Source organism: Microchirus variegatus (genome assembly GCF_963457635.1).
Source record: "Microchirus variegatus genome assembly, chromosome: 8".
Taxonomy (NCBI): Eukaryota; Metazoa; Chordata; class Actinopteri; order Pleuronectiformes; family Soleidae; genus Microchirus; species Microchirus variegatus.
The window spans coordinates 25238370-25381692 of NC_139809.1; the positions used below are offsets into that span (position 1 = coordinate 25238370).

At 40.7% G+C, this 143323-nt stretch overlaps 10 protein-coding genes across 11 annotated transcripts in view; 5 read left to right on the top strand and 5 right to left on the bottom strand.

Annotated features, from left to right (window-relative positions):
- Nucleotides 1-33858: 33858 nt before the first annotated feature.
- fanci (FA complementation group I) lies at nucleotides 33859-45630 on the top strand (the record flags this gene model as incomplete). Its single annotated transcript, XM_083893132.1, has 36 exons — nucleotides 33859-33951; nucleotides 34036-34108; nucleotides 34293-34423; nucleotides 35251-35404; nucleotides 35496-35553; nucleotides 35644-35685; nucleotides 35789-35912; nucleotides 35998-36083; nucleotides 36177-36309; nucleotides 36404-36481; nucleotides 36569-36705; nucleotides 36987-37167; nucleotides 37270-37357; nucleotides 37462-37592; nucleotides 37684-37754; nucleotides 37884-37998; nucleotides 38482-38604; nucleotides 38845-38913; nucleotides 39263-39364; nucleotides 39459-39656; nucleotides 40297-40418; nucleotides 40510-40671; nucleotides 41559-41738; nucleotides 41820-41986; nucleotides 42077-42153; nucleotides 42325-42441; nucleotides 42519-42570; nucleotides 42852-42979; nucleotides 43203-43268; nucleotides 43375-43471; nucleotides 43568-43752; nucleotides 44560-44616; nucleotides 44693-44752; nucleotides 44833-44901; nucleotides 45000-45095; nucleotides 45187-45630. The coding sequence occupies 36 exons, from the start codon at nucleotides 33859-33861 to the stop codon at nucleotides 45370-45372; spliced, it is 4008 nt and encodes a 1335-aa protein (XP_083749258.1). The 3' UTR covers nucleotides 45373-45630.
- polg (polymerase (DNA directed), gamma) lies at nucleotides 45627-55838 on the bottom strand. Its single transcript, XM_083894295.1, has 23 exons — nucleotides 55768-55838; nucleotides 54714-55311; nucleotides 54073-54268; nucleotides 53777-53944; nucleotides 53528-53674; nucleotides 53309-53388; nucleotides 53020-53202; nucleotides 52442-52584; nucleotides 52237-52360; nucleotides 51910-52134; nucleotides 51639-51756; nucleotides 50700-50786; nucleotides 50398-50505; nucleotides 50143-50303; nucleotides 50012-50065; nucleotides 49806-49923; nucleotides 48879-49014; nucleotides 48089-48335; nucleotides 47855-47977; nucleotides 47593-47761; nucleotides 46754-46962; nucleotides 46497-46657; nucleotides 45627-45956 (listed from the first exon to the last, which is right to left on the bottom strand). Exons 2-23 carry the CDS (start codon nucleotides 55283-55285, stop codon nucleotides 45892-45894), a joined length of 3594 nt encoding a protein of 1197 aa, XP_083750421.1. The 5' UTR covers nucleotides 55286-55311; nucleotides 55768-55838; the 3' UTR covers nucleotides 45627-45891.
- A 749-nt stretch (nucleotides 55839-56587) lies between these two features.
- Nucleotides 56588-59234, top strand: LOC310930276 (Golgi apparatus membrane protein TVP23 homolog A-like; the record flags this gene model as incomplete). The annotated part of the gene is made up of 6 exons (XM_083893201.1): nucleotides 56588-56667; nucleotides 57819-57963; nucleotides 58079-58168; nucleotides 58736-58861; nucleotides 58989-59117; nucleotides 59208-59234. 6 exons carry the CDS (start codon nucleotides 56588-56590, stop codon nucleotides 59232-59234), a joined length of 597 nt encoding a protein of 198 aa, XP_083749327.1.
- A 27425-nt stretch (nucleotides 59235-86659) lies between these two features.
- On the bottom strand, nucleotides 86660-96258 carry rhcgb (Rh family, C glycoprotein b; the record flags this gene model as incomplete). Its single annotated transcript, XM_083893094.1, has 11 exons — nucleotides 86660-86693; nucleotides 88164-88231; nucleotides 90600-90673; nucleotides 90838-90962; nucleotides 91507-91643; nucleotides 91731-91868; nucleotides 92906-93072; nucleotides 93158-93305; nucleotides 93564-93714; nucleotides 94173-94365; nucleotides 96036-96258. 11 exons carry the CDS (start codon nucleotides 96256-96258, stop codon nucleotides 86660-86662), a joined length of 1458 nt encoding a protein of 485 aa, XP_083749220.1.
- A 4878-nt stretch (nucleotides 96259-101136) lies between these two features.
- On the bottom strand, nucleotides 101137-103656 carry gdpgp1 (GDP-D-glucose phosphorylase 1; the record flags this gene model as incomplete). Its single annotated transcript, XM_083894296.1, has 2 exons — nucleotides 101137-102242; nucleotides 103641-103656. The coding sequence occupies 2 exons, from the start codon at nucleotides 103654-103656 to the stop codon at nucleotides 101137-101139; spliced, it is 1122 nt and encodes a 373-aa protein (XP_083750422.1).
- A 618-nt stretch (nucleotides 103657-104274) lies between these two features.
- LOC310930504 (titin-like) lies at nucleotides 104275-114529 on the top strand. Of its 2 annotated transcripts, XM_083893518.1 has the most exons (5): nucleotides 104275-104394; nucleotides 104740-104845; nucleotides 105460-111726; nucleotides 111828-113937; nucleotides 114515-114529. In XM_083893518.1, exons 1-4 carry the CDS (start codon nucleotides 104374-104376, stop codon nucleotides 111860-111862), a joined length of 6429 nt encoding a protein of 2142 aa, XP_083749644.1. In that variant the 5' UTR covers nucleotides 104275-104373; the 3' UTR covers nucleotides 111863-113937; nucleotides 114515-114529. The 2 variants fall into 2 exon arrangements, with proteins under 2 accessions (XP_083749644.1, XP_083749645.1); XM_083893519.1 differs by lacking the exons at nucleotides 111828-113937; nucleotides 114515-114529 and having other exon boundaries at nucleotides 105460-111347; nucleotides 111454-111607.
- On the top strand, nucleotides 113944-115631 carry cib1 (calcium and integrin binding 1 (calmyrin)). Its single transcript, XM_083893520.1, has 6 exons — nucleotides 113944-114549; nucleotides 114660-114759; nucleotides 114901-115054; nucleotides 115139-115257; nucleotides 115333-115421; nucleotides 115504-115631. The coding sequence occupies exons 2-6, from the start codon at nucleotides 114727-114729 to the stop codon at nucleotides 115523-115525; spliced, it is 417 nt and encodes a 138-aa protein (XP_083749646.1). The 5' UTR covers nucleotides 113944-114549; nucleotides 114660-114726; the 3' UTR covers nucleotides 115526-115631.
- A 231-nt stretch (nucleotides 115632-115862) lies between these two features.
- On the bottom strand, nucleotides 115863-120270 carry rccd1 (RCC1 domain containing 1; the record flags this gene model as incomplete). Its single annotated transcript, XM_083894297.1, has 8 exons — nucleotides 115863-116020; nucleotides 116123-116152; nucleotides 116239-116394; nucleotides 117064-117168; nucleotides 117260-117381; nucleotides 118583-118748; nucleotides 118845-119060; nucleotides 120075-120270. 8 exons carry the CDS (start codon nucleotides 120268-120270, stop codon nucleotides 115863-115865), a joined length of 1149 nt encoding a protein of 382 aa, XP_083750423.1.
- A 1136-nt stretch (nucleotides 120271-121406) lies between these two features.
- On the bottom strand, nucleotides 121407-127602 carry unc45a (unc-45 myosin chaperone A). The gene is made up of 19 exons (XM_083893352.1): nucleotides 127520-127602; nucleotides 127207-127399; nucleotides 126425-126600; nucleotides 126223-126312; nucleotides 125950-126117; nucleotides 125470-125638; nucleotides 125198-125368; nucleotides 124798-124969; nucleotides 124405-124705; nucleotides 124229-124323; nucleotides 123990-124131; nucleotides 123310-123450; nucleotides 123006-123133; nucleotides 122863-122929; nucleotides 122650-122763; nucleotides 122450-122565; nucleotides 122227-122344; nucleotides 121982-122137; nucleotides 121407-121857 (listed from the first exon to the last, which is right to left on the bottom strand). Exons 1-19 carry the CDS (start codon nucleotides 127541-127543, stop codon nucleotides 121570-121572), a joined length of 2829 nt encoding a protein of 942 aa, XP_083749478.1. The 5' UTR covers nucleotides 127544-127602; the 3' UTR covers nucleotides 121407-121569.
- A 2728-nt stretch (nucleotides 127603-130330) lies between these two features.
- man2a2 (mannosidase, alpha, class 2A, member 2) overlaps nucleotides 130331-143323 on the top strand; it is an 18404-nt gene continuing 5411 nt past the window's right edge. The window contains exons 1-17 of the mRNA XM_083894106.1: nucleotides 130331-130415; nucleotides 131596-132488; nucleotides 132837-133094; nucleotides 133280-133424; nucleotides 134331-134502; nucleotides 134705-134832; nucleotides 135316-135489; nucleotides 135908-136094; nucleotides 137241-137418; nucleotides 137656-137858; nucleotides 138527-138709; nucleotides 138924-139038; nucleotides 139158-139228; nucleotides 139309-139474; nucleotides 141191-141427; nucleotides 141665-141787; nucleotides 142041-142155. Of these exons, the coding sequence (XP_083750232.1) occupies nucleotides 132357-132488; nucleotides 132837-133094; nucleotides 133280-133424; nucleotides 134331-134502; nucleotides 134705-134832; nucleotides 135316-135489; nucleotides 135908-136094; nucleotides 137241-137418; nucleotides 137656-137858; nucleotides 138527-138709; nucleotides 138924-139038; nucleotides 139158-139228; nucleotides 139309-139474; nucleotides 141191-141427; nucleotides 141665-141787; nucleotides 142041-142155 (2587 nt within the window). The 5' untranslated portion in view covers nucleotides 130331-130415; nucleotides 131596-132356. The remainder of the gene's footprint in view (nucleotides 130416-131595; nucleotides 132489-132836; nucleotides 133095-133279; nucleotides 133425-134330; nucleotides 134503-134704; nucleotides 134833-135315; nucleotides 135490-135907; nucleotides 136095-137240; nucleotides 137419-137655; nucleotides 137859-138526; nucleotides 138710-138923; nucleotides 139039-139157; nucleotides 139229-139308; nucleotides 139475-141190; nucleotides 141428-141664; nucleotides 141788-142040; nucleotides 142156-143323) is intronic.

The window sequence follows — 143323 nt, forward strand, 5'->3', positions numbered from 1 at the left end:
TTGGAGGCTGTTCTGTTAACTTCTGTGATCATTTAGAAGTGGAGGAAGGAGATCAGCTCACAGTTAAAACAAGGTTTTAATCTTGTACAAGAGGAGCATTCACAAAGCAACACACAGGTCTGTTACAAAGTCAAGACAATGAGTGTGTTTACACGCACACTAAAAAACAGATTAGTATCTGGTTTGTGCAGTTATCTGGTTATTCAAGTGCTCATGTAAACGGAACAAACAGATATTCATTATCAGTTTATTGCCGTTATCGGTTTTTTTCACACCTAGGTTTCTGTCAATAATCTGATTTCTTCAAGACATGTATACACCTTAAATGGTTTATTCCAGTTACCCGATCATTGCCAGTAATCTTTTTTTTTAGTGTACATGTAAACACACTCACTGTTTTTGGAGAAAAGCATGTGTTATCACTCTGATAGTTATTAATGTATGCCATCCTGCACTTAAAGGAATTACTCACTCAAAGAAGGAAGTGATAAACTTGAGTGCATATTCAACACTTTACATGTGTCATAAAACAACACAAACGGTTACAGGTCACATTACAGAGTCACATGAACGTTCCTGTGTAAGACTTCAGTTCACATCTCTCTTCATGAAGTACAACATTTCCATCACAACTGTCACCATAATTAGGGCTGGTTTTCGCCACCAATTTCCTAAAACGATTCGATTATAATTTAATTAGGAATACTTCAGTTACAATACCACTCTTAGTTGGTTATGAATACATTATAGCATAATTAATACTGTTAATTATGCAACGATTCCTCAAAGCTGGCATATGGGGTATATTTGTGTTTACATAAACAACAGAATCCAAAGCAGTTACTTTAATGTACTTTTTATTTAACGTGACATTCAAGTGTTACACTTAGTAGAGAGAATGCATCATAAATGCCAGTTTCATGCATTTGTACTGTGCAGTTTTTGAGAAAATTAAGAAAAAAGCACATAGTCTCCGTTTGCTCTTTTGTATAAATATTGTTATTTTTAATTCAAAAAAATTAATCCTCTGACGCCCATGTCAAAGTGAAACACTTTCTGATTTATTTGCTCCATATCACGAATTAATCAGTTGATAATTTTGGTTAATAGACAAAAAAAAGATGTGTGAACATCGTCGCTCCATGTTTTGGAGCCTGTGTTTTCCGTTGTTTCTCTGCATATTCACCACGTAAGCGCGTGCACTTATTACATTCACGACAACTTGCTTGACCACTGCATGCAATTTGACTGTAAACTATTTGACTTTCTCCTCAGAAAACGGCGAACTTACCGCGTCACGATGAGCTCCTTCTTGATATGGAGAACGTGCAGTAAAAAAAAGTATTTCCTCCTGCTGCGGTAAATCCGTTTGGAAGTGATGGAAGAGACGTAACTGTTGTTCTGCGAGGCATCACGCGAGGATGTGTCCTCCTGTAAACTCAATGTGCATTGACTAGTCTCCTCCTGCTGGTACTGACTGGAATTACTTTTTTAGTATTTGAGATTAGGAACAAACTGACATTTGGCCAATATTACATATTTGGATATACATGTGAAAACAATGTGCATATCAGAAATACATGAAACAATAACATACTAAATAAAAGATATACAAATAAATAAAGAATGTAAATTAAAATAAATAAACAAACAAACAAAGATAGTCACAATGTCTTAAATAGGGGCTACGGTGTGTGTTCGCTTTGTTTGACATAGGAGTTAAAGTATGTAGTATGGTAAAGTTGAATTAAACTATGAAACTGTTAGGAAAGGATTTAGATCAGAGGTCTCAAACTGGAGACCCGGGGCCACAATTTTTCCCACTTTTTGTTCTCTAGGCCAGCCTCCTCTTGACCACAATAGATGCGCATTGGCCCCCAGGCCATTTGAGTTTGAGACCCCTGATTTAGAGAATTGTGCTTTATGAATGTTACATTTTCCAATTGCAAATTAAATTCAGTGACGATAGCCTTTGGGATAATATGACTCACCCTGTTCTAAATAAACTTCTCTGCGTCTCTAAAACATAAAAGAAAAGGGGCATTTAATAAAACAAATGTAAAACTGTTTCTGGCTCAATTTCACAAGAAGTGCATTTTGCATCAATAGATCGAAGAGATGAAGAGATGTAAGATCTCTTTTTAAGATTTCTCTGATTTTATTCAAAACACAAAACTGAAAGGGGCACAACCATGCTTTACACCAGATTATATTATCAAGTTGTGAATTCCAGAAAGATTTGCTTTTGGGTGAAATCTTGTTCTAGTTTTGAAGCACTTTCCTTATATGTTTGTTAGTACACTTTACATCTGTTAAAGGTATTCCACCAATAAGCAATATAGGTTGGAATTCCTCACTATCCAACTCCAAGTTCTCACAGTGACGTGATCGGGAGCATGCAGGAGGAGGAGCCACATAAGGATTTCCATATGTCTTATAATTTATTCCCATGTTATTATTATTTTACTAGATAATGGGTTAAACACCATAAAAACACTTGATAAAAAGACGACGCACTATCTATTCTCCAATGAAAGGAGTAAAGGGACATTAAAGTTTTGAGAACAGTTAGAAACAATTAAACCGTATAATCTGAAGCTAATGGTGGAAAACTTTATACATAGTGAAAAAAAGGGTCAAGGAAGGGGCATACCCCCGTCCCAGAGGATAAAAGAAGGCATGCGACAAGCCCAGCTTCTATGGCACTTCTTTGTGGATCCTTAAATAAATACCTTTTTGACCTGAAGGCAACGCACTCTGTCACTTTTGAAACACTGTCATCTTTTGACTATGACTTCTTCATACTTCCTAAAGCTGATTCGAAAAAGTTCTTCCATGACAAAGACTACACGTTTCTCACCTGCATCACATGCACTCATTCTTGGAGACTTCTGTCCTCCTGGTGGGTGGTGGAAGGGGATGTATCAGCAACAACAGGGAGGCCATTTCTTGGTCGTAGGCTGAAGACAAAGAGTCACAACTGAAAACTCTTAAAATTTATTTTAATACTTTTCCAAGTCTGAATGAGAACAGGGTGGCATATTGTTCATATTTATCCCAAAAAACAAATTAGCTTTCAGAGATACACAGATTTTTTAATAAAAAAAACTGTCCCATTAGTGTAATTGTTTCCTTAATCATATAGTCATGACAATAATGAATGACACTGCAAATACAGCAAGTGTGTCGTTTAATCAGGCTTCCTTCTTCTTGAGAACAACATGTGGTGAGATGATGATACAGAATGAGACTCCGTGACACAAGACTTTTCACCTAACATAGAGATCTTTATTCTGTTACAAGTCAAGTGTCAATTCCGAGCGCTGCAGTTCGCTTGGGAGAGCCCCACTTCTTAAAGGTTACCTGCTCCTCCTCTTACACATCACCTTCTGCGCTTATTAATTATTCAACCTTGGGACCACATCACTGACCAAACAAGGACAAATGCTTCCACTTTATGGTCAACCGAAGATCGGAGGGCAATGTTCCGGTACGGCCTGCAGGCTTCCGTGTTTCAACTTACTTATAGGGCATTGTGAACCTATTTGCTGTGTTAATGGGTCTAAGACACTTCAAATGCTTTAAAACAAGGTGAACAAATACAACTCACTTCGTCTCATCGGACCATACAGTGATAGCTAACTTAATTAACCTGGACAAATTTGCTGTTCAGTCCTGGCAATAAACAAGGTTTTGCAACACATACATTCTCCATAGTTGTTTCATTGAACAGCATTAACCTATAACTGTTTCAGTAGATTTAAGTTTGACTTAATTGCACTTACGGCATAACTAGTATATAGACTATACCTCTTAGTTCCCATACCTGCCACTAGGGGCAAACATATAAATTTAATATAAAACTAATGAATTATGCATAAAATAAAATTGAAAAAAATTGAAAAAATGCGCATGCGCAAGGGGAGGAGTAAGGAGGGGATGCCCCTCCTTTAGGATGTAATGGATCAAATTTTGATATTAATGTTTTTTAGGGTTATAAGGAGCTTATCCAGGGATGTGTTCATGACCCCGGTTACAGGCAGGAGGAGTGTGTGTGTGTGTGTGTGTGTGTGTGTGTGTGTGTGTGTGTGTGTGTGTGTGTGTGTGTGTGTGTGTGTGTGTGTGTGTGTGTGTGTGTGTGTGTGTGTGTGTGTGTGTGTGCTGATGAGCAATGTATGGGGTTTCTCGTCGTGGACTGCCGAAGTAAATTAGCACAAGGCTAATTATGGTGTAATGCATCAAACAGTAACATTAATGCTTTAAACGGACAATGGTCCCTTTTTCACAACCCGTTACAGACAGGATGTATGTGTGTGTGTGTGTGTGTGTGTGAGAGAGAGAGAGATAATTAAAAAAAAAGAATGAATGCTCTTTAATACTTTCAATCGTATTCACGTATATTACACCTTTATCACCATATCTATTTTTACTGGCCTCACTCTACTTCAACAACAATCTACTTCAACACATAAATCCAGTTTTTACTTTCCTCTGCCAATAGGCCCAACATTTCTATCTCCAATGTTCCTATCTAATAGAGTTCTTGTCAAGACTACAGCTATGTACCCTATTCCTAGTTTTGGATACAAATGTAAGCTAAAAGGCTTAAATGTATTTTATTCCAGATCTTATGAGTCAGGGTGTGTGTGTAATTACCCCACCCGTCTGAAATGTGTACCAAACAGGGTTTCTCATTATTGTCCAGCATGGCCGGACAGAGGCAACATTTGGGGAGTCATACTAGCCAGGTCAAAGGTTGCTGGTCTGGCAAGAAAGGAAGTCAGGAGTGGTGTGTGTGTGTGTGTGTGTGTGTGTGTGTGTGTGTGTGTGTGTGTGTGTGTGTGTGTGTGTGTGTGAGAGAGAGAGATGAGACACATTTAAGGACAGGATATGTGAGAGATAATTTAAGAAAATAAGCTTTAATACTTTAAATCTTATTGATTCACGTATATTATACTTTTATCACCATCTCTATTTTCTGTCCTCAATCTTACTGCGTCCGCTAAAGCAACATCCTTCTACACATACATATAATCTTTAGTGAGTGAGTAAGGAGCGCCCAAGTGGTGTGCAGTATGATGAGGTCTTTTGAAACACAAGTCAATTTAAAATGGTGAGAAAGGAAGGTTTTGGTGAATAAAGTATTTGTTTTTCAACAGGCAAACACCAATCTACTTGTGAAATCACATTCAAATGTTTCAGATAAACAGTGTTTGACTTTTACAGGGTTGGAGAGTTTTGTATCTACTGATATACTCTTTTGAGACTAAGGTGGCCCTCAAATAGTGTTTCAGATAAACAGTGTTTGACTTTTACAGGGTTGGAGAGTTTTGTATCTACTGATATACTCTTTAGAGACTAAGGTGGCCCTCAAATAGTGTTTTAGATTAACGGTGTTTGACTATTTGTACATTTTTGTAAGAGATTTTTTGTTTTAAACAATCTATTTACAAATAAAATGAAGGGACTTTACGTTTAAATAAAGTAAAGGATATATAAAATAAGGAATGTCTGAACTGGCTAGAAAGAGCGGACATCTGTTTATGATAAGGATGTGTGTGATGATCCAAGTGTGAAACTGTGGCCCAAATTAGTGTTTCTCGTCATCAGTGACATTTTAACACCATGGGTGAGTCTGCCATTGGTATTGTTTGGAAGTTTGTTTCCGACCAGGCAGACCCAGTGACGGTGGACCCATTTACATCAGTTTACGAACAGCCAGTTTGTGTGGGTGTGTGTGTGTGTGTGTGTGTGTGTGTGTGTGAGAAAGAGATATAATAAAAAAAAAAAGAATGAATGCTCTTTAATACTTTCAATCGTATTCATACATTCATTCATTCATGCATATTATACTTGCTATTTTTGTCCTCGCACTTACCGACTCCACTAAACAATCTACACAGGCATCATCTAGGCACTCTACCCCCATGTCACTGCTCCCATTTAAAGGAATTCTTGTAGAGACCACTTCTATGTGTGTGTGTGTGCATGAGGGTGGGGGGTGGGGGGTTAGAGAGAGAGAGAGAGAGAGAGAGAGAGAGAGAGAGAGAGAGAGAGAGAGAGAGAGCAAGACATACTTTGATAAGAGATTCTTTACCGCATTCAATCTTATTCATTCAAGTATATTATACTTTTACCGCCATTTCTATTTTCTATCCTCCCTCTTACTTCAATCACTAAACAAGTCAAGACTTAAGTGAGAGAGTGAGGAGCACCCAAGTGGTGTGCATGAGTATGATGAGGCCTTTTGAAACACAATTCAAACTATTTAAATGGAGAGAAATGTAGGTTTTTGTAAATAAAGTATTTGTTTTAAAACAGGAAAACACAAGCCCCTTGGGAATTCACATTCAAATGTTTCAGATAAACAGTGTTTGACTATTTGTACATGATTGGAAAATTCTGTATCTACTGATCTCTTAGTCTCTTTAGAGACTAATGTGGCCCTCAAATAGTGTTTCAGATGAACGGTGTTTGACTATTTGTACATTTGTATATATTTTCTTTACAGAGTATAGTATCTCCTGGTAACATTTGTAGAGACTAAATACATTTATTCACAGATAACCTTAAGTGACTTTAAATAACATAAACCAATCGATGTATTGAGATGGGTCAATAGAGACACCACCCCCTTGAGAGGAGGAGACAAATAAAAGGCTAGCATTCAGGAGCACATATCTTGCCAATACCGATCTGACTACCCTAGCATGGAGACTACGCCAGAGAAGATTCAACTACATATACAATGACTTGAACACCACGGCAAAACTGAACTATGTTAGCGACGTTCTCTTCCAACATGGCATGCTATCATATAATGAGATGGAGGCGATACGTGGTCCAGTACACACAGCTGAAAAGGCTCGATCCTTGATTGACAGGGCTTGGAGGAAAGGAAACGCTACCAGTAACATGTTAATGGAAACCTGGGACAATTACAAGACCCCAGGAACTAAACAACAACAACAACAACAACAAACCACCCCAGTCTCCACCGACAATGGCCTACAGCCTAAGCACATACTTCAGATATTGGAGCGTCTCACCAGCATCGAGCTTGAGTTCATCAAGTTGTGCATGCAGATTACGCATGGTCAAGGAGACATTCCTAATGCTGACATTGATACGACGGATAGACTGAAACTAGCAGACGCAATCTCAGCACACTACAAAGATGAATCCAAGGAAGCCTTGACGGGCCTGCTGGGGAAAATCAATCGCAATGACCTGATCGAAGAAGTCGCTACCTTAGCCGTCACTTCAAGCAATTCAGGACACTTGAATACCTATGCATGCCTATGCATGAAAAAGATAGGGTAATGTTGGTAGACATTGTGTATCTCGACAATAAAAAAAATAATCTGCCCAATAACTTGACTGATAGCCTACTATTTGATTGACTATTTGACTATTTGACAGAAGGCTATATTTAAAGAATCAAGAATGGAGGCCTGCCAGCACCATATTGTTGATGACTTCCAATGACTGGGGAGTTTTGAGACATACAATGACCCCCCCTCTCGGTTCTCTGTTACCCATACTTCCAGTATCACAATGGTGCCAAAGAAGCACATTGACTGGAATGTGGGTATCAAAGTGACCCCTTCTCACCCCCTGCCAGGACGTGAAAAAAACCTATATTGATTGTCTCTTGTCCCACACACCAATTAGCAACATATGTTGGATGTCTCTTCCCCACGCCGCTCTCTGTTCTCTGTCACCCATACTTCCGGGATTAAACAATGGCGACAAAGAAGCACATTGACACATTGCCCCCCAGCAATACGATAATCCACTTTATCAACGGTGGTGACTGAAATGTGGGTATCAATCAATCCAATTGAACCCTTCTCACCCCCTGCCAGGACAGTGTAAAAGAACCAGCAAAACTGTTTTCAGCTGTGCTAACATAATTGCACAAGGGTTTTCTAATGAAAAGTCCCATCACTACAACTATGATTTTACCTGTCAATTACAGATGAGTTGCGGTCAATAATATACCAGTGGAGGTAGTCTAGCACAATTTCTTTCTTTGCTGTACTTTGCTAACAGTAGACACACATCTCAGACTACCTGCTGTCTGTAACATTGTGCTGTGTCTCATGGTACATTCTCGTAGAGTGTCATCTGAAGCAGTATTCTCGATCTGAAAAACATAAAAAGGAATATAACCACTCAAGTCAATAACTGTAAGTTCTGTGTTACGACCGACTCAAAGGCCATAACAAAAGTGGGAGATGCACCAACAATTATGTATAAATCAAGAGTAACATGTATCAAATAAATATGCAAACACAAAACAATGAGGTATGTAAGTCAGCATCAGTGGCGCATGGAGGTGTATGACTGTGATGAAGCATGTGTGGTGCATGTTGTCAGTGTAGAACTAAAGAAACAACAAAGCAAACAAAAGCTCATGCTGCTGGTGCAGTCGTGGAGTTGAAGTCAGAGCTTGAACTGAAGGGCTGCTTGCATGAGGAGGTGGAGCTAAGTAAACTGGGAGGCCTGGCCAGATGCTCCCAGTTACCAATCAGTTCAGCCTGAGACCTGCAAGTAGAGGAGCAGAGCAGCAGTATCCCAGTAACAGGCTCTGGGCCTTCACAACCGTATCTACTTGTCTGTTTTTATTAATCCAATTACAGTCAAACGTTAGGACAGTTTCTCATTTAAGTTTATGGTAAAATGTCCAAACTTTTGTTACCGTAAATAGCATAGTGTAATCTTGCATTATTACCAAACAATAAATTAAGCTTATTCTGTGTAAATGATTAAGGAAGGAAAATTTGTTTCAAAACACTGCAGAGACTATGTAGTACTCTGTACCACACTGCAGCCTTATGCTATTCTCACCTCTTGCAAATCTTTCACCATTTCTTCATCATTTATTGAATTAACTGTTGCTTTGAATGAATGAATGAAGATAATGTACATGGTCTTCTGACAGGAAATGGGGTCCTGGACCTCCATGCACAATTGACACCACAATCATCTTTCGTGCCAGGTAGTACTCATCTTCTCTAACAGCTGTGAATGAAGTCATATTGCAAAATCAAAACATATACTGTATTATACGCACTATAATGTATTAAGATGAAACTCTTCAAAAAAACTTCAAGTTTTTGAAGAATAGTGAAGTTATAGCAACAAAGTATATGTCATGTGATATGCTTCAAACACCTGAGAAGAAAACCATTCAATTATCGACAATTTTAACCAGCTTCCATCATTGTTCCCTTACCACATACAACATATATCAATGATGAAAGATGGTGAGTATTTCTGTAATGTTAACTTACAAGTAATCAAAACAAACCTTGGTTCTTCTAAAATACTCACCAGAACATGGATTTAATGCTTTAATGCTCAAATATATATGCAATGAATAAATAAATAAAAAGGATTATATATATATACACACATAAATAAATAAATAAAAACTAACATACCACGGTGTCAGCCTGATTGAATTGAGCTGTGCTCCTGGATGTGATCACAATTTCAGAATCTGGAGTTCCATTCACTGTGGTAAAAACAAAAAATCCAACACATTCTAAATATTACGTATGCTAGAGTAGATTATGTAAATATGTAAAAAATATTGAATTATGAACTCCACAAACCTCCTTTAAAGTGTGTTTCCGTCATACATGTCCTTGTTAAATGTTGTCATTTTCTGGACAGCGTGTTTCAGCAGATCAGGTGCTGCTACTTCTGGGTCTGTAAATAATGGGAGTGTTTTCCATCTTACAGGTTTTAACTCAGTTCCATGTGGCAGTGGCACCATCAATCCTATGTTTATATAGTAAAACAACAGAAAGGTGTTATTATTCTCAGCGAAATAGACTGAAACGGTAACTGCACCTTTTATTCACTGCACGTCTGACAATGGCTCCAGATAGCTAGCGCTAGGTTACACTTACTTTGTTTAGCATTTTCGGGCTGTTTAGATGTCCCCTGTGCGCTTGGTCCTTCTGTCTGGTTCGTGTCCTTTTAAAAACTCCAGAGACCGTCCACACGAAATGCAAAACCTCGGTAACAGACTCAAATGGTTTCCACAAAAACGGAGAAAACATCATGAACCTCCATACAAACCACACAACACTACTCACTCGGTACAGTTTTTTTTCGGTACATTCCCTTTTCCGTTAGGATTTTGTCTTTGTAAAAGTGTTTCAGAGTTTGTTAATTTTTTACAGAGTTTGTTAATTTGTTTCAGAGTTTGTAAAAGTGTTTCAGAGTTTGTTAATTTGTTTCAGTTTATAAAAATGTTTCAGCATTTGTAAATTTTAGGAATTTGTTACTGCAAATTAATGATTTGTCTCCGCACGTTAAATTTATCAGACCATTCAACACCTTTGACTCTTGCCATATTCTGGCTGTTTTTGCAGCTCTGCTCCATAAAAGGTCCCCTCTAATATATCTTGTCTATTTTTTTTTTTACTAAAACCCCCGTTTCTCTTAAAATGCATGGAGCAGCTTTTGTGAAGAGTGTAACCAACTCTGTTTTCAGTGCCCATGTGCTAAATCTGAATCTGTGTGACAAAATACAGGTATTTTCCTCCTCCTTTACTCTCCTCTTTTAGCTTTTGTATACCCCCATATCCTCCGGCATTTTTCAGGTGATAGTATATTTTCATTTTCCCCCACCATCGCTTTTGTTATAAGAATGAACGTGTTTAGTGAGTTGTTATATCTGACACATTAAACAGTTTTTTTTTTTTTGTTTGTTTTTTTATTTGAACTCAAAACAAGAATTAGGATTTTATAAAGTAGTAATGCAGATACTGCATTACATTTTTAACATTTGGCTTTCTGTTTAACATCGAAACACATAAATCTGTACTAAAGGTACAGAAGCATGCTACATGACCCCTGTGAAATTCATCATTGTTTGGAGGAAAACAGTTTAAATCATCAACGAAAATAGATTTTACATCCGCGTTAAGTACCAAACGCCTCATGGTTGTCTAGCACAGTCTGTTTGTCTTTCTAATTTGAGAAAACATCTTGTAACATCTATGCCATGTACAGCCTAATCAACAGCAACACGCACCAAAAACATCAACTTATACATAGTGTACTTCGTCTTTACCTAGATTTATTGTTTAAGGTTGTTTTTCACTCCAAATCTTAGGACATTCTTGAACTCAATGCATGAACAACACTGGCCTTTGTTCAGGTTTTACCAGTTTTTCTGGGAATAAGAATGTGCTTAACCGCCACACACACTGCCCTGTTTGGGTAGCAAATCACCATTGACAACTGTGCTAGTGTTTGTAACTGTTTATCACCAGTGTTTTCTCTACACAGCATTACCACATCAAATAGTAGGCTATCAGTCAAGTTATTGGGCAGATTATTTTTTTTATTGTCGAGATGCACAATGTCTACCAACATTACCCTATCTTTTTCATGCATAGGCATGCATAGGTATTCGAGTGTCCTGAATTGCTTGAAGTGACGGCTAAGGTAGCGACTTCTTCGATCAGGTCATTGCGATTGATTTTCCCCAGCAGGCCCGTCAAGGCTTCCTTGGATTCATCTTTGTAGTGTGCTGAGATGGCGTCTGCTAGTTTCAGTCTATCCGTCGTATCAATGTCAGCATTAGGAATGTCTCCTTGACCATGCGTAATCTGCATGCACAACTTGATGAACTCAAGCTCGATGCTGGTGAGACGCTCCAATATCTGAAGTATGTGCTTAGGCTGTAGGCCATTGTCGGTGGAGACTGGGGTAGTTTGTTGTTGTTGTTGTTGTTGTTGTTGTTGTTGTTGTTTAGTTCCTGGGGTCTTGTATTGTCCCAGGTTTCCATTAACATATTACTGGTAGCGTTTCCTTTCCTCCAAGCCCTGTCAATCAAGGATCGAGCCTTTTCAGCTGTGTGTACTAGACCACGTATCGCCTCCATCTCATTATATGATAGCATGCCATGTTGGAAGAGAACGTCGCTAACATTCAGTTTTGCCGTGGTGTTCAAGTCATTGTATATGTAGTTCAATCTTCTCTGGCGTAGAGTCTCCATGCTAGGGTAGTCAGATCGGTATTGGCAAGACATGTGCTCCTGAATGCTAGCCTTTTATTTGTCTCCTCCTCTCAAGGGGGTGGTGTCTCTATTGACCCATCTCAATACATCGATTGGTTTATGTTATTTAAAGTCACTTAAGGTTATCTGTGAATAAATGTATTTAGTCTCTACAAACGTTACCAGGAGATACTATACTCCGTAAAGAAAATATATATATATTTTTTAAAAACTTTCCAAACATGTACAAATAGTCAAACACCGTTCATCTGAAACACTATTTGAGGGCCACATTAGTCTCTCAAGAGACTAAGAGATCAGTAGATACAGAACTTTCCAATCATGTACAAATAGTCAAACACTGTTTATCTGAAACATTTGAATGTGAATTCCCAAGGGGCTTGTGTTTTCCTGTTTTAAAACAAAAACTTTATTCACAAAAACCTACATTTCTCTCCATTTAAATAGTTTGAATTGTGTTTCAAAAGGCCTCATCATACTCATGCACACCACTTGGGTGCTCCTCCCTCTCTCACTTAAGTTTTGACTTATTTAGTGGTTGTAGTAAGAGGGAGGATAGAAAATAGAAATGGCGGTAAAAGTATAATATACTTGAATGAATAAGATTGAATGCGGTAAAGAATCTCTTATCAAGGTATGTCTTGCTCTCTCTCTCTCTCTCTCTCTGAGATGGCGGAGTGTGTGTGAGCTGAGAGCTTGGTTTGAGATTGTGCTTGAGTTTACTCATTGAACTTATTTTTTCCTTATCTTATGTGTGTTTTGTTTGTCTCGTGTGTTTAATATCGTGTAGTTTCTGTGTGTGTGTGTGAGAGAGAATGTGTGTGATTGTGTGTTTGTTTGTGCTAACTCGGCATCATGCCGGTACCTGGGGCAGCAGCGGCTGACTTCGAGCGTTTAACTCGGCGTCATGCCATTAAACTGCTGCCCTCAGTGCCGTGTAGTGTGGAGGAGGCTGGCCTGGCTGTGGGTGAGGTGGTGGGATATGAGGCCGTGAAATCGGCCTCGAGGATGAACGGAGCGATCGTTTTATTTTTAGATGCTACGGCTAAGGTTAGTGGAGAGGTGGTGGAGAGCGGGGTGGTTATACATGACACCTTCACTCCCGTTCTCCCCCTCGTTAACCCGGCTGTCAAAGTAATTATCTCCAACGCTCCTCCGTTCATCAAAAACGAAAACATAGTAAAAGAGTTGTCAAGATATGGTCAGATCGTGTCTCCGGTGCAGATGGTGTCATTGGGACCGGAGACAAGTCTACATCATTCTGAAAGACCCCACCTGTGATCTGAACGTGTCCTTCTCTTTTAAAGTTGAAGGTTTTTCTTATATGGTTTATGCAACATCAGAAACCATGAAATGTTTTGGCTGTGGAGGGGAAGGTCACCTGATCCGGTCCTGTCCGAGGAGAAACGGGGCGAAGCAGCAGGCGGCTGCTGCCGCTGCGGTAAGTGGCGGGGAGCCGCCGCGGGCTGCGCGGTCGGACGCCGCCGATGGTGGAGGACCACCGCAAGCCTCTCGATCTGGAGCTGTGGCTGGAGAGCTACTGCCGGCGGTCCGGTCCGAAGCTGCTGTCGGCGGGGAGCCGGTGCCAGCGGCCGGGACCGGAGCTGGGGCTGCTGTGAGCGGGGAGCCGCTGCCGGCGGCCGGGGCTGCTGTCAGCGGGGAGCCGCTGCCGGCGGCTGGGGCTGCTGTCGACGGGGAGCCGCTGCCGGCGGCCTGGGCTGCTATCGGCGGGGAGCCGGTGCCGGCGGCCGGGGCTGCTATCGGCGGGGAGCCGCTGCCGGCGGCCGGGGCTGCTGTCGGCGGGGAGCCGCTGCCGGCGGCCTGGGCTGCTATCGGCGGGGAGCCGGTGCCGGCGGCCGGGGCTGCTATCGGCGGGGAGCCGCTGCCGGCGGCCGGGGCTGCTGTCGGCGGGGAGCCGCTGCCGGCGGGGAGCCGCTGCCGGCGGCCGGGGCTGCTGTCTTTGTGCTGTCACAGGAGGCACCAAGTCTGTACACTGCCATTCAGATCAAGAGTTTTTTAGAGCAGACCAAGGGGCAGAAGACGGTGGTGGAGGATTTTTTCCCTGATTTAAACCTGTTCCTCAGGTCAGCCAGGTTTCTGACTCGAAAGTCGGGGGCAGATGATGCCCTGTCTGAGCAAGAAATTTACAGACAAAAAAACATGTGGCTAAAATCGCGAAATCTGCCCCTATTTTGTCATGATTTGGTGTATTTATTTATTTATTTTATCTATGTGTGATTTTAATTTGGGTTCTTTAAATTTAAATGGAGCCAGAGCAGATGTTAAAAGAGCCGCGCTTTTTAAACTCATGGAGATTAAGAGAGTGGACGTCATGTTTGTGCAGGAAACCCACAGCACTGATGATAACGCGTGTGAATGGAGGCAGGCTTTTAATGGGGAGGTGATTTAAGCCACAAGTCCAGCCGTAGTGCGGGGGTGGGAATTTTATTTTCAAGAAGTTTTTCACCCATCTCTGTTGTCACTGAGGAAATTATTCCAGGTGCGTTTTTAAAAGTGAAAGCAACTTTTGAGAACACTCAACTTGTGTTTTTTAAATGTCTATGCCCCAACCAATGCTTTGGAGAGGATGGCATTTTTAAACATTTTAAATGATACTGTTAAAGATTGTAATGATGATGATTTTATGTTTTTAGGAGGGGATTTTAATTGCACAGAGACGCCTCTTTTAGACAGGAATCACTCAGAGCCTCACCCTGCTTTATCCAGCAGAATCACACAAATAACACAAACCCAACATCTGTGTGATGTGTGGAGGAATTTTAACAGCAATCTTAGACAATACACCTGGACTCACTCAAGGGAGAATTTTTTATCTTTAGCTCGGCTGGACCGCTTTTATTGTTTTAGACATCATTTAAATATTTTTAAAAGATGTCACATTCAGCCTGTGGGTTTTAGTGACCACTCCTTAGTCTCCTGCTCTGTTTTTATTAAAAACATTTGTTTAAGGAGCGCTTATTGGCATTTTAACACTGCTCTTTTAAACAACCAGGCTTTTAGAACTGCCTTTAAGTACTTCTGGGAGAGCCATAGAGAGAGCAGGCCTGCCTTTTCCAGCACTCAGCAGTGGTGGGATTTTGGAAAAGTACAAATCCGCCAATTATGCCAACAGTTCACTCGCAATGTCACGGGGGATTTAACCCGATCTCTAAGAAATCTGGAGTTTGAGGCGGAAGAACTGCAGTCCTTAGCAGAGTCCTCACGAGGGCATTTAGACTCCCTCAAACACAAAAAGGCAGCCATAGCCAACCTGCTAGGTGTTTCAGCACAAGGGGCTCTGGTCAGATCCAGGTTTTTAAATGTAGCACAGATGGATGCCCCATCTAAATTCTTCTTTGGGCTGGATCGGAAAAATGGACAAAGGAAGATCATTCACTGTTTACGTGCGGATAGTGGCTCTGAGATCTCAGACTCGTCTGAGATCAGAAAGTTTGCTGTCGGTTTCTATAGAAACCTCTTTAAGAGTGAATGGTCAGATGTGCACAGCAGCTTCCTTGCAGGTCTCCCTCAGGTGGACCCTAAAGCAAATTCGGAGCTTGGGGCAGATCTAACTCTGCAGGAGCTGTACCAGGCAATGATGTCTTTGCAGAATGGGAAAGCACCAGGTATTGACGGTCTTCCTGTTGACTTTTACAAGTCTTTCTGGCCCATCTTAGGTGGTGACCTGCTTGAGGTTATGTCAGACAGTTTTCAGAGAAGGCAGCTCCATCTGAGCTGCAGGAGGGCCGTCATCACCCTCATACCAAAGAAAGGAGACCTGCAGCTGATTAAGAACTGGAGGCCAGTGTCGCTGCTGTGTACGGATTATAAAATCCTCTCCAAAGCTCTGGCCCTCAGACTGAAAGAAGTGATGGTCTCCATCATCCACCCTGACCAGACCTATTGTGTTCCTAGCAGGCTCATTAGTGACAATGTCACTTTAATTTGTGATGTTCTGACAGGCTGCTGCCGCTGCGGTCCGTGGCGGGGAGCCGCCGCGGGCTGCGCGGTCGGACGCCGCCGATGGTGGAGGACCACCGCAAGCCTCTCGATCTGGAGCTGTGGCTGGAGAGCTACTGCCGGCGGTCCGGTCCGAAGCTGCTGTCGGCGGGGAGCCGGTGCCAGCGGCCGGGACCGGAGCTGGGGCTGCTGTGAGCGGGGAGCCGCTGCCGGGGCTGCTGTCAGCGGGGAGCCGCTGCCGGCGGCTGGGGCTGCTGTCGGCGGGGAGCCGCTGCCGGCGGCCTGGGCTGCTATCGGCGGGGAGCCGCTGCCGGCGGCCTGGGCTGCTATCGGCGGGGAGCCGGTGCCGGCGGCCGGGGCTGCTGTCGGCGGGGAGCCGCTGCCGGCGGCCGGGGCTGCTGTCGGCGGGGAGCCGCTGCCGGCGGGGAGCCGCTGCCGGCGGGGAGCCGCTGCCGGCGGCCGGGGCTGCTGTCTTTGTGCTGTCACAGGAGGCACCAAGTCTGTACACTGCCATTCAGATCAAGAGTTTTTTAGAGCAGACCAAGGGGCAGAAGACGGTGGTGGAGGATTTTTTCCCTGATTTAAACCTGTTCCTCAGGTCAGCCAGGTTTCTGACTCGAAAGTCGGGGGCAGATGATGCCCTGTCTGAGCAAGAAATTTACAGACAAAAAAACATGTGGCTAAAATCGCGAAATCTGCCCCTATTTTGTCATGATTTGGTGTATTTATTTATTTATTTTATCTATGTGTGATTTTAATTTGGGTTCTTTAAATTTAAATGGAGCCAGAGCAGATGTTAAAAGAGCCGCGCTTTTTAAACTCATGGAGATTAAGAGAGTGGACGTCATGTTTGTGCAGGAAACCCACAGCACTGATGATAACGCGTGTGAATGGAGGCAGGCTTTTAATGGGGAGGTGATTTAAGCCACAAGTCCAGCCGTAGTGCGGGGGTGGGAATTTTATTTTCAAGAAGTTTTTCACCCATCTCTGTTGTCACTGAGGAAATTATTCCAGGTGCGTTTTTAAAAGTGAAAGCAGCTTTTGAGAACACTCAACTTGTGTTTTTTAAATGTCTATGCCCCAACCAATGCTTTGGAGAGGATGGCATTTTTAAACATTTTAAATGATACTGTTAAAGATTGTAATGATGATGATTTTATGTTTTTAGGAGGGGATTTTAATTGCACAGAGACGCCTCTTTTAGACAGGAATCACTCAGAGCCTCACCCTGCTTTATCCAGCAGAATCACACAAATAACACAAACCCAACATCTGTGTGATGTGTGGAGGAATTTTAACAGCAATCTTAGACAATACACCTGGACTCACTCAAGGGAGAATTTTTTATCTTTAGCTCGGCTGGACCGCTTTTATTGTTTTAGACATCATTTAAATATTTTTAAAAGATGTCACATTCAGCCTGTGGGTTTTAGTGACCACTCCTTAGTCTCCTGCTCTGTTTTTATTAAAAACATTTGTTTAAGGAGCGCTTATTGGCATTTTAACACTGCTCTTTTAAACAACCAGGCTTTTAGAACTGCCTTTAAGTACTTCTGGGAGAGCCATAGAGAGAGCAGGCCTGCCTTTTCCAGCACTCAGCAGTGGTGGGATTTTGGAAAAGTACAAATCCGCCAATTATGCCAACAGTTCACTCGCAATGTCACGGGGGATTTAACCCGATCTCTAAGAAATCTGGAGTTTGAGGCGGAAGAACTGCAGTCCTTAGCAGAGTCCTCACGAGGGCATTTAGACTCCCTCAAACACAAAAAGGCAGCCATAGCCAACCTGCTAGGTGTTTCAGCACAAGGGGCTCTGGTCAGATCCAGGTTTTTAAATGTAGCACAGATGGATGCCCCATCTAAATTCTTCTTTGGGCTGGATCGGAAAAATGGACAAAGGAAAATCATTCACTGTTTACGTGCGGATAGTGGCTCTGAGATCTCAGACTCGTCTGAGATCAGAAAGTTTGCTGTCGGTTTCTATAGAAACCTCTTTAAGAGTGAATGGTCAGATGTGCACAGCAGCTTCCTTGCAGGTCTCCCTCAGGTGGACCCTAAAGCAAATTCGGAGCTTGGGGCAGATCTAACTCTGCAGGAGCTGTACCAGGCAATGATGTCTTTGCAGAATGGGAAAGCACCAGGTATTGACGGTCTTCCTGTTGACTTTTACAAGTCTTTCTGGCCCATCTTAGGTGGTGACCTGCTTGAGGTTATGTCAGACAGTTTTCAGAGAAGGCAGCTCCCTCTGAGCTGCAGGAGGGCCGTCATCACCCTCATACCAAAGAAAGGAGACCTGCAGCTGATTAAGAACTGGAGGCCAGTGTCGCTGCTGTGTACGGATTATAAAATCCTCTCCAAAGCTCTGGCCCTCAGACTGAAAGAAGTGATGGTCTCCATCATCCACCCTGACCAGACCTATTGTGTTCCAAGCAGGCTCATTAGTGACAATGTCACTTTAATTTGTGATGTTCTGACAGTCTCCAGTGAATTGGGTTTGGATACTGATCTGATTTCAATAGACCAGGAAAAGGCGTTTGATCGGGTCGAACACCAGTACCTCTGGCAGACTTTAGCCGGGTTTGGCTTCGACCCTGGATTCATTGCCAAGATCAGGGCTCTCTACAGTGGCGTTGCGAGTGTTCTGAAAATTAATGGCGGGCTGAGTGCACCTTTTAACATCGGGAGGGGAGTGAGGCAGGGCTGCTCTCTCTCTGGTATGTTATACTGTTTAGCCATCGAGCCTCTGCTGCATCAGCTACGGCAGAAGCTGACAGGCGTGTTCCTCCCCAGTTGTCCGGTGTCTTTTAAAATGTCTGCTTATGCTGACTATTTAATTGTTTTTGTAAACTCACAAAGAGATATTGATGTTTTAATCGACACTGTTAATTTATTTGGTTTTATTTCCTCTGCCAAGGTCAACTGGGGAAAAAGTGAGGCTCTGATGGTGGGAGAGAGGCTGAGGAACCGGCTCACCCTGCCTGCTCAGCTCACCTGGAAGAGAGGTGGTCTGAGGTATCTGGGAGTCTTCCTGGGGGATGAGACCAGCACAAAGAAGAACTGGGACAACGTTGTTGCTGCTGAATGGACCAGAGGACACTGTGTGGAGGACTCTGGCCTGCTGCATCTTGAAGCATTTTAACAGCCTGGGTATGGATTTTTAATTTATTTTTAATGACAGCACCAAGGTCAACAGGTCATCTCTTCCTAGTTTTTATAGAAGTGTTTTTAATGTGTGGCACCTCATAACAAAGGAGAGACAAAAGCAGGCAGACTCTCTGCACTGGTTGTTGCAGGAGCCGGTGATTCACGGGACAGTCCTGGACTGTCCGGACTGGGTTGGCCCCTCTCTATCCTCCACATTCCAGGCTGCAGGGGTTACCACTCTGGGCTGAGTGGTGGAGCTGGCTGGGCCCAGTTTGGAGGCTAGCTTCAGCCGTAGGTCTGAGGTCCATTAGAGTCGCCCGGCAAATTCTGGACCACTGGAGGGGGAGACTGAGTGGACATGAACTCCGGATGTTGGGCAACTTCCCCACTGGTGAAAACACACCCAACACCCGGGACTCCTTCCCCCTCATCCAGCTGACCCCAGACCTGAAGGACTGTGCGGGTCCTCATCTGGATCGATGCCCTCAGGCCTCTCTGCAGGAAGCCTCGGGAAAGACCTTTTACCGAGGCTTTAACAGAGAGAAGCTAAACAGACGCGTTGACACGCCATGGAGGAATCACTTTGACCTGGAGGGGTCAAGACCGGACTGGAGGTCGCTTTATAAACCTCCACTGACAAAAAAACATGGAGACCTACAGTGGAGGATCCTCCATGGGATTGTTGCGGTGAATGCTTTTATTTCTTTGCTGAATGTTGAGGTGGAAGACACATGTCCATTTTGCACTGAAAGGGAGACGGTGTTTCATTGTTTTACTGGGTGTCGTCGATTGTCTGCACTGTTTTTATTCCTGCACAGTGTTTTTATTGCTTTTACTGAGGTATTTGCTAAAGAGATTTTTATCTGTGGTTTTAAATACACTCGCCAGAATAAGGACAAATGCCAACTCCTGAATTTTGTCCCGGGTCAAGCGAAGATGGCAGTGTATGTCAGCAGAAAGAGAAAGGTGGAGGGGGGGGGACACCATCTCTCCTGTCCCTGTGTGTGTGGAGCTGATCAGGGCCAGGATCAAACTGGATTTTAGTTTTTTTAAATTGTCAGGAGACTTGACCTCTTTTAAAACCTTGTGGTGCTATAAAGATGTCCTGTGTCAGGTGGAAGATGATGACCTGTTGATTGGTAAGGTGCTGAGCAAATGATGGGTTTTATATGTTTTATGCATGTTTTTTATATGTGTTTGTGAATATGTTTATATGTGTATTTTTTTTTTTAAAGAAAAAGGAAAAAACACAATTAGTGATGCTGTAACATAGCGGCAAATAAAGTTGTGAAAAATAGCAAGTATAATATGCATGAATGAATGAATGTATGAATACGATTGAAAGTATTAAAGAGCATTCATTCTTTTTTTTTTAAATTATATCTCTCTCTCACACACACACGCACACACACACACACACACACACACACACACACACCCACACAAACTGGCTGTTCGTAAACGGGATGTAAATGGGTCCACCGTCACTGGGTCTGCCTGGTCGGAAACAAACTTCCAAACAATACCAATGGCAGACTCACCTATGGTGTTAAAATGTCACTGATGACGAGAAACACTAATTTGGGCCACAGTTTCACACTTGGATCATCACACACATCCTTATCATAAACAGATGTCCGCTCTTTCTAGCCAGTTCAGACATTCCTTATTTGATATATCCTTTACTTTATTTAAACGTAAAGTCCCTTCATTTTATTTGTAAATAGAATGTTTAAAACAAAAAATCTCTTCCAAAAATGTACAAATAGTCAAACACTGTTAATCTGAAACACTATTTGAGGGCCACCTTAGTCTCTAAAGTGAATATCAGTAGATACAAAACTCTCCAACCCTGTAAAAGGCAAACACTGTTTATCTGAAACATTTGAATGTGATTTCACAAGTAGATTGGTGTTTGCCTGTTGAAAAACAAATACTTTATTCACCAAAACCTTCCTTTCTCACCATTTTAAATTGACTTGTGTTTCAAAAGACCTCATCATACTGCACACCACTTGGGCGCTCCTTACTCACTCACTAAAGATTATATGTATGTGTAGAAGGATGTTGCTTTAGCGGACGCAGTAAGATTGAGGACAGAAAATAGAGATGGTGATAAAAGTATAATATACGTGAATCAATAAGATTTAAAGTATTAAAGCTTATTTTCTTAAATTATCTCTCACATATCCTGTCCTTAAATGTGTCTCATCTCTCTCTCTCACACACACACACACACACACACCACTCCTGACTTCCTTTCTTGCCAGACCAGCAACCTTTGACCTGGCTAGTATGACTCCCCAAATGTTGCCTCTGTCCGGCCATGCTGGACAATAATGAGAAACCCTGTTTGGTACACATTTCAGACGGGTGGGGTAATTACACACACACCCTGACTCATAAGATCTGGAATAAAATACATTTAAGCCTTTTAGCTTACATTTGTATCCAAAACTAGGAATAGGGTACATAGCTGTAGTCTTGACAAGAACTCTATTAGATAGGAACATTGGAGATAGAAATGTTGGGCCTATTGGCAGAGGAAAGTAAAAACTGGATTTATGTGTTGAAGTAGATTGTTTTAGGGTATGCTGTAGAGTGAGGCCAGAAAAATAGATATGGTGATAAAGGTGTAATATACGTGAATATGATTGAAAGTATTAAAGAGCATTCATTCTTTTTTTAAATTATCTCTCTCTCTCTCACACACACACACACATCCTGTCTGTAACGGGTTGTGAAAAAGGGACCATTGTCCGTTTAAAGCATTAATGTCACTGTTTGATGCATTACACCATAATTAGCCTTGTGCTAATTTACTTCGGCAGTCCACGACGAGAAACCCCATACATTGCTCATCAGCACACACACACACACACACACACACACACACACACACACTCCTCCTGCCTGTAACCGGGGTCATGAACACATCCCTGGATAAGCTATAACCCTAAAAAACATTAATATCAACATTTGATGCATTACATCCTAAAGGAGGGGCATCCCCTCCTTACTCCTCCCCTCGCGCATGCGCATTTTTTCAATTTTTTTCAATTTTATTTTATGCATAATTAATTAGTTTTATATTAAATTGATATGTTTGCCCCTAGTGGCAGGTATGGGAACTAAGAGGTATAGTCTATATACTACTGGCATAGAACTGCTTGAGAGGAGGAAAATGGCGCCGACGTGTCTTGTCTCCAACTGAAGAAGTGAAGCATGGGTGGGCAGAGCATAGATTACACCGCTGCAGAGTTTAACACTAATGTGATCAACTCTGTCAAATGACTCCAACACTTAATCTCATTTAAATCAGAAGTGTTAAAATACACTTTGGGAGTGGAAATCAATGTTTAACCTTGAAATTTCAACACTCCAATTGTTGCTGTGCAGTAGCCAGTGCTTGACTAGGCCAAGTCCAGACAGAAACAGCACGAAACGTAAAAAATCTTTTTCTTTGCCGTTTTCAAAAGAGTTACCCGTAAAGACGGCATTGTTTCTGGAAATATCTCCATCCACACGGAACCCCCTGAAACGACTGAAAATGCTGAAGTTCATATGCCAGGACTATAAGTTGTGCTGTAACCTTACACCAAAAAAACAGAGAAGACATTGCAAACATTACAGATATAATAACAGAAACGGAGACAGAACGAACCTGAGCCAGAGGAAAGAAAGGAAAATAATGTGTGTTTGTTTACGGTTTGTGCCATTTCCATGTGCATATTTAGCGAAAAAGGCAACTAGCGACAGATCTACCAACTAACTGTCATAAACCGAAATACGTAATTTGACACACAGTGCACATAAACAGAGTCACAGACAGGAACCAGCTGTGGATGTTCAGTTCAGTCGACTGTGTATTGAGCAATCACTGATCTGTTTTGTTCCTCTCTTTATTATACTATTTCCCCCCCAGTGTGTGAAATGTCTAAAGACAGGGTGTGTTCTAGTGATATCTAGTGATCTTTTCAGGCTGACTTTGGTTACTTTTCATTGGCAGTAGTTGGTTAAACTGTCAAACAATCTCCAAACACAAGACAATGAACGACAGCAGAGAGAGAGAGCTGGGAATGTGACGTCATCATTTTCTAAAGTATTGTATTCTATGTCTACACGAAAACATGAAGCCGGCATTTTGAGATACCGGTGGGAGGAGTTTTCAAGTAAGTTTCCGGTGCCCTAAAATTCCACTTCCATGTGGACGGAATTCCATCTTCCTTTGTGAACTGTTGAACTTCTCTACAATGTTTACTGTTACATATAAGCCATGACTTATAAGTTCCTGATTTTAATTTTAGTAATGCTGACATATGACTTATCCTGTTGTCTAGACACTAATCATGTGAGGGGAAAGAGGGGGATGAAAGAAAAGCATTTATACATACTTTATAGCATTATAACATGTCTGTTATACAGATAAAAGAACCCTGAGTGCTTCTCCAGTGCCTGCACAGAAAGCTCACATGGCAGCTTATAAGAAACCCAATGTACTTGAAATTCACGCTTGTGCTATACATTTCTTACAACAGGTACATATACGTTTTTTCCCCTAACAAGACAAGAAATGCTTGGCGGACTGAAACCTGTCTGCACCTCTTCCCTTAACCACAACAAACTCTCATTTAGGCACTTGAGACAAAGGGCACACGAGCACGGGGCTGAACACGGGGTTTCTGGTGCAGGCTACATGTTTACTATAAGACCTAATAACTCTCTGCTCTTCAGGAGAACACTTTTGCAGATCGCTTTGCACTCTGTAAAACCTTGTTCGACTCTGCTTAATAAAATTCACAAAGGCAACTTGGTGAACTCTCGACCTTTTCATTTATTCCCTCACCCGGGGACACATGAACATTTCCACAACACCTTCAAACTGTAACGTTTGGAGCACCTGTTGGACTGTAACTGCTCCATCTTGAGGGTGCAAAGGTGTTCCTCGTTAAGTCAAGTGAGGCAATAGCCTGTATGAAGGCTCAAAATGGGGTGCTGCTCTAACGATGGTGTGCCCCTTCTTGCAAGATGTGGTGGCTGAGGAAGCACTTCTCCTCATAAGAGCCTTGAGACAAAAGAGGGTCTTCAGGGACCGGTTGGACCCACTGGCTTTCCCTGATGATCACCTGTTTGAAAGGTATAGGTTTTCTGCAGATGGCATTTGGTATCTTTGCAGACTGCTGGGTCCCAGGATCACACACCACACAGCGAGGAGCCATGCACTGAGTGTCCAGCAGATGATTTGTGTGGCCTTGCGCTTTTTTGCAAGTGGATGCGTCCTGTACTCAGTGGGGGATGCAGAAAGACTGAACAAAGCCACAATTTGCCACACCATACGGAGTGTGTGTCTGGCTATTAAGACACTTTCTGAGGTCTTCATCTCCTTCTCTGATCACAGAAGACTCAGCGACATCAAAGAGGAGTTTTATAGAATTGCAGGTAAGAGAAACTGCGACTTACCGGACAACTAGCAACAGTCACATTAGGATACTCATTGCAGTAGTGGCTCTATATGGGGAGCTAGCGGGGCAGCTGCACCTGGGCCCTTGCTTCACTTGTTCCACCACTGACTCAGGTGCCCATGAGGCAGATTTTGTGAATCGGAAATCCTTTCACAGCATTAACGTTCAGGTGAACATTATAGATCTGGGCAATTGATGAACACTGTGCATTGCTTGTGATGTGCATTGGTTTAAATAGTCTTTATCTTGAAATTGCAGATGGTCTGCAATGCTGACTGTGATAAGTAATGTTGTGGCAAAGTGGCCTGGCTCGGTCCATGACTCACAAGTCTTTTGGACCTCTGGAATCCATCAGCGCTTGTCACATGGTGAGCCACACAACCTCTATTAATGGCCACTTTTTAAATCATGGCTGTGTCAAGAATGTCATAGAGAGGTTGTGCTGATGAGATTTTGTATTGACAGGTGCGTTCTCTGGTGTGTTACTGGGGGACAGGGGGTATTGCCTGCCAGCCCTTTCTCCTGACGCCATTCACAGACCCCCAGGAAGCACAGCAGGCCTACAATCATACCCATGCCAGGACAAGCGCCAGGATTGAAATGACCTTTGGCCTCCTGAAGGCACGTTTTCTCTGTCTTCAGAACCTAAGGGTCAGCCCTTCGAGGGCCTGTGACATCACTGTGGCCTGTGCTGTCCTTCACAATGTGGCCTGCCTGAGGAAGGAGAAGGCTCCCAGAGTGCTATCACACATGGACTTGGACATCCTGCCATGTTCCCTGATGACCACAGTGGTCGGCTGGTCAGGGACCAATATGTGTTAAATTATTTCAGTCAATATTCATGCTTTGAATTTAAGTTACATTTGTTCTGCAGTGGCAGACACATGCTGTGAATTCCAATTAAGTATGGCCTGCATCAGCAGAGGAAGTTGTGTTCCTATTTTATTCTAATTTAAATAGATTTGGCCTCTTATCATGTTTGTGTTGTATACTGTGTGCGTACAAGCTTGCTGGGAGTCAAAAATGTGGCATTCAAAACAAATTCACACACATTTTTAAAAGAGGGCCATACAACTTTGTGCATTTGACTCTTTCCAACATTGTCTGACCATGTTCAGGTGTGTTTTTGTATAGTTGGTCAAAGTTTCATACATGTACTCCATGATTTCTCAAAGTGGCTGAAAAGTGCCTGAAAATCCAGAGGCTTTATAGGGTGGGTCTGATTGTGGAAATGAGTTTCACCTGGTGCTGCTTGCAAGAGCGACTTAGCCACGCCCACACACAGAGCACACAGACAGGGGAAAGAAGCTTCTCACCAAAGCTTACAAAAAACTTCCACACCTGGCCCTCATTATCCTCATCAGCCTCCCTTTCAAATACAACCCATTCTCATTCACCCTCTGTCAGATCGTCATGCCACATGCCCTCCTCTTGTCCTACCAGTTTTACTCTTCCAGAGACTTTGCCTGTTTTTCTGCTAGAGATTTTGGGGCTTCTCTCCTTTTGTTTATGGATGCAACTTAACTGATGGTACATAAACTCTTAGAATGTAACTATTTTCAAACAGGGTTAATCAGAGTAGGCTATTCAATACTGACAGACAAAAAAAAAAAAAAATCATCCCCCACTGTTTTTTTTTTTGATAAATCGCACCCTGATAACATGTTTAAGCTTACGAACATTGTGTGCTGTGTGTTGATGAAGTGTCTTAGATGAACACATTAACACAGAGAAGTTCTATGTTTTACTATGTTTAAGATGTGCATTTCATTCTATTAAGGAGCACAAGATTCTTCAAGAAAGAGATGATATGTTTGCAGTGAAAGTATGCTGGCCGTATCTGAACATTGCCTGATGTGGTCTTCAGTTGACCATAAAATGGACACTGAGGTCAAAGAGTTGACCTTGTTTTTGCCCTAAAGGGCCCTATGGGAGACTGAAGCTAGAAGACCCAGTATGACAGGATGTGATTTATAGCAGTATGAGTGATGCCCTTAAGAAGCGGGGTCTTGCTTACAATTAGTCAGAGATTTTTGGCGATTTGACTGAAGCTCTCACAAGCGATCTGCAGTGCTCGGAATTGACAGAATGAAGACATCTTTGTTTCATGAAAAGTCTTGTGTCACGGAGTCTCATTATGAATCAGCTGCTCAAGAAGAAGGAAGCCTGACTAAACTACATTATTATTAAAATAGTTTGTTTAGAACAATTATTGACTATTAGCAGCAATATAAAATGTATAAGGTTACCATTTTCCTCTTATGTGAACCTTATATTGTCTATCAAAAGCATTGGCTGTAAAATAAACATGTATAAGCTTACCATTATAGTTAAGCAATAGCCAATCATTTAGTAATTAATTGAGGAATGTTATATAACTTGATTTTGATGTGTAAAGCAATATCACACACTCCTCTGTTTGCAGAATTACAATAACTTGCAACTTGGCCCTTTGGTATGATGGATAATGGCTAAATTATTATCAGGACACTTGACAGCAGTGGGCAACTCCTTCAGTGACAGGATGCTTCACCTGTGGTGTGCGAAGGACAGAAAGTCCTTCCTTCCTTCTGCCGTCAGACACAAATTTCCTCCTGTGCATGGGACTAATAAAGGATTATCTTAACACTTATTGTACCAATCATCGTAATACACATTTATTGCAAACAAATAAAAACAACCAGTGCAGTAATAAAATCAGCACAATCAGTGAGTGTTCATTGTAATAAATATATACACGTAAACAATAATGCAACAGTCAATTTGAAATTCCAATGAATAGGTCTATATAGAACCCGCTGGCTACAGCAATGCATTATAATATATACATATAAAACAGAATATAATATAAAAATAGAATAGATTGTTATTATTACTAGAATTTAATATATATAATAGTATATAATGGAATACATTATGTGAAATTATCAAAACCTTTGTTTTTGCCATAACCCCAGGCTTAAAGTGAAACCCTCCACTCAGCCAGAGTTGTAGTAGCTGTGGCTTGGTAGTACCAATTACCAAAGTACTGCTGGTGGGTGTCCCACTCCCTCCTACACTGCTTGCAGGTGATGGTGTCACTCTTCTTGGTGTATTTCCTCTTTTTATTGCCACTCTCCTCTTGCAGTGTCTTTTTCTTGTGGCACTGCAGTGTAGTGTATGGCACAGCAGCTGCTGGTTTGAAAAGAACCACAGGGAGCAGAGGTTGTGGCACAGACAGGAGAGGGCTGGGGAGGTTGTGGAGCAGGTTGAAGAGGTGGCTCGAGAGGAAAGGCAGCTAAAGACCAGCAGACGGAGCCACTGGTAGCTTCAGTCGCTGTTTAGGTTGTGCTGAGCAGCCTCCTCTTGACAGGGCAAGACTGTGGTCTTTTAATTTGAATAAATGACCTGTCAGGTCCTGGACAGCTTGGAACCCCTCAATATTGTCCAGTCCAACAGAGTCCTACGTTAAAAGAAATAGTGATTAAAAAATATTTTCAAATATTACGCCTATTTGGTTTTATTGCAGATGCAACTCTAACATGTAATGTAAATGTAAACCTACATCATGACTGGTGGAGCATGATGATGTCGAAGGCTGTTCCTCTGCCAAGTGTTAATATATTTTGATGATGGATAAAACAAGTGTGCAGTAATAATTTGTTTTAGACTGCTATGCATCTGTCTTTAAGTATGCAACAGCTTGATTTGCTTTGACCTCTGACCTTGACGAATGCAGAGCATTGCCCCATCCCGGGAAGTTTGAGGAGAGTCAGTTTGGAGCTGGGGACCAAGGTTGAGATTAGATCCAGCAGGTCTCCCACTGTCCTCACAAACTAATGCAACCGTTCCTGCACACAGGAACAGTTGCATTAAGAAGGATAACAGATAAACAGTGGGTCAGCAAAGTAAATTAATAGTGTTGTTGCCTCTATAGTGAGACAGCATCTCTAATCTAAAACATACATAAATCATTATTTTTGGAACCTTTAACAAATCAATAAAAACTTACCACTCTGCATGGTGACAACAGTGAAGGGAGTGGAGGGTTCGGTCAGTGGTGTTGTAGGCAGTGCAGTCTGCCGGTGGTGTGGTGCTGTTGCAAACAGCAGCTGGGGCTGGAGGACTGTTTGATGGAGCTGATGGAGTGCGTTGTTGTGGAGGCAAATTGTGTCCAGGGTGGTAACAACTGGATGCTCCATTCCAAATCACTCCAAAAGAGAGTCTCCCTCTGCCACAGTGATGCCCTCTGTTTCCAGAGTTACCAGGGCCAACTTGTAGTCCTCCATAACAACATTGTTCTGGCTGTAGGTATTCAATACATATAAGCTCTCCTGAAACAATAAAATATGCCTCATTAGATACTGACAAAGATATGTACCTGGCTAAGGGGGGGTTGGGGGGTGTACTCCACCAGTTTTTGTCCGAGCACCTTCTCTGATAGCTTTATTAGGCCAATGTATGAGTGTGGTCCTCCTATCCCCTCTGCTGTCCTCATTCCACCTGGCAAGACCATCAACCAGATAGGCCTGGAAAAAGGTGTCACTTGTCAGTGTTCCTTTAAAAAATGTGAAATATTTACATTGTGATTCCCTGAATGCAAACATATTTAACAATTTAATAAATATTATTCTACACTTAACATGGATATATAACAATGTGTACTGGCCCACCTCTGGCACGCCGGTATGTTGGAAGCACATGACCAGCCTTCTTCAGTGTCTCAGTCTGTGTGTACAGTTGGAAACCTGGAGGGTCATGGAGGCAGGGGATGTGCTTATGCTGGGCCTTCAAGATTTCTGCCATCCTTGCAGAGTTGATCAGAGGCACACAGAGGGTATTGCAGCCTCTCTCTACATCATATGCCTCAATCAACTCCTTAAGCATGGCTTCCATCTCCCTGCTTTCAGACAGTCTGCCTGCTTATCAGGCGTGTCACATCTCCGTCTGTGGGACGCATGTGACACGCCTCCTTGTCTCCTTTGCCTCCATGCCTGCTTGTTTGCCCTGAGTAGCTGCAGGTCACTGACATCCCACACAATAATGCACCAGGTAAGGTGGGCCAGGAAGCTAGTGTAAAGAGCATGGGAATCAGTTGTGCATCCAGTCGCAAACCTCCTCATGAAATGCCATACATCCAACTGGATGTGGTCTGAGCAACCTCACACACCAAAGCCTCCTTGTCATTCACAGGAATGGGGTGAGCAAAGAACTGCTCCAGTGATGGTACAGAAATAGTTAAAAATTATTCAAAAAGACATTATCTGATTGAGGCCCAGTGGGTAGGATGTGTCCGATTTAATAATCCAATTTCTCTCTTCCCTCTTTTCCTCTGTTGTTTGGTCCAGTTCGGGTTACATTCAAGGACTGCGGTCCGTACTGACTCCCATGGGAGATAAATGTTGCACCACATACAGGTCCATGGCTTTTTCTCTCTCAATGTTATATTTGTGTCCTGAAAATCTCTTTCGGAGAGTTAATCCTGTTTCCCCCACATATTTGACAAATAATCACAAAAACACAGTTTGACAGCAAAGTACTACTTCCCCTGGTTTGGATTTCAAACACTCTTTTGAGTTGCTCACCTAGTGAATTTGTTTAAAATAGCTACTTCCCTGGTCCCGTTTCCTTGTATTTTGTTGTTTGATCTTTGCCCTTACAAGGTATTTTTTAAAATGTCTATGCTGCAATAAATATTATTCCCTGTCAAGATTGTTTTTCATTAAAAATTGTTTTGAAGTTCTTTTTTATTTTTCCTACCAGGCTGACGGTGGAAGGGGAGTACGTGGTGATGAGGGGGGAGAGCAGTGGGGACCAGAATGGGTTTGAAGCTGTCCCTGAGGGAAGACCTTGAGTACCCTCTAGTGGACAAAGCAGAGAACAACAATTTGGTGGCATGCTTAAAATCCTGCTGCAATGTACATATTCTGAGGAATCGAAAGTAATTGGGATTTACCAGACCTGAGAATGTGTGTTTAGGGTGAAAGCTTCTTTTGTGTAACCATGCATGTGTGTCTGTTACTTTGAAATACACTTTTATATCTTAATGATAATGATTGTGTTGTGAAAAATGTGGACCTTTGAAAAAACGGTTACTACACTCACATTCAAAGTACCGAGGTCCTTTAGGTTTCGTTTCCATTGTAGCTCAGACTTATCTGGCAAACCGTGGTTGCTCGGCAGCTGAGACTCTACTGACTGCAATGATTTGCAGATGGCATAAGATTTTCTTTTTTTAATGCAATTTTTTGCATTACAATTTTTATTTTATTTTTTATTATTTTTTAAATAAATAAAAAATAAAATGCAATGGCTGTACTGTTGTTGTTGGTGAATGTTGTTGCTTTAGATTTATTACATAATGCACATTTAATTAAGGGATACTGGCTGTTTAGAGTATTTAAAAAAATACTGAAATCCTGTTCCATTGGTCCGGATGCCCCAGATGTATAAATACCTGAAATAGTGCAGTGGTTTCTAACTGGGTTTTTTCAAAGCAGCCGTCTCCCACTTAGCCATGAAAATATCTGCATATGCAGGGGCAAATTATGAAAATGCCAAGAGAATCTGTGGATGAGAGGGACAAATACCATTTAAGAATATTAAAAGGGACGACTCTTCAATCAATTACAAAAAAGTAGTAAGACACAGCCACAATTTTGAAAATGGATAGAAAAGAAAGGAATTTCTAAATTCTATTCATGACTGTAATCATGCCCTAATTGACACACAGTATTACAATTTAAAAACAAGTACAATAAATAAACATAACGAAGAGGAGAGTATGTGTGTGTCAGTATTTCATAAGAATACATACCTGGCATGTGTGACTCCACCTCTTGAACTGCCAGCAGAAGTTTGCCGTCACTGGGCTCATGCTCACCGGGAGCTGGATTGTTAGGCACTGTTTCTGTGGTGGATCCAGCAGGGGACAGAGCCTTTTTCTAGTTGTATATTTACATGGCTGAAACTTCTGTGGCACTAGAAGCCTCTTGACAGACTTCTGGATGCTCTTGTGGGACACACCTTTCCACACCAACAACGACCGAAGGGCGGAAACAGGCACTGAGGATGTCTGTGTGGAGGTGGCCTGTTTGCTCTCTGATCTCGCCTCCTTCTTGAATTGAATAGCATAACGCCTCTCTGGATAGAATGAAATATAATTGACCAAGGTTCTTTTATTCACAAGGTTGTTAATGGAGTCAGAGCTTCCAGATTCCTCCGACATTGATGCGGCCACATATCCAGCATACCCCAGCGCATTCTCAGCCAACCACAGAAATGTTTGTCCCCTGAAAAGACCAAACTGCAGCTGATGCTGGCCCAGAAGATGCTGCTCATTGTTTGGGTCTCCACCACGACTCAGAACAGCCACCCTTGCTGACTCTTTGACTGTCTGGAGACAAAGCTCGGGCCCATGGCATATTCTCCCCCTTTATTTTCTTGGCCTCCTAAGAATCAAAGAGGCTGGCACGATCGTCTCCCCTCTTCCTAAATTTAGGATCCATTCTGTAACTAATTCTGTAACAAATACAAACAACGACAGTTAAAATATGCTTGGTCTGATATCTTACTGCAAATACTTTTATCTTGTATTGGTAGAATTCTCACTCAGTCTACCTCAGTAATGTATGTATGGATGGAAGGATGGATGAATGTGTGGAGGTATGTGTGAAAGTATAAGTATGCATATATGCATGTGTGGGGACATGAATGTATGCTTATGTATATACTGTTGCCCATAAAGTTGGAATAAAATATGTATACCTCTTCTCATGAAATTATTGTGACAATGTGATTTATTCTTGATAGATGTGTGTATCTTCTCAAAACTTTATTGATCAATATCTTAAGTGAACATAAGTGAAAAACACATAAATAACATTAAAAGATCAATGTGTCTGAACACAAAATCATTCCAACTTTAATAGTGCCTTACAAATATATTTTTCTGTCCATACAATGTATTTGTTGTTTATGCTTTTACCTTCTTTTTTGATATCATAATTCAGAATATAATACATTAGCATATTCATAAAACAATCAAAAATACATTGACTTCTCCATACATATCTGTTTTGGCCTGCTTTAGATAACTGGGGTCCAAATAAACAATAAAAGGAAAGATTACGTTGGTAAACTGTGTGACAATTGCACGTTTAATATTTATTAACAGTATAGTGAAGTAAGTTACACTAAACTAGCTTAAAGTTGTGACGTGCTAAAATAAATGGCGAATTGTCCGTCTGTTAATGTTACAGTCGTTCGTCCGCAGTTACAGTATGCAACGCAAATGAATGAAATGTTCATAAATAACGTTAGGGTGTTGGATAACTAGCACAGTAAGTATGCCACATCTTAATTCCCCATCATAATATATAAGATATAAACACTTTGAAACATTAAAATGGCAAAGTACTTACTGTAAATACACGTAAATGTAGCAAGCTGTCTGTCGGCCCCGAACGAAGCAGCGGCTCTCAAATCTTGGTTGAAATACCGATTGTGATTGGTCATATCTTGGTAGCAGGGCGGCATCTTATTGGTCAATTCGTGGTAGAATTCTTGGTAGCGATACGGAATCTGGGTCAGGGTAGCTAACGCTGCCAAGAATGCCATCGAATCCAGTATCTCCCCCAACGTGTTCAATTCGGCAAACTACATGTACCTGGATGGTTATTATGGTATTACTTACTCAGTGTTTGTTGTCTGTAAACATTTCAGTACTTATTTAGTTTATCACAATTAATGACTGTCGTGCTACTAACGTTGTCATAAGTACCATGATATACCTTCGCGGTCACGATTCGAATCCCGTGACTCCCCGAACTTGTTCAATTCAGCAAACTACGCAGTTTGCATAGAAACGATTTCCCCCTGTAAACCATAGAGCCTTCGATATATATATTCACGAAAAACATGTCACGTTAACGTACTTACTTCGCTGTGCTGATACGTGTGACGGGTGCAATTACATACTGCGATTGTAGGATGCTTTGAGACGATCTGGCAACCTCAAAGCAAAACAGGAAGTGTTCTCGCCGGCGGGAACTTTATATTTAACATTATGAAAGCGAGGGGTTGAGTCGGGCTTCACGCGGACTGCTTCATTACATGTTTATTTTGTAATAATTCATACCGCGAAAACACCATAAAAGCAGTAGTAATCCAGTTACTTGTGAAAACGAACGCTCGTACAGAAACACGACTGTTGGGGTTGACAACAAACTGACTCCGGCAACTTGTGACTTGTGTTTTTAGGTTGAACATGACGACTGTAATGGATAAAATCGTCTCACTGTCAAATGGAGACAATACCGCCGAACTTGAGAAGTACATGTCCACCATCAAAAACGACCAGGTACTTATTGTGAATGACAAAGCATGTTAAAACGAATTGACACTGTCATCCGAAATACTTACCCGTCTTCTATTTGATCTCTAGTTAATCGATGTAATCACCAATGGCGCATTGAAGGGGAAGAAGGTCTGTGCCATAATTAAAGCTATATTTGAAGGTTGGTATGCACTTGTAACATTCATTTTGATTCAGTTTAAACGTATTGTTTTATGTCAAGACTTAGTCCCGGCTCTGGTTCGAGTCCAGCCTGGACCTCTCATTTGTCATCCCTCCTACTTGACACATAATTTGAGAACATGTCTTTGTTTTGGTCCAAAAACAAGTGTGTGTTTTGTTTTCAGGATCTCCCCCGAGTTCCACTGAAGGATCAAACCGCAGACTTCTTGTTTATCAACACTGCATTCCCCTGTGTGAGTCCAGGGACCTTCAGACTGAGGTGGCAGCTGATATCATCGGAGTCCTGATGCTGGAGGTAAAGAGACAGCAGATAATCCAAACCTTTGCCAACTACGGTCGATTAGTTTCCCCCAGTGTCAATACAATGCCCTGTTTTGCATGGTTTTTGCACAGCAGGCAGCAATTTTGACTGTTCAGTCAGAAAAACACAGGTGTAAATAATCAAATTAATGATGGCTGAGTTCCATTTAGCCTCTTCAGTTTCAGGGTGCATGCTGGTTAAATGTCTCACTGTTATGGCTGAGATGGACTAAACAGAGCTCTTCTAAACGTATCATTAATGCATTGTTAATACTGTATGTATTGTTTGTCACCTGCAAGTTAGGAGCCTCTGCTACCTGGATTATTCACACCTGTGTTGTTATATACTAATTATATAAATACAATGTGCTCCCTTTTAAATAAAGATGTAATTATGTGATCAGTAACACTGGTGCTTTTAACAAAAAAAGAGATCCTGAATCATATCCCGTGACCAGATGATCAAAATATAAGCATAACCAACATTGCCCATACATTTCAAATTAAAATAACATATCAGTTCTAAAAAGTTATTTAAATAAGATATAAGGATACAAGAATGAAAAATGTGTTAATAAAATACATCCTAAAATATCTTGAATATAGAAATGCTCACAGCCCTACTGATTTGTTTGTGAATATACATTTGGAGTTGGTATATATTTAAATCTATTGTAATTAACCTATCGATTTAAACTATTTTACTATCAAAATAGATGTGCTCATTACTTGACATTTCATTTTGAATTTGACAACCCTCTTTCATTTGTTACCACTTTGCCACAGCCATTGCCAATTCCAGTTTTCTCATATTTTCCACAGACTCATGCGCTGTCCGGACCCTCGCTTGCACAACTGGCGTCTCTTTTCGTTGAAGCCATTAAAGTAGGAAAAATGGGAAGTGGGAAATCCCTGGAGCTCTTTCCCACCGTGCTTACTGCACTTGCAGCATGTGAAACCTTGGCCTATGGCAAAGGTAAGTCCACAGACTTTGTTACTTGATATTACACATGTCTTATCTGGTGCTTGAAATGTCTGTCTGCTGGGTGTTTGAAATTCAATTTTAGGAGATCTCAGTGGTGAGGAATACAAGAAGCAGTTGATCAACAGTCTCTGCTCAAGCAGGTACATGTTTAAATATACACATTTTTTAGAGTTCTTGGAGTCGTTTAGCTGTTTGTTTTCTTCAAAACTCAAATCATTGTTTTAATGCAGATGGGACCCACAATGTGTTATCCACTTGACAACCATGTTCAGGTAAACCTGTTAATTTCCCTTCATTTATGATAATTTAGTGGACTACTGTTGTCTTTTCTTGTTTTTTCTTGCTTATACAGTTTTTGTGTATGCCACATTTCAGGGATGTGCCCCTGTCGTCAGAGGAGCTGCAGTTCCTGGTGCAGAAAGTACTACGAATGTTTACCAAACTGGATTTGCAGGAGATTCCTCCCCTGGTTTACCAGCTGCTGCTTCTGTCTTCTAAGGTGCTTGTGTGCTACAGTGTTTCCGCCATTTGTCATATACTTTTCTTTTAAATATTTAAATACCTGTGTTTGTATTGTCTCTCAGGGCTGTAAGAAACAGATCCTGGCTGGAATCATCGATTATTTTAAGGAGCAAGATATTCTCCAGGAAGAAGAGCAGAAAGATGGAGCGTGAGTAATTCACAAACTTTATTGACACTGTATTACACTTACTTATTTATATTTCCGACACAATTTTATAGATGATTTGTGTTGCCTCATCAGGAGCCTGGATTTAGAGGTTCAATCCATTCCACAGGACCAATTAAGACACGTGGAGGGCACTGCTATCCTCCACATAGTCTTTACTATACGACTCGACCATGAACTCGGGAGAGAATTTCTGAAAAGCTTTAAGGTTATTCATAACTTATCTGTCTGAAATCTTTTTTTGAATAAATATAAATGTATACTGTGGCATATACTGTAATTCTTAAACCACATTCCTGCAGACGTCATATGGCGATCTGTGTCCTTTCAGTGCGGCCCTACTGCTCTCAGTGGCGCGTATTCAACGCTACGAAGAGCAGGTGAGGAACTCAAATGATTTGAGGTATCATTCATTTTACCTCTTAGCTTAACTCATCTTTTTATTTTCCTTTCACTGGTATGAATAGGTGTTTGACCTTTTGAAGGGGGCAATCATCAAGAGCTTCAAGGATGAGCAGCTGCAGCAGGGGTCCAAGTTCCTGCAGGACGTCTTGCCTGGCCATTGCAGTGTGGATCACATGATAGTGGGCACAGTCAAGAACAGGTCAGAATCATGTCTTTCAACATCACCAAACTATTATAATTAAATTAAAACTCTGTGTGACCTTTGAATATTAACAAATGTCTGTTACATTCACACGATGCAGATTAAGCCTATCAGCTCCACGTGACTTTATTTTTCAGTATAGCAGTGTTTAAGCATTGCATGACAGAGCCCATTTTCATATGAAGGATGCAGCATAAAAGTAATGTGACATTGTTTCTGTTCATGAAGACCAAACGGTCACACAGTTATATTAAACCTACATTTGTGTGCCTGTGCAGTGTGTTTGGATGGGATCATGTGACACAGGGACTTGTACAGCTGGGTTTCTTCCTCATGGACACATTTGGACCCAAACCTGGACCATTTGGCAAGACGACAGAGGGGTCCCCTGCCATAGCCAGGACCCCAGCTCAGCAGGCATGTAAACTGGGGCGTCAGGTGCTTCTCCAGGGCTTTAAGGTAACATTGGGTTTTAATTTTATTGAATTATCCCAGTGTAAATGAGTGAAGTTGACTAAATGTACTGAATTTATTCTTATTACTCTTATTACTCTATAACAGATGCATGAGCCCATCAGAGGCGAGATACTGGAGCAGGTCTTGAGTCGACTGGTCACAAAGACAGCCTCACCTGTCAGCCATTACTTGGGTAACACAACCGTGAGATGATGGATCCAGATAAACTAGTGCCTAATTTGTCTGTTAGGGGCTACTTATCACTATGTTGGCTTGTTTTTGTTTCGCTATAACCAGACCTTTTCTCCGACATTGTGATCTCTGCTCCTATGATCCTCCTGGAGTCTTCCTCCAAGGTGACAGAGACATTTGACCACCTGTCATTCCTGCCATTAGCCACTGTCCAGGGTCTACTTAAAGCTGTACAGGTGCCTAAACACACAGAGACTCTTTTTTTATTGTTGTTTACACATGTTTCTCTTCCTTTATTGAAATGTTTGTTCCCTGTTCAATCCCCAGCCCCTGCTCAAGGTCAGTATGTCCTTGAAAGATGCTTTGATTCTAGTTCTCCGCAAGGCCATGTTTTCAAGGTGTGTACTACATGCAGTGTTTCAGTACAGCTGATTTTTCAAGCTGTGACTAATTCCATGATCAAAAGCACAGTTGAAATACCTGCAGTAATTTATTCCTCTTTTCTCCACGTTAAATGACTCTACCAGCCAGCTGGACGGCAGGAAGTCTGCGGTGACTGGCTTCTTGTTGCTGCTTAAGAACTTTAAAGTGTTGGGCAGTTTGGCATCAAGCCAGTGCAGCCAAGCCGTCTCTTCAAGCCAGGTATACACTTTAGCTGTGTGTGTAGTATTTACAAGAAGTATGTATCTGAAACAAGGATGTTAGATGTCAGACTAGGAAGTTCATTCAGCTTCTTGATATTTGAATATTCTCTAATGTCTTTGCTCCTTCATGATCGTAAACTGAATATCTTGGTTTGTTGGCAAAACAACAGGGTTGGGAAACACTGATCGCCATTTTTCAAAAAGAAATTCTTCTGAACCAAATAATGAATCAAGAAAAAAATCAACTGATTAGGTGAAAAATTGAAAGCACAAACGGTTCCCGTTTGTAGGGTAGAGCAGTGTCAATGCTCTACCCTACCCTAATCCTGGATCTGTATCTATATCTTGGTTACAGTCTTAATCAAATCACTTATTCCGTAGGCTTTAACCTGAAAGATTTCATCCAAGATTTCATCCTGCTTTGAAAGAACTCCCTGGTGCAGATGATTTATAACAAGTGTCTGTCTGAACACTCTCACAGGTGCAGGTGGATGTTCATTCTCGTTACAACTCTGCTGCCAATGAAGCTTTTTGTCTGGAGATCCTCAGCAGCCTGCGGCGCTGCCTGGGTCAACAGGCCGACGTTCGCCTTATGCTTTATGAGGCAAGAAATGACTTTTCTATACTCATTATTTTATTTATTCTGCATCACAAATACATGTGATAGGCGAAGGAGTACATTTTTAATTTTAACTCCAAGTCTTTCAACTGTAAATGATTGTATTATAAATGTTAACTGTTGTAGTATAGCACAGGTATATGTTTGTGTGTACAGGTATAATTCTTAATATCATTTGAGAAAGACATTTCTATACTAAAGAAGGTCACTTTTTGCCTGTTTCAGGGGTTTTATGATGTTCTCCGTCGCAACTCTCAGCTTGCAAGTTCCATTATGCAGACCCTCTTGTCACAGGTATGTGTGTCTGATAAAGGTTCAGTCAGTGTAAGAATTTGTGAAAATGAAGATTGTACCGAGGAACTGAAAGGATGTCATCTTTGTTTGCATTGAGCTTCTGCTTCAAAACATGGTGCTACAAAATGGCAGCCTCTTGCCTGAAGTGCATGTAAAAAGCGTATTCTGAGACCACAAAAAACAAACATTTTCTATTTTAAAGTGATTTTTCACTTGTGCAAACATACTTACAGAAGTACAGTCAATTTTCTGCCAATAAACCCTCCCTAAATGTTACACACTGGACCTTAAAGTGCAAACAGTGAATATAATAACTTGTTTGCTGTATGTCATTTCTGTTTATCCTCAGTTGAGGCGGTATTATGAGTCTGAGCAAGATCTCCTGCCACCGGTAAAGCTGGAGCCATGCATCACCGCTCATGGAGACCAAGTCTTCCTCCAGGAGCCACTGGTATCTCTTTCTCTCTTCCAATGACCCACCACCCCACCCCCAGCACTGTAATGTTGCTGGGTTAATGTCTGCTAACTGTGTTTGCTTGTCTCAGGCCCATCTGGTGAGCTGTACTGTTCATTGCCTGCTGTGGCTGCAGAACATGCGGCGATCGACCAATGGTAACACAGCAGACAGCGATGATGACTACGATGAGGAGGAAGAGGAGGAAGGTTATCAGTCTGAACTCCAGACAATCCTAGAGAGTGTGATAAGACGCATGATCAAGTGTGAACTAGAGGACTTTGAACTGGTGTGTATCCCTGTATCCCTATAACCTTTCCATGTTCGGCAACATTTTGTTGACTTTCCTAAATACACACTTTAATAACCGGCACAAGGCTATAAAGAAGAGAAGCAGTCTGATAATGAAAAAAGGGATAGTGTGATTTAGTGACATCTAATAGAGAAACTGCCTTCACATACTAGAGAGGATGTAAACACTCTTTCACAACTTGCCACTCTCCCTCTCTCTGCTGTTTCCTCCTTTGTTGGTTTATACATTAGGTTTATTTGGGCTTCTTCTTCCAAATATAAAAGGCACACTCTGGCTGGTTTGTCCATTTTCACATCTGAGGTGGTGCTAAAGCAAGGCACCAATGCCTTTGCCTTATGTACATATGAAAGGCTTATCCCAAGGTTGCAAAGAACAATGCTTATTTTATAGCAGTTATAGGTTTATTCAAAACATATGTATGGGGGTATATTCAGTTTTTATAAATAAACTATCGGAAATGTAACACTGGTCCTTTTACTGTAATGATTTGAGGATGTTTAGAAGGAAACCCATGTCTGCTTGAATGTTTTGCTTTCGTGTATGACCCAATTCTGTGTTTGTCCATAGCTTTGCCAGTTGGAAGTATCATTTGAAGTGTTTGTGGTTTAATCATCAGGACAAGTCAGCAGAATTCTCCATGGGCTCTAGTGTTGGAGTGAAGAATAACATCTATGCAGTGCTGGTGATGGGGGTGTATGAGGTTCTCATAGAGTACACCTTCGTCAAATCCAACTACAGGTAGCTGTGGACCACCCCGCTTTGTTTGTGAAAAATGTTTTTACAGGGAATGCCATACAGTACATTATGTCCATGTCTCCCTGTGTTGCAGTAAAAGCTGCTTTGAGGAGCTCATGCAGCTGTTTAACCGCTACATCAAGCTGGCTGAGATTTTGAAGGAGAAATCTGGTAAAGGTCGAGGACCCTCACACAAGACCCCCCGCAGTTTACTGTCTTTGGGCTTCATATCAACTTTGCTCACTGCGCTCTTCAGGTAAGTGCTCTTAATGCTGTTTAAAAGCAATGCTCCTTTGAGAAGAAGAAAATAAGTTTCATTGTATTGTCTTAAAACAAAAGTAGTATTGTTAATGCAAAAATATTAGCTAGAGAAGAGTTCCCATTTATGGATCTCCACAAAACATTTAAAGGTCCCATATTATACCCCATTTCTCCAAGTTAAACTAGTTCCCTGGTGTCTTAATGAACATGTCTGTGACGTGCTTTGGTCAAAATACCATAAGGATGAAGCACCACAGCAGTTCAATCATACTGCCAAAACAGCCCTGTTCAGAATGCTCTGTTTAGTAGTATCTCTTTAAAAAAAAAAAGTAAAACAAAACTTAAGGGACAGGAAATTACATCAGCCACAGAGGCTACTAGGAGTTAACAGCAGTTAGAATTTGGAAAAGTGATCATTTGCAGGCCCTAGCAGTCATATATAACATGTATCCATAATCCTCTGAGGCTGGAAGTTTGTGTAGGACTCTGTGCTGCACTGTGGAGCCAAGAATAGAACTTTTTGCGTACTTCCGTTTTTTGGATGCCCTCGCCAGCACTCTCGCATGTTTTACAGACAAAGCGGAGTTCCACGAGACAACAATTCCAGGAATTAGTGCATTGTGACGTCCCAATGAGTGCCGAAGTCAACATCACTCATTGCTCACATGAGTGAGTCATCTTTTTTCACACTTTGTCGACTGATAGGGCCTCCAGAGTCCCAGAGTAAATGATTAAAAAGTAGATTTTGCATAATATGGGACCTTTTAAAGGGTTAAGGAGTTCTTCAGCTCACAAACTCAATAAAAAACTCAGCCAAAAACAATAATAAGCGAACTGTTTGTGGAAAATCTAATGATGAACATGTATTGATTTTTTTTTCAGAGACAGCACTCAGAGCAAAGAGGAGGCTCTCTCTGTGCTGCGCTCCAGTGGCGAATTTTTGCGTTACGTGCTCAGTGTTGCTGTACAGAAAATCCAGCAGTTGGAGGAAACTGGGCACACAGACGGCCCCGATGGACAGAACGCAGACAGGACTTTCCGCTTTCTCTGTGACATGACGAGGTCGGAACCCTTTGGCATAACTAACACAGTTGTTTGTGTGACACTAAAACACTAACATGTGGCGAAACCATGTCTTCCCAGTGTGTTGATGTGGCGTTACACCAACATCCCCAGTGTGGTGGAGGAGGAAGGGAGGAAGGAGAAGAGCTCCAGTTTGTCACTGCTGTGTCTGGAAGGCCTGCTCAGGATCTTCACAACCTGTCAGCAGCGTTATCCACACAAGATGCCTCAGCTTCTGGCCAACATGGGTAAGACATGCAAAGTTTTCCAACTATAAAAGCAGATCATTCTCATTTTCCACCTGACAACTCTGCGGGGTTTTGTGTTTTTTATTGCAGATGTTGCAGAGGACCACCCAGAGCCAGATGAAGGAAACGATACAGAAATGAACTTCTTCTATATCCGACAGTTTCAGGTGTTTGTACTGCAGTTTCTATGGGATGTAATGGCTTTTTCTCTATCTAATTCAGAGTTGTGAAAATATGTTGATATTTGCTTCATGTTTCTGTGTGACAGTTGTGTTTTCAATGCCATGAACATTTTGCAGCCTATTTTACCTTCAAACTCTTTTCTTCCCCATCAACAGAGAGCGCTGTTTAGTCAGTTAAGTGGAGGAGAGGAGGCATTTAACAGTAAAGAGAGTCAGCAACTGGTGAGCATCCTGAGCGTGCTCTCACATCAGCTAAAGCCCTCGTCCCAACAGGTTGGTGTGCTCCAACGTGCTTTTCAAATAATTAATTCAGTTTCACAGCTTCCACTTACACATGGTTACATCTACAGTTTATTCAAATGATGACATGGACAGTGAAAATCTGCAAGGAGACTGGTTTTGGTGAGTAACATTGCTGCAACTTGCAGTTTATTTTAATTATTGATTAATGTCATTTAGTGTCAGTTATTTTCTTGTTCAATTATTTGCTCCATAAAATGTGTGAAAAAAAGAAAATCTGTTTCATAAAGTTCAAAATATAAATGTTTTGTTAAGAATTTTTTTTCTGGTTTCTTATGTATAAAGTAGCAAAAAAACTGTTAATTTCAAACTTATACATGTACAGGGTAACACCAATTCTCTGATTATTAAAATAGTTGGTGACGATCTCTCTCCTTCTATAGAGGATCCTGCTTTATCCAAGGGGCTGCTCTCTCTGCTCTTCAACCTAAATGCTCTCTACAAGAGTCCCGTGAGCCTGCTGTCACAGTTATGCAAAGATATCCACAGCCAGCTGGGGGATATCGATCCGGTACACACACTTAGTGATACCCACACATTATTCCATCTAACTAATTACATTCAACATCTGTATACAGTATATTACAGTATATGTTAATGTAAAAAGTTTGCATGTCTATGAAAGTATAATTAGATGAATGGATGGAACACAACTGCAAATCAATATGACAGAATTATGTCACTTTGTCAGTGATGTAATATACCTTTTTTTTATACCTTCTCTTTCTGATCAGGAAGTGGAGGTGGAAAATGTGTCTCATTTTGCGATTATCAACACCAAGACGACTATGACAGCAACAGTGAGTGTTGGGTGTCTGAATGGAAGCATCTTATTTTCTGTGACCGTAATTTTGTGTCATGTTCTTTCAGGCTTTGTCATCATTTTTTAAAATCTATTTTCCACAGCTTCTGGTCCTGTCTCAGGTTGACAGAGTGCTCGATGAACTGGAGTGGTTGATTGCCAGAAAGAAAACTCAGACGGCTTCTGACAAATCTGGCTCTGGTAAGGATTCAAGTTGAGACAGGAAAAGGAAAGGGATGCATCTCTGTCAATTTAATAAAACACAGACTGAAATGTTGTTGTGCTTTCGGTGCATAGACGAATCCACCCAGACTGCAGATCAGCAGGATCCCATCGAGAAAGCGGTGACGGTGCAGCTCGGAAAGCTTCTGACTGCATTAAACGAGCTGGTCCAGACGTCTCTGCCCTCTGGGACCTGCACCGCAACACTGCTGAGAGAACTGAGTCGCACATACACCATCCTCACCACCCTTGTTAAATATGTACGTATGTGTGATCTCAGTGTGTTAAAGGGGACATTTTATGCAAAATCAAATTTTTTATAATTTTAATACTTATATATTATATAATTTTAATACTTAGACTGGAGGCCCTATCGGTCGGCAAAGTGTGAAAAAAATGACTCACTCATGTTTTTGTGGTCCTCAGTCTAAGTACAGGAGATAAAACATGCAATGTTGACTTCCGCACTCATTGGGACGTCACAATGCGCTATATTCCTGGAATTGTTGTCTCGTGGAGCTCTGCTTTGTCTGTAAAACACGCAAGAGTGCTGGCGAGGGCAATAGTATCCAAAAAGCGGAAGTCCGCAAAAAGTTCTATTCTTGGCTCCACCGTGCAGCAGTCCTACACAAACTTCTAGCCTCAGAGGATTTAACTGTCCAGTGGATACATGTTATATATGATGGCAATGTGCCTGCTCGAGCCTGCAAATTATCACTTTTCCAAATGCTAACTGTTGTTAGCTCCCAGTAGCATCTGTGGCTGATGTAATTTCCTGTCCCTGAAGTTTCGTTTTACTTTATTTTAAGGTGGACCTAAACAAATAATACTAAACAGATAATACTAAACAGAGTGTTCTGAACAGGGCTGTTTTGGCAGGGTGATTGAACTGCTGTGGTGCTTCATCCTTATGGTATTTTGACCAAAGCATGTCACAGACATGTTCATTATGACACTAGGGAACTAGGTTAACTTGGAGAAATAGGGTATAATATGACTCGTTTAACATGTGTGCACGTTACACAAAAACGTAAACATTTGTCTTGTCTCTCCATTTGTTGTTTTAGTACATCCAGGTGTGCGGTACCCAGCATGGTACACTACCTACACGCTTTGAGAAGCTGGTGAGTCGTGTGCCACAACTTGGATCTTAGTTTTTCTGACATTTTCCTAATCTAATGTTTCATGTCGCCCGTGCAGATCAAACTCTCTGGCTCACACCTAACACCACAGTGCTACTCTTTCATCACACTTGCACAGGTACAAACCAAATTCACATGTGAAGTCACATCTGATGTGTTGTTTATTTTGTTAAACATACGAACCTGTTTTCTTATTAGAGTGCTGAACTTAATGGTGCAGATGACAAGAAGAAAAAGAAAAGGGCTGAATCGAGCGTTGCTGTTTCGGTAAGAACGCTTACCTCTTACTATTGTGTCACTGAAAACATTGCGGTTGTAATAAACAATTGTACTGTATACATTCCATTTATTTATCTTTTTGGTAGGCAAAAGTTCTGCGAGAGACAAAGACCATCCCTGAACTGATCTTTAGTATTGAACAGTATGAGAAATATCTCATTACACTCTCAAAGAAATCAAAGGTACACAAAGACTTGCAAAGGAAAACATGAAGAAAATACTGTCATTTCTGGTCAGTGTTTCACCAGCATCTAAGTCTATGTTGTTGTCCAGGTAAATCTGATGCAGTACATGAAGCTGAGCACCTCCAGAGATTTCCGCATCGATAGTGCTGCTCTGAACGCTGCCCTGCAGGAGCAGGATGGCAACCAAGAGGCAAGTCCCATCTCATCCTGTAACTCACGTTTGGAATTAATTATGTTCAATATAAGGAATATAACTGTTTTGTCAGTTTCATAAAAATGCATCATAGATCTTTCCAGAAGAAAATGATGGTCTGTTTTAGCCACAGTGAACCAATGTGCCCACCCCACTTGCACTTTTACTAGCTGCCTTTACAGTTCTACTATAGGGTAGGTGATGGGGAACTAAAGATTTTGAAATTCTGGATGCATTAACAGCTTTTAAATCTGGCAAGTAGAAGCATTTCTTTTTCCCTTTGTCAAGAAATCCAAATGGAAAAAACGTGACACAAGACAATATGCATATACTGTCAGACTGCTGTAATCTACACATCTGGGATTCTAGATTTCACTTCAGTTGTATTCTGATGAGATACCTTTTCAGTGTTTGTTCCATCTTGTGTTTCTTTCAGACTCAAAACACTCAGGACTCACAGGAGACACAAGAACCCAAACAGAAGAAACGAAAACAGTGAGCCGATGCTCAACGCCACTGTATCAGTGTATCGGCACATTCCTCGCAAATCAGAATTGCTGCTGAAAAGTCTCTTGGCAGTTTTGTGACGTCCAGAGAGTGCTATCTATCTTTGTTCAATGAGCCTTTAGTGATGTTGATGATTTGGTAGACGTCCAAGGCTTCGCCTGTGGAAAGACAGTGGCTGTGTTCACATTTTTCTAAAGCAATATGTGTGTATTCCTGACACATATTACTATCACTAGGTGATTTGTAAATTATTCCTAATTCAGTCTCATCCTCTCTGCTTTTTTGTTAAGATAAAGGATACTGTTTTTTTGAATTGTCTGAATTGTCTGAATTGTTGACCTTATGTTAAAGGTAGCACAGTTATAAAGACATGATACTTAAGGCCCTGTTTTGTTACACAAATGGAAAAAAAGTGAGATCCCCTGAAGTTTGTTTTAAAAATAATGTTTTCTTGTGTACATAGTTTTTTTTCTACAGTTAAACTTTGAATGTTATTTCAGGGTTTTGTGTTTTTCTCTGACCTGTTCACAAGCAGTTGTAATTGCAAATAAATTAAAAAGTAAGCCATTACATCTAAAATTTTCTTGGGCTTCCCCCCCTCCTGTTTTTTCCCATTATGTACTACTGTATATATTACAGTAATACTTTACATTTACAATGCCTCATGCTACAGAAACTTCAAGGTTTGCAGAACTCACCAGGCGATAGGCCATATCTGCGTTCCAGACCTGTGGGGTTAGAGGGAGTCACACAGTCCATGGTGACCTCCTTCCTCAGACATTGGTCAATGTCGACTGCACTGAAGAAAGCAACAGACTGAGGAAGGTCCTGCATACCTAAGGCATGGGCAAATGCACTCCTGTCCCAAACAAAATACAAACGTGATCAGTTCACTGCCTGCTTTACAGCAAATCGTTTGACAAATTTATAAACAAATCCTTGTCAGCCAGCAGACCTCGTGAGTAGGTTTGTGATCTGAAGCGCGAGCGCCGCTCGGTAACGCTCTTCACTGCGGACAAGGTACCGCACCTCGTCATGGATGCTGATGCAGAAGCGGCCGTCGATGTTGTACTCCTCAAAGAGCCACTTCATGGCCACCAGCATCAGATGAAGGTAGTCCACTGCTGAGCTCTGGACCACCCAGTTCACTCTGCTGGTGATAAACTGACAAAACAAAAAGAGACGGCGATGGAAACATTAACATTTAATGTCCACCTTAAAAGTAAAGGATTATTTTGTAATTCAGGATTTTACTAGGAACTAGAACTACCACCTAGCAGGTGAATGGCTCTGCTGACCGACTAAGTTTCAGATTGAACATATTTTTTTTCTCATATTCATGTCATGTGCTTGTTGACTTAAAACTGCAATGTGTAACTTTTAAATATAAACAGGAATTTTAATGTTCGCTGATTTATCATGCTGCACTGGCATGGCTGACAGTCACAAAACAGCTAGCTACACTAATGCTAATCAAAAATGAAAACATTTGCGTTGTGCCTAATGAGGTTGCACAGTGTTTGTATTACGTTTGCCTTTACGTTCCTTATCATGCATTACCAGAACTGAAAAATCTTCAGCTCCCACTATAGGAATACATACTTCCTACGGGCACTGCACTAGTAGAGACAAACAACCTTTCACTCACTCACTCACACCTAACACTAAACTTAAGTGAACTAAACCTATAAAAACTTTGGGATGCTAGTTGCTTTGAATATTCTCCAATCTTTACTTAGTTATGAGTTCCATTGCCAGTTGGCTGTGGACAGTTAAAATGTGACTTTCTCTCACCTCATCCTTAACTGCCTTTGGCTCCAGAGCTCGGCTAATTCTGCAGCCCAGGACAGGAGTGGCCGGCTGTGCTGAATGAGCGATACTCTCCAGCTTATTGAACATGTCCGATTCAGTTCCTCCAGCCCACAGACGTTTTCCCACAATATCCCACCTCTTTCGCCTGGAGCTGAGGAACAGAGAGGAGGAATACAGATAAATAAGGGGATGTAGGTAGTACATAATATTGTGTTGTGTTCAGTAGATTTAACTGCTCACTCACCAACTTGCAGCCAGTTTAGAAATCCTCCTCAACTCTTGCAGGGAGACACTTCCATTTTCCTCCCTCTGCACGTCTATATCCAGCTCTTTGACCAGCCACTCACCCTCCTCTGACAGATTGTATCTGACAAAATAAACACAATTATGCAGAGCTAGGGGTGAACTTTTTACACAAACAACTTAACCCAGATAAGTAAAAATACATCATTACTTGAAGAAACAATTAGACATATACCTGCGTATACCCTTGGTTAAGGCATACATCTGCCTGGCCTTGCTGGCAGCTTCAATCTGACTGAGACGGTGGTTGAATTGCATGAGCAGCCTCTCTGCAAAGGGTTGTCCTGCTCCATAGATGCGTCCATAGTTAAACACCTTTGCATGCTCTCTGCTGATACCCACAGCATCAGCAGTGCGGCTGTGCAGGTCAGTGCCCTGACTCTTCTTTCCCTGAAGGGTCATCCAGCCAAATGCTGTACAACCTAATGGTTTCAACAGTTTTCAGGATGAAACACAAATAAAAACAACAACAATATAATTGTTTTATATTGAAGAGCTGAACGATCCCGTTCAGACCTAGTGATAACATCCGGCGGAGTGATGCGGTCAAATGCGGAAATCTCCAAGTAAGAAAAATGCCTAAATGTGTCCTAGTATATGATGATAAAAACCACATTCAGAGTAGGTTTGAGGACACATCTAGAACAGCTAAACACTGTGAAACAGTCGCTATGTTTACATGTGCAAAAGTTCTTCATTCTGAAAAGATTTGCTCCGATTGGAATTTACAGTTCCATCTTTACATGGATGCAAAATTAAATGATCTGATTGTGGAGTGTGCACACATACATCAAGCATTCAGTTACATTGTATGAAATCATCCGACAATGGTTTCAATCTAACATACATATTCAAAATTCACAAAATTCATTTTTAAGGGCATCCACATTGGACGAATCTCTCAGAACGGATGTTAATTCCAGCTCTGAAGGGGGTGAACATTATATGAAAAGGACTAATCTCACCGTGCATGGCAGCAAAGTGAGCCTCTCCTAGAACTGCAGCAATCCACAGCTCCTGAGAGTCGACATCTGCTCCAACCAGGTGATACCCAGGTGGTACCTGGACCATGGCCTTCAGCTCGCTGCCTACTCTGTCCCGCTGTGGACACAAAATACTGTATGTAACAGAGTACAATATACTTTTTTTTTTGTGAACCTTTATTTAAACAGATAAAAGACCCATTGAGCCCTGCGATGGACACCCTGGACTGGCAAGCAGTCCAGGGTGTACCCTGCCTATCGCCCTATGTCAGCTATGCACAGAAACCCCCCCCCCCCGTGACCCTCCGGTAGAGGATAAAGTGGTAGATAATGGATGGATGGATGTTTGACCTGGCCAAGAAAGGCAGCAGCTCACATCATAGTGAGCTGCCAAGCAACGACATTTCGTTGCCAGTTTTTCACTGTTGTGTTCTCTGTGCAATGACAATAAAAGGAAGTCTAAGTCTAAGTTAATTAAGAAACAAAGACATAACACTTACACATACAAAACTGTTATTGGTCTTTTAAGATGGAGCGGAAAGCTCCCAGTGAAATAAAAGTTAGCAATTTAAGATCAATTTGGAGGGTATTCCAAGCCTCTAGGTCAAATTATGGCAAAAGTGGTGCAATAGCACCTCTTACTGGCACAGGGGTAGTATGTGGAAGCTGCCTCAGCACACAGAGCTATGAGGAATGCACTGTGGTAAGTTGTGTTTTCGGCATGGTCCTGGATAAGCAATAACTGTGTTTTTATTCTATTAATAGTTTGTTATTTACCATGTTATGTATTTTAAATAACTTGACACTGTGTTGCAAGGTTAGGGGACCTGTAATCCACTCGATTGTCTGTGATGTGTTGAAGTCCAAACTGTGAGTAATTTTTTGTCATAAGATGTGATCTGCTCTTACCCGTGCGTTACTGGCAGTCAGCCATGTTGGTTCCACAGCCCTACGTGTTACTGTTCCAGCAGTGATGACCTGAGGTAATATGGCACCATATTGGCCCTCTTCATCAAATTCTTTATTTCTATGGGAGGACATTTTTAATGTACAATGAGTTTTTCCCTTACATAGCAGATTATGATAAACTATTGTAACTGAAGCACCAGACAAACCTGACAACACTGCGGGGAAGCTCTCCTTTACGCAGCCACAGCACCATCTGAGAGCTGTGAGGACACAGAAAAATCACTGACTTTATCATGAACAAAGCTGATCCAGGAACATGAGGAAAATGAACAGCTACCTTATACGTTTATGGGCATTCCTCCAGAAGGACATCATTTTGTTGATCTCCAGAGCTCGAGTGGCATTCGTTCCACTCCGTCCTGCCCTGAGAGTACCATCCTCCATTTTGGCCAGAAAGTCTTTTGAAAAAGGACTGCCAACATTGTTTTGATTACCGTCCTGAAACAAAAAATATCTGGTGAGATCATTTTTGATGAGAAAAGCTACTGGTTATTTCGGGAACTTTAAGGAAAATACTGAAACTTCACTTTACCTTGTGAGGTAATTTGAAAAACCAGCACCCTGGGATATTTACGTCATTATATGGACCGTTTCCATGGTGATAATTGCACCGACTATTCTCTGGGACATTAGGTGAATCCTGGGAATGTTGTTGAGACAGAAGACAAAATATGTCACACACTATAGAACATGTAGAATGAAAGCAATAGGTGTAGTTTTGTGGTGAAGCCCCAGGAAGTAATCTGTGAACGTCTACTTGCAAACACTGCCATGGCACCTGGGATTTGCAAACTGACAGTATGTTCATCATGATACAGACAATAATTTACTCACAGCACGTTTTTTTATTTTGGTCCTTTCACCAGGTCTTTTAACTTCATTTTCATCCGTCAAACTTTCCTGGGAACCTAACTCCTCCACCTTAACATGCAAAAAGAAGAAACACATCTTTGTCATGACACAAACTCCTGAGCCTTAAAGCAGAAAATATCTCTTCCGACTTGGTCACCTCTCAGACCTTGCCAAATTCAAATGATTAAGGACGTAGCAATGTGTTAACATGTACACTGACATCCTCTGTCAGTCTGCCTGTGAGTCCCAGAGTTGGGATACTTAAGGGATACTTAAAGGGTTTTGGAGGCCTTTCTCTGCTGATACATAGAGCTGACCTTCGGGAGGACTGCATAGTTGAGTTATCAGTCGTCTGCCCCAGTCTGGTTAGGCACAGCGAAAACATAAAAAGGCAAATTCTGTAGACAAATGACTGGTGCCAATGCTACACCCAGACCTTTATGATTTGATAGTTGTGGCTGGCACCTTCCTGAGTTGTTTAGGCTTGTGCTTAGGAATGTGAGCTGATAATTTTAGAGAAGTTTTTCTCTCTTACACCCTCTTTCTCTATATGTGATACCTGCAGCCTCACAGCAGGAGATTGCTCTTCTTTCTCTTCTTCTCTACTTTATTTCCTCGTTGTAAGGAATTTTAAAGAAAGTGTCAGAGCTTTTCTTTGTGTTTTTACATCAGGGTATTTTCAGGACAAAGACATCTCAGCGAGCTAGCATACCAAAGGTAGTGTAGTAGTTGTAGTAGTAGTAGTAGTAGTAGTAGTAGTAGTGTAGGAGCAGGAGCACTGTTTTCACATGTTCTCAGCCACTATTTTCTGAGAAAATGTAAATTGTGAAGATGAGAAACCCTGCATTTGCTTTACATGGTCTTTGAAACAAAAACAAAAAAACACACTTTGATGCTGCATTAAATCATGAATGTTTGTACCTTTGACCACACTGCACTGTCAGTCCACATGAGATCATCTGGAAGGCTGGAGTCCAACTCCTCAGGACACTCTTTGCTCTTCTGTTCACAATACTCTCTGTAAACACTCTCAATAGCTCTGTGAAACACAACAATGCTTTCATTTACACTTTAAATCGGAGGCTAAATTAAAAACAAAACATAAACAGCCATTATGATAATCCGAACAAGCTCATATCTTGATAAGAGGTACTCTATCATGCTTGAAAGTCAAGAGCAATGGATGAAGTACCTGTGTGGGCACACAGGTCCGGTGTCTTCCTCCTGAGAATCAAGGTTGTCCCTTCGTCCAGGTACCAGATAGCCCCATCCATGTTTCTCTGAGTAATGCAGAGGGAATCCATCCCATGTTAGACCCATCAGCTTCGGTGTCAGTCTCATCTGTAGGCTGATCAAGCTGGCTCCAGGTGACCAGCTCTCCTCCTCTGACATCTTCTCACACAGCTTACGATACCACCTGATGACACCATAAAGAGAAGAGAAAGACTGGTGTATCTATGGATAGAAAAGGACAATAATGTGGATGTCTTTGGCTGCAGTATTCTGGGAGTGCTCTTACCCAGGATGTCCAGGCAGATGCTGCCTTCTCTTAGGAAGTCGGCTCACGGTTTCCTTCAGCTTCTCTACAGCCAGACTACTGGGGTGAGCATTTGTCATCTCCTCTTCAGATGGTGGACCTGGATCTAATATGATGAGAATTCAACTGTATTACATCATCAGCTTTAATCAGCTTAAAAAAACATCAAGCTTTTCAGTGCTTTTACCTTCTTCCCTTTCTGGAGGAGGATTAACAACTTCTGTTTCGACTGCTTTTTTCAACTGTTTCTTCTTGCTGGCTGCGACTTTCTTCAGCTTGAATTCTTGCACATCCCACTCGAGATCCCAAAGCCATGGGTCATCTTTGTATCTTAAATGTTAAATAATACGCTGTTCCGTGGATGTTGCACAATAGAGAACACATGTCTTTGATTTAAAAAAAAAAATCTATGGATTAGACAAAAACATCTCGATCATACTTCATCAACATTAAAGGTTCAGTGTGTAAGAATTAGTGACATCTAATGGTGAGGCTGCAATCTCTGACAAATGGAGGACTTTCTCATTACTCCCTCCTACTACAGAACTACAGTGAACTTCACAAACCAAAAAGGGATGTGAACTGTTGTAATAATATGGCCATCTCCAAAAATCTCCCTTGCTTAAGTCAGAAAGGCTTAATCTAAGGCTTGTAAATCCAAATTTTAAAGCCGTTATACATTTACCAGTAGTATTTCATTTCGGCTGATAAACCTTCCACAATTTTACAAACAGCATCTTTAAATGTCTCAAATGTTTCCCCCACCTCTCATCCTGCAGCAGTTGGCAGGCGTCGTCTGCCAGGGTCATCAGAGATTTTTTCATCTCTCTCTGCAGCTCTTCATAAATGTCTTGAGAATCTTCCAGGTATCGTTTCCAGTTTTGATTGACAGGCAGGTAGCTCACGCCCATCTCCAACATGCCTGCAAAGGTCACTGGATGAGGACACCTTACAAAAGACAATCAAGACAATATTAATTAAGCACAAATAACCATTGAGTGTTGATGCAAAAACACATTGAGTCCTTGTGTTTGTAGGGATGAGATGTTCCAACCTTTCCATAAAGAGAGGCAGCTGTTCTATGAAGACTTGATGTGTGGCCTGGACATCCATGGCGCAATACTGCATCAACTCCTGCAGAGGTCAGCAAAGGCAAAATGATTTGCCAACCTGAGCTTCATGATGAATGCAAGTCACAGAGGACCTTTTAGAAACAACTATATTTGACTTATGATTACCGACAGTCTGACACAGTTCGTAATGAACCTCTGACCTGGAAGTCGTTCCTGACATCCATCATGGTGCCCTTAACAAAAGTCTCTCTGGCCTCTTTCTTCAGTGGAGGCCCTCCAACATACAGTGCATGGACATCAGCGAGGTTATTAATGCTGCTAATATTCACCCAGTCCCACGAGCCGACCTGCACACCAGAAATAGCCACACTCAGTTTTGCTGATGTGAAAACAGCAATACAACGAGTAAAAGCGTGATGTGGGGAAAGTTTGGAGACAAAAAGACAAACCATTGTGCCCTCTCTTTTTTGTCCAGTCTTTTTAATGTGGTCCTTGACCTCCTGAAGTCCCCTCCTCTTGCCCATTTTACTGGCCATCCACAGTGTACGCTGGAAACCAGTCAGTCCTGATATGGCCATATGAAGGCTCATGGTATCCATGAAGCGAACCTTTGAACCCTTTAGGAAAAAACACATTGTTTTCTGTTGTATACAATAAATAAACTTTCCTGAAACACAAACTACAGAACTTTCCATTTACTCTTACAACACAGGTTCAAGAGATCAGGATGCTAGGCAGCTGTTACCTTGAGTAAGTACTGCTCCTTGATGTACGATCGGTCAAAACTGACATTATGGCCGACTATGAGCCTGTTTTTCCACAAGCCTCTTGGAGGGTAAACAGAGTTCATAGGTGTCTCAAGTGGTATGAGGTCAGCGAGTGTTAGCTGGTTTGACCAGGAGTATCGTTCTTCAATCAGACGCTTACTGCACCAGGAATACCTAGAAAGTGAGAGATTGATAAAGACAAATAATGTAACTGCTGCCTGTTTTAGTTGTCACATATAAAAGCAAATATATGGTGTTTTTTTTTTCATCTTTGTTTCCTTTAGTGGGGCTATATAAATCCATCACCCTAGTTAACTTAATTGGTCATTCGCCAAGAGATAAGTCATGGGAGATTTTATTTGACTTGCCAAATAAAAACTGTGTCTTTTATATAATAGCTATAGAATAAAGTTGATTCATTCATCAAACCTATATTGTATCTCTTGGAAATGCCTGTTTTACCTATTCAAATTTATTTTACAGGTTACTTTTTACAGCAGTCAAAAATTGAATGACTGGGTTGCAATAGTGCGTTTGCGGAAAAACTACAATAAATAGTTAAATCCCTGTAGGTTCATTTCTTCCATTTACATCATCAATACAGACACTTCATCCTCACCAGTTAGTGGGAGACACAGCAACAGCCAGTGTGGGACACTGTCCCTCTGTCATGCACACTTCCACATCAAACACCAGAGCTGACTCCTCAGGGAAGTCCACCCTCTGACTCTCTCCATTGGACCCATAGCGTGTCCAGCCAACTTCCCACTTCCACTCCTGTGGCATGGGAGGGAGCTCGGCCTGCTGCAGGTCAATGGCAGCCTCAAGGTAAGGAAGGCTCTGATTCTGGGCCAAGACACGGAAGTGTTCATCAATGTTTTTGCCAAACATCTGAGGAAGTTTCAGCTCCACATCTGGCAACAGTGACGTTTCTTTCCCCCACAGTTGGTGTTTTTGCAAATGCCTGATGCCGCGCTCCACATCTTCCTCTCTATATTCTGGTTCCTGTCCTTGGAAGATTTGCTCATGGAGGTTCTTTGACAGCATCTGAATGTTGAGGGGATTCCGACGGGTCTCTGTAGAGTCCTCGCCTTGAAGGGAGTGAGGCTTGGTGGAGAGCAGGGAGCGCAGGCACGTCCATTGTGTAAAGATGAGATGCCTCTGCAGAGGACAGCGAAACACATGCAGCATCACCTCATGGGGACTTCACAGCAGAGCTGGAAGACAGTGAAGCGACACCAGCATCATGATTACAAGACAGGAAAGACATGCTACATGGCTCCAGATGATCTGACAGGTGCTCTTTAGGCAAACAAATGTTTTCTTCTGGTCATATTACTCATGTCTATCTACTTTATATTACGCATGTTACACATTTTCCAGTTTGAGCTCACAGTTATCATCAAGCCTTTGCTTTAAATTAAAAGCCTAAATGAACGTTAGCATAATGGATTCTAACATATTGTGACGATAAAATAATTGACAGTACAATATAGACACTGCATTACTGGGCCCAACTAGAGCACTATTCTATCAATGTTTACCATGACGTTAACCACCGAGGCTAGCGTTGCTAACCTGATAGCAACTAAACACATTTGTGGCCATTAAGTCGTGTGCTTGCTAAATGTGTTGGTTATATTCTGAACGAAAGCAAAGGAAAGGAATCTCACCGGTTTGTGTTCTTGAGAACGTTGAGTTATCAACCAATGAAACAGCGTTTAAAGTCAGGACATGAGGCTGGTGCTTCAGTATGTCAACATCTCAACTTCTCCACAGGCCTCTGGAGCAACTCTTTAGCGCCGCTAAGCGGCCCGGATGACTGCACCAGCAACCTGCAAGCAATTGTACCGCAGTGATGCAGAATTCTCATCGAGTCTCTGTTTTCGGTAGGAAAGAGAAACGCTGGAAGGACGATGATTTACAGCACAAAGAAAAATATATAAAACCCCCGATTTTATGTTGATATTGTATAAAAATTGCAGTACGATCTTTTATAGCTCATTCCGACCGCGTGGCCTAATGGATAAGGCGTCTGACTTCGAATCAGAAGATTGCAGGTTCGAGTCCTGCCGTGGTCGTCACTTTTCATTTGTGTTTTTTCAAAATTTGATTGAACTGAAACTTCATTTTCATAATGACTGATCTATTTGCAATAATATAATAACGGTTATTTATTATTTGTAGCTGGTGTTGACACTGTGCCACGAAGGACTAGTAGTAGCGGTACATAGTGGACATGGTGGTGAAAGTACCGGCAGAGACTGAGGCAGTGTCGGGCTTATTTCACTGCAACACCTTGCTCCAGCCCAATAGTCCAGTGACGCTCTGCTCAAACGGTAACTGCGTTTTGCTTCATTCATCCATTGTCATGAAATAAAACAAACGATGCTTTTTGTCTCTCTTAACACACGGTGTTTATCTTCGCTAAAGGTGTGGTATTAAAATCATCCTGTGTGTGTTTGTGCGTTTGTCCTCGCTTCTAGTCAGGCGATGGCGGATGACACGGAGGATGTGGAGCTGGACTTTGCTGATGACGAGCAGGAGAGGGCGCGGAGAGGCGCAGTCATGAGGTGCACTGCAGGAAATATTATTATACGCTTATAATATTTGTGCGTTCTTTTCATTTGCACCCACATTGATTTGGGATCAGTCAGTTGAGGAATTTGCGACCTGTCATAGTTCAAAATTAAATAAAATAAAATAAACAATTGCAGTGACCTAAGTGGACATTTTCCACACATACAGGGTTAATTTCCTTTTATAGTTAATGCAATTATAATAGCAAGTCCCCTTGTCTAGTTTAGTGTTCTCACAGTTTAGGGTCATTCATCCAGAGGTTCTAAACCAGGGGCCCTGGTCCCAGCTGGGGGGGCCCCAAAGCTCCATGGGGGGGATCATGAGGGCCTTTTGATTTCAAGGTTATAAGAACTGATGTGTAGAATTTAGAGCATTCATTTAATTTTTGGTGGGTAAAACAACTCCGTTTAAGGGTTGCACAAAAAAATTTATTCACTGAAGTGAATAAGTCAAGAACAACAGCCTTTGTTTGTTTGATATCATTTGGGAATTGTTGGCTTATTTTGTCAAGTGGCAATGAGTATTCTTTGTCCATTAGTGAGAAATACACAACATAAAATCAAAAAAGTCAACACTCTGGCTAACCTCACTCTCATATTTCATAGTTGGTTTGACCTGGAGCTGCAAGTTAAAGCAGAGATGCTAAAAGGCAGTGTTAGACACATTTTAGTACTATTCAACAAAACATCTTGTTGTCTTGTTGTCAACAACAATCAACAATCATCTTGTCAACAACAATCATCTTGTCAACAACAATCATCTTGTTGTCAACAAAATGTCTTGTTGTTTTTAGATATTGTGATGCATAAATACGACATCTTAGAGACTGATAAAGTGTGTAACATAACCTTAACCTTAGGGTTTATCTGCAGACAAGTAGGTATTCACTTTTCATTGCACTCAAGTCCTTAAAATGTTAAAAACTAAAAGTCGAAGAAGCTGTATTTCTCAAAAAGACGGGCTTAGGATATATACAGTCTCAGAGCGCTCATGAAAACCAGGCTAATGTCTTTATGATAGGGAAATTACAAAAACACAAAAAATAAATGTATTTAAAAAAAAATATTTAATACCTTGCTATTTCCACAGAAAAGGTTTTGGAACCACTGACCTCTAATCTGAAGTGATTTTTCTGACATTGCAGACACCCCCTGGCCTCCTTCTTCCACCTGTTCTTCCGAGTGGTTGCCATTGTTGTCTATGTGCTCTGTGACTGGATCAGCAAGAACTTTGCGTCATGTTTTGTCCTGATCATCACTCTGCTTTCCTTTGACTTTTGGTCCGTCAAGGTGAGAGGTCCATTAGGTTTCCCTCCTCTTTCTCTTCCTGTTCTACACACTCCGTAGATCGCTTTATTTTCTTCCTCGTCACCTCGGTTCCTACAGTTGTCCTGTGTTGTTTCAGAATGTGAGTGGCAGACTGTTGGTGGGACTGCGCTGGTGGAATCAGATCGATGAAGATGGACGGAGCCTCTGGGTGTTTGAGGCCAGAAAAGTGAGATTGTCTGTGGATCCTCTCTCTGTGTGTGTGTGTGTGTGCGTGCGTGCGTGCGTGCGTGCGTGCGTGCGTGCGTGCGTGCGTGCGTGTGTGTGTTTGTACTTGTTTCTGTTACTTTATTAGGACCTTTTGTGGTACAAACATTGACTTTTTTCATGATCAGTAGTCCTCATGGCGACCAAAACCAGGAACTATTTTCTGAGGAACTGGTTAGGTTTAGGACTAAGTTCTGAGTTGTGATTAGATTTAGGCTAAAGCTAGGGAGAGAAGGTTAGAGATAAACGAATGTCCTTAATAGGATAGTTAAATTCTTGTGTCTTTGTGAAGACCAAAAAACAAATAAACCATAGGGAGCGAGGACATTTTGGGTGGACCTCACATTCTGTCACTCATTAAAAGGGCTTTTTGAGGGTTAACATGTGGCTTTAGGGTTAGGGTTAGAATTGGATTTAGGTTAGGGCTAAGAATTTAGTTGTGTTGGTTAAGGTTAGGGTAAGTTCATTATGTCTATGAGTGTCCTTACTGTGATTGCTGTGCAAATGTGTGCGTGTGTGTGTTGTACAGACCCCCGGGGGCAACACTGGGACAGAGGCAGAGGAGAGGATATTTTGGCTGGGTTTAATCATCTGTCCTCTCATTTGGACATTCTTCTTCTTCACCTCTCTCTTCGATTTGAAGATTAAATGGCTGGTGAGACACATGTTGCTCTGACACATGAGCGTGCCCTGCCTACCTGTGTCACATCATTTACTCATGCACTTGCCCATTCATGTGTCTGTCTGTCCATGGATCTGTCTCTCTCTCTCTCCCACTATAGTGTCTTGTTGTCGCCAGCATTTCCCTCCAAGTGGCGAACCTCTATGGATATCTACGCTGCAAAGCAGCAGGAAAAGATGGCCGGCCTCCAGCCGCCCACTCTTTCCCGGGACAGCACCTCCTGCAGCGTGTGAGTGACAGACTGCAGCATTCAGCCTGGACATTTTGTCCTGCTCATTTATGTTGAACGTGAGCTCACATATCATTTGTCCTCTTCCAGCCGGACATCATCTTTGGAATCCTATGATGACTGCCGCTGCTACCACAGCCTGTGTGTGTGTGTGCGTGTGTGTGAGAGAGACTGCATCTACTTGAATGGCCATGTGCCTTTGTCTCCTGCTGCTGGACTGACTGACTGCTCACATGTTGTCCAGGATTCAGTCTGTCTGTTGTGTCAATAAAAGAGAAGTGCATTTAGCATTTCGTCCCACGCTCGCTCAGTGAATTTATTGTTGTTGCTTGAACACATCACATGTTTGCAGGCTTAAACATGAGCAGGATTTGTTGAGTAGTTTGTTTCTGTTTCAGTGAACGTCACTGTGCACACACACACCTGCATTATGAAATCACAGCTATCCCAGTAAAGGATTTCTGTTGCGCTATAGGTTATTTCGTTTCTTTGCGTTTAACAGTTAAGTATAAATTGATCACTCAAATGATACTGTTGAGTCTGTGCACACAGCTCAAAACACTAATTTCAAGACTATTTAGTGAGACAGATTTAGAGTTGGGATGCAGAAGGAGTTTGGACTTTTTGTTCAAGTATTCTCACGGAAATCTGTTCAAATTACATTTTTATTCAAACTTTTCAGGTCTGGAGACTCAAATGACTCTTGACCATGGCTCCTGGTCTCATGGCCAGCACTTGCCATTTGGCCTCAAAGACCCTTTATCTGGTCAAGAGTGCTCACTCTGGCTTCCAGTCAGTGAAACTGTGGAAAGAAACGAGCAGGAAGTCATTCTCTTCTGCACTTACGTATTGTCTAAACTTACAATAGCCTATAGCGGTGCATGGACACAATGCCCCAACACCAAATTGTCCCAGTACATCGTAGAATGTAAGAGAAAACCTGAAAAGCTTCTTTATTTTATTATTATTACATTCAATATCTTGAATTTAATAAACATAGTGTTCATATTATATCTTTAAAAACACTACAATAATCAGGCTTGAACATTCCTGGCCGGTACTGTGTGAAGAAAATGTAGCCTCCATTCACAAAAAGAATTCATAATTTAAAATCAGTCCTGCTTCGCTGCCTTTAGAGATTCTGTAGAGACGTCTCTCATTTTTGATTGCTGTGCTAAAAGGTCAAACTGGTCAAAATGTACATAACACTGTAGTGGAACAACACACGGCGATGAGTGGAGTTTTTTTTTTAGACAATGCCAATACAGCATGAGAAAACTGCTAATATGTTGGCTATGGATTCTGAAACACACTAAAACTAAAATGAATTTGTCATTTCATGACTTGTCAGGGAATATAATGTCACAGTCTGGCTGGCTAGTGTTCTAGTCTGTTTAACATGTGTGCACAATTAACACGTTAGTTACTCTATTAAAAAAAGATCATATATATACAGGTGTGCAGGGATTTGGATGTTAGGTTAAATAGAATGGAATCATTTTATTGAAATGATGAAGCTGGATGATGAACTTTCAATCCAAACTTTTATTAGACTGCTAACAAACATGCATACATTTGAGCTACTAAACTACATAGACATGGATCATTTTGTTCATGTAAGCCATTTTCATTGTTTAACACTGGTAAGAAGAAGAGCAAACAGCAGGTGCTCAGACTTTTTATTCACATAAAAGATGAGAAAAGGAGACTGATGCATTCACATGAACAAAATATGTGTCCACTCGTGATTGGATATGGTTAAAGTCAGCTTCATATAGTAATATTAGTATTAAATAGTAGGCGTGTTCAAATATCAACCCACATGTTGGAAAATACAACCATCTCGACAATCACAACACAAGATAATAGAGCAAATATCTTAAAAAAAATAAAATAAAATAACTTTAAAAAAGGCTGAGCAATAATGTCAAAGATCCACAAAGGACCAACAACGAGAGGAACAGAAAGTAAGAAATGTCCATGCTTCGCAGACTCTATTTACTTCATGATGCAAAACGTAAATTCATTTAATTCATTCATTTTTTAAATGTTGGTAATAAATATAAATGCATGTATATGTATATATGTACATATGTACAGCAAATGTGTTAATGCCACAGCAGAGTCTTTGCGACACCGGGAACGAAGAAAGAAAAGGAAAAAAATATATATATGAAAACCACGCGGAGTGAGACCTCTTACTGTTCGCGTGCACTCTTCGGTGTCGGCGGACGCTGTGATTGGTGGACGCGGCGGCCTGCTCCTGCTATGACGTCAGTGCGGGAGCGCGTTGTGTGACAGTAGAGGAGGCAGCGCGCAGCCTGGAGGAGAGACAGAAAGCTGGAGGAGCGACGAGGATGAGGCTGAGCGCGAGCTGAGGAGGATGAGGATGAGGAGAGTGAAGTCACCACAGAGCAGCAGCTGCACTCATGTCATGTGGGAAAATGTGCACGACCTCGGGAGGACACTTGTTTTTAATCCACGACAAAAAAAAAAAAATAGGTAAGAGACGCGTCACATTTTCACCTGCGCACAATCTCCTCCCCTACAATGTCCATGTGTCTTATGCAGACATTATTAGTATTATCACTTTTATTCTTATCATTATTACTGTTGACATGTTTAACCAAAAAGAAACGCCCATTGTGCGTAATTTGGTGTTTTTGCGGCTGATTTAAAGAAGACAAACGCTCTTGTCATTGTAAGTGTAAAGTGCTGGAATATTACACTCGTGCTCCTCAGGCCTGAAATATTATGACCACAGTCACAAATTGGTTTGTGTAATAGCCTGTGCGGATAATCCTGCATGTGATGTGTGAAACAGTGCAGTTTGAGAAGAAGTAGGCCAATCACAACTCTCATTAAAAGTGGGGGGTTCCGTTCCTTTCACCACCATCAGGAGCTTTAAAGAGCCGAGAGCAAATTAAAGCATTTTAAAGCCCAGCTTAATTTAGATTTAGGACATTTAAAAATAAGTACAGTGTGCTGTTGATCATGTAACCTGCTGCATCAGAGAGCCGTGTCTTTTTCTATTTGTCTCAGGTTCATAGTCATGGTTATTGTTTCATGCTCTTATTTATTTTATTTTTTTTTACTTTGAGAGATGATGTTAATCATTTTAACACAGTGTAAAGCTGTAAAAAAAATACACAAGGAGAAAATATCTGGAAAAAATACACATTGTAAATATTGAGGAGTCTCCTTTATCAAGTGTGTCTTAATGCATAGGATCTTGTATGCTGTATTTTGTTCCTGAACATTATCGTTACATGTGTTTTAAGTAACACAGCTCAGTGTGTGCAGGAGCATGTTTTTGAATGCAGCCTGAAACACGTGCAGTGTGTGAATGATGTTGGAAATGTGCCACAGATTTTATTATTCTACTTATATTCTGCTTATTATTCTAATATATATATATGTATATATATATACATATATATATATATATATATATATATATATATATATATATATATGAACTATTATCTCCCACATAATTATACTATTTCAAATATTATTTTCTATTATTAGCCACATTTTTAATCTGTTTGTTTTACATATTTACAATACAAAAAAATGAAATGTACATGATGCTGAAAATGTAATGTATAATTAGGTCAGCAGTGATCAGGCCTTCAAGCAGGCACTTGATCAATCGTGACTTGAACATTTAAGATCAGTAAATGTTTGATAATGCGGCTTTGCCAGCAACATCTCTAGCTGTGAGTCGAATGTAATTTGAAGGATTGTCCTCAGTTGTTTAGCTGCGATGGACAGATGCTGCAGATGTTTTCACATGTCATCTATCCTCTCTGTCTCTCACTCTAGATCATGCAAGTGTGGCGTCGGCCTGCTGGAGAACAGGATGTGACAGTGGAGGTCTGTTTTTGTCTTTGGTTATCTAGCTGTATGAGTGTTAAATACCTGTCATAAAGCTAGATAACCGAAAGTAAAAATGGCTTCCGTAACGTTGGGAACCACTCTGGGTTTTAAAGTCACCACAGTGGATTTTGACTTTCACCTCACAAAGGTAAGAACTTGTTTTTCTTTAAAATGTGTTCACAAAGGACCACAAAGTGACTAATGCTAATACAAAAGACCAAATAATACATATATATATTTCATTCTGTTTTATAATCGTTTACAGACTCTTCCGTTTTTACATTACACTGTTTTAAATAAGCAGATAATTTGACACTTAATGAAGGAAAGAGTGAAATTGCAGGCAGTCGGATTAGACTGCATGTCTTTGCTTTGTGCTCTTTTAATCTCACTCAGATTATAACGATGCGTGTGAACGGCCTTTAGGGTCCAGAGTCTGGATCACATTTAGGGCCAAGTCTGTTCAGACTCTGCTGAAATGGTGCTGAATCCTAAACAACTACTGATTTTTTTTTTTCATTCTCCAAGAAACATGCACGAGAGCTGAGATTTCGATTGAGAATTTTGCAGAATGAACTAAACAGCGGCGTGATTATCAGCGTTGGTCGGGTTGCAGCAGGCCTCGTTCACAGCAGACATTTTGATTGTCATCGACATTAACAATGGCTGCCATCTATTTCATTTGTCCCTGCTGCATGCACAGTGTCAGAGCAGCTGATGGAATTTAGCCATCATTTTTGTTATTCGGTGTGTCATTTTATCTCTCATCCTGTTAAAGAACAGTAAAGAAAGTAAAAGAACAAAACATTTGTCTTATTCAATATATTTGTGTCAGCCTTTTGCCTTTTTAAAATTATTTTTTACTGGCACCCTCATGGCATTCACCCTCACAATTTTAGCGATGGGTTCAACAAGAGTTTCTTAATTTCTTGTGGTCCTTGTGACGGATACTTAAGCACGGTTTCCTTTTTCCATCTTATAGTTTCATTCATTTTCAGGAACATATTTCAAATATCACTTGAAACCTTTTGTTTACCGATGAAAGAAAAGAGAATGTCTGCACGAAGACTAATAATGCATTTTGAGTGGTGTAGCACCCTACACACACACACACACATGCACACAGACTTAGCTTCTGTGTTTAAAGCCTTTGGGAAACATTGTGTATCTCCTCAATGAGAAGGCCAGGGCCATCCTGTAGTCCTGAGCTGAACCACTTTAACCCAGTACTTGCGCAGCAAACGCTCGGCACAGAGAATGCCACCAAAGCCTGAAGAGCACCAAAGTGAGATGAGAGTTTTCATTCACTCTGTTAACTACCTTTTTGCAGCGGAGCTCGCTGTCAAACAGGGCTAATTGCTTCATTTCACTGCGAGATACTGGATATGTGAAAAGGCCTAGGTCAGAGTCTTTTTCCCCGAGTTTTCCCTGTCACATGCCTCCTTAATGAATGGGACTAAAAACACTAAAGCCTTTATGTGTGGGATGGGCCAAGGCATCCTTGTTTCAACCTGTGTATGTCTTTAATGGTTCTTTTCATGCTGTTATTGTAGCCAAAACACACAAAAAGGACTCTCTGAATGAGCACAACCACAACCACACGTTTAACTCACCAAAGGTCCAGAATGTGAAATAATTTTCATCTTTTTCCCCCCGTGTCTCCTCTCTTTTGTCTTCTCTTCTTCCAGGTTTTCTATTAACGTCGCTGAATGATGGGCTTTTCCTGAAACGATGGTATAACCCTCATTAAAAGCAAACGAGGAGAGAGAGAGAAGGAAACGCGGTCACCCCGGAATTGCCACCTCCTCCTCCTCCTGCTTCCTCTCCTTCACCCTTCTTTTACCCTGCAGCCTCTTATGCCATCTGCACTGCCAACGGGGAACACTTGCCCGTGCCAGGAGGCGGAGAAAGACCCTGCCAGTTCCCTGGAGTATGGGCGCACTCAGAGGAGCCATCTTGGGAGATGTTGCCGCGACACCTAAAATGGCTGGGCTTGGCATACAAGGTGAGCTGCATCATGGTTTTCTGTTGGGTACTGATGGTAATTGTGTTGGTTGGTGTGTGTGTGTTTGTGTGTGTGTGTGTGTGATTGGGGGGAAGGGAAAAAAGAGAAAAGATGTGGGAAAAAAAAAGAAGAGTTTCCCATTTCCTCCCCAGTCACACATGGCCTATCCCTTTTCTCTATCTTCTGCTACTGCTAATTAGCAGTTAAGGGGTGATGCGCGGGGAAGGGGGTGGTGGGTGAGGAACGGTGGTTGGTGGTGGGGGTTGGTGGGGCAGCAAACAAAATTAATGAGCTGGCACTGGTTGAGGGAAACCTGCCACCCTCTCTTGTCATGGTGCTTCTTTTACTCGCTGACGCTCACCAGGCAACGGTGTTACCGCCTTACAAACCTCGCCGGTTCTTTCTTGCAGGTTAGAAATGTTGTGGAATTTACGTAGAGATCATTTGTACAGTATCTTAACAGTTGTAAGCGAAGGAACAATATCGCAGTGAAGACGAAGATTTAATTTCCCCCGTATAAACAAAGGATATTTTACTTACAAAGCAGCGATAGAGCAATTTGTTTGATGTTGACGTTGATAGTCGACAAAAAACATTTAGTGGATTTGACTGTTCAGATCGGGAAAGGTGTGTGTTCACACGTGGTTCTGTATCTGTGGCCCACAGTAAATCAATTCACAGTTGTTAAAGCTGTATAACTGCACTCAGATTGATTACACCTTGGTCCTCAAGCCCTGAGACATTTAGTCTCAGCAATTTAATATTGATTACGATGCTCTCCGTGGTAATAGTGTTGGCATCAACTGCACACATATTAGGAACTGTATTTGATAGGCAGATGATCGGACTTCACTGATGCAAAGCAAAAAAAAAAAAAAAAAAAAACTTACACGACGGCAAATCAAACTGTCCAGGGTGTACCCCGCCTATCGCCCAATGTCTGCTGAGATAGGCACAGCACCCCCTGCGACCCTCTGGTGGAGGATGAAGCGGTAGATAATGGATGGATGGATGGACGGCAAATCAGGATTATTTTTTTGTTTATTAGGATCCACTATTGGTCACTGCATTGCAGCAGCTACTGTTCCTGGAGTCCATAAAAAAACTTACAATGTCAAAGACAAAGAGTGCAAATCTGCCCTGCTACGCCCTGTAACCACACACACACACTTACACACACACACCAGGGCTGAACAGATATTTTCAAATAAAAATTGCAATTTCAAACAACACAATTTACTCATCGAAAAGTCAGCAATTGAATTGTTTTTTTTTATTAATTTCTCTGTTTTGTCCCCATTCACCCCATACACTACATTAATATCAGAAACAGCTCAAATCTTTAGCTTCTCGTAGTTAACGTGTTGATGGTGTCTAATGCAGTTACTGTCCACTCTGTGTTAAATCGAAAAACACTGTAAATATTGCACACAAACGTGACCAAAAAAAGTTATGGTGCAGATCAAATCGCAATTGCAGTGAGTCAGAAAAATTGCAATGAGATATTTTAGCCGTAACACACCCCCCCCCCCCCCCCCCCCCCCCCCCCCCACACACACACACAAACACACGCTGTAGCCTGTAAACGGCCGGTGTCTCAACCTGAAGCAGAAAAAGAGAGAGAAGCACGTGAGCATGTGTGTGCAGAGCCAACATGTGCAGCTGCGGTGATTGTGTGTTAATGAACAGCACTATGCATTTTCACATTATCATTCAGCCCCTGTCTCTCTCTCTCTTTCTTTCTTTCTTTCTTTCTTTCTTTCTTTCTTTCTTTCTTTCTTTCTTTCTTTCTTTCTTTTTTTCTTTCTTTCTTTCTTTCTTTCTTTCTCACTCTCCCTCTCTCTGTCACTTCACACACCCAACTACACCCCCACCCCTTCAATAGCTGTTTAGTCGCCACCCATACCCCCAACCCCCCCCCCCCCCCCCCAAAAAAAGAGCCCGCTTTCCCACCATTGTGGGTGCTGGTGCTGCGGCGGGCCTGTGGTGGGGGGCAGGGTGGGAAAGACCCTCCAGACTAGACATGAGCAGATGCCTGAGACATTAGACTGTCGTGCAGATCACCAGGGTCGGGCGAGCCGCTGAGTTTAATGTGTGTGCTGTGCGGGTGTATGTGTGTTTGATATGTGGGGGGTGGGGGGTGGGGGGTGTTAGTGGTGGAGCTCTGGAGTGCCACCTGACTGTTCATTAGTCCATTCAGCCGCCACTGCGTGTCTGAAAGAGATGGAGATTCAGTTTTTTTCTTTTCTTCTTGCTAAATGAAAGTGATTTCACTGGCATTAGAGATGCATATGCCCAAACCCACGCCCTACCATACACACATTTTGCCCTTGGATTGTGTCAGAGGTGTAATATAATTTAATATTAACACCTGTATTTTTAATATTTATTTTTGTTATATTCACCATTGACAGTGTCTCTGTCATCAACCATGCACACCTTCTTCTCTCTTCAGTGTAGCTGCATGCACGTCTGTCCTTCATGCATGTGGACCTTACACGTTTGTATTACTTTCAGACAGGTATTATGAAAATCTGACAAGAAACGTGACGATACAGTCGTTTCACTGTGAATGACTCAGCTAAGGCGATGGGTGTGCCTAACAAGCTGAATGATGTAACCGGCGTATAATGATTATTAATGAGCCTTGTACTGTAGATGTGTGTAGGTGTGTGCAGGCCCACGTGTTAGAAGATGATTCCCTCTCTTCATTCATATAAAAGACTATGGGGCTGCCTGTGCTAACGCTGTTTGTGCGGCGCATTGCTTCGGGCAGATTTGACAGTGCAGGGAAAAGCAAGGTGAAGGCAGGGAATTCATCTTCGAGATACTGTAGCTCGCTCCGTCCTGGTGCAGGTGGTTAGAGTTCGAGGAAACAGAGGAGAGATAAGGGTAAAATGTAAAAAATATTGCTCTAAAAAAAACTACATATTGGAACATCAGGAAAGGGTTGTAGATGTGCACGTGCAGCACATGGGAAGCCATGTTTGTGTCATCGGTGTTACCTCCAGTGCATTTTTTTGCAGAGGAAGTTAGCACGTGTTAGCTTCTGCGGTGCCATGCGAGAGCGATTTGCAGCCACGAGGAGATAAGCATGGAGGGACCTGTGTATGTTAAAGAGGGAGGCTGCTCTGCAACTGTATTGCGAGAGCTGCAGCGACAGGCGACAGAGAGCGTGGCTCAAAGAGAGGCGGTGACGCTAGGCAAATTTGTCAGGGAAATGTATTCACAGTCAAACCGTCTGCTAGAGGAGCCCTCACTTTCACCAACGCTTTGTAAAAAAACAGCAACGACATTAATCATTTGTCAAATAACGACCTACGTCTGTAATTGTCACCTTTTTTGGAACATATTGGGGTAAGGGTGACGTATGATTTAAAGGGAGAAGACACAAAGTTATAGATCATGTGTCTAAAAAAAGGAACTGCTGTAGTTATTGACACCATCGAAGAGTCTTGTTTTAATCTGAGCTGAAACAAAGACAGTTTTCTGTCCAGAATGTCTTAAAAACCAGCGTCTGGACAGTGGGGTCAGCGGATTTGACACTACGTCAAGAGGATTTAGGAATTGAAAATCTCCTTGCATGCAGTCGATTCAGTGCCTTCAATGCTCAGTCTTTATTCTTCAAACCCCTTCCTCTTGTACATAAAAACAAAAGATTTAAAATGTGTTTCCCCTCCAGATACAAGGCGGAAAATACCAAATACCAGAACAGAGATGATTACCTTTCTCTTTCTTTCCCCTCTTTTTTCCTGTTAGTCATTATTAACTATGTATTGCTTTTGCTGCGTGAGATTTTCAGAGCAAGAAAATTATAATATGTGACACGATGAAGTGACAGGAGCCGGCGCTCACCACCCTTTCTGTGTGGGTGCAGCAGCGTAGCCATAGTAGCGATAAAATGTTAATACCATATAGCTCCTGGGTTACCTCTTTGGATTCTCTTCGCTATGTGTGGACACTATTAATGTTTAAGCTGCTCTGCTGTGATATATTTATATAAAGCCCAGCTCACGGGCCGCCCATAGTCTTGGATGAGGTCCAATGTGGGTCAAATGAGGCTCATCACGGCTCTTTAATGCAACTTTGGCCGAGACTAATCTAGCACAAAGCCCGATGGTAAGTATCTTAGTAGAAGATGGAGGGAAGTCTCTGCATCCCAGGCTTTTCAGATTACGTCTGTTGGCTGCGGTGTCCCTGAGTCGGGGTCTTGTATGCTCCAATCAAAATGGAGGGGAATTAGGTGTCTGAACCTTTAATACAGTGGGCCTTTGTAATCATACCAGGAGGAGGCGAGGTTGTAGGGTGAGGAGCATTAGGGGGAATCTGTTTTTGTACACATTTACTAACAGTACATTTATAGTAGAGTGACAAGGCAAGTGAAAGAGGAAATGCTCATGAAGACACTAGGTGTTATTTTAATCACAGTTATGTGGACCGTTTTGACATCGGATTGGGTGTACAGTACAACTCCATCACTCACTCAAAGTTCAAGTTCATGGGTGTAGCCACTCTGTCTGTGACCGGTCAGCGGGTTAAGGGAGTCTGTGGCCACCATGGAGTACAAGAGGAGGAAGAGGTGGTGGCGGATGGAGATGGAGGAGGAGGAGGAGGAGGAGGAGGAGGAGGGTGATGGTAAATAGCCTTTGACCTCTGTTAGGGTTGCTATGGGGAAGAGGCCGGCCGGCTCAGTAATGTACCACTGAAAAGGCCGAACTGTCAAGGTTGTCCAGCACACATCAACCCCCCCCCCTCCACACACACATACACACACAAACTCCCACCCATTCACACATACACACAGATGGCACGGGCCAGCTTGGGAAAGTTAGCTACAAGAGCTGCACTTTATGTTCATGAGACTTGTATTTCATTCTACCTTTAGAGTTACAGTCTTTTCATCAGATAATTCTCTCTCACATTCTCTCTCTCTCCCTTTGCTTATAAGACATCATCACTATAGCACTTGTCAGAAGAGCATGACTTTGCAAGTCTTTGCAGACAAAAGCGTTGACTCTTAAGTTCTTGAGTTCAGGGTTTAAATTATCATCATAGAGTACAGAACAGTGTTTCCGAAACATATAAGACACTATCCCGACCCAATTCACAATATTAATCATGACAAGAGAGAACTTTTCTGTAGCATGTCTAATATATAATATATATAGACATATGTATTTATTTATTTTTGAATATATATGTACATTATATGAAATATGTTCAGTAACATATACAAATTGCAAATATATCTAGTGACCAAGGGAGTCTTCAGGGAGGCTGATCAACTTGCATAATGGTTAATTGTGGGATCCCTGATGGACCTGCACAAGAAGAGCTTTGATTTGTGGTGAAATTAAGCTTCACATAAGCTTAAATACGCTATAGCTGTTTGGATAAATGACCTGTAGTGACATACGGACAAAATAATCTGTGACATTTCTGCGCCTGCATTTTAAAATGGGCGCTCGACGTTCAAGTGTCTGCGTGTCAGTAGCGGCCATGCAAATCCACTGATTGTAATATGTGCGTGTTTCCATGCTCCTCGGTAAATGTGTGAAAGTGTGGCCTCATTTAAGGTTGCATTCATTCAGAGGAGGGGTCTCGCCAATGAAAGCGTATTTGCATACGCTGCATGCCGTCTGCGGAGAGGGAGCAGTCAAAAAAAGATATCAGAGGTGGACAAAGAGAACGAGGACAAATCCTTCATTGTGGGCTTGGTGGGAGAAAAGGGCTTGTCTGAATTGGGGAGTGGGTGAAAATTGACAGAGAAAGAGTTTGGGCTGGTTCCCTGCGGGGATAAAAGCCTTAAGATCCCTCCATGCATACAGCCTGAAAATGGGAGAGAAGAACAACATGCAGAGCACAGGGGCCTATTTTTACAGAGCATGAAAAGGAAGTTTGTTTTAGTTAAACAGAAGCTGCTATTTCTGGTGTACGAAACTTAAAAAAAATCAGGCACAATTGCAAATCCAATGCTGTCAAAACATATTTTATTGGGAATAAGCAAAGAGCTTTGGGTTGCAGAATTATCATGGCCTTTTATATTATTGTTCTTGCATCGTATCTCTGTAGACTCGCTTTTATATGACAGTACTTTTATGTAGGGAGTTCATTTACTCTTTTTATGTGTTCTTTTAGCCTGTGGTCTTTTGGGTTTTTTGTTTTAATCTCTTTTATGGCAAGTGTTTGCTTTTTATTGACTGTTCAGCACTTGCAAGCTCTATAAAAGGAGATTTTAATTATTACTAAGTTTTAACTTTCTTTCTTCCTTCCATTCTTTTGTCTTTCTGTCTACTTTTCATGCAGAGTGCAGATGTTTATGGAGCCAGCTTTGATTCTCATGCTAATTATTGCCTCCATCATCGGGATCTGAGAGACTGACTCTGGCGCGAGGAACTCAACAAAATGCCAGTATTGGATTTTTTGAGAAACTCGTCATCTTCACGTTTCAACACAACACTGCGAGAGTGAAGAGAAACAATAGATTAACTGCTTAACAATGAAACCTCAACCTCTGTTATATATGACATGTATTTATTATAGAAAACGTCATAAAGAAGTTATTGTTCCCACTTTATTCATACTCAATGTATTTCCATGTTCATTTTCCAAATCATGACAAACTGAAATATTATGTCAAATTGTGCTAATTAATTTAAGTGATCTAAATGTTCTCATGTGAATGACATTTTTTGAAATAAAAATTATGAAAATCTTAATTCTTGGGGTGTTTTTTAATCTTAGGTAAGAAGACAAGCATGAAAAGGTGTAGAATTTACAGTGAGCGAGGCCTTCTCCGCTGTTAGAACAGGATAATGTGTGTGTGTGTGAGAGAGCATGTTTGACTGACCTCGCATTAAGTTTTAATTAGGAGGAGCAGATCGAGGGACGTGTGTTGAATCAGGGAGGGAAAGAAAAAGTTCATCAGCCACACACTGACCCAGGCCACTATTAAAATATACCATGAGATTTTCTTCATTGCCTTCATATTTTATTTATCAGGTAAATGTGATTTTACAAGCACACGCTGCATTTCTTCTCTGCAGTACTTGGCATAAAAAGCAAAGGCCTGAACTATAATGAAATAAAAGGACCAAACCGTTTTTTGTTCTTGTTTTTTTTTTTAAATAAGGATGTGCTGTTTCCTTAAAATCCATATGTATGATGATTACACTGAGGCCCAGTTTTGACAATTAATTGGGTTAGGGGATTACATGATGTCCTGGTGTCAGTCAGACCTCAAACAGTCCAACTGATGTGTGTCCGGAGTCAAACGACAGATGGACACGAGGACCAGTGTCAGCGAGGGATTATTTCTGTCTCTTTATGTGGAAACAACAACAACAAAAACCCAGACGATCAGTAAAGATAGATAGATAGATAGATAGATAGATAGATAGATAGATAGATAGATAGATAGATAGATAGATAGATAGATAGATAGATAGATAGATAGATAGATGGATAGATAGATAGATAGATAGATAGATAGATAGATAGATAGATAGATAGATAGATCTATCCCTAACTGAGCGCATTAAAACATAACATAAAAAAGATCCATTGAAATTAAACAAAAGACATCCTTGCTGTACATAACTGCACGAAACCAGCCATTAGAAATACATCATTAAAGCATATAGCATTATTTCATTAGGAGTGTCAGTAACAAGGACATTGCAGTAAAATTGTAATTAAGTGAGTCACTTAAGTTTGAACAGCATGTACAACAGCTCTCTCCCTCCTTTTCTTTCATCTAAATCTAGACTCAAACTGCAGTGGAGATGTCACTGGTAGAGTCCTACACTCAGGAATGTTTTCAATCCATCCAAACTCTACACAGGCTGATTTTGGTGATTAGTTCCCCTCTCTCTCTGGATGAATGGAAACCAATTAGTGAAATCAGCCTCTGTGGAGCCGGGGTGGAACGAAAGCCTGACTGTTCAAATGATTTTGTTAAAAAAAAAAAAGAAGAAAGTTCCACAGGCGTGATTTTCATCATTAAAATATTTCACATCCTGTTGCATTTACCCTATATGCTCTGCAAATATGAGCTTTACTCTTTTTTTCCCCCACTAACAAATATTAGAACACTCTATCGTGACGGTTTCAGTAACCCATCATCCTTCAGTCGGTAATTGCGCGAATAAGTCACTTAAGTTAAATATTGCTATTTGATGAGTGTGTCGTGAGGCGGGGCAGCTGGTCACAGATCGTGTTGGTGAAGTCCCTGCAGGTCAGCGGGGTTCAAGGGTCGTGACCTGGACAGTCCCCCAGAGGACAATAAACAGGCTGGAGAGAAGCTGAGGTCAGGAGCCCACTGCATGAGCCACAGTCAAAGGTCAAGGCCCACTAATTGAGTGGCCACTTCCTACTACTCCCAAGTGACCACTTGACTCAGATGGACAGGGAAGAGCAGGAGGAGGTCTATATGTGTGGGTTCATAAAACCTGGTCACGAGAAAAAAAAACTTACCTGTAACAGCAACAACAACAGCAGCTTTTTACAGAGAGAAATTAAAAAGAAATTAAATTAAAATCTACCTTCAGTAACAGTGAGATCTGTAGTCATTGTCTGTCTCATTATTAAATAAACATTGTTTCTCACCCATATCTTTTTGGAGCTGTGTTGAATAAGTCATTTGCTCTAGGGCAGGGGTCACCAACTTTTTTGAGTCAGAGAGCTACCTTAAGGGTAAAAAATAATATGGAGGGCTACCATATAATATTTTTTTGTTTGTTTACCATTTAAATGATTAATATTATGCATTCAACTGCATACACATTCCTTCCAGTGCTTACTCCTAACGATTACCAGTTTTTATAAACAATATCAAAGATATTTTACTGACAGATCATATGGATACATGCAAGTGAGGTGAAGTGAAGTGAGCCCGCGGGCACCGTATTGGCTGCCCGCGGGCTACCAGGTGCCCGCGGGCACCACGTTGGTGACCCCTGCTCTAGGGCATATAACTTATTCTCTCTTTTACAATAGTAGGGTTGTTTTTCTGGAGCCAGTATTTTGTGGTGGCCTTTTCACTTGCTGCCAGCAAGACCCTTCAAAGATAAATATCGGTTTTTACCCAATCCATCCGGAATGTTTCCAAACAAAGAACCTTTGAAATTATTTTTGCCACTTCCTTCCAGAAAATCTGAATTGAGAAGTTGTTTTAAAGTGTGTCAACTGTGTTTCCCCTTTCAGCGCACAGGCTGTACACAGTATATGATCAAGTTAGTGTTTTGTCTTGATGTGAACTTTGAAAGACAGTCATTTTATTTATAAACCTACTGTTATATACTGATATATTAATGTTTCATTAATTGACCTTTATGTGCTGCTACATATCCACACACGAGAAAATATCTGAAATTATTATATAATTACTGTTTATTGCATTGTACAGTATACATTTACGGCATGTTCTACTACTGTTCCCTGCCTACTGGTTTTTAGTGTCATATAACAGAAAATGCCTTTCCAGTTGTGTCTTCACTTCAATGATTTGTTTTGACACTATTCAGACTTTGTTATGGGAGTATAAATGTCAGTATATGTTGATGAATGACGGGTAAAATACTGGTTACTAATTGTTTACTGTAACTTAGAGTTATGCCAAATAATAAGCAGTATTTTTTTCTGTATAAACACTATAGTGTCCTGTAAATTCTCAGTAATAATGCCAAACACGCTCAGTCATTCATTCCCAGAGCGTTTTTTTTTTTTGTATTTATTAAATATATACAGTATATCATGGAAATGGCGGTTCCATCCAGTTAAATAATAAAATGGCAGTTACAAATATCACTTATGTTGCACAGATTCACACTTTGATTTTGGTTGCCATGGTTTGGCATCTATACAAAGTTTGAGGAACACTGCTTTAAGTTGAAAGTGATAATCCTATTCTACTGTGATTCAGCAGTAGCTTCATGTATAAATACAAGAGTGTTATATGATACTTGCACCTGATTATACGTATTTCACACCCCAAATTTGGCATTATAATGTGAATTGTCACCGTTAAATTTAGCTGAAATTTTTCATTCTTCATTTGACAGAAACTGAAGATTAAATAATTATACATAATTTTTTTCAACACCCTATATTGGGGCTTGTTTTTTTTTTAAACATTTGTATATATTATATTTTTCAGGAGCTGGGTCAGCTCCACAGAGGCCACCATTTTGCATCACTGTAGACAAACTAATCTTTTAACTGAAGGCTACACATGTTCTGGAACACACTTGGAAGGGAAGACTGAGCTGAGGAATATTACGCTGTAACGTGAATGTTGCACTGTAGTGAATTTTACACACTGGACCTTTAAAGCCTGTGAAATTCTGCCAATAATCAACAGTGTATGGACAGAGAGGCAGCACCTCACAGCACAAGCTGAGAAACCCAACACATTTTGGAGGGAAAGTTGGAGTTGGAGCTGTTTATGCCGTCCCAGTCCCTGAATGAGCTCTATGTGTATGATTCCCTTAGCATAAGAAAGGAGATGGGGCCTGTGAACTCCTCTGACACTGACCTTTCTCCAAGGATGTGAATAGTATCACTCAAGAGCTGCCCAGCAGCCTTTCAGCACGACCTCAGCCTCGCCCTCGCCTAAACTCCTAATCAGGCTGATTTAATGTATCCTACAAGTCCTTCCTCACTGGCCCAACAACACTGTCACTGCTGCAGCAGCCATTTACTGCACACACGCACACACATACACACACACACGGCCCTGGCTCTGGCCCCCCTGCACTTTAGGAAGAAGAGCCGGGTTTGAAATAACAAGGGGCCCTTTCTCCTTCTAAAAGAGTCTGCTTCTCTTTATAATCAAATAGGTCCTCAACCAAGGACCTGATGTTTAATCCAAACTCATTTTGATTTCGTAGTGTCAAAGTTTACAATAGGGAGGAGAAAATAAAACCCACAAATTCATTTACTTCAACAACATCCTTGATTTATTTTATTTCCTCTACATTTTGCTACGGGAAAACATTGCGGTTTCTTTTAAAAACGGTTCTAAATAAAAATGCAACCTGCATAACATCCTGTCATGTTGCACCTTTGTGAGTCAATTCTTGATATCTTTGTCTACATTTATGTGTGCATGTTTATTTAATTCAGTGCATGTGTGTGTGTACTTGTATTTGCCACCTCTTTAGGACCTTTGCTGGTACAAGCACTGATTTGTACTGTGGTTAAGTTCAAGTTAGGGTGAGTCATTGACTGGCTATGGTTCACACACTGGCTAAGGGCCACTTCAGCCAAAAAATATGCATTTAAAAAAATATATATTATTATTTTTTAAACAAATATCCAGAGATAAATGTGTTATTTGATCATCAGACAGTGTATCTGAGATACACAACATCCCACAACAGAGGAAGTTGGGAATGAAAAATAACACATCAATTATAACAGGTTTTATGAGTAAAATATCTGGAAAATTTCATCAAATCAAATTTAATCCAACTCTGTAATAGAATGTGAATTAAACAAACACATAAATGTCATAACTGATTTAAGTTTACTCTTATTGACCAAGTGGGAAAAAAAATGGGTGAAACATCCCTTTAAGGTCGCGTTAGGTGTAACTAAAGTGAAATGCGTGTGTATGTGTGTGTGTGGTCCAGTGCTGAAGGGACAGCGCCAACAAACTGATCCTGCAGCAGCTGAATTAACGGAAGTGACCACAGTTTCTCTAAAATAATCTACAGGTTTACAGATAACCACCACCAAATTACAAATAGATAATATGTTCTGTAATGATAAAAAAAAAAAAAGTTTACCTTCCTCTAAAATAATAATGTAAAGGTTGCATTGGCCTTTTAAACACTTACAGCACTTAGATATTTGAAGGAAATATTGACCATATTATTCAGGTATAATGAAACTTCAATAAATAAATAGAAACAGCAGCAAATAGGTAACAAAACAATAACAACTTCTATTAGAAGACACTCGTATATTTCGTTCCATTCTTCATTATTATTAATTAATTGTGTGCAGTTTGCTGTTATAAGTGAGAAATTACATCAGTGTTTACAGCTGTAAGGCGTCTCTTGATTGGTGTGTGATGTCGTGAGAGCCGCGTGTCCCGCCTCTCTCTCTCTCTCTGTGTGTGTGTGTGTGTGTGTGTGTGTGTGTGTGTGTGTGTGCAGCTCATTCCCACGCTGTAATACAGTTAATGGACAGAGGAGTGATGGAGTGATGAGACTCTCTCTGTCACCAGGTACTTTAACCTCACACTACCTAAAGAGGGCCTTAAAGCCATATAGGTAAACACGTCATTTTAATATTGTTAGTTTTAGTATTATTGTTAATAATATGTTGAAGGCGCGCTCGCAGATCATTTTCGGATTGGAATAATTATCAATGAAATGATCTACATTGTGTGCGCGCGTCTCCCTGGTGTTGTTTTTTTTTTTATTATTATTAAAACCAACAAATACAAACATGTTTACTGTTTTTCCCTAAACAGTTTCGAACAGCAGGACAAACACGCGCAACAACAAGTGTAAATTAATTTTAGAATAAATAAAAATACAAACATAAAACAAAACAGAAAACAAAAATTTAAATTAACCCTAACGTGGTAACGCGCGCGCACACACGCCGTTGAGTTACAGACAGCTAATAAACTGGTTAGACATTAATTTTTTATTATAATGAGATGATATTTTTCAATCAGACTCAAGACGGTTTGCCAAATTTTCTGGATAAAGAAAATTAACCACTTATAATCACTGCGTTTCAAATGTACATGACTGTAATTTTTTGGGGGGACCCATAAATGATCATTTTTATCATTGATATTATTCCAATTATTATCATTATTATTATTATTATAATTATTATTATTTACTGTAACACAATTAACATAATTTACACGTGGCCCTATCAAAAGGCTGTAGGGTGCAGGACACTGCACTGTGATTGAGTCATTTCTGACACAAACATTTAATTTATTGCTGTTCTTTATTATCTATATCATTTGATGCACATTTAAAATAAAACTATGTCCATAAATGAATGGACACACCCAAACCTGGCACTCGTGATCCTCTCCCTGTGAGTTTAAAAAGCAGGTGGCATCAGCTGATGGTCAAGGCTTTAAGGCCTAGTGCACATGAAATTTGGAGGCATTTTACTTCTTTGATCTGTGGTGAATATTGAACCATAGTGACCGAGGAGCGGAAAAGGTGCACACACAAACATTTAATGTGAGCTAAGTCCATCACACTCTAAAACTGTGAAATTAAGTCACTTATATAGTGTACAAGGAAAGATGGCATGACTGTGGATCCTCATGAGATTTTACATGTAATCATATTAAATGTGATCAGTCAGAAATGCATCTGTGTATATTATTGCAAAGACAAAAGGTGGAGGAAACAGGAAGCACAGAGTGTGCGTGTGTCTGAGAGAGAGAGGAGGGATGAGCCCACGTTGAGACACGTTCCTTGCTGTGCGCATGCTCTCATGACACATCAGAGCTGCTCTCTGTGTCGGTTGGCATTTTTCAAAAAGCCACGTGAGGCTGCAGCCGTTCCCTTCTCTCACAAATCTGCCATGGCATACTGAATGCTCGTCCGTGATTGGCCGAGGACAGAGGAGTGAATCAGCAGTCAAAGGTGAAATGCAGCACGACTGCATGGAGATGGCACGTAAAGTGATTTTCTTAATGAGTTAAAATAAGATCTGTAGCCACTGTGAAATGTTGACAAAAACATATGCGTGAACTGTCTAATTTGAATTTTATTTTATTGTTTTGATTCCACTCCTCATCTGGAGGCTGAAACAAAGAGACATAATCAAATATCAGCATTGTTTTTACAGTCTTCATAGGCCTGAAATATCTGGACGCGTCTCTGCAGGAATTTAAAGCCACATTCCAACAGGCTGATTTTTGGGCGATTTACCATTCAGCGTTTATATGGACACAAGGGACTCGAACCGTGTCTGATGTGTGGCTGCTGTGTTAGCCTTTGACCCCAGACTGTCTGGAGGGCCCTGGTGACAGAGTCAAGGTCAAGGGGAAGAGGGAAGGGGGAGGGAAGGCAAGGTAGGGGGTGAAGGGTCTGAGCAGCATCTGACGGCTGGAAGGGCTCCCAGTCTGGGAGAGCAGAAACCCAGACAGTCCCAGACGTCTATCTGAGGGGAGATGGGCGTTTGAGTGTGTGAACCCCTTTAGATCCACACATCCTACCATGTCTGCTCCCTCTCACCTCTGTGGCCCCGGAGGAGGAAACTGGTGGGGGGATCGCTGATGTCTAAAAAAAAAAAAAGGGTGGGGTGATCGTTCCCACACTGGAGGATGAGAGACACAAATCTGAATATCACTAATCCTTCAGATGCAGATGAAACACAAACCCACAGCCTTGAATTATCATTTTGAATTAAACCACATGCTGTCTCATTTATTCTTTATTCTTCCTTTTTGTTGATGTGCTTATTCACTAAAGTGAATTTGTACTTGCAAACCATAACCAACATAATTGTTTCCCTTATTTTACCAACAAGCCCTTGATTCTACACGTATAGCATTAAATGCACTTGTTTATCTCTTGCATGAAGTTTTTTTCGCAGAGAATTTTGCAAATTCAGAATTTAGGGACATCTTTTCAAAATGAAGGGCTATAAAACATGGTATATATAGAATATTTAAAGATTAAAGCAGACATAAAAAGAAACGTTTAAAAAGTATTTGAGGAGGTTATGAAAAAGAACACTGATTTTCATTCTTAGTCCCTCTGATTGATTTTGTATCCTGTCAAAGTTGAACCAAAAACCTTTTAAAATAAAATCTGGCTCCACCTTTCGCAAAAAACTGTAAAAAGCTGTGTATGCATTGAAGTATAAATAGAATCAATATATTATTGATATACATTTTTCTCTAAATATTTTTGCCCACTGTTTAAAGACAAGTATTAGTATAGAATATGAGTTTTCTGCTCACATGGATAATTAGTTACTTAAATGAAATCCTTACATTGACATTATATCAGATTCTGATATCAACCCAATTAAGACAACTTAGTCAAGCTCTTAATCAGCAATTATCTGATTAAGACATGGCAGCGCATTCTGATCGCATTTTCCCATTATTTAGACATGTATATATTTTAATCAGATTAAAGCCTAACTTTGTGTTGGAGTATTCACAACACCGAGTGTAATGCAGATGTGGGTCATAATCAGACTAAGCAACATGCATATGAATGGAAGATTCAATTCAAGCAGCTCATGTAAACATCATAATCTGATTAATGAGGTATAAGGATTATTGGTGCCTATGTGAAGGTAATTACTGTTAGTAATGCATGATTAGAACTCATATTCTGATCTGGATGTATGAATTTTTCTTTTTTTGCAGGTAGATCATTTTCATCATTATTATTAGAGAAGCATCACATCGCTGCTGCTGTCGCCAAGAGAACAGGCAATAATCTCACCGTCACATTATTACTGGTGATTACAAACAGAGGTAGCTCCCTCTACAGGTAATAAGCAGTGCCACTTTTATAGTGGCAAAAGCCTTGTTGGATTTCTATACCATCGCTACCACCACCCTGTTCACTGACCCTGCCAACCAACCTGACACACACACACGCACACACACACACACACGGGCCCCTTCCAGACCTCCCGGATGATCCGCAGTGGAGCGTGTAGCCACCTGTCAATCACCACATCTCAGCCACCTTAAGAGAGACATTTCGTCTGGGACAACGGCAGCCCGTCCCTCCCCATACATTCTGCCTCCCCTAGCAACCATGGCCGGATGACTGAGAGGCTTTGTCCCCTCACAACAGGAGTCTACCATTGAACCCCGAAGCCCGTAGCAACCAGGATTAGAGGGTGCCAGAAAGGGGGTCTTTTCTGTGAGACAGGGGTGAAAGCTCTGTTCTTGTCCCCGCGTCTGGGATTCATATCACGGGCCTGAATGGTGTCCCCTCCTCCTTTTAAATGCTGGTGTAACGGAGCGTATGAAGGGGCTAGTGGTGAGCGGATAGGATCATGGTTAATCTGCTGTTCCTCTCCACTGTGGTCTGACAGGGATACTTAAGCAGCCTGTGTGGACAGTTAGTGGCGTGGGGAGGCCTGGGTCACAACTGGGAGGTTCATCAGTGCAAGAAACGACATGGGTGTAGTGGCAGAAGAAGAACTTAGATCTTAAAATCAAGTAAAGGAATCACCCATCCATCAGCTGTTCTTAGGTCATCAGTCTATCTTAGGGCTGGTAAAAGTATACCAGCACAAGATTAGCAAGATGCACTTTAGGTGCCAACATCTACATTTGCTGTTACTGATGCCTCTGTTTGGTCTTCATGAACATATACATGTTGTAACATTATTTGTATGCTGCAATCATCTAAGCTCTGACAGATGAAGGAGTGTTTATGTGCAGGGCCTGACTGCAAATTGACACACAAACCTTTATTCTATGTGACAAAGTTAGGGACAGATTGCAATGTTAATTCACTTAAATATCTTTTTTGATTTTGTGAGGGCACTCAGTCTCCTGGCTCTGTGAGAGTGGTGAACTGCAGTCAGGTGTGTGTGGCACTGATTGTCGTTGATGAAGCCCAGGTGTGAGGAGTGTTCATATACTCTGAGTGTCCAGTGCTCTGTTTGTGCTCTCATTGTCTCACCTTCAGAGGTAGTGAGAGGTTCTCTCTGTGGCTTCTTAAGTTGTCTGTGTATCTATAAACACAAAGATAGAACTTTGAAGTGTGTTTGATGTCAATTGCCTGTTTCCCAGTGTATAACTGGTGTTGCTGGAGAGTTTGTTGTGACTTCAGCCTTTTTGGTTATCAAAAGTCTCCTGGGAAGACTTTGAGTCAGCTGCTTGGCATCGGTGGTTTAGTTCATAATTTTAGTGCTTTATTTCATTAAGGAAGCCTTAGTGGCGCAATAAAAAATTTTTTTATCCCTCTCCAATCTATCGCTAATGCGATTTTTTTTTTTTTTTTGTGGTTATCCTATGGGAAACATTTGAGACACCCATGGGTCCGCATCTGCGGAAACTATAAACTATTCTACAGTTGTGGCAATACTCGACTCTAGTAGTTTTTTTTTGTTGCTTTTCCATTAGTGATACCTGGTACTTTTTTAGAATCTACTCTGAGGAGGTTCCAAGCGAAATGAGCCAATGCTAAAATGTGACGTCTATGTGACGACTCCCGGCCACTGATTGGTCAGAGAGTGTTTGTTACTGGAGGAGTCGTGAGCGCGACGTCCTACGCAAGAATCAAACCGAACAATGCTGAACTGTAGATCAGTTATAAAGACTGAAAACATTTAGCAAAGAAATTTATACAATCTCAATATTTAACAAAGGAGTCTGGTGTATTTAATGACATCGCTGCTGAAAGCCGGCAGTGCTCACAACTCGAATCACAACCTGTTCAGTTTAGTGACTGTGCTCCGGTCATGCAGGAAGTACTGAACAAATCTTTTTACTTAAGTGATTCGAATGATTCCGTTAAGCCGAAAACAACTGCTTTGCTCGCCAGTAGTTTGTGTCACACTTTCACGCACTTGCACACTGTTGAGGAGGTACTATGAAATAAAGGAAAATAATGTGACTGATGCCAAGTAGTGCTATAACTAAAAAATGGAAAGTGTGAAAAATGTGTGAAAAGTTCAAAAGGGAATTTAGTTGGTCAAAGAACTACAATTTGTCATTTTCAAACATCTGAAAATTGGTTAGCACACAGTTTGGAAAGGGATCGCTAACTAGAGTATAAAATATGTCTGTAAATGTAAAATCTTCAATTGTCCATTACCTGCATCTGTTAAATAAAGCACAGCAGAAATAGAAATGAATTTAACATTATTTGGAGAAACACAAGAAAACCAAAAGTGAAACTGCACTCCGGTGTCGTCATCAGTGACTTCTCACCACTGGTGATGGGGACAGGACTGAAGATGGTGAGAATTACAGTTTGAGCTTTGTATTGGGCTTTAACAAAAAGGCCAGTCCACATCTATACAGTCAGAACAGCTTTGGAAGTCAGATGCACCTGCTGAGAAATAACCTTTAGGGGTCACTGAAGCTACACAGAACGTGAGCGGACTAAGCAGAGAGAGAAAAGAGTAGGGGCTTGAATAGTTTATGAACAGTTTTATGGACCTTTGGATGCCTTCAATAGAGGCTTTTACAGCTTTCTTTATAAGGGAGTGAACATGGATTCCTGAATACTTCTCTAACTGCTGCACCTCATAACTATAAAGTGTGAAGGTGGGGTTTAACTTCATAGAAACTGACATGTATCTATAAACTGCACCATAAAAAAGAACAGAATCATCATTACATGCTGCATATGATGTTGTTTTCTCAAAATAATGGCAAAAACATAAAGGAAAAAAGAACAGCTACAACCAGGTGCTGCAACACAACACGACCTCCCACATTGTATTTGTCAGCTGTCGTGCTCGGTTCATTTTTCATCACCACGCAGAGAAGATTACAAAACTAATCTTCAACCCACAAACAACATAGCTGGCATGCAGAGAAAACATGCTTTTCCTGGTATGTTCTTTATCATTAATGAGTGTCTCTGTGGCCCCCTCTCCTGTATGGGAGCGTGTTTTGTACGGCTCCCATTCTTAGCTCTCTTCCTGCGCCCTCTTTCCCACCCTCTCCTTCTCTGGACCTGTCAATCAAATATCATGATTGAGCCTCTGCGGCAGGCAGTCGGTCGTCAGCGGTGAAAGTGAGGCCTCATTCTCTGTCCGTCCCTCCCTCTTTTCATGCCCCCTTGCCTACTCAAGTTTTTTTCATCTCACTGTCTGTGGCCTCCTCATCATCCATCCCAGCGCAGTTCTCATGTGGAAGTCATAACTGTGGTCAACTTACATGTCTTCAAAACGTGGCTGCCATGTTGCCTCAAGGCCTGGCACCCTCGACCGCAGAGAGGAAAGGAGGCCGGGCGTCATTTAAAATAAGTCTGAATTATTTTTTAACAGGCTTTTGCATTTGCCCTTTAAGTGGCTGATGAATAAACATGAGTAGCGTTGGGGCGGGAACTGTATGGGGGTATGATGAGAAGAGAGGCCCAGTTTGTGTGTGTGTGTGTGTGTGTGTGTGTGTGTGTGTGTGTGTGTGTGTGTGTGTGTGTGTGTGTGTGTGTGTGTGTGTGTGTGTGTGTGTGTGTGTGTGTGTGTGTGTCTGTGTGTGTGTCTGTGTGTATGCACTGGGGGAAGAAGGGTGGAGAAGGTGGGGGTATCAAGGCCAATGGGGGAGCCTTTCTTCCCAGCAGGGCTGCATCTCGTTTAATTGGAGTACTTGTGGCACCATTACCTTCTTTACTCAAACACGTTACTGATGACAAAAGAAAACAGCACTAAGCCTGCCATTGTTAGCGAGGAGGCCGGATTCCTCATTGCTACTCATGTGTGGGAATCATCCGTGCTCCCACCGTCAGCTGCTGCTGCCGCCGCCTCTGTTCAGTCCGTACGTTGCCATGCACGGTCAAGTACTGTGCCGTTTAACTGGACTATACTGTCCTTGTCCCAGTACACAAGCACTAGTGGGGAATTGATTTTTCCTGAATGAAGTGCGACCGCCTCTGCTCCACTAGGGGCCAAAACACCGCCTTTCACCCTGATAATATGAGGAGGTTTCCGCTTTAAATAGTGAATTTTGTCATGTTTGTCTTATTCTTCCTTGTGCCGGCTTCACTTGCTGTGTGATTCCCGGGTGTTAGTCAGGTTAGGGTAGGAAACTGTGGCACAAGTGTGGAGAGTCCACTGTCCAACTGAAGAATATGCAGGACTGCCAGTCACTCTATTAGAAAATGTCACCGTTTAATGCACAGAGCACATCACTATTTATTTAAGACATGGTAACACTTTCCATTGCAGTACAGTATCAACACTATAATAGTGAGGTAGTATTTTGTTGTAGGAATGTATTACTGTAAAACTGTGTTATTATCCAGGTTACGTATTTGCGTACTACAGGCTGCGATCAGTACCTTCTTCCCATTAAATTGTTTAATGACCATATTAGAAAGTTGGAATTCATCCTCCTTATCTCCAACGTTTGTTTTCAATTGTTATTTTCAAGCTTTACTTGGTAATTACTGTAGAAATAAGATAATATCACTATCATTTTACTTCCCTACTAAATGATTACCATATTGTTACTGTACTCTAATGTAAAGGTAAAAACACAGTGTATTTATGTATTCTAAAAAGGTGAAACATGACTGTGACATTACATAAAAGACATTTCAGTTGTTTAAAGAGAGTGCCTTTTTACACACATGATGTACAACAGTGACCTTTAGTGCTTAAAACATGGCAGCAGTGTGGTTTAAGTGACCATATTGTCAAAATAATAAAGAGATGAGACTGCCTGGCATTAGCATCAACACATTCACATACATAACTGTCCCATCATCTGTTTGATTTTTATGAATCACTCTCATCACTTCCTTCCTTTAGCCAGTCATTGTAAAATGAGAGACTCCATCATGTGTGTGTGTGTGTGTGATGCTGACCTGGCTGTTTTTTCCTTTTTCCATGTTTTGACCTGAGGTCATAATGACGAGGCCGATCTCGGGTTTGTTTTTGGTCACCACAGAGTCTCGAGAGAGTAATAAGGGTGTGACCTTTACCCGCAGTGTGACCCCCATGAGAGAGGACACAGGAGAGGAAAATGAACTTCCTCTTAAGCTTTTTGTCTTATAAAAACAAAAACAAAACAAACAAAAAAAAACTTTTTTTGTAAGTGCTACATATTCTTGTTTTATTAAATTTAAATGAAAATAGTACTTACACTTTATGGAATAATGCTTTATTATTTGTCCAAAATGACATCACAATTAACAAAACTTTTCAAAACAGCATGACATAAACAGTTTACAATATCTGAACGCACACATATCTATTATTTTTATAAGCACTACATAAACACTTTATAGTTTGTTTATAGGCCATTATATTGAATAAAAATGGTCCATTAATGCCTTTAGACGTTACAATTACTGACAAACTATAAATATTGAAAATCACTACATCATAGTGCGTTGTAAATAATTACTAGGTGTTTATGTAGTGCTTATAAATAGTGAGGACACATATACACACACACACACACAGATGTACAGACTAACAGCATTAATGTAAACATTCAATCTTCAAACAAACATAAACTTGCCTGTCTGTGTATTCACAGCAGATTCCTGTGCAAATCATATGGATCTGAAGCAAAGCTATAATACGAAACTCGGCCTGGAGTGTTTCACGTGTGCTTCAGGAGCCGTGTTTATGTTCCCACAGCAGAGCGGAGCCTTGTTTCATGTGGAACAAGAACACAGCATCGGTAAATGAACCTGTCCTTCATGCTGAAATGTATTCCACAACAGAGCCAATTAAACTAATCACTTATTATAGATTTATTACAAATCTTTCATCTTTCAAAAAAAAGCTATAGAGAAAACAATCAGAGAGCACAAATCTCCGCCAAAGGCTACTCAGTTTTCCTGTTGTTCACACTTAAAAATTATTTTAAATTATGAATCTGGATTTGGATCACAAAATCTAAGAATTAATGTTCTTGTAAAAAACATCCATTACGTTTTGAGTTATGCTACTCACAGACAGACAGACAGACAGACAGCAAAAACATCCAGGTCTAAGGTCAGTTCTGCTCCATGCTGAAATTTGACTCCGTTCTGGAAAAACAAAATGAGACAAAATGTGAATATTACAAAAAAAAAGTTTTAATGTCAAGGTTTGATATTTTCTCATATTATCTGCATTCAAATACCCTTTTTTTTCTATAGTATTAGACTCAGTAGACTAAACACTTCACATTACAGAATGAATGAATGAATGAATGAATGACTGAATGAATGAACGAATGAATGAATGAATGAATGAATGGATGAATTGTCTCAGTACATCTTGAGTTATTTGTCAGGTTTGAAGCGTCATCAGGGACAGGTTTTTACTCAATGTTCTCAGGGTCTGAATCCAGCAGGGTGAGGTGTGAACAAACTGTCAGCTCATTTAAATCAGTAAACGTTGTTGTATACTGCAGGTCTCCCATAAACGCCTGAGCCATTTCACCACCTGCTTCTTTTTACTGTTTCTATTCTATTTTATTTCCAATCTTTCTTGTGAGATGTTTAAATTTCGAATGTCTTTTTTCATGTATTTTCTGCCTGAACGCTGCTATATAAATACACCTACAGGTCAGTACCAACAGGGTAATAGTATGATGATAATTTTGTAACATTATGGTAATAACATCTCATTTGTATTGGTATTTTCAGTGTAATAATGTGATAATAATAACAATAATATTAATAATATAACACCAGTTTAATACCCTCACCTGAAGAAAGAACATGGAATTACTAATATATTCCTTCCCTATTACATTATTATATTATTACAACTCTACATTTCCTGTACCATGTACCCACTAGATTAAACAGTCCATTCATTAAATGTTTAAATCCTTATGTAACCCGTGGTTCTCTTTGTTTTCCACACATTATTTCATTTACCCAAACACAACCTCTGTCGCGCGACTGCAAGGTCACTTTGCAGAGCTGCACATGCAGAACGAACAAAACAACCCACTATCAACACAAAAAAAAAGGTTGACTCGGAGAGAGCACAGAGCACAGAGCACAGGCCACGTGTCAGTGTTTCATAATCCAGCACATGTGAGTGACAGCGGCTGCATAAGATGCACCACTGTGTGCTCACTGTGTGCGTGTGTGCGTGTGCGTGTGTGTGTGTGTGTGTGTGTGTGTGTGTGTGTGTGTGCGTGTGTGTGTGTGTGTGTGTGTGTGCGTGTGTGTGTTTGCGTGTGTGTGTGTGTGTGTGTGTGTGTGTGTGTGTGTGTGTGTGTGTGTGTGTGTGTGTGTGTGTGTATGTTCATACTGTATTCAACACCATGAAACAGATATTGCCAACAAAGGGCAGGAATCACAGTGTGTCACAAGTGGGCCCTAAAAACAACAACAACTGTGCTCTGCTGCCACTTAGAGGACAATATATATATATGCATATTTTTTCCAACAACAAAAGCACAAACTGCACTACTGTACCGCCACTGCTTGTTTGGTATGGGAATATCATCTGCCAATGACCATAGGAAAGATTGTTATCAGTTAAACTAAAGCACTTACACATCCTTGTTCCGCAGGTGGTTGTTGTACTGCAGAATGGGTGGGACGCTCTCTTCATCTTGAGGAAGCTGTGAACAGTTATGAAATGGAACAATGTCAGTTTTGCCCATTTTATGTTCACATGAGTGCAAATATATAAGACCATCTGTCATGAAGATGAGAAATATAAAACAATAAAACATAAAAGTTTTAGAAATCTAAAATTGTTATTTATTTGGCAAATAACAAACTGAATTCACCTTTTAAACCCAAAATTTGAGCCGGCTCACTGGGCTTCTCTGGGGAGAACATTCAACCACTAAAACATATTTTTCTGCTCAAGAATGCAAGTAAATAACTATAATTTTAACATCCTAATCGATGAATAATAATGTGCTTTAGTATGATTTCTGGTTTGTTTATAAAACAGTAAATTTGAAAATTCACGGATAACATTTAATATTTATATTTTAGCATTGAAACATAAAAAATGATTATAAAATGAACAATGCTGTTAATTTAGTGCAACTGTGGCATAAACCATTTGGTGGTGGTCTAATAAATGTGTCAAGCACTGTATCTAGAGACGAACAACCTTTCACTCTCACATTCACACTTATCCAATTAAATAGTCTGCCAAACTGTCAAACTTCTTGTTGTGTGACAACTGTGAACTGACTTTCTAAGTGTTTCTCATAGGTGAAATCACTGACTTCTGCTTCACGTAATGCAAAATAGGAAACTATAACTGACACTCACTAAAAAGAGAAAAAGGGACACTTTTTTCTCCATTAAAATATGCAAAAAAAAAAACAAAAAAAAAAGAGGAACTGATCACACAATTCTGAAAGTCTTATACCAGGGTTGTCAAACATGTGGCCACATAGAGTACCATTTGATCTCAAGTGGACCAGACCAGTAAAATAATAACTCCAAAACAACAACTCCAAATGTTTTCCCTTTGTTTTACATTTAAAGAAGTATCTTTTTACAAACTACCTGACTTAGAATAAGTGCAATTTCAACAATATTATGCCTAAGTGGACCATTTACACATGTGCTTTACAACTTACAGATCACAGTGGATCTACAAAGGCACAAAACATTTACTCACAGGTTTAACTCACAAATTCATCCTGGGGCCAGAATGGACCCACTGGCTGTGTTTTAATCTATATCACAGCTTTTAAAATCCCTGAACAAAAACAACACCATTTTGTTGTCCCACAAATACTGGTCATCCAAGTCACACCTGTGCAAAAACTGCAGTCATGTGTCAGACTATGAAATGTATTAAATATCTCTTTGTTAACTTGTCGCATCTGTGCTCTTAGTTTCTATTTAGAAAACATTCAGGGCAGTGGCTGAGAAAAACCTGTTCTGAATCCTAGTTTTGCAAATCTCTAAACATAAATTTAGCATCAACTAGCAACACTTTGTTCATTCACAAACGCCCTGATCGCTAATTAGTCTCACTCATGTCTATGTATTGTTTTTTTCATTGTAACACAGTTTTATGACTTTGTGGAAAACCTTGAAGCTCATGTATCAGCAAATATAATCCTGAATCACATTTTTGCAAGTCTCTGGACACAGAGTTGATCATTTGAAAAACTTTGTTTTCGTCAACAAACACTGGCCTTCAAAGTACAACACCCTGATTACCATTTGGTCTCACTCACAGTAAGTATATCCCTTCAATGAGTTTAAAAGTATAAAATCCTCAAGTCACTTTTGTATCTTTGCTTTGATTTTATTGTTTATTGTTTCTCACTGTAGGTGGAATTAGTTTTGCTATATACTGGAACATGTCGCATATGCTTACAATAGTTGTGTTTTGGTGAAAGGTGTCAGTTTTGAGAAAAGAGTGCTGTGTTTCACTTTCACTTTGTTTCTGGACACATTTTCTGGAAATGTGTTTAACCCTCAGAACACAATACTATGTTAAAATATACAATACATACAGAGGCTATAAGAATGTGCAATATAGAGTGTCTTATATCCTTTTTTTTCAGCGCAACTTAGGCAATGAAAATCATTTTTTCTTAGCATCTTTTGCTGACCGTTGACTTAATGTTTCATGCTGTTTCTTTGCTTATGTCCTATATCACTGGGTTGTACTTGTTGTACTTGTACTTGTTTTGTCCTGCTTCCCTCTGTTGATTGTCTGCCCCACCCTGATGTGTTTCACCCGTGTCCACTTATTACCGTCTCCCTGGTGTATTTAGTCTACGTGGCTCAGTGTCTTTGTCGGTTCATTTGTTCATCTGTTGTACTCAGTTCTGCTCTGGCTTGTTCCGTGTGGTTCCATGCACCTTGCTTTGGTTTTACCTTGACCTTCTGCTTTAGCCTTGGGTTGCTTTTGCTTCTTCTGTTTACCTTTTATAGTTTAAGTTTTACTGGAGACTCTTTTGTGTCTTATTTTGCCTGCACCATTACAACAACATTGTCTCTCACCTCCCAGTAAGGCTCATCATCAAAGCAATTTTCATCTGCGGCATCTCCCCAAATCGGTAGTCTCAAGATACAACCTCCAAAGAGAACAAGAACACATCAGCTATGTAAACACAATGTATGCAAAACACCTTGTTCAAACAGAGCCACTCCATATTATTGACACATTATTAACATGCTAAATGTGTACTTTCAGTCATAGTGAAAGTCAAGAATGGCTGTGAATGTGGTCGCCACTTACCGACAAGGATGCCACCGCCTACGCCGAAGCAGATGGCCACACAGATGCCTGCAGCCTGGTGACCACCCTGCCGTGTGGGTACCATGTCTTTGAACGCACCCTCAAAGTCATAGGTGTTAATCAGCCTTTAATGCAAAGAAAGAGGGAAAAATGTTGTTTCATGAGACAGAAAAACTACATTTGGACACAGAGAGATATGAGTTTTATTTGTTGTAACTACACTGCTTCATATTGCACTCTTTTTGTAACTTTTAAACACTTTATATGTTTTAATATTAAGAACTATATCTGTTTTAAAGTCTGCTTTTGCACCACAAAAATAAAATTGATTTGATATTATTTCTTTATTTTAAGTTCCTTGCTGGCTTCACTAAAAACAATGTTGGCACCAGTTTATTCACAATTTAATTTTTAAATTACTGAAGGGATGTAAGTGTAGCTGCATTCACTACTACTGTATTTAGACTGTGCATACTGCATTTTTTATTATTATTCCTGTTGTGCTGTGTGCCATTGAAACACATTTATTTGATGGAATTCCAAATAAAATACAAAGTCTACCTGGCAACCTTGTGACAAACTTCCTGTTTTGAACATTGGTTACATAAAACCCATTTGAGTAAAAATAACTGTCTGATAGTTTCTTGTTTGCAGGTAAGGACCCCTCACCCCTCACGGCCATAAACTGATTCAGAAGCAGCTGCAGCTGTAATGGCTCCCACAATTCCTCCAATGACTCCCGGCATGGCATGAAGGTTATGTATTCCACATGTGTCTTGGATCTTGAGGTACTTCTCCATGAACGGCTGAGAGTTTGGTAAAAAAAAAAAAATAGAAATCTTAACAAACGGCACTCAAGATCAGTCAAAGCAGCAAACAGAGAAAAGTCATACTGTGAGGTAGATATATCCAAGGGTGGAGATGATACCACAGCAGAATCCTACAATCAGAGAACCGTAGGGCATCAGCATGAACTCTGCTGCTGTTCCCACTGCCACGCCTCCAGCAAGAGTAGAGTTCTGGATGTGAACCTGAGAAATGAGTGCAAACAAAATGGGTGTTATAACCAAAGGGTTGCTAGTTTGAGTCCCCACTATGTCAAGGGCTGTGGTACCCCTGAGCAAGGTACCTAATCTCCATTGGTTATTATTAATTGGACGCTCTTAACTGGCCCCAGCCACGGGGGGAGGCACACCCAGTGAACTCCTTGTGCTTTCAAGCTTATTATCAAATAAGGATTACAGTATATCCTTTCTGACATATAAAGGTCAGAAAGTTCCCTGATGCACGCAGGAAAGCTGGTGGTGCATGGGAACCTGTTGATTTATCTACAGTTCTCACCTTTAATTCGTACAGACTGGAATTCTAAATTTAAAGTCCTTGTGACCTTATTCTTAAAACACAAGTAGCTTCCACATATTTGCAGTTGCAGTGTGGGAATGTCTTGTTGCCATCTTGATTGGTGTTTAGAGCAGTCAACAGCACGGTAACACACAACGACATGGAGAATTCATGGTAGAAAATCATGGTAGACAGGCCACTCTCTGTTGTAGAGGACTTCTCACCACCACTGTCGCACATATCTGTACTGAAGAGGAAGCTGAAAGTGTTGGATGTGAGAAAGATGATGATGATGAGGAGGAGGAGGTGCAGGAGTAGGAAATACGTGGAAGTGATTTTCTCCACGGAAGGCTTTTCTCCACAAAGGGAGTTGAAGCACCTGCATGGTTGGTGTTGGGCATCGTAAGACTCATAGATTGAATGGAACTTCACATTCTTCCCTGAGTACGAGATCTGAGTACAACATCTCAAAGCAGATTCAAAGACATAGCAACCTCTAAAATCCAATAGGAAAATTGGCTCTATTACTATCAGGTTACACACATTGACATGTGCTCTACATGTAGGGGAGATTCTAAACAACCTATCTCAGTTAATGCATTAAAATGTTGATTTTGATGCCGTGCATACAGTACATCATTTCATACTGTACATACTACCTGTTATCATTAAACGGCTCATTCTTCACAGGGTTCCTGCAGAGAAAATAAACCCTGCCAGTTTTTACCATGTCTAGTTTTCCATGCTTTTGAAAGAGGCTGGAGACAGCCACAGTGGTAAGCACAGTCGAGGCCAGAGCTAGGTAGGTGTTGATGGCTGCTCTGTGCTGTCCGTCCCCGTGGTCAGCGAGGGCGGAGTTAAAGCTGGGCCAGAACATCCACAGGAAGAGGGTGCCTGGGCGGGAAGTGGGATATTCATAAATATAGAGGGGCGAAACGGCCATGGAAATCACGAAACAGAAAAATAAGATCATTCTCACCAATCATGGCAAAGACATCTGAGTGGTAGACGGAGCCCTGCAGACGACTGCTCTGGTCCAGATTTGGACGATAGAGCATCCACGAGATGGACAGACCATAATAACCGCCAAATGTGTGGATCACCATGGAGCCTCCAGCATCTCTGGCCTGGAATATATGAGCATCAGTTGCAGAAGCAGAAGATCAATACAATCGACATGAATAAGAATAATATGAGGTACTTTCAGAATTTTCAGGGCAACTGAACCATAAAGAAATAAATGAGAGCTACATGTTTTCTAAGTTAAAGAAAAAAAAAAGGAAAGAAACTCCACAAGATTTATACTAGTACTAATGTTACAAGTGAATCTCTACACTTTATCTAACACAATATTTAAAGAATATCCAGTGATGGTTTCAACTTACATGAATGAGACTCAGGATAATATATTCCTCCACAGCAAACAACGTAATCCCAAAGAGGGTCAGAACCATCAGCTGGACTGGACTCACTTTACCCAGCACTGCACCATAAGCAATCAGACAGCCAGCCACACAGAAGTCAGCGTTGATGAGGCTGAGGAGTGGACAAAGAACAACTGTGTTATCAGTGTGTCATAATAATCTATCATTCTGGAACTTTCTTCAACTTAACTCATGCAAGTCTACTCTACAGCTAACTACAGAAGATGATTGAGAACCTTCACAAACATCTGTTCTTGAGTGTTTTCTGGATGCATAGATCAGGTTGACAGGGGAATGAGTCATATCTCACCTCTGTATTATATATACAGATAATTTTACTTTAGATATAAACATTGATAAAAGATAGACATAAGATACAAGAGATCCTGTTAAAATGACTCAACAACGTCATGTCATGTGTGACTAGAAATAAAGATTTATGGACTCGCATCAGTCAAACTGGTTTCTCCACCTCACTGTGTATCCTAGTATTTTTGTCAATGAAAACCACACAGGTGCAATAAAACAAAGGGGGGCTTTGAACTCACCGATAATAAAAACCACACTTACTTTTCAACTCCAATTTTGATCTTTCCATCGGTGTAATCCAGGGAATGGAACCAGCCCTGCATGAGCAGTGCCCACTGGAGGCCAAAGGCTGCAATGAGGAAGTTGAAACCCACTGCACCGAAGCTGTACCTCTTCAGAAATGTCATCAAGAAGCCAAATCCAACAAAGATCATCACATGGACATCCTGGAAGCCTAGTGTAGAAACAGAAGAGGAAGAGAGGCAAAGAGGGTGAACTGAGCATAGTGGTTCAAATATTCAATTATTTCCTGTCCTGTGTGGAGTTTCCATGATCGACATGTGTTTGTGTCACAGGGCCAGCATAGACAAGCAAACATTCAAACCTTTAGGCAATTTAGAGTCTTCAATCAATGTAGGTCAAGTGTGTATGTGTTTGTCACATAAACACACTGGTAAGTCACCTGCCAAGTTTAAAGTCAGTCAGTTGACCTTGTGTTTTTGGTCAAGTTTGTCTGTCTGTCTGTCTGATTGTGAGCAGCACAATTCAAAAAAAGTACGATTTTGATCAGATAAAAAAATTATTTTAATATGTCGGCATCAGCACTTGAGTGTTTTGACACTGTGGCAGAGTTTTGAGGATCTGAATGCTCTCTGTTCATTAAAGTCAATATGTCGATGAAGTTTAATATAGAACACATTGCTAGTATTTAATTATAACATGAATTGAGGTACTAAATATAGACACTTTGTTTTCACACCAGTGCACAAACACATGAGGTAATGTGAGAAAAACAGTGATGTATCTATTCCTCATTGACTGGATGTTGCAACTTTATGATTAGTAATAAATCAGGACACTTCTACAGGTACTGTGATCTCTGTAGGGTTTTAAGTAACTGTGAGATGAAATAGTTGTATCTGCTGTTACCAGGAAACAACAGCCTGTGGGTGCCAGCATGAACGAGCCAGTGTCATTTACAGTACAACCCTTTACGTCCTGACACATCTCCGGGCACAACAGCTTGGGACGCCCTTGTGTTGAGGGGAAAAAGGTTGCATGACCATGAACTTGGTGGTCAGAGGCAACCAACTGTGTCAAAACAAACTTTTTTCAAGTGACGTCCAACACCATGTCTGAGATGGTCTCATGATCATTGACATGATAGTTGACATTGACACTGTGGGACACTGACACACCCACACCCACCGATATACAGCGTGTACTGTACTGTACTATATATAACTAATAAAAGGGATATGTTAAAACAGACAAAGAGATCAGAGTGAATTCATGCCTGCGACAGTTAAACTGGAAAAGGAGCCTGAGGGAGTCAAACCTCTGGGGTAATGTGCACTTGTAGATGTCAGACCCTTGTCAGCAATAATGTTAGGAATATGTCAGGTCAGCTTAAACTGAGACTAATCGGTTAAATTAAGTAGAAGAAAATACACAAATACTTGTAAATAAATAAAATAATATATATACTATGTATATATGTATGTATATACAGTACTGTGCAGAAATCTTAAGCCCTTACACTTGAACAATAACACATCTCTGTTAATACTGGCGTGGAACCTTTATTAATATTTATTAATTTTAAAAATCCTGTGTTTGTCCTACTTTTTTCATTTTTATTTTATTTTTTTTAATATCTGCTATCTATATCTAAGCGTCTATTATGCCAGGTTCATTCAAGACATGCTTGAGCATTACATCCACATGTTACATGAGTTAAATAAGACCAGCTTTAAGTCGCATCACTTCATTCCACATTACAATGATCACAGAATTTGACAGACAGAAAAAACAACCGAGCTGGTGGTGCCTGAAAAGTTTGCACAGTACATGTGCGTGTGTGTGTGTGCAACTTTTACTATGAAGACAGATGAAGCCACTTACTTGGATATCTGAAGTAGAAGTCATTTTCAATGTCGCTTGATATATTTTTAGCTTTCCTGTGCTCAATCCAGTGTGGATCTGATTCTTCGTCGTATCGAATAAACACCCCAAACAAGATGATCATGGCTGTTTGCCATACAATGCAAACTGCTGGAAGACTGAACCGAACATTGGTGTTCTTCGGACGGTCGCACAACTCCCTGAAGCTTTGAATACAACCCATTGTCTCTTCTTTGTCTTTTGCACCTTGAATCTATTTCAGGTCAAATAGTTGACGTAAAGCTGACACATTCAAATCAGCTGTCATGGCAAAAAAAGGAAAAACATGTTCAAGCCCTGAGAATCTCAAGTGGAGAGAGTGGAGATGACCAAGCCACCGTGACTCTATTAGGATGGGACACTCCCCTGTAACACCCTCCACTTTCCACTAGACACTTTCAGTAGAGGAAAATGTTCAGGTGATCTTGTATTTAGACATGTCTTCATTCTCTTTTCTTTTACTTGTTGTTTTTACATGAATGACTTTGTTCAGGTCACAACCATGATATAATACAGACACATCAAAATAGACGACTGCTACTACAGTCTCTTATGAAACCATATCTTATATTCTTATAACAGAAAAGACTTGTTTACTTGGACATCCTCTAGACGCGGCTTTCTTTGGGAAAACCCACTTCCTTAGCACAAATTATTTGCACATCATTCAAAGACAAATACATCCCTGTATATTTGCAGAGATGGGTTTTGTAATTAGTCTTTGCTCATCATTACTTTTAAGTATGGAGAGATGTGTGTGTGTGTGTGTGTGTGTGTGTGTGTGTGTGTGTGTGTGTGTGTGTGTGTGTGTGTGTGTGTGTGTGTGTGTGTGTGTGTGTGTGTGTGTGTGTGTGTGTGTGTGTGGAGCTGATTCTATGAAGCATTAAGTGTAAATAATGTGGATCCATGCTGGGCCCCATTAGAAAGATGCACAGTAGGTTTGACTCATCACAGCCCAAGGGTGTGAAAAGCTCTAAGACAACAATCTATCTATCTATCTAATAATTTTCCTGAGATACTGAAGCCTTTCCTTGACTTAAAGTTAAAAGCAAATCATTATATTGCAGATAAAATAGAAACAGTTCAGCTGGTGTAACTATATGTTTTGTGAAGGAAAGGAAGGAATAGTTCCAGAATGAACTTGACTTCTTGTCGGGAAGATTGTCGTGTGTGTACGGTAAATATGAGGCTGGAGCTGCTGGTTAACTAAGCACAGGGCTCAACAGTTAAGTTATTATTATATGTTATAATACATCCAAAAAAGTATCATATAAACTATAGTTTATATCTGTTGGATCTGGTGCTAATGAGTGGAAAATGTTTAATTTCACTCCCGTAGTATCGCTGATGTTGTAAAAAGTAGCTCGGTTTGAGGGAAGTTGTGGTAATGATTGTGCTGGTAATATCAGCTGTGTCGGTTTGCCAACTGTGATCAAAGTGACTGAGGACGTAATCAGCACCAAGGGCAGCGCTGACGCTAATTTTAATGTTACCTCAGTCAAACGCAGGTAACTGAGTTCCGGGTACCTATTATTACACAGTTCATAATTTAAGGGGTAAATTATTTATTTCTGTTTTCATTAAGATTACACTGAGGTAAGCTGAGAAAGTGAGAGTGGTGGCAAATATCTCCTCTGTCAGCAAGAAAGCCAATGAAGCTAAATAATCTTAATCATGTTGTTATACCGTGTGCCAAGCTCATGTTGTGTTTTTGCCTCAGTTCTATATGTATCATCACTACAAAACTGTATAACTTCTATGTAACATCATGAAGACCAAAACCTGGTCCTTAAGAGGCAGGACCTCATTTCTGAGGAATTGGTTAAGTTTAGAGATACAATTTGAATTGCCCAAAACAAATGGTTGGATGTCCAAATAAATGGCAGTCAATGCAGCATCCTCAACAGAAAAGCTGTGAAAACCTATATGTGTGCGTGTTTACATGTGTGCCTCACAAACAGACAAAGGTCAATAGTAAAGATCAGAGCCAGACCTACCTGTTGTGACAAGGTTGTAACTGGAGGACATACAGCCTTGAATGTCAGGCTTGTCATTTTTCTTTTCTCTGGTGTGTACAGATGGATCGATGCCACTGACACGACTGAAAAGAATATTTGAAAAAGATATTGATTACGAAAAACAAGAGGGTCTTTTTTGTCTCTTCTCTTCTAAACAGTTTATGCATGGATATACTGGTGGTGGCCAAACACTAACTGGCTCTGACTCCAACAAACCCTGAGGGATGATAGGATGATTGACAGGCAGCCTTGTTCTTGTATGAAGTACCTAAAAGGGATATTTGAGTAAAAGTATCTTATCAGAAAATGACTTTGGTAGAAGATGAAGTCACCTTTTGCAATATGACGAGAGTATGTGGCAAAAAAATGTACTTGGGCTTTAGAATTGAAAGAATTAAAAAAGTGACTAGTTAGAATTGAGCAATACACTTGGAATGTTGCGGGTTCTAGTCCCAGCCCCATATGTGTCCGTACATATGTAGCTTAGAGACTTAATCCCACATTGCTCCAGACAGCTCTGCCAGCAGCAGTGTGTGAATGGGTATGAAATATATAACAGAAAATGCACTACATGTAGATGCACTGTATGCATGTAAGAGTGAATGGGTATGAATGGATGAATGGCAAAACTGTAGTGTAAAGCAGCTTTGAGTGGTCATCGAGACTAAAAAAGTACTTGATAAATACAAAGCATTTCATCTCTTCTTCTCTGGATTTTATTTGATAGTAAAAAGTAGAAATAGTTAGGGGAACTGGCCGTACAGTACTCTTGCAAGCACTCTTGCCTTTATGCATGGACTTTGCGAGCCTCATGTGGAGGATAAAGTGGTAGAAGATGAGTGAGTCAGTGGAGAAAAAGTAAAAGGTGGTAGAAATATAAATAACAAACTAAAGGACAGATACGTGGATTTTGTATTTAAGTACAGTAACAAAATGTATGTCCAGTATATTGCATATGCATGTGTACGCACACCACAACCAGATCATTTAATTTCATTAACTTCCATGTGAATTGTAAATTCCAATCAGAACACATCTTTTTGCAATGTAACTCAGCTTGAGTTTATGAGCAGTTTCACAACCGTCCCTAATAAAGTGGCTGGTAAGTGTAAAACACTGCAGGGGACGTGAGTTCAAGTTCAGAATTTGTCACTGTTATAGTTGTCACTGTATGCCGTTGTGTACATACACTTACATACTATACAAACATGCATAGATAATTTTTTTGTTTACTTCCTTGCATGAAAGGTGTTGATTCTCATCATTATTTAGGAAATATGCTTTTGTAAACTGAGGAGGGTAGGCTCACTGATTTATTGCATGTGATGCGTAAACTCCTGGCAGCCGTATGTCAGGGATGTGGAGTGAGTTGAATATCAAGCCCTGGGGAGTGCAGGTGTATATACAGGTGCAGAAAATACACCTTGTTATCATCGCCTCAGTAGAAAAAATGGACGTATCAGCAGAAAAACGTACACGTCAATGGTCTGGATTTGTACTCACCAGTGTGGAAATGAGTGAGCATGTATCCATGCTCATTGATCTTCCTGCTTGACTTAGCACTGCTACCTTGGTGATGTAATTCTGGCAGATAATGCGCTCTTCAGGGATAACATGTAACACTGATCCAGCTTGACTGAGAATCCCTGTCAGGCTTTTTGAAGATGTCGTATTTGTAGCTGCATGTTTGTGTGTACTGGTTTGTGATTATTTTGCCAAACACATCCATGTGCAACATGTGACTATGAGTGATAGCAAGGGTATGGAATCAAGAGTGTCATCAAAAGCCACACTGCTTGGACTCTTAAGATGTGTGTATGACAGGGAACTTAAAAGTAAAACATTAGAGAGATATGTGGTCCTGAAATATAAGGGTGAAAAAAATCATCAGATCAGCTCTGAATTATAATTAATTTCAAAATGCTTAATTTTACTCAGACTCCTCACAAATATTAGAGTTTAAGTTCTCTATGGGTAATTGAACAGTTTTCATTGCTGTTGTTTTGTTCTTGCTTGCACTGAATATCATAAAATATAACACCGCTTTTATGTGTAAAAATGTAGTTATTAATGTATAATGTAGTAACCGTACTTCACAGTAGGTTCCTTCTAGAAGCCAGCTTAACTAGGATCAACTCTGACCTCAGATAGGAGCAGCCTTGACCTGTGTTTTGTGTATACAATAAACACAGCTTTAAAGTGGGTGTTTAAGCATACAGGAAGAGGCTGGACAGAAAAAGGTGTGGTCCTGTGATTCCCTTGTGACCCAGTGGAGGTGGTGGGAAAGAGAATGATAGACAAACTTGAATTTCTAATAGAAAACCTGCAGGACACTATCACAGGGTAGCCACGACAGTGGCATACCGACTGTATAGCCAGCATTATTTATCTCTGTCTGCTCTATTCTGTCTTTATATACTACTCTATTATTTCAATACTAATATTTTTTAATACTTCCTGATGTTTATTACAATGAAATCTGCAGTAATTTATCCACTGTGTGACTAATAACCAATAATCCTAACTTATATTAACACAGAAATATGGGTCCCTCAAGAAAAAGGCTGGGAAATGACTAATGACTTAGCTCATTTAGGGTAGGGTGATTGTTAATGAACTGTCATTGTTTCATCCAAAGTAAGTCATGAAAGTGCAGAAACATGAGCAAGTTACAACCAAACAACAAACAAACCAGAATATGTGTTGTGGAAAATGAGTACTAGATCTCATGGAAATCAAATCAAATTCTATTAAGTGGTTTTCTCACTTTATTTTAATAAACTTTCAGTAAAATACATTTAAAACCCATTTAAAAAATCACACATTTATAATGTGATGAATAATACATCTTAATATGTGTATATGTGTTTAGTGGAACCATGTAACTGTATTCAGTCGTGATGTGCACATCCTATGTTTAGGCCAGAAACATTGTTTTTTAAATGAATGTTCCAAAACATGAAACACTTAAGACTAAAATCTATGCGGAATCTATTTCAGGGGATTATTAACTCCAATACATGATTTACCAAACCCCTCATGGATTAAAGATCCTGTAAAAGACGAGTAAGCTGCTGTTCCAAGGCTTGCATCTCATCTTCAGGCAGAAGGTACTTGTGAATGATATCGGTCACATCTTTCTCAGTAGAGAGCTCATAGTCCCTCTTGTTCTTAAACGGTAAATGTCCAGCAAGCTCACACAGAGCAACGTTGAAGGCCGAGTCCTCTTTGGCACCAAAACAAGACAGTCTGGGCCACACAGCAATACGGACGCCTTTTCTTAAACGCAGACTATTGTCGCCCTCTACGCGATCACAGGGTGGACATCCTCTTGTCAAGAACAGGTTGTGAGCGATGTTACCATCCACCAGGAAGTCTGTCACTTCACAAATGGCTCTGGCAACGTCCTCCACCTCCTCTGATTCTGTGTAAAACAAAAAACCTGCAGAAAAGTCCAACATTCGATAAAAACCCTTTCCAGGAACTAGTGGCTTGACCTTCGTAGATTCTATCTTGAGCTTGTGGTCCATGTAATAGCCATGAAGGTGTAAGTGATTGACGGATGCAAATCCTCCCAGACTGTTGAAACCCACACGAAAGCCAGTGCCAGAGCTCAGGAGCACAGATTCTATTCCAACCTGGATGGTGAAACGAGTCAGAACCTGCGGTAAACAGCGTGATGGATCAGGAACAAAGAGACAATGTCCAAACTCCAGAGGACTGACATTGACCAGCACAGTCATCCTACTTGGCTGAAGCAACTGTCCACCGTTTTGCAAAGCTGTGTTTCCGTCTGTGTCCTTGATCATTTCAAATAGGATTTCCTCTGGATTGATTTTGTTAAAATGAAACTGTCTCGGATTGAACTCCTGCTTAATGCTCAGTATCTCCTGAGGCTTTCTTTTCTCTGTTCCTCTTTGAATATTCAACTGAGCGACGAAGCTGCATGAGCCCGGAATAACACGTGTCTTTAAATCGCCCAGATTGTAGCGAAAGAGTCCCCTCTCCATTCTGTCTGTCCACCCGGCTTGAACAAGTGTGTCAAACTGCGCAAGCAACAAAGGCTTCCCAGCACTGTTTCCATTGCTGCGACATACGTCTGTGACAAAGTCCTGGTCAGCATAAACAAACTGGAGCGGCACCCATGGATCTGGTGGAAATGGCAGAGAAATTAGATATGAAAATGAGGTTCACTGTAATACTGTACTGACCAAAACAATTACACAACTCAATATCCTACGGAAAAAAAACTCCTTCATGCCATGTTGTCCCATTATGGTCATTACGAGTCAAATCAGAATTTTCTAATTTATGACCCTTGATATACTCTGTTTACAATTTTTACTTAAAAATAATACATCCAACCCATATTCAGGCATTTTATCTTTTCAGTACTATTTATATTATAATATCCATGATCCACGGATAATAGACAAACTAAATTCTATTCTGGTTTAAATATGCAAATGAGGAGGTGAGTGGCAGGTCAAACTGGAGGGTGGGGGTGTGGCCTTGACCGGCTTGCAGGCACGGTACCATGGACGCTGTTGTTTACAGTGGATGTATCTCAATGGCTCATAGACCTGCAGTCGTCGTTCCAGTTTGACCTTGACTCTGATCTGGATGGAGAAATAGGAATACCTATACCAGTAGTTATGTCTCCTTGTATTAGTTTGTCCACCTGTTATTGACATAATGCTCAAATATAGATATTTGAATGGTACGAACCTGTTTGAGGGAATAGTCAAATGTAATTTTGGAGCAATTTTGACAGCCTCAGCGCTCTCACAGTCGTAGATCATTTTCACATGGGTGAGGCAGTGAGCCAAATTACCTGGGTAGGTAACCTTTCCCCTTATGACGACATAAAGGGAAGATTCCAGATAGGCTCATCTGAGCTTTGATTTTCTCAAAGGTGGAGGATGATACCCAGCGCTTGCTTTACACATATCCCACACTGGGGGATCATAGGCAGGGCAGGGGAACTCATCTTAATGTTAAAGAAAAACCCTGAAAGTTATTTTTTATGCCATGGGACCTTTAAGGATTTTTGTATTCTCTTCATCAAATCAAAGCCCACTCAATGAAAGGAGTTTGTGACACACACACACACACACACACACACACACACACACACACACACACCCCACACACACACACACACACACACACACACACGCACACGCACGCACGCACGCACACGCACGCACACACACACACACACACACAGCCTATGTACACAAACTACAGGTTGTTATTGGGCTTGGCACAGAGAAAACATACAGTAGTTGTCCTTCATCCTACAAAGTTTAGTACAAGTATATGAACTTTACACTGCTATTAATGCTCAGACATGTCCTCGCTTCACGGACAACACGCAAAGGAAGACATAAACAGTGATACTACGCACTATAAGAGGCAATACTTATGAACATAAACATGTTTTTGCAGGCCTAGTTCCTGAGCCTCATTCATTAGACATACCACAGTCAATGACACATCATCACGGAAGGAGCCACGACGCGAGTGAATTTGACCATGAACTCACCTTTAGGCTCTGACATCGTCTTGAAACAACAGATAGTTTTAAAAAAAAATACCTATAAAAAAGACGGTGATATCATAGGGGCGTGTTATTTTATGTCATGTGTCACATATTCATGTGTCTGTCTGTGTCCAGCACCGGTTCCTGCTGCTCTTCTTCTTCTTTTGTGATATTTAACGGCAGCTGATAAAGACGTTGCTGCCATCTGCTGGACAAACACTATTGTTCCTAGAGTTTAAGACTTGATTTTATATTATTTAACAGTAGATGAGGGGTTATTTGAATTATTACAAAGCAGTGCATTACAGTAAATGGTTGATTAATAAATGTTTTTCAATAACATTTCATTTTCGGGCTGTAGGTCATGCCCCAAGGAACAAATTATTTGTTTTTGGTGGTACTGATACAATTTATGTATTTATTTATTTATTTAATTAATTAAATGAGTTGTCATATGGTCAACCCCCTGGATCTAAACTACTATATGTTCAAAAAATCTAACTGTTGAGTAAAGATCCATTTTTTCCTGGCTGACAGTTGTGGTCTAACTTTAAAGGTATGAGCAGCTGTCCAATCAGGCATCATGGCTATTTTAGCCACTGCATGCTCTTGGAGATAAAGCGAGTGGCAGAGTTGTGTCTGTATGTCTGGGATCACAGCAGTGAGACAGCGAGCACTGAGACAGAAACTACTGGATTTTTAAATCACATTGCATTAAGGACCTGTAAGAAAACGAATGGAAGACCACAACAAGGAAGTAAGTAGTACGGTTGAATTTCAAGTTTTTTCAAACATTTAAAGAAGTTAGATATAGAGCTTGATTTAAACAGATGACTTTCTGCTTGGTCATGCCTGCAGTTATTTTTAACACCACCATGAGTTTCTGTTACAACACATCATATTCACTTCAGCTACATAGCCCACATGCTCACTTTAAAACACTGCTATCACGAAAAGCCTACTATAATTAAATATGTACAGCAATTTTTTCCAATAACATGCTTATAAACCCTTAGTTTACTTACAAACCGTGTAAACATATGTACCTGTTTGTGTTTGCATGCTTTTTATTTTCTCTGACAGTGTTGTACTTGTTTTACAGACAGGAGAGAGAAGAGAGGATACAACTCACACTCTAAATATAGATAGGACTATGACACAGGACACTAATACAGCAGGGGCTTCCCAGTCACCCTCTATTGTCCAAGGTATGTCATGCAGTCATCAGTCACATTAGCCTCACATAAACTTTGCTTTATATGTAAATAACATGTTTACATTGACATCTATGATATCTACATGTTTTGTACTAAACAAACAGGATATGGCTTACAGTATATGGTAAATATAAAGTTCAAGTACTCAAGTATTTAAAACATTATGAAGCTTACAGATGCTCTTGATAATAAGAGAAAATGTTGGATGCTCCAAATGACTTGTATTTAGACCTTCAAGCTTGGATTGGATTGATATATTGTTACCAGAGGTCTAGACAAAATGTCATGCCTAGATAAGTAGTAGTAAAGAGTCATTCTTTACTTGTGTCAAAATAATGTCAAGTGGAGAAAGCACTAAGTCTGCTCAGTTGTCACAGTATCATTATACTTACACTTATTTATTATATTTATTTAATTACAAAAATAAATAAAAATGGGGGAAACAAAACTTACAATGTCTTCCTTACATATTTCAAAATCTTAGCTTTTCAACATTTAAGTGAGCAGCAAAACTTTTAAGTTAATGTTTTTTTATGTTTCCTCATAGAACAATTGTTTAACCATCAAAGTTTTCTTTATAAATAATTATTTGATCTCTTCACCAGGTCCACCTGACACTTCTTCAAAAGTAAAACCAAAAACTAAGGTCCCATCTGGCCTTGTCACAGATAGCACAGAAAATGCAATTAAGCCAACTCTACAGATAACGTTTAGCACTTTCACTGTCAAGAATGGTGAGGAGCTGAAAGTTGAGGTTCCAGTAGCTGGGCAACCAGCACCAAAGATTGAATGGACAAAAGATGGCAATGCAGTTAAAGAGACATCAAGACTGGAGATTGCAAATACACCCGTGTTAACAGTTCTGCATATAAGACATGCCGCCAGGGAGCACTTTGGTCATTACTCGGTCACAGCAAGCAACAGTGCTGGACAGGTTTCAGGAGAAATCACTGTGGTTGTTCTTGAAAAGCCAGATCCACCCACGGGGCCTGTGAGGATTGATGAGGTCAGTTCTGACTATGTTACCATCACCTGGGAGTCACCTGAATACACAGGAGGCTGTCAGCTCGACAACTACGTAGTGGAGAAACGTGAAGTCACAAGTACAGAGTGGCAGACTGTGTCCACAACAACAGTAAGAACCACAATCAAAGTCACCAAACTGAAGACAGGAAGAGAATACCAATTCAGAGTGTTTGCTGAAAACAAGTATGGAAAGAGTACTGCTATCACCACTCCTGTTGTAATTGCACAATATCCATTCAGCGTACCTGCTGCCCCTGGCACTCCCTTTGTGTCCACCGTGACAAAGTACAGCATGGTTGTGGAATGGCAGCCTCCAGCCAAAGATGGCGGCAGTCCTATCATCGGCTATCATTTTGAACGCAAAGAGAAGAACAGCATTTTATGGACCAAGCTGAACAAGTTTGTTATACCCGATGCTCGCTTCAAAACAAGTGGACTGGAGGAAGGCATCGAGTATGAATTCAGAGTCTTTGCTGAGAATATTGCTGGACTAAGCTCATCCAGCAAGATATCTGATTGTTATGTAGCACGTGACCCCTGTGATCCGCCTGGTAAGCCTGAGGCTGTTGTCATTACAAGAGAGAACATCACAATTATGTGGGAAAAACCCAGGTACGATGGTGGAAGCTCGATTACAGGATATGTTGTTGAAAAGAAGGACCTCCCAGATGGAAGATGGATGAAGGCAAACTTCACTAATGTCAGTGAAAATCAATTCACAGTCACAGGTCTGACAGGAGGCCAAAGTTATGAGTTTCGAGTAATTGCCAAGAATGGTGCTGGCGTTTGGAGCACACCGTCAGAGAGTGTAACCATCATCGCTCAAGATGTTATTGAAGGACCCACAGCATTCATTGATCCTAAGTTCAAGAGTACTACTGTAGTTCAGGCAGGGGACACATTCATTATTGATGCTGATTACTTTGGAAAGCCTCTTCCTGAAGTAATATGGTTTAAGGATGGAAAAGAAATTGACAAAGCTACAGCAAGAAGTGAGGTCAAAAACACTCTCACTCACACAACACTTACTGTGAGGGAATGCACACGAGTGGATGGGGGCCAGTTTTTATTGAGACTTATTAACATTGGTGGAACTACATCTATGCCAGTTAATGTGAAGGTTTTGGACAGACCTGGTCCTCCCGTTGGACCACTGAGGGTAAAAGTTGCCAGTGCAGATAAGTGTAATCTTCACTGGAATCTCCCTTTAAATGATGGCGGTGCTTGTGTCTCCCACTATATCATTGAAAAAAGGGAGACCAGTCGTGTTACATGGACAGGGGTTGAGGATCATGTTGAAGCTCTCAGTTACAAAGTGACTAAGCTGGCGCCTGGAAAAGAATATATCTTCAGAATCGCTGCTGTGAATAAATTTGGTGTCGGTGAATTTTTGGAATCGGACCCTGTCGTTGCTCAAAATCCCTTCACAACACCAAGTGCACCCTCTACCCCTACAGTCAGTGCTGTGACCGGTGACTCCATAGCACTAACATGGGAAAGGCCGGAGAATGATGGAGGTTCTGAGATCGATGGCTACGTCCTGGAGAGACGTGACAAAGAGGGTGTTAGGTGGACTAGATGTAACAAAAGAAGACTGAATGATTTACGTTTTCGTTGCACGGGACTCACAGAGGGACATTGCTATCAGTTTAGGGTACTGGCAGAAAACGCTGCTGGTCTGGGCACAGCCAGTGAGCCAAGTGAGTATGTAAAAGTCTGTGAAGCTACGTACCCACCTGGTCCTCCTACTAACCCTAAAGTGACAGATTATTCCAGCAGCAGTGTGTCTCTGGCATGGTCAAAGCCTATCTACGATGGTGGAGCAGGCATCAGTGGATTTTTAGTCGAGATGAAAGAAACGGCAGAAGATGAGTGGATTACATGTACTCCAAGCACAGGTGTAGAGGAAACAAACTACACTGTGAAGAGACTGAGAGAAAATGCAGAGTATAAAGTCCGTATATGTGCCCTGAATGCAGCTGGAGTTGGTGAGCATGTGGATGTGCCTGGGTCAGTAAAAGCAACTGAAAAATTGGAAGCACCTGAAATTGAGCTGGACACTGCCCTGAGGAAGATTGTGAATGTTCGAGCTTGTTCCACATTACGTCTCTATGTCAACATCAAAGGAAATCCAGAGCCTGACGTTAAATGGACAAAGGAAGGTGGACCTCTCAGTGAGCGTGCTCAAATTGAGGTTGCAAGTTCATACACAGTGCTGTTGATTGAAAATGTGAATAGAAATGACACAGGCAAGTATGTCTTGACTGCTGAGAACTGTAAAGGCACTAAAGCGGCATTTATCAACGTCAGAGTATTGGACTCTCCTAGTGCCCCGACAAACCTAGAGGTCAAGGATGTAAAGAGAGACTCTGTGACCGTCTCTTGGGAGGCACCTCTTATTGATGGCGGAGCAAAGATTCTGCACTACATTGTCGAGAAGCGAGAAGAGGCGAGAAAGGCCTTCACAAGTGTCTGTAGCAGCTGTGTGAGAAATTCATACAAGATTGACAACCTCCAGGAAGGTTCATTTTACTATTTCCGTGTCCTGGCTGAAAACGAGTTTGGGACTGGACAGCCCGCAGAAATCCTTGAAGCTGTTAAAATGTCTGAGACTCCTCTGCCTCCTGGCAAAATCACTGTCAGTGATGTCACTTGCCAGAGTGTGAAACTTTCGTGGGAAAAACCTGAACATGACGGAGGAAGCAAAATCACATGCTATGTTGTAGAAATGCAAAATAAGGGAGATGAAATGTGGACAATATGTTCAGAAAGTAAATCACTAGAGGCGACCATCAATGGACTGACAAAAGGAAAAGAATACTTCTTCAGAGTGAGTTCTAAGAATGAAAAGGGGAAAAGTGAACCAAAGTCCCTGCTCATACCGGTCTCTATAAAGGATACTAGTGCTGGGCCCATTGTTACTTTGCTTTCCAACACATTCAGTGTGAAGGCAGGGAATGATATAAAGGTTGATGTTCCATTCAAGGGAGTGCCACCACCAATGGTAGCCTGGAAAAAAGACGGCAACATGCTTAAAGAGACAAGCAGAGTAAATGTGCACACATTTGACACATCATCTCAACTTATTATCAAAGATGCTACCAAGATTGATGTGGGTGTGTATGAGGTGATGCTGACCAACTCAGTAGGAAGTACATCTGCTGAAATATATGTTAATGTTTTTGAAAGACCTGGACCACCAAGTGACTTCAGTGTGGATGAAGTGAGTGCTGACTATGTGTCATTGTCATGGCAGCCCCCACGTTATACTGGTGGAGCTCCAATCAGTAACTATGTTGTTAAAAAGAGAGATACGGGGAGCACTGTATGGCAAACTGTGTCAGCTACAGTTGCAAGGACATCAATCAAAATAAGCCGTCTAACACAGGGTACTGAATATCAGTTTTGCGTTGCTGCAGAGAATCGCTATGGCACAAGTCAATTTGTTGAATCTGATCCTGTCATTGCTCAGTATCCCTTCAACCCCCCTGGTCCACCAACCAACCTGCAAGTTGTGCAGGCATCAAAGTCGGTCATGGTCATTGCTTGGAGCCAACCGGACAATGATGGCGGTAGCCCTATCGTCGGATATCACATTGAATGCAAAGATCAAAGCAGTATTCTGTGGACAAAGTTGAACAGAAACCTGGTGACAGAGAAACAGTTCAAGGTAACAAGTGTTGAAGAAGGCCTGGTATATGAATTCCGGGTCTGCGCTGAGAATATGGCAGGTGTTGGACCCTTCAGTAACACATCTGATCCTGTTGCAGCACGTGACCAGTGTGATCCACCACTCAACCTCACAGTCACCAATATAACCAACAGCTCAGTTTCCCTCTCATGGGATAAACCTGAATATGATGGTGGAGCTAAAATTACTGGGTACATCGTTGAGCGTAAAGAGCTGCCGGAGAGTTGTTGGCTGAAGTGCAACTTCACCAACTTATTGGACACCTTCTTGGAGGTGACTGGCCTCACAGAAGGTGAACAGTATGATTTCCGTGTGACTGCAAAGAATTCAGCAGAGCTTTTCAGCGTGCCCTCTGAAACCACAGGACCTGTGACTGTGCAGCATGATGTAGAACCCCCCAAAATTATACTGGAGGACAAACTTAGACAGGTGGTCATTGTCAAAGCAGGAGACTTCCTAAGATTAGAGGCTGAGATATCTGGCCGTCCCAACCCTACAGTTTTTTGGCTGAAGAACGGTAGAAATATTGGGTCCAAGGGAAGGATTGAGATAACTGCAACGAAGACACATACATCTCTCCTCATACGAGAAAGTGTTCGGAAAGACTCTGGACAGTATACTTTAACCCTGCAGAATACATGTGGTACCACGTCTAAAGCTATCACTTGCAAGGTCCTGGACAGACCAGGTGCACCTGCTGGACCTCTGGAAGTGTCTGGACTCTCAGCAGAGAAATGCACTCTGTTGTGGGGACCTCCTCATGAGACTGGTGGTGCTGATATCATGTACTACGTTGTTGAGAAATGTGAAACCAGCCGTGTTTCCTGGACTATGGTGTACGGTGACATGATGGCAACAACTTGCAAAATTACCAAGTTGGTGAAAGGAAATGAATACCTTTTTAGAGTGAGGGCAGTGAACAAATATGGAGAGGGGGAGAATTTGGAAAGTGAGGCAAATAGGGCCGTCGATCCCTTCACTATCCCATCTGCTCCAATGGATGTTGAGGTCACAAGTGCAACCAGTGAAGCTATGACAATCTGCTGGAAGAGACCCGCTTCTGATGGAGGTAGCCGCATCAGTGGCTACATCATCGAAAAGCGAGAGAAGCAGGGTGTTCGATGGGTAAGAGTCAATAAAAAGCCAGTATATGACCTAAGAGTAAAAGCCTCTTGTTTGCATGAGGGATGCGAGTATGAATTCAGAGTCTTTGCTGAGAATGATGCAGGGTTAAGTGAACCCAGTTTCCCGTCCCCACTAACGATGGCAGAGGATCCAAAGTTTCTCCCCTCCCCTCCAGCAAAGCCAACCATAGTCGACTCAACCAGATCCTCGATCACTCTGTCATGGAACAAGCCTCTGTTTGATGGAGGAGCAGCAGTTACAGGGTATAAAGTAGAATTCAGAAAATCAACCGAAGAAGACTGGGCTGTTGGTGTTCATAACACAGAAAAAACAGAGTTCACTGTAACAGGACTTACGTCAAGGGCCGAATATGTTTTCATTGTTCGATCCATAAATAAGATTGGCGTCAGTGAGTCCAGTTCTGAAACAAATCCTCATGTAGCTGTTGAAAGAGAGGAGGAGCCCAGGTTTGATGTTAGCACTGAGATGAGGAAGACACTGCTTGTTAGAGAAGGCAGCTCCTTCACTTTGACTGTGCCTTTCACAGGCAAACCTGCACCCAGTGTATCATGGGACAAAGCGGATGTAGATCTGAGAATCAGGGCATTAATCAACACCACCAGCTCCACCACCTCAGTGACAGTGGAACAGGTAACACGTGATGACTCTGGAAAATACATAGTCAAACTGCAAAATGTTGCCGGATCTGCCTCTTTGACCCTAAATGTAAGGGTTTTGGATTCTCCCGGTCCACCAGCTGGAATTGTAGTCAAGGATGTGACCAAGAATTCTGCCACTGTTTCCTGGGACATACCTGAGAATGAGGGAGGAGCTCCTGTCAAGAACTACCTTCTGGATATACGCGACATCAGCAGAGCAGGGTGGATGAGACTTACAGATAAATGCCGCCGACTGTCCTACAAGGTGTCTGACCTAGAGGAGGGAGGAATCTACTTCTTCAGAGTCACTGGGGAAAATGAGCATGGGATTGGTGTTCCAGCTGAGACCAAGGAGGGAACAAAAATGACAGGTATAATCTTTAATAAATCTCTAAATAAACACACATAATTATTATACTTATCTGGAACAGAAACTTAATTTTTCCCTTAATTTGTAACCTCTTTTTCCCAGATACAACAGATTTGGAGACAAATCCAGGAGCTTAGCTTGCTAATCATCTCCTGATCATCTCGTCAATATCTACAGCTGTTTCCTCTTTTACAGAACATGAATTTTGTCTTTATAGTTTCCCAAAATATTTGAACATTCAGAGAATGTTTATGAATACATTACCAAACCTTGCTGTTTTGTGGACATAGATTTGAGATGTAATGATTGTATATTAGTAAGTCAAATGCTGCAACTGATTTTATTTGTAAAAGTGAAATGCACTGAATCATTGTATTTGTCCAGATGTGGGAAATCATGATCACTGCGTGTGGAAAAACATATTGCAAATTTGTCAATCAAAGGAGAAAACAACTGAACTTAATTCATGTACTATAACATTTTAAATGGATGGATGAAACATTACGAATAATTACTAGTAATAAGTATCAATACAACAATATACTCTATTGTAAGTACTGTATCACAAGTAAACATGAACAGTTTAAATCTTTCTTAGCAACATGAAAACAATAAGGATACTTGTTAGGCAGTAAAATGTCTATGATATATATGATATGATATGTTATTTTACATTAAGTAACTGACCCTAAAAGGTTGGCAAGTCCATGTTTAAACCATGTTGTATTTTATATAAAGTTGTCATGTAATTGTCTTAAATTGTAAAATGGAATAAGCAGCCATTTTAATAGTAAAATACAATGTTGTCATATTACATGTAGCAAATACCCAGACCAAAGTCATACTTTTGAAAATCCTTTAATGACATGTGAATAGATTTAAAAATACAATATGTCATTGCAATTACTAAGGCTCAGATTGACAAAAACATTTATAACTTATTAACAAGCTGAATCATCAAAGTTTTCTTTGTTTTAAAAAAAAAAAAAAAATGTATCTTTGTAAAACATTGTTATTATTCCATATAAAGTTATCTATTAGGAGAAAACCCGTGTTTATAAATAAGTGAAACAGGAATCAGATCTATGATATAGTTTATCAAAAGGAACCAATTAAAGCCCCCAAATTAGAAAACACGTAATGAGAATTTAAAATGATCTTGTAAATGGTGTCTAATTCCACTAACCTTAAAGTGATTAACTGTGCTAAAATAAAAAAAAATACAGAATTAGGTCATTGTGATCATAACTACGCATGCACTTTTATAAATTGTGGTGTTTTTCAAAATAAAAGGATGAGTCACCTTGTCAAGTATATTCGGTTTATTTAGTCAGCTGTTCCGGTGGCTTTTGTTTACGAGTACGTCACTATGGAAGCCGTGACGTATGAGACAAACAGGAAAGAGAATACGCTAATGTGAAGCCGGAAGAAGGGCGAGCAACTTGTTGACTAGTACTTCAATAAAGTACATGTTCGAGTGGAACATTTCAACATGGGAACGACGGCAAGTCAACTTGGGAAGGATTTGCTCTCAGAATATCAAGTAAGTACACAAAACAAAGTCATTAAAGTAGACGTTATGTCGTCGTGGACGTTAACTGAGCGGCCGAAGTTGAGAGCTGTTTTTCTTTCCGCCATGTAATAACCGAGGATAACGTAGTATCTATTGAAAACTATGACTGTGGCGTTGAAAAGCCTTGTCACAGTCACATGTGGATATATTTAGTTCTAGTATTTGTTAAATTAAACACTTTAAGTCCAAAATCACTCGTCAGCACGCTGATTAAGGCAGTGCAGGCTCGTGATGTTGCTTATGGTAGGTAGTAAAACCATGACAGGGGATCATCAAGTATTTAAGGGCAGGAGGGAAAACGCATTTATGATCTCTGATCCTTGATTTTTGCTCAAAGGTCAATGAGGTCAACCTCACAACAGCTGCTGTCAGCCCCCTGTTTAAAACCCACAGGTGACAGAGCTTCTCTGTGACATGAGTAGTTTCATGTCTCCAACATTAGGTCTTGTCTTACCATTAAGGTCTTAGAAACATTTCACATTTGAATTGAAAGTTGTTTTATGAAAGTTTACTTTAATTGCTTTACCATAGATTCACCTCTAATTATGACTTTTATTAAAAAGGTCATCCTCGATGTAAGAATGAAAACCAAAAAACATTCATCATTGTGATTGTGATGAATGTGATGAGTTCAATAAGGTTGTTATTTATTATTTAAATTCAGGGTCATAAAGATTGCATATAATTCTCATGTTTTTTTGTACTTTTTCTTATCATCTGTTATATTTTGCCTTATCTAACAATTTGCCTGAGTAAAGCACTTTGACTAAACTATTGTTTTTAATGTCCTATATACAGTGTAACGTACAATGTACAATCTTCAGTGATTATTCAGCAATGCGTCATCTATTTAAAGAATTAAACTAATTAATAATCCTAAATAATTGTATAGCATGAATGAATCTGGTGGATGCTGGGGCAAAGCTTGACATGACTCTTTTATCAGAAGGGGAGTATCGGGTGTTTAGTGTGTTTGTTAACGTCTGAATTCCTTTTGTTGTTGTTCTACTGTTGCTGATAAATCATTTCTGCTCTGCTTCAACAGATTGTAATTAATGTTGCTGAGGGAACCAAGTCAGACTGTAATGTTTTAGGATGATGACATAATATTTGATATAAGAGATCATATAACTCATTAAAGAGATCAAGTGCACACTTACTCAGGTGAACCAGTAATGGTTATCGTCCTAGTAATAGTTGTTTCTTTTCTTCACAGGAACTGACATTCTTGACAAAACAGGAAATTCTTCTGTAGGTATTCATTTGTGTGCTACATCGCAACCATGTTGTTTATAAAAACTCTTTTTTTCCACAGTTTGTTCCAATACATACAATAAATTGTATCTTTCTTTTTTGCTCAGCGCTCACAAGAGATTCACTGAACTGCTCACCAAAGAAGAGAAAGACCTTCCAAACACCAGAGTACCAATGGAGAGGATTCTTACTCTGCCAGAACTCAAGGTAAAATAGTTACAGAAGATATACAGGAAACAGGAAAAGTGGTGTAGTGGTCTGTGGTTATTGAGTGTTATAATAGGATTGTGTTTTCTGGAACATTTGCCTCAAGTACTGTGTTAACCCTTATACTTGTTCTCATTGCAGTCCAACCCTTTCAGGGAAAGAATATGCCATGTATTTTCCACAAGTGCACATCAAGATGGAAGTCTCATGTTTGAGGACTTTCTGGATCTTTTAAGTGCATTCAGCGACTCTGCTACACTGGAAATCAAATCCCACTATGCATTCCGTATATTTGGTGAGAATAAAATTATTGAGGTAGTAATTATTAATATATGCTGCCAGTCTGTGTAATACACATTGGTATTTTATATTATTTTAGACTTTGATGATGATGGAACCCTTGACTGTGGTGATCTTGAGAAATTGGTGAACTGTCTGACTGGGGAGACTGATGACACAAGGCTTGGTCCAGAGGAAATGAGACAGCTCATCAACAATGTGAGTCTATTGAAACTCCTCCTACTTGTTCTAAGGCTACAACTTTGGATACATGGATTTCTTTCCTGTTTTTAGATTCTCGAGGAGTCCGATATCGACAAGGACGGAACGGTGAACCTCTCAGAGTTTCAGCACGTCATTTCAAGATCACCAGACTTTGTCAGGTTAGTAAAAAATTGGACTGTCATCACCTGTAAGCACTAGACACATTTCCCGTCAACTTGATTTATTTTAATTTCTCCACAGTTCTTTCAAGATTGTGCTGTGAAGACTAGAAGCTCAAGGAAATGCATGACTCCTTTTTCTCATTGTGGTGTTCGATTTTCAATTAGAACTATTTTCAGTATACTGTAAATAAATCATATTTACCTGTGGATTGTATCACATAACAGTTTTTATGTAGAATTTTTCAAATTTCAGTCATTTTACAGAGAAGAAAATAAAATAATATTTACAAAAATGTGCTGGATTCCTAATTGTTTTAATGCAGACAAAGAAATGGCATGTATTACAAATATTATATTATTTAAAGTCTTTGTTGACACCTCCAGTTATGTAGTCCACAGTCCACTGGTCATGCCTATAAGGGGGATTCCATTCTGTTTTTAAGAACTAGCTACTTCCTCTTTGATGGCAGCAGCAAATGTGTTCCATGTCCCACACACAACATCAACAACACGCATCTGCTGCTCCCTGAAGAACTCAACCCGCTGGGGCTCATCTGAACTGATTAAATTCTGGTGTCCAAGTTGGCCATATTCACCTGAAAAGAGGGAACAATATATACCAATCAAGTGCCTTTTTATTACTTTTTTTACTTGATCCACGTTGCTGCTGGTAAGACGGCTTTTAAATTTAAACTTACCCCAGCCCCAAGTGTAGAGGTCACCTGTGGCTGAAATTAGAGAATAAGAGACAAATATGACACTGAAACTGACTTACATCAGTGTTTTAGAACCATTGTCAGGAGAGATTCCTTACTTGTCACAGCAGCTGTGTGGCGTGAGCCACAGCTTGCTGTCCTGATTTCACATGAGGGCGTGACATCCAGCAGAGCTGGGAATGACTGGATGGATATGAATACCTCTTCATGCTTCTCTCCCTCTTGTGGCTCTTTGCCAGGAGATGTGTTGAAATCTGTTGGCACAATACTGACGTTCAGTGCAGTCAATATAAATGAGCTTATACGTAAAAAAAACAAAAACGTATTGCTCTTGGGAGGCCACTACAAGTATATTGGGGATTATATTATACTTGAATTATTGAGACACTAACACATTTTTCCATACCTGAGTTCTTTAACATTTAAACCATCTTTACCCTGATACAGTGAAAGTTGACGGCCTTATGATTTTTTTTTAGGTCCAGTGCATAATATTTTTTAGTGTTTATTGGTAGAAATTGAATTCATATGTTTCCTCAAGGTATATAATAGGGATGTGACTCACAATTCGATTCGATTCCGATTCTTAGGGTCAAGATTCGATTCAAAATCGATTCTTGATTAAAAAATTTATACAATGCATAGTGTGTTAAGGCAAATTATGGCATCTAAACAATACAGTTTGTGTAAGATAATGTGATAATGTCACAATCACACAAAGGCAAACTTAACACAATAGTTAACGTTTATTCAATCAAAACAAATAAAAACTTACTGTACAAAAAAATAACTTGCATAAATAAAAGCTTAGACTAGCTGCCTTTTTTCACCCAGTAGTTACAAAAATAAACTATACACAAATAACACAAACTGGTGTTTTGTGTGGTTTTTCAATATATATATATATATATATACATACAAACCTGTGTGTTGGCTACTTTGCTGCTGCAGTGCTTTCCTCAGACCTCGTGATGGGAGTCCGAGCTGACCACTCTCATTCCAGCCCCACACATAAAGATCACCACCATCTGTGAGGCCAAAGAAAGTCATTTTTTTATGTGTTTGTTTTAACTCAAGTTGAGGAAAATCAAGTAAAAAATACCTTTGCTTAATATTTACCACTAATGCAGACAGAGTGCCATCCTCCTGTAGCAACACAGCTCATAGTCATTCCCCAGAGAGCCTCCACTGCCTTTGGCTCCTTCTCAGATGCAAGGGCCCCATGCCCCAACTGACCGTGACTGTGAAATTAAAGTGCATGCACTAAAACAGTGGTGAACACATTTTTAAAATGGGGGACAACTTTATACAACAAACTATTGTGACAACGGCTGGGTATTATAAATACCTCTCTAAATATAAACAAATGTAACATTCAAACCATTGCCAAATGTGTATACACATTGCTAATGAAGTCTTTCATCTCCACATGACAGTGTTTCTCAGTATAGAAGTGTTTTGTTTTAGTGTCTGTGGTGACATTCCACAGTCACAACTGAACAAGCGAGGTGGAAGAAGCACACAGCACGAGTAAAGGGGGACAGCTTCATAAAACACCAAGAAGCACCCATGAAAGGTTTATGAACAGTGGACTCTACAGCTAAAAAATAAACCTTCACATTCAGAAGGAGTTCACGATCGAATTTTAATATGATCATGATTGTAGCCTTTCACGAATGCGATTGTCCGATATCAAAAGCACATGCTCTGCCAACAACAATCAAGCGCTCCCTGAACAGCTCTATGTCTGCACCTCACAGTTTCCTGGATTCAGTATCATCTTAGTTGATACACACATCAACAAGGGGTTCCTCACTTTTCACTGTGCTGTACTGATTTAGCACAGCTCTAATTCTGACTGTGAAGAGTGAATTTGTACTATAACGTTGCCAAGTATTTTTAATGACATTTCTGTAAAAAATACTATTATTTTTAAACCGGATATTTTTAAATAGATGTTTGAAAAATAAATGACAATATTCATTTTGTGCATGTTACTTAAATCATTTTTAAAATAAAGCAAGAAAAGTTCTGCAAATCTATTTGGCAACCCATTATGGTGCAACTACTATTCCCAGAAAATACAAATGCATGAGTTTTAGCTCTGTGCCACACAGTTGGTGAATTGATTAGCGCTCGAAGACCTTTCTGCATGGAGTTTGCATGTTCTTCCTGTGTGTGCATGTTTGTCCAGGTTCTCCCGCTTCTTCCCACAATCCAAAACCTGCGATATGTGGATTATGTAAACTGGACACTCTTAATTGGCCGTCGGTGTGAGAGTGAGTGAATGGTAGAATGGTTGTTTGTCTCTATATGTGGCCCAGCGATGGACTGGCAAACTGTCCAGGATGTACCCTGCCTATCGCCCTATGTCAGCTGAGATTGGCACAGCACCCCCAGCGACAAAGCGGTTGAAAATGGATAGCTGGACTTTAAATCTACCTGCCCAGTCCCCATGTATACACAGCTCCTGTGGCACAGAGAAGAATGGCATGCTCTGCTCCCAGAGCCAGACTCTTGGCTTTCAGATTTGGCGATAATGAGCGGTAAAGTGGTGGTTTTGTGGCAATATAACCCCCAGGGACCAATGGGAGATTCAGAGTGGATCCTGAAGTGAGAAAATGTACAGGTGAGCTGCTGATACATCATCCACCAGACTAGTGATGTCTGTCAGCTATCCGAGATATCAAAACAAACAGATAACCTGAGCTCTCGGATTGGGCTTCTATCTCCATGCTCCATTTTGGAGCCGTCTCTCTCTTCTGGAGGTCCCACGTCTCAATCCTGCCTGGGAAAACTAGGGTCAGGTGGTGTTCAGTGATGAAGGCATCTTTACAGCCGTGACTCTCGACCAGAGAAACACCACAGGACTCAGCAGAGGTGAGTGCCCTGAACCCTGCGAGGCACACGCAGCCGTCACCTGACACACAGTGAAATGTGTCAAGGGTTAGTTAGACAGTGGTACTATAGATTTATTATGATAGGATAACAGTATTATACAATTGTATTTTATTTGTTCAATGAGAAAGACTGAAAAAACATTTTCTAGGGTTTGCTTCTTTTATATATATATATATTCCATTTTGTTGTGTTGTTTTTTTTAATAGTTTTTTTCTGTTTACATGAATTATGCAATCTGTGTGTATATCTTTTGCTGATATTTATTTGTTTACACATGTGCAAATATATAAATTAATATATGCAGAAGCAAGAACAAATGTGTTGGAGAAATGCAAAAACTCCACAGGGGGCTTGTACAACATATTCTCCGGGGCTATGGTTCTCAAACTGTGGTGCATGTACTGTATATACTAGGGTATGTGATGTGATGATGCAGAGTGGAGCTGAGGAGTTCATATAAAATGAAACAAATAACAAAACAATTAAATGGGACATATTATGCAAAATATATATAGCATATATTTCCACCTGTTGGAAAGGTGGGATATCTGAATATATTCAGATATTCAGAAATCTGAATATCTGAAACAACATGCACAGATATTTTGAAATGATGAAATCCATCCATCTTTTGCCACTTTGTCCTCCACATGCGGGTTTAGCACTTTTAGTTCAGTTTCTCTCCTCCTTTAAGAGTGTCTGTGTGAGTGTGGTGTGTGTGTGTGTGTCTTTGTCTGATAATCTCTCAGGTTGGATCACAGCAACCAGGTGTCACTGAGTTGCTAATTGGAAGAAGATTGGCTCACCATGAGTGGTTGAAGAGAAGAGGCCAGGACTATAAAAACCCTCCCCAACCTGCACCCTGGGCTTACTCCTCACCAAACGAAGCCTGTGTTGTTGAAATTTAGTGGTGGATTGCTGTAGTGTGCGTGTATTTGGGTACGGTGTTCTAAGTTAAGGCTGAAACCTGAGGTAAATAGAATAGAAATAGAAAAATGTCAGAACACCTGTTGTTCTTCTTCAACACACTCACCATCCAAATGCAGAGACGCTCTCCTGCTCCAGCTCGCTCTGATGTGAGCGGTCCTCAAACAGCAGCCACTTGTTTCCACACGACTCCTAAGCTCTGCCGGACTGCTCACTTTAACGTCGCCTGCTGCTTCTTCCGTTAATTCCCCATGAACACATATCTGTTCAAAAGCGTTGAAGCCGAAGCCGAACCACGGCATTTAAAACTATATGTTTCTGTTCCATATACAGTCTGGTTTCCTCATACGAACTGCTGCTGCAGTTGTCCGCAATGTAGCACCCGGGTGTAGCACCCAACCCTTTCAACCCTGTTTAAAACAAAACAAAACTATTTCACTTGGCATGCAGGGCCATGTGCAGGCCTGCTCAATAATTATTCTGTTTTTTTGGAGTTGACACTGCAGTCAAACTATCTGATCCTTAATTTAACGCCCTTCTCACAAAGGCTTTTACGGTAAAAAGCTTGTGAAACGACTCAAGCAGATTGGATATCGTCGATCCACATCCGGTTTTCAAAATAAAACAACGAGATCATTGTTAAAGTGCACGTTTGAAACCAAGTCTACTGGTGTACTGGAAATCAGACATTGTACAGTTTTTGAGAAAGTTCCCACTTTTAAATCGAAAAAATATTCTCAAATCTGAGATGCAATAAAACCAAAATAATTCATAAATTTAAAAAAATATGATTAAGTTGTGCTCTGGACATCTATGACTACACGCATACTGGAAACCAGACATTTTTACTGTACAGTCTTAAAGAAATGTCAAGTTAAAAGTCCTACATGAGAACTTTTTAATAAAATAAATGCCAGCCTGATTCATTAATGAACCAATTTTACTGTAAAAGTCTTTGTAAGAAAGCCATTAAAACTCTGTCATATAGTTTATTTCCTTGTGATATATTGGACATATTAAACTTTACCTCATTATGATCCCTAATTTATATCTGAAGTTTAATTCATTCAATGTAAACAAAAGAAGACAGTACGGTTCAGATATGGAGTTTTATTAAACAGTAAAAACACGGAATGTAGTGAGGTTTTAACAAAAAAAAAATTGCACAACACACATTTGGTGACTTAAATGAATGAAATGTTTTCATCTTTATATTTTTAACATAATTATAAAAAAAACAATTAAGTAGTGAGGACAATAAAAACCAAAAAGTGAACATAATTGTGGAATAATTATACAAGTAAAAATTACGATATTTAGCAAAGAATGTAAAATAAAACAACACTTTCTTATTGGTCTTTAAGCTGATTGTGCATAATTTCCAGATGTACATGAATGAACATGTGTAATAAAATAGCCCCATGTGAATCTGCTTGTTTTGTATTTAACAACTTTCTTTTACTTTTACACCGTTTCTGTTAAGACACAGGCACATTTTAGGATCAGCATCCTGAAAAAGTGAAATAACTTCTCTTGTCTAACATGGTACTTAAAACTCTCAAACAGGAGGTGCATCCACAGACACATGCTGCGTGTTCTATTCAGGGTTCTGTTCCTTTGTCCTTTTCCCTTCCTTCCCCGTCTCTGATGATGCCATACTCCACTGCCTTGTCCAGGCAGCTTTGCGCTATCTTTGAAACCTGCTTTGCCGTGTCCTCCCCTCCCTTTGCCAGGACAGACAGTATCTCCAGAGCTTCGCTCTCCATGATGGTCTCAGCAAGGCTCTTCTCTGCCTGAATCAAGTTCTGGACAATGACCACTCCACGATGGCGTAGGTCAGATATTTCACTGAGCAGCAGTGCCTGTATAATCTCAAGCCAATGGGTTGTCTGAAAACAGAGGATGTCAGGAGTTAAAGGGGAACCAATATGAACACAGTCTTTTTGTTAGTATCAATCATTGGTGTCTTGATCTAGGTGTGAGGATAGTGAGTTGCTGTAGTGGTGTGCTTACTGTTCCAGGGATGCGGGCACAAAGCTCAGGCTGCTCAGCGGTCAGCATTGCTAGAGTTCCCGCAGCAGCTCTCCGCAGCCTTTCATCCTCCTCACCACTGTAGAGCACGAGCAGCTTCAGGCGATCATTACCTGTGGCCAAGTATAGCTTCTGCACCTTAGGACACACCAAACAGCCATTGCTGTCATTTCAACTTTTCACTTATTTTGTGCTAAAGAAGGTATGATTAATAATTTGTGACTTACCTCTGTGTTTAAAACCAAATTACACATGCACTCTGTGGCTGAGGCTCGAACCAGTTCATGCTCCTCAAACATGTAGCCTTCAATTTTTGGAAGAGCTTTTTCTTTTGTGATCTTTTGTCTATGAAACAATACACATTATCAACACAAGCACACAATCCAAAGACTCATATGCAGTTGTATGGCTTCATGTTATCTTGGGAGAGACTTCCCCCTAGTGGCCAACCTGAGTCTATCACTGATGCCAGCCAAGTTGGTGAGAGCCATGAGTGCTTCGAAGTTCTGTAGCAGGGTGCATTCAAGACTTAGTAGACTGACAAGTGGGCGCACCACCTCATAGATCTACAAACATCCAAGAGCAAAGGTTTAATAATGGAAACTTTTTTTAAATTCTGAATGTAGAGATCGTTAACAGATTCTCCTCACCCTTTCTCCTGGAAAGGCAATTTCTGGGTTGGATGTGATGGTTATCTTTGCCAGGGCTTGTGCTGCTTTGACTTTCCCTGCATCCGTGTTGTCAGATGCCAGTGGGATTAGAGCCTATGGAGGAAAACAGTATCCATAGATTACATAAACCTCCAAAATCAAAGTATTTCAGGTAAGTGCACAAGCTAAACCAAATATATCATGTTGCTCCACCTTTCCTCCACCCTGTGCCACCACAGTGCCTCTGTCTTCCTGCCGTTGCACCAAAGCCAAGAACACCCTGCCATGAGAAATGGCAACAAGAGTAAATCAACAAAGAGAACAGGAAGGAAAAAACCCAATAGTCCTTTTCTTACCTGGCAATGCATTCTCTACAAGCCTCAGTGAGGGCTGGACTCTCCTGTTTGACCATACAAACCAGTGCAGATACTACACCAGCCTCCAGAAGCTTCACCAGCCTTTTCTCCACATAAGATGGTGCATCCTGACAAAATGAGCAAAGAAGAGAGTAACCTTGCTGTCATCTTGGGGAAAACATGCATGTATCATAATTTTTAAGAGCATCTAAAGAAACGAGATACATTTTGAGTGGGAGAGCTACCCTATAGCATTCAGTAAATGAAGTGTTGTTGATGTGTCATGTTGATGTGTAACCAGTACCTTGGGATGATCCTCAGGCACGTGCTGCTTTGCATATTTGGCCAACTCCACCATCTGAGGATCTGGCTTCTCCACTTCATAGCTGTTGGTGCAATTCACTAATGTGGAGCCCACAGCAAAGAGCACAGTCTTATCCTCAGACTGTGGAAAAAAGAAATAAGGCAGTCAGTGCTGCCCAGTTAGCAAAAGTTTAAACTTGCAGTGTATAACTTTGGTGATTTTTTGTTTTATGTTATTATTCTGCCTGTTTGGTCCATGTGAACAGGAACATAACATTTGTATGCTGCGTCTTACATCTGAAAACTCTGTCAGGACTAAAGCAGGGAGTGTGTGTATACACCAGCAGTAGAATTCACTTCTAACACTTGGGCACTTGTTTTTGTTTTTAGTAATGCACCAACATGTTTGTAGTTGACTTGTTTTACTAGCGCAATATTGATGTTGCCTCCATCTGTCTTTATATAAACAAATCACTTCCTGTGTGCAGCACTGGAAGTCACCATGTGAAACAAGATACAACCACTATACTGAGAGATGCAGAGAAAGTCATTTAGAGCAGATAGGCTTTATCAGCATTAAGTGAACTCATTTGACAATTTGACTTTGCAATTGCTTTCTACTGTGCATGTGAGAAGTGCAAAAACAAATTATTCAACGACATCAATCATCATCAATCTAACCTTTGCTAGTTCAAACATGGCCAGCAAAGCACTCTTGTCTTCCACCAAGTCCTCCTTCACATCAGCATCAAAGGTGAGGTAGGCAAGGCCTTCGACAGACCAGCGACGGGAGGTTGGAGGCAGAGACTCATTACATAGCCACCTAACGGAAGAAGAGACCAATGAGCAGAAATCAGAGAACAATGAGGACCACACATCACATCAGGTTCAAAATATAAGTCAAATCATACTGTACATACTTCCTGCACTGCTTGGCAAGCTTCAGTGTGGATCCCTCTGCAAACTGCTTCATGCTGAAATCCGTCCCTCCTGCCGATCCAAGTTTGCACAAACCCTGAATGATAAGCAACAGTGAATTATTCTTTTTATATCCATCTAGAGATACTCTTTTTCTTCAACAGTCTTCAGCGCTTACCACTAAGGCTCTCACACGTATCCTGTCATTCTCACTCTTCTTATACAGGTCCTTCAGAAGTGCCACTCCATTAGCTGTGATGAAGGAGGCTCTCTTGGCCTTGCCAGCAGCATGGATAAGAGCCTCCACCGCTACCTGCTGGTGAGTTACATCTTCAGAGGCACACAGGGAGATCACAGCGTCCATCATTCCTGACATTTCCAGAGCTCTGTTGCCCACATCACTAGGTCCTTGCAGGAGTGCCGATACAGTCTGGATGGCTCGTAACTTGGCCTTCAGTCCGGATTGACTAAAGTGCTGCCTACACAGAAAAACAGAGGAGATTTTTTCATTGAATGCAAAGGTGCGAGTTCATATATACTGTAAGAATACACGTTTCAGGGGTCAACTCACTGAACATATTCTTCACAAAGTTTGTAGAAGTTCTCCCTCTCCTTTTCACTCTTAAGGTCATTGTAAAGTTTGCTAAGCAAAACAGAACAGCTCATGTGGGTGTTGTCTGTAAGAGATGGTCCCTCTGAGAGCTCAACTACTGTCCCAGCCACCTCCAGAATTTTCTTCAGCCCTGCAAATGTCAAATGAAAATGGTGACAGGATGTCAAGGGTTTGGAGTAGCTGAAATAAAAGCCACATTTCATTTGAGAAATGGAAAGAGATGCCAGATGATATGTGGCTGTAGTGCAACTATATTAAAACATTATGTGTATGTTTGACAGGGTTTCAAAGGCCATTTTGTGTCAATCAAAGTATAGGTGTGAAAAATTATATGATTACATGCATGTGTGTTTCATACCCTGGTCTATTACTGACAACGTGAGGGAATTGTCTGGGTTTTTCAAAGACTTGCGGGGAACTTGTTTGACCAGGAGGTTGATGGCGCTGTCTCTGCCTGGTCCTGACACATTAGATGCTGGCAACATTCCCAAGAGATGCCCCAACATCGAGCGTAGCTCTTTGGATGGCTCTGTGTCAATGTCAGGCAATTAACAACAACAAAAACCACAGCTGACACATAAAAATAATCACCTGAATAATAATACGAACATGATGCGACTGCAAACTCACCAGGAAGTATGGCTTCATCTTTCCCTCTGACCTCTCTTTTCATCCCCTCAGTTAAAGCCTCAAACATCACCTGCAGTAGGTGGCAGGCAGCCAGAGACACAGTGGAGGCCCCTGATCCCATTACTGTGCACAGCTGCTCCATTCCCAACTCATTCACAATAGCCATCGTCTGTGAGTAAGACAATTGATTTTAGCACTGGAAAATAGCCAATAAACCAAGTGTGTCATTAACACGGTGCGTAAAATCCCCTCACAGAAATCCCTGTAGATATAAACATCAATGTGTAGTTATAAACTGTGTCAAAGCAGATTAACATGAATAGAAAGAGAAATGTAGCAATATTTAAACGAACAAAGGGAGCAGACAAGAACCACCACTGTGAATAAATCATTTATCTGTGTTTATATAGTTTATGTATCTATTAAAATGACGTTAAAGATGGTGCAATGAATATCAAAAGAGAATATGAATGTGCTTACTCTGGACTGATGCCCTGTACACAAACCAACCAGCGTCCTCAGAGCAGAAAGAACTACCTCTTCCTGCTTCGACAGGAGAAGTTTCTGAATCAGCTTCACTCCATCGTTACGGAAGATCTGCTCAGCTCCTGCCTCTTCTCGAGCCAACACCACAAGGTTCTGAGCAGCCTGAAATGGATTAATTGAACTACATTATTGTGGTGCCATACAATGTTATAGATGAATCAATATAAATAAAAATAAGTTACAGCATTAGAAATTAAATATAAAGACCTTCTGTCGATCTGACTCTTTTGCAGAAGCATCCAAGAGGAGGGAGAACATCTGCTGCACACGGGCATCTGTGGAATTTAATTGTGCTGACTACAGGATTGAGAGAGGAGAGCTTTATTACAAACATTTTCTTTAGTGTCTGCAGTTTCAAAGACAAAATCTCCACAACACTTCATCCACTTTATTAAAAACATTATATCACCTTCTGATGGATCTGGGCTCCTAGCTGTCTGAGCAAATCCTGGAAGGCTTTGTTTTTGGGCTCCAGCTGAGCACACCGTTGAGCATCTAAAAAAGCCTGGTCAAGCCGACCAAGTTTCTGAAAAGCCTGAGCTCTTCTAAACCTGGCTTTCACATCACCCGGGTCAGTGTCAAGAGCTGAGAAAGGTGGCAAACATGACAATCTTTATAATTGTGTACATCAAAATCTTCAGGTAGTTAAAGGGACTTGATCCGTGGGTTTGTGTTCGACACAGTACCCCAACCTTGACTGTAGTACTGAGATCTGTGATACACAAATTTTTTTTATCCCTTTTAAAACAACCAAGAAATTATTACTGCCAAACCTGTACCTTAGCAAGTCACAGTGGAACTATCTGGAAAGAGGTGGGTGGATGGAACAGCTGAACAAATATTGTTCTCATATTTGACACTTTACTCTTCATGATTTCAGTAATAGTAATTCATATTAAGGCAGCAGCACAAAAAATATAATTATTGAAATACCAACTTTTTGAACCACTTCAGTTTACTTTCATATACATTTTTTGTAACTTTTTTTCAAATATTAATTTGTTCAATTCAACAATCAGGGTAGTAAAATATATAGTAGCAGAAAATGTTTGAAAGGGGAAAATCAGATGTTCAATTATTCATTAAACTGTGCTTTTAAAGTTGTTGAGCACTAGTACTGTAGATGGAAAATGGGCTTTTCTGCATTGTCCATACATAATCAGCTATATTGCCTGCAGTGATGTTTGTTACCTTTGGATGCATCAGCCTCCGCCTTGCTGTAATCCTCCAGTTTGAGGTAGCAGGCTGAGCGGTTGCGGTAGAGAACAGCTCTCTCTGCTTGGCTTTCACTCAGCTTCAGTGCTCTGGTGTAACAGCTGACGGCTCCCTGCATGTCCCCTGCCTTGAACAGAGAGTTGCCCTCCTCCTTCATGGCTGCAGGCTGCTAGGTTAAAGAGAAGAAGAGGGCAACAAGGTATCAGACTCACAGCAAAATGTTCTGAGCAAAAGGACCTGAGTGAAATTTGCTAAGCTAACACGACAAAAACAGCGAATGTTACCATACCATTTGTTTGTCACGCTCGCCCATCTTCGTAGTGCGACACACAATACAGCTTTATCCGAAAAATGTTAAACTATAGTTTAAATTTGTCTACTTATCCTCAAACACCGCTAACTTCAGGTAAACATGTTACATCTTTAGAAGCTTCCGGGTGTGGGGAGCACGTTTAGGACGTTACATTCCAGCCCCGCCCCCTCCCACAGCCTCCATGACCATAAAAGGAAGAGAGCAGCAGAGCGTCTGTGTTCATCTCAGCTTTATTTGGTTATATTTTCATTCAGTGTGTGCTGCACTTCAGTTTACAGTTCACTGATACATTTACTAGTTTGCTTTTTATATTTGTTAAGTAAATAAGTTCCCCCATCACTCACAGAGGCGTTATAAAAAAAAACTCACTAATATACACCTGAATAACATGCCTTTACACAAAAAACTGGGTTTTTTTAGTCTATTGAAGAGATTGGCGAATACCATGAAAAAACCATACTCACAATAAGAGGATAAGGCAAGGTGCCAGAAAAAAAACAAAAACAGAATACTATTTTTGCACACTTAAATCAATGCAACTATCTTTTTATTAAACATGTATTCACCAATTTAGTGTGTTCAAACTAAATGAAAAATTACAAACATAAATAGGACAGTCCATTATTAGTACCACAATGGACAAACTTAATAAAAAGAAAACAAACAAACTAGCAAATCAAAGTAAATACTATTACTATACCATGACACTCAAATAAGAATGTTGGTCTGTTTGAGTGCATTTCTGATGTTTATAGCTTATTGCCTATACCAGTGCTGGTATTATAGTTATATACAGTATATTGATTGGACATTATACATGCAGCACTGCCACTTTGTATCTATTACAGTGCATTCACATTTGAAAACAAGTAGATCAAGTGTCCTGGTATGGTATTTCCTTCATCGCTCCCCTGGGGACTCTCATGTACCGGGACAGCTTGATGCCATTGTTGAGTGTCCTCTATTGCCATGGAGACAAGGTGCCTCCCTTTAAGCTGTGTGCTCAGGTTCACCCGTTAATACACTCAAATTACCACAGCAGTTTTAAATCTTTAGAAGAATATCCCGTCTGGATCTCCTCAGGGTTGGGCTCACTGTGAGACCTCATACATAATAGAACCACAGGAGATCCACGGTACTCAGTGACAGCACCAGGCATCAGCCTCTAATCAAAATAATAATGCAGCTGTGTAAACATGTTTCCCTCATCACAACTCACTTCTTGGGAGTTGTTTTCAGAAAATTAGTTTGCTTTTGCTGGTTTACTTTCTAACTGCACCACATTTAGGGGAAAAAAACACTGAAATCATCACAAATCAGTTAGAATTTAAATAACCAATGAAAATGTATCACTCTCTCCTGAACAAGAAAAAAATGGCTGAGGTGCCATTTAAGATCACATTTCTGAAAATACATGGATAGTCACACAATCACAATGTGATTCACCTACAAAGCATCATTACACTTTCCACACCGGGCTTCTCAGGTGCCTTTCATGATCACAGTGGATATTATTCCAGTCAGACTGGTATTTGATGAAACTGGAGGCACGGCTTGAGTTCCTCTAAGGTGTCATATAGGCAGCAAATCCAAGACTCAAAGTCCACAGTCACACCTTAACATTAGCTGTTTTTCTTTGCTGGATTTACCCACACACTTCACAGAAACACAGTGATAAGCAATAGTATAATATACTATACTACAGGTGAGTATAGCTTTTCTTGTTTTTGAGAAGGGTTAAACTTGTTAGCAGACCTGCAAAGCATTTTTTTAGCAAACTGCACACACCATATTGTCACTTATTCTGCACATCAACAAGGAAAGTTATGCTTTGCTGGCATTAGTTTTTTTAAGCAATATGACTGTAAAGTTGAGGACATATTTTATAAAATGTTGTGGGTATGTAGGATATGGCCTAAGAAAGAAATTCTAAGATTTTGTTGGTGATTCAGATGTTAAGTATGCATTATAGGGGAGTGAATTGATGTGGGAACCTGAGTGGCCTTGGCAGTTGTTTGTACAATAAGTGCTTTCATTAGTTAATTATGATTTGTTATTGAAGAGAATGATCTTTATTGTCATTCAATCGAAATTGCACAATGGAATTTCAGGTTAAGGGTTGATCAGAGCTGCTGCAACTGAGAAGTGTGAGAATGTGTTGAACATTCATAAATGTTTTGATGGTGGGAGGAAACTGGACAGCTGGGAGGAAATCCACAGGGTCAGGGAGAACATTCAAACTCTACATATAATGGTCCCAGACTCCCAGGAATCGGACCCAGCACCTTCTTGCTGGGAGGCAACAGTGCTAATCATTACCAACACTGCACCAGCAATTGTGGAATTTTTACAATAAAATGAAATAAATAGCGTACAACAGCCTTACCAGGACATACAATTATGTTTTTTTTTTTATCATGCCACAGTTTATCTAATTTTTTGGGGACTTTTGCTATTTGAATTCTGGCTTTTCACATAAAATATAACAAAACGTAATTCACATAAAAACACAATTGGTTATAAAATCCCAAAAATCAATGCAAACACGTAGAATTAAATTGAATAAGCAAAATTAAGTATGTAATGATTCAGAATTTCGTAAACTTGTGCTGTATTTCATATTCACTCTTTTACGTGTGTATAAATGAAATGTTGGTGCATTTATTTAAAAATCCTCCGGAGCTGATGACCAATCACACACGGATGCGCGGCTCCTCTACTCCCACAATCCTTTGCGAGAGCTCAGTGTAGCTAGCTGCTAGTTGTGTTAGTAATCTGTCAGCCTGGAGCTAAAGACCCACACACACATACACTCATACACCGACCGCTGGACACTCTCCTCTCCTCTCTTCCGGATCACCCTCTTTGATGGGTAACGTGTGCTTCTTTCATTTCCTCTCAAAAACAAAGTTTTATAAGACGGCTTGTGAATCTTAGACGATGTTTAGATGCAAACTCAACGGTTATCCCGAAATATCAGCCACGTCTTAATGTTGTCAAGCCAGTACTTGCTATCCTCTGTAAGGTAAAACACACAGCTGCCTGGGCAGCACAGGCTCATCGCCGGTGCAGACACACAGCTGTTAATTTAAATTTACCTGCAAATGACAACCCTTATGCCAACGTTTACTGAATAAGACCTGAGCCTTTAGTGTGACTCGTAAAGCAACTGAAATGATGGGGTAACTTGACCCCTTATCTGGTAGCTAGCGCTAGCTATTTAGCAACATATTCGTGATAACTAGTTAATGATGAAATAACAGGGATATGCAAAGTTGTATATAGTCATTTAACGTGGCCTTTGGACAAAACATAAACTAAATACCTAATCTAGCTGTCGTGTGCCTGTGCTTACTTGGGATAAAGCGGGCATTTCAGTATTCTTTGAGTTTATAGCAACGCAGCTTTACTGGCTAGCTGCCCAGCTTTAGCTACCTTGAAGTGAAGTGAAGTGACCCAGAGTGCAGTGTCCAGGGGAAATGTATATAACGTTTATTTAAGACATAATCAGTATATAAGAATACCCCCCTCTGTGGTAACAACTTGTTCCTTGAGCAACTTGGGACCTGTTATACTGTTTGATTTTGACCCCTCAATACCTGTCTGTGGTTGTTTGCTGAAACTCTCAGTCCAAGCAAACTTCATACACTTGACATATCCTTCACCTGGATCACATGGTTCAATAAATAACTGTCTGTCTGTTGACACTGAGTTAGACAAGGCAAACATTGTAAGTACTAGGTTATTATCACAACTCTCTGTGGCAATGCTGGGGATATAGAGCCAGCCTGTGAAGTAAGCGGATTAAGATTTGTTGGATTTACATACAGAGGGAAACAAGAACACCTATTAGTGCAGTGCACGGGTCACTTTAACTCAGCTTGATCCTCCCCCTCCTGTGCTGACTGTAGTCGTCAGGTCATAATAAGTATCGCTCCCTCTTCTTCACAGCCCGCTCTGCTTGCACTTCTTGTCAGCCTTGCTCTTGAGATGTCTGGCAAAATATTTAGTTTTTGCATGCTCTGTTAATCTAAAAATGTTTTTGCTAACAGCTGCAGAAGACCCTCCTATGTGATTTCAACTTGGCGCATGTGATCAAGGACAGATGCACTGCCCCTGCTGCCGCTGCAGATATGCAATTACTATGCCACTGAGAGAAGAATAACTTTTGTCGCATTTTAATTCCTGGAGCTGCTTTGGGCACAGTTGAAACTTGATTAAAAAGCCGCTGCTCAGAATCGTCTCTCTCAGCTGATTTCTTTGAACCATCACATGGTAGTGGGCAAATAATCATGACACTGGAGGCCAACTGAGACAAAGAGGATTCTACTGGAAGTTTAAAGTCTGCTGTGAGAGTGGGGACTGGACAAGGAGCACGGACCCACAGTGAGATGCATCATGCTGCAGGGACACTAGACTCCCTGTTTAGATTCTACTGTGTGGTACTTTTTTTTCTTTTCCTGCAATCGCATCGCTTTGGATGGTTCAACACAAGGATGACTTTGAGGGAATCCATCAGTGGCTGTGGTTTGGTCAAAGCTGACAAACCTTTTGCTAGCTATTGCTGATTTAGTGTCCTTCTTCACCGCTCCAATTGCTGTAGCCCTCTTCACTGTAGTCTCTAGTATGGTGAGTGATGCCTGGAGGCAACTCAAGATTGGAACTGAGCCATTAATACATGTGAAGCTGGTTACTTGAAGGATTGTGTTCCAAGGACCTTTATTTCTTTGCACTGGAAAAAACATCCCTACCCAGTCAAGGTCATTTAAAAAGAAAAAAAAAAAGTTAAATCCTGGAAAGAAGACCCAGGAGGATGAAACTGAGGAAACAGGTGACAGTGTGCGGCGGGGCCATATTCTGTGTGGCTGTATTCTCACTGTATCTGATGTTGGATCGAGTCCAACATGACCCTGCAAGGCGACAGAATGGGGGGAACTTTCCACGGGTAAGAATGATTGATTTAGTGGTTGTGTGGATAATGTTTTTTTTTTTTTTTACTGATTTTAACTTTTAAATTTTTCTTTCTGTATTTTAACTCACCTGGAGCTGCATCAATTTAAGTGCAGAAATAGACTTTTAATTTTCCCTCCCATAATATATAATAGTCTGAATGTTTTTAATGTAAACATGACATGTTAGTCAAGCACTTTGCACTTGCACTGTAGATATCTTGCTGTTTGCTATTTTCACACAATTTAATATCATTTAATATAATGTTGTAATGGAAAATAATGTGAGTTTGATTTATGCGTTGATGTGTATGTAAGTATGTGTTTTATTGTATATGTCGTAGAGCCAAATCTCAGTCCTGCAGAACCGGATAGAGCAGCTGGAGCAGCTCTTGGAAGAAAACCACCAAATCATCAGCCACATAAAGGACTCTGTGATGGAGCTCACAGACACAGGAGCTGTGTCTCCCAGTGGCCACCTGCCATTCAGAAGTGCCAATGGTTCCTGGGTCTTGCCATTTGATGGCCGCCCCACTTTCCTCGCTGTCAAAGCCCAAGATTGCCAGTTTGCTGTTGGTCATCATGGTCAAGCAGATGTTCAGGTGATACTGTAATTTATATATTTATCCATAAGTCATAGTGCTCCAGTACATCTGGATCTTTTCATCAGTATAATAACTACTGAAATAAACATTGTACGTTAAGACTAAGATATGAATATGTATGTGTTTTTGGAGAAATGTTATATTTATTAGATACCAAATAGTGAGATTTTGTTTTATTTTAGATGCTGGATGTCTACTCCCTCCTGAAGTTTGACAACCCTGATGGTGGCGTATGGAAGCAGGGCTTTGACATAACTTATGAACCCGATGAGTGGGACACTGAGCCGCTCCAAGTGTTTGTGGTCCCCCACTCTCACAACGATCCAGGTGAGTTGTAAGAGCATCTCACACACAGTAGAATGTTGAAGATGGCTTATTGCAAATTTGAAAGCCGACGTGATTAAACAGTTTCTTGTCACAGTGTCAAGAGTGTCTGAACAAGTCTTAAAAATAGTGCTGTTTTTGTGTAGAAGAGACAAGCCAGTTGCTTTGAGACCTTACCTGGGTGGGAGTTTGGTGACGGTGGAGTAGAAATCTTTCAAAATCTGATGTGTTTGTTGTCGTATGCTGACATAATGGACGTCACACTCCCAAACAATGACATTGAAAAGGTATTAGCATTGGAAAACTGTGCCTATTTTTAGATGGGATCAGCTCTGATTTTATTTGAGACTGACAGTTTCCATTAAACCTGTTTACCAGCCTGCCACATGCTAGCTAACTTGGCAGTTATTGATATGTTGACAGGCTGTAGAGACTTGCAAATTATGGCCATCAATAGTGGGAACTGACTTCACTTGGAGCTAAATTTCATTCAGCTGTGCAGCAGTTTATAGACAATAGTTTGTCACTAAAATTGTTTTTTTTTTTTTTTTGCAGTGAACAAACCTTTCTTGCACAAATGACGACACATTTTAGCTCCCTGGTCTATCAAATATAAATAAATTAGCCTACAATTAAGGCTTGGCAATAATTCCCTAACAGTATATGTATATTGCAATACAGTTTTATGACTGATACTTTCCACTGTTACACACTGAAAGTGATATTTATTTCAAACCTCTCTGCTAAGTAGTTCTGTGAAGGGAACACTTCTACTTGAATAAAATATGAGTGTTATTTTTGATCTCTTGCAACATTTTTTCCACAGCCCTTTTTTTAAATCTTTATCTTCCCTGTCTCTGTCTCTTTGTATCAGCCAGTGATGTTAAATTTGTCTTCTTGTTCTAATAGGTTGGATTAAGACGTTTGATAAGTACTTCACAGACCAGACACAGCATATTTTAAACAACATGGTGGTGAAGCTTGCAGAGGATCCTCGTAGGAAGTTCATCTGGTCTGAGATTTCATTCTTTTCCAAGTGGTGGGAGACGACAGACGTACACAAACAGGAGGCTGTGCGCAAGTGAGTAACAGCACACAGTTTAATTCCCTTTTGAAGTTAGTTGAGATTCTACTGGGGTCTACTGCTCCTGAAGAACAGTGCACGGGTGCAAAGTATATGTTGGCACAGTGTGAAAAAATAGCTTCTAAACTGGTTTATGTGATTCTCCTTCTTGAGTGCTGGCTTATCCTCACCTTGTATTCTTAATCCTATCTTCTGACAGACTGATCCTTGGAGGGCAGCTAGAGATTGTGACAGGAGGCTGGGTGATGACAGATGAAGCCAGTGCACACTACTTTGCCATGATAGACCAGCTCATTGAAGGACACCAGTGGCTTGAGAGAAATCTGGGTAAACCATCCATAAGAAATTAATATCCACCATGTGTATGTTGGAGATTGATACTTAAAAGTTAAAACAGCACTGGATGATTTTTGTTATTATTGATTCTATTCTGTTTCTGTTAGTTAACAGAATGGAATGTAATGTTGTTTGTATGTTGAGTCCTTCCTCTGAAAACAGGCATATCAAGCAATACTATCAGACCTGATTGAGGGAGCATTTATTTGTAGCATTTTTCCCATCAAACTGGTGAATTCTTCTTTTCTGAGCAGTAGATTTCAGTTCTGGGCACACGGGCACCTCTTTGTGTTTTCAGTCATACTCCAAACCGCTGTTGCCATCGAAACACTGCTATACTGAAAAACAGTGGGTCGTGTAGAGCTCATAGGTTCAATTCAGCAGTTTATTTTTTAATTTTGAATTTGAAAGATAGGTTTCTTTTTTTTAACCTGAATTTAAAGCCTACATACTTGATTCCTCCTCCTCTCATAGGTGTTACTCCTCGCAGTGGGTGGGCAGTAGACCCTTTTGGCCACAGTGCTACGATGCCCTATCTGCTGAGGAAGGCCAACCTGACCAACATGCTTATTCAGAGAGTCCACTACTCCATCAAAAAGCACTTTGCCTCCACCCGCAGCCTGGAGTTTATGTGGAGGCAGGCCTGGGGTGAGTGGAACAGAGCCAGCAATGTCTTTCGATTCAGGTGCTCATCTTAGGATGAGTCATGCCAATTGTTTATGCCTTTAAAAAAAAAAAACGTGAAATTTTGGAAGGGCAACCGCAACTGCAACCGCTGTGTAAACGCTTCAGAAGGGCTATCTTCATTATTACTTATAAATGAGTGAGATGTCAAATTTGCTGTCCATTTTTCCTTTATTGGTAAATTGTGTAATATTAGTGTTGACTACTATCAGTTGACATAGTTTAATTTTTGGGGGGAATTATCCTCTGTGTCTTTTTTAGCACCAGAGCACTGAATGCTTACGTTAAGCGAAACATGTTTTTTTCTGTGTATTTTTATTTTTATTTTTTTATTTAAGTCAGACGTTTAATTTTATAAATTTTTATTTAACTGCTTTGACAGACACTGGATCGAGCACAGACATATTTTGCCACATGATGCCATTCTACAGCTATGATGTACCTCACACCTGTGGGCCCGATCCAAAGATCTGCTGCCAGTTTGACTTCAAGAGGTTACCAGGTGGTCGGATAAACTGTCCCTGGAAAGTGCCACCAAAAGCTGTGGTGGAGGCCAACATAGCAGAGAGGTGAGAAATGTGTGTGGTTAGTTGTCATTGACATCAGGAAGATTTATGTTGGGATTATAGATGACACATTTTATGATGTTTACTAAAGCAGTATGTTTGCTGGGATTACAGAGTTAATTAGCTGTAATTTGTTTTTTGAAGAATAAGTGGCATTGTTTTTTATTAGTGCTTTGATAATTAGAAAATTAATCAATAATTAGACTCTTGGAAACTTAAGCAGTATATGATTGATTAATAGTTCAGGCACATAAATATGTGTGCCCAGATTTTTACCGGTTGCTTCTTACAACTCAATAAACTACCCTCTGGGAAGGGCGATCAGAACAAATATGGCAGACAACTCAAGTGTCTTTAAGAGGTTTTATTCTACACACAACTTAATACACTACTTAATAGGTTGTAAACCGACTAAGCATACAGGTTCTGATGATCAGTTACAGATGAAAACAAACACAACATTTTAAAAGAAAACACAAATCTAGGAGATGTGTATGAAAACATCAGGAAGGAGTTTCAAATAATCCTATTAAATGAATCCTAAATAAGGAATTGGATTGTTACATACGTTTGGCTTCTCACACACACTAGTTTGTAACAATCCTTTTAAGGACTCTGCAGTGACTTCCATTCATTTGGACAGCCAAAACAGAGTGGTATCTCTAACCTTAACCATAACCAGTAAATGTCTGCTCTTACCTCAAAATCCTCTTAGAAATTGGGTTCTGCCTCATTAGAACCAGCTTTTGGTTACTGGTCCTGATAAGGTCAGTGTTTGTACCAGAAAAAGTTCCAAAGAAGTATTAAATACAAGTACACACATGCACACAAAGCAGTTTAGTTACCAGTATTTAAAGTCTGTGTATTCTGTACTGCTCCACAAATAAAATTTAATTTGTGCCAGCATCAACAGCCAAAGAAGTGGGATAAACTGGAGAACACACACAAACTGCTGATTGTTTGCTCTCCCATTGATCGCCTTTTAAATACCTAAAGTACATTTCATCAAATTTTATTGGCTGATGTTAATACACGCCAGGTCTGACCTTCCTCATTAGGTCTGATTAAAAAGTAATTTGTGAGGTTGGGTGCTTTAGATGCAAACCAAATTTGTGATGTGACCAAACTCTATTTTCTTCTCTTTCTTAGAGCGAACCTCCTGCTGGATCAATACCGTAAAAAGTCCAAACTCTACCGCAGCAAGGTGCTTCTTGTCCCGCTGGGAGACGACTTCCGCTACGACAAGGCGTTGGAGTGGGATCAGCAGTACCTCAACTATCAGAAGCTGTTCGATTACATGAATTCTCACCCAGAGATGCACGTACAGGTGAGACGACAATTTGTCAAATATTACATATGGTTGCCAAATGCATATCTTGATCATTGTCATGCATCTGGGCTTCTTGTCTGCCAAGTAACTCTGTGCACAACCTTTTCCTGAATCATGAACCATGCCTTGGTATTTTTAAACTTACTGACAGAGTAAAGAATCTGTCACAACTCGATGTTTGGTTCAGAAAATGCACATGCATAATAATGAGTCTGGTTTCCCTTCCCTCTGCAGGCTCAGTTTGGGACTCTCACGGACTACTTCAATGCTGTGTATAAATCACAGGGAGTGGTCCAGGGATCCAGACCTGCAGACTTCCCAGTGCTCAGTGGAGATTTCTTTGCCTATGCAGATCGTGAAGATCACTACTGGACTGGCTATTTCACTTCAAGGCCCTTTTACAAGAGCCTGGATCGTGTGATCGAATCGCACCTCAGGTGATTTAATCACACTTTGCTAATCACTGACAGAATTAATCTAAAATGTCTTAATGCTTGTGAACTTTTTGAGTTTAGGAACAAATAATAATGTTATAGTCATCCGAGTAGTCCGAGTTTTGTCCTGAGTCACTATTTAAATGTGCCTGGTTGAGTGTTTTAGGTTTGACTCTGTCCTTTAAATTACAGATGTAACTTTTACTCACTCACACACTTTATTTTAACTGAAGATAAAAAACTAGGCTAAATTAAGGATAATTTAGCAATCGCATAATTTAACAGTTAATTGCACTTGGTAGAATAGATTGCAGTACTACTTGGTGCTACTGTTGTGCATATAGCAGGATCACATTAAATTTGATTTGAAGTGTGATAACCAAGGTTAAAGCACACACTAAACAAACGGGAAACAGAACTGGAACCTGCTGTCCCTTTAAAATGGATAAATATTTTTATTACGCTTTAAAAAAATAAATATGTTCACATCAACTTAAATGCATCAGTAAAACGGTAGTTTCAAGGATCATATAATTAGATTTAGAGCACTTTGCCTAAATATAGCAATTGAAAGCATACATAATGGTAAATGCTCTCCCCAATCATGTCAAAATAGCATTAAGCTACTATGTCTTACTTCTCTCTGAAAATTGTTTGTCATTGTCCTTCAGGGGGGCAGAGATTCTTTACAGCCTGGCGGTTGCAAACGCTCGACATGCAGGCATGGAAGGGCGCTACCCAGTTTCAGATTACGCCCTGCTCGTCGACGCCAGGCAATCTGTTGGTCTCTTTCAGCATCATGACGCCATCACTGGCACTGCAAAGGAGAATGTTGTTGTTGACTATGGCACCAGGTAAGGATCTGCTGGTCTAGAGAGAAATTATAGGATTGATTGTGTAGATTAAAATGTACTTTAATTTGTATGTAAGGGAAAACACTTCCCCCAATTTCTGTTCCTCTGAGTCTCTGTGGCCATTTTATAATTTCCTTCTCAGTACTTTGAAGGAATAATATTGAAAAGCCATCTGCTGTGACTGATGCCATTGATTCTTTCTTCTCCTCCCCAGATTACTGCGCTCACTCATTGGTCTGAAGAGGGTAATCATCAATGCTGCTCATTTCCTGGTGATGAAGAACAAAGAGTTTTATCGCTTTTACCAGACGGAACCCTTCCTTGAGACGGTAAGAGGAATACTGGTGTCACACTTCTGCTTAAGTACTAAAAACTCTTTATAAATTTGCCCATTTGTCGTATTCTGAGTGTTGAGGTTGTTTCCGTGTGTGACATTTTTCCTCTGCAGGATGATAGGCGTGCTACTCAAGACTCTCTGCCTCAGCGAACTTTAATCGAGGTGGACCCAGCAGGGCCGAGGTATTATCAACATCCACATCCACTTCTCCCTCTCCTCCACCATCTAGGGCTCATGATTAATTTTTCTCTCCATCTGTCAGGTACCTGGTTCTGTTCAACCCCATTGAGCAGGAGCGTCTGTGCGTGGTGACTGTGCTGGTGAACACAGTCAGGGTGCGGGTGCTTACTGAGGATGGACAGACCCTCCCTGTGCAGCTGAGTGCTCAGTGGAGCTCTGCTAGTCAAATGAGCGCAGAGGTTTTTGAGGTAAGATGCTATGTTTATTAAAGAGATAATTCAGGTTTTTTGAAGTGTGACACATTGTCAACACTGACTTAGCATACAACATGGCTGCCAGCAGGAGCAGGGGGGAAAAAGAATGATTTTAGCCATTTAACAAAGGCTTGCCTAATAAAATCTACACCTGTTTAAGTCTACAATGTCTTGTGTATATGGTTGCTAAATTATGGAAGAAAAAATTATTTCAAACAATTACTCCGCAGCAAGGAAAAATAGCTATTTGCTGTCCTAAAAGTCACAAAATTTCGCTAAATGATCACATCTCACTCCTGGTCCTGGGGAACCACTGTCCTGCCTGTTGTAGGTGTTTCCCTGCTCAAACAAGTTAAGTTAAGCTAAGTTAATCTACTGCAGTAATTGTGTTCTCAACCAGTAGAAAATGCTGTGAACACCTGATTATGCATGAAAAAAAAAATACCGTCAGATACAGTGAAACCGTTCGAATTTTGAAAAACACCGTGATATATATTTTTGGTCATACCACCCAGCCCTATTTTGGAGCAGGGAAACATTTAAAACATGAAGGACAGAGGCTCCCAAGGTCTGTTTTTTGAGTGAGTGTTGTTGATGACTTACAGTCAAAACATTAAACACTGTAGCCGGTCTCTTGTGATCGGTTGTGTTTGTTTCCACAAACCAGTTCTTTTTAATAAACAAGAAAAAACTTTAAATGATTTCAAGACGTGGAGCGGGGTTATAATGGAGCTTCAGTGGAATGGTGTGCTTCAAAATAGTTTTCACCGGAAACTGGTGTGCGAAGACCTTTTAGAACGATACGTGCTTTCACTGCAGAGTCTACAAAAGTCACTAATAACACCAGAAAAATGAGCTGGATTTGTCGAAAGTTCCTTTTTTGAAAAATAATCACCAGAGGGATCTGAATACTTGCTAAATATAGCTTCAAATTTGCAGAAGTGACACAAACGTACCTCCTATTATTCATTACATTAGCTCCCAGTTCAATTCAAAATGCACACTCTCAAATAAAAACCTCTTCGAGAGTATATTATTGTACATTAACCTATAAAGTATATTTACAGAGCAGGAGTTGACCAGAGCTTACTGGTTGTCCCTTCAAATTTGAGAACAAAATTACAGTTTTTAAAGCTTTTAATTATTTTTGAGAAAGGCACTGCACTAAATAAATAATTTTTAATTTAAACATTATTACTAAATGAGGCAGCAGTAGACGAGTAGTTCCTATGACCCCTTGAGCTATAATTACTGTAAAGTGTAAATTCTCCAAATCTGACAGAAAATAACGAACTATGCCTAAATAAAATATTTAAAGAGGAATTGAAAATATATGTCTTCCTTTAATGGAAGTCAGCTTTAATTAAAGGCCTGTTACCTTGTGCAGTTGAGGTAACATGTAAAGTAGCTTGGCTGCTTGGTTGGCAGCATGTGTATTTTAAAAGCTCTGCAGTAAAAAAAAAGCCAAAACTCATTTGGATGCAAGAGAAATGTATCACTGTATCTTCATCTCATTATATTTTAATTACGGCTTGGTGTTGCAAATGTTTATATACTCAAAACCTTTATTGAATGCCTAGTTGTTTGATTAAAAGGGGAAACGAAGCCAGTGTTGCACAGCACCAACTTTGTTTGTTTTATATTTCAGTGCCGATCAGACTGGCTTTTGTTTTAAATCTTGTCCAACCATTTCTCCATCCTTTTATCCAGGCAACATTCATGGTGCGTCTGCCTCCTCTGGGTCTGGCTGTTTTCCATGTTTATGACTCTCCAGATTCGCCCATGACTCTCCGCTCTGATACGCTGCTCAGGCTTTCTGGGCGCAGTGTTCCTGCCCGTGCTGCTGACCCGCTCCCTGTTCACTCTCAGCTTTCTGACCCTCAGACCTTCTACATCAGCAGTCAGTCTCTCACACTTGGCTTCTCTGGAACCACTGGCCTGCTGGAGGTTTGTTTTTCTTCTTTATTTGCTGACCTAGTGTCTAAATCACAGATTTGTTCCTTTGTGTGAATTTGGTTTTTGAGCTTGTGAGGAAAAAGAACCCCAGAAGCTTGGTTTTTCAATGAACTCTGACGGTTTGATCCAAGTGAACATGACGCGTGTTGTTGCTACAAGAACAACCTTTCATCTCTTTTCAAATTCTGCACTCTCTCATCCTCTGTGTGCTATTCTTTTCATCTGCAGAGCATAAAGCGTAAAGATGATCCTCAGGAGGTGAAGGTTCAGATGCAGTTTGTGGTTTACGGCACTCGCCCTTCTAAAGACAAAAGTGGGGCTTACCTTTTCCTGCCTGATGGAAAAGCAAAGGTATTCCCTCAGATGTTTACTTAAATTCTTACACATCTTTGATGGAGTCTCCCATGTGTATTGTGACACTGTATCATGCTGGGGAGCTCTGGGCAGAAAGGCAGTGCTCCTTCATCAATCCTTTATTTTATAAAACAACATGCACAAGTCTCATTACTTATTCTGCTGCTGGTTCCCTGTAAATATATCTCTGTAGTTCTTGCTTCTGCTTTCTTTCTGCTCACGATTCCACTTTCTCTCCTCCTGCTTTCAGCCCTACCACCAGAAAGAATCACCTGTGGTGCGCGTTGTGGAGGGGCCTCTCTTCTCAGAGGTGGTGGCACACTACCAGCATTTTCAGCAGAGCATACGCATCCACAACGTGCCAGGTAATAAACTTACCGCACAGCAAAGTGGAACCGCTTCAAATGAGCTTTTTTTTTCCCTGAAACATTTTATGTTTGGTTAAAGGCACCAGATGGCACAATTCAAACAAAATGAAAATTTAGAATACAACTTTTTCCCCCCTGCCATCTGACAGTGTTGTGGCTAATGCTATTTTAAGTAGCATTTGGCCCAAATCTGCAGATTTACACCTTTCCATAAAAGCACTACTGTGTAACATTTAGGAGGGTTTATTGGCAGAAATTGAGTATACTACCCATAAATATGTTTGTGTAAGTCCATAACTAAAACCCCTTTGGTTTTTATAGCCTTAAACTAAGCTTTTTACATGTACTTACAATTGTAGTGTGTAACTTTTAAGCATAAAAAATGTCCGTCACAATCAAACAATAGTCAAATGAGTTCATACAGTGCAATGTAACAGTCCACTTTATTTGAAAATAAGGGCAAAAGTTCAAAAGTAATACAGGGCTGCCAACATGAGAAAACCATGGAGTGAGACTTTGTGGCGTGCGGAGCAAATGTATGGTTGGCCCAGTTGAGGTTACCACCACACATGCATCCCAAGCTTATAATGCATTATAATCTACTTATAACACTATATTTAGTTGTAAGCACTCATTAATGCTTTATACAATATGCGTTATGTATTATTAATGCTTAACACTTGTAATGCTTTATATAATAATACTGTAAACAATGTAGGCCTTACAGTACACAGATGGAAAACAAAAAACATGACATACTGGCAGATTTGATCCTGCAACCTTCCTGACATACATAAGTCTGCTTCCTTAACCTCTATATTAACTTCCTTAGTCTGTGCCAGAAGATTTCTCTTTTTGCATTGATGATGTATTTTCAACCACAGATTAGAAAGAGAATAAAGAAGAATAAGCTTTAATAATGCCGGTTGGTGGTTGGAACGTCCGTGTGGTGGTTGCTCCCAACCGACCTGTACCGAAAACTTGGCTAACTTGGCTGAAATGTGTCACGTCTTTATGTCACACACACACACACACTTACACACACACAAAAAAACACTCCCTCAGTCAGGTGTGGTCGTTTTTAAGATGAAGGATACAGCAAACTATTAATGTTCCGACATTCCATTAATGAAGATAAATCTGAGACAGAATAATAGTAATAACT

Bases quoted from the DNA above. Each gene is read 5' to 3' on its own strand.
- polg (XM_083894295.1), bottom strand. From the start codon at position 55,285: ATGCTGCATGTGTTTCGCTGTCCTCTGCAGAGGCATCTCATCTTTACA. The intron at 52,361-52,441 runs GTAAAAGCACTG...TCATCATATTAG, and splicing joins TCCTCCAGAAAGGGAAGAAG to ATCCAGGTCCACCATCTGAA. The intron at 46,963-47,592 runs GTGAGAGAAAGT...TTGTTTTGTCAG, and splicing joins CAAAGGCAGTTAAGGATGAG to TTTATCACCAGCAGAGTGAA.
- LOC310930504 (XM_083893518.1), top strand. From the start codon at position 104,374: ATGGAAGACCACAACAAGGAA. The intron at 104,395-104,739 runs GTAAGTAGTACG...CTTGTTTTACAG, and splicing joins TGGAAGACCACAACAAGGAA to ACAGGAGAGAGAAGAGAGGA. The intron at 104,846-105,459 runs GTATGTCATGCA...TCTCTTCACCAG, and splicing joins GTCACCCTCTATTGTCCAAG to GTCCACCTGACACTTCTTCA.
- cib1 (XM_083893520.1), top strand. From the start codon at position 114,727: ATGGAGAGGATTCTTACTCTGCCAGAACTCAAG. The intron at 114,760-114,900 runs GTAAAATAGTTA...TTCTCATTGCAG, and splicing joins TTACTCTGCCAGAACTCAAG to TCCAACCCTTTCAGGGAAAG. The intron at 115,055-115,138 runs GTGAGAATAAAA...ATATTATTTTAG, and splicing joins CTATGCATTCCGTATATTTG to ACTTTGATGATGATGGAACC.
- unc45a (XM_083893352.1), bottom strand. From the start codon at position 127,543: ATGGGCGAGCGTGACAAACAAATG. The intron at 124,970-125,197 runs GTATGAAACACA...TGACATTTGCAG, and splicing joins GTTGTCAGTAATAGACCAGG to GGCTGAAGAAAATTCTGGAG. The intron at 121,858-121,981 runs GTAAGCACACCA...CTCTGTTTTCAG, and splicing joins GTGCCCGCATCCCTGGAACA to ACAACCCATTGGCTTGAGAT.